The sequence below is a fragment of the Centrocercus urophasianus genome, unplaced genomic scaffold (assembly GCF_019232065.1).
Source record: "Centrocercus urophasianus isolate 14NV4802_14NV808 unplaced genomic scaffold, USGS_Curo_1.0 seq_22, whole genome shotgun sequence".
In the NCBI taxonomy this organism is placed as follows: Eukaryota; Metazoa; Chordata; class Aves; order Galliformes; family Phasianidae; genus Centrocercus; species Centrocercus urophasianus.
The window spans coordinates 14775266-14917117 of NW_024884778.1; the positions used below are offsets into that span (position 1 = coordinate 14775266).

At 39.7% G+C, this 141852-nt stretch overlaps 4 protein-coding genes across 11 annotated transcripts; 2 read left to right on the forward strand and 2 right to left on the reverse strand.

The window, feature by feature from the left end:
• The first annotated feature begins 50059 nt into the window (after positions 1 to 50059).
• Positions 50060 to 90711, forward strand: RAF1 (Raf-1 proto-oncogene, serine/threonine kinase). 3 transcript variants are annotated; one of them, XM_042823586.1, is made up of 18 exons: positions 50060 to 50147; positions 59974 to 60029; positions 69648 to 69863; positions 70645 to 70757; positions 71741 to 71843; positions 73413 to 73570; positions 74519 to 74617; positions 76032 to 76185; positions 79597 to 79624; positions 79713 to 79840; positions 80780 to 80897; positions 83961 to 84045; positions 84833 to 85009; positions 85481 to 85527; positions 86223 to 86341; positions 87339 to 87470; positions 88548 to 88682; positions 89561 to 90711. In XM_042823586.1, the coding sequence occupies exons 3-18, from the start codon at positions 69657 to 69659 to the stop codon at positions 89699 to 89701; spliced, it is 1944 nt and encodes a 647-aa protein (XP_042679520.1). In that variant the 5' UTR covers positions 50060 to 50147; positions 59974 to 60029; positions 69648 to 69656; the 3' UTR covers positions 89702 to 90711. The 3 variants fall into 3 exon arrangements, with proteins under 3 accessions (XP_042679520.1, XP_042679519.1, XP_042679521.1); XM_042823585.1 differs by lacking the exon at positions 50060 to 50147 and adding an exon at positions 50394 to 50552; XM_042823587.1 differs by lacking the exons at positions 50060 to 50147; positions 74519 to 74617 and adding an exon at positions 50394 to 50552.
• Positions 74110 to 103294, reverse strand: MKRN2 (makorin ring finger protein 2). 2 transcript variants are annotated; one of them, XM_042823589.1, is made up of 9 exons: positions 103210 to 103294; positions 102901 to 103029; positions 101431 to 101609; positions 100396 to 100700; positions 98705 to 98919; positions 97026 to 97136; positions 94683 to 94827; positions 93926 to 94071; positions 74110 to 80043 (listed from the first exon to the last, which is right to left on the reverse strand). In XM_042823589.1, exons 1-8 carry the CDS (start codon positions 103233 to 103235, stop codon positions 93928 to 93930), a joined length of 1254 nt encoding a protein of 417 aa, XP_042679523.1. In that variant the 5' UTR covers positions 103236 to 103294; the 3' UTR covers positions 74110 to 80043; positions 93926 to 93927. The 2 variants fall into 2 exon arrangements, with proteins under 2 accessions (XP_042679523.1, XP_042679522.1); XM_042823588.1 differs by lacking the exon at positions 74110 to 80043 and having other exon boundaries at positions 93909 to 94071.
• A 98-nt stretch (positions 103295 to 103392) lies between these two features.
• MKRN2OS (MKRN2 opposite strand) lies at positions 103393 to 107538 on the forward strand. The gene is made up of 4 exons (XM_042823623.1): positions 103393 to 103598; positions 103829 to 103878; positions 104576 to 104738; positions 106683 to 107538. The coding sequence occupies exons 1-4, from the start codon at positions 103393 to 103395 to the stop codon at positions 106900 to 106902; spliced, it is 639 nt and encodes a 212-aa protein (XP_042679557.1). The 3' UTR covers positions 106903 to 107538.
• On the reverse strand, positions 103638 to 116805 carry TSEN2 (tRNA splicing endonuclease subunit 2). Of its 5 annotated transcripts, none has more exons than XR_006169717.1 (12): positions 116160 to 116355; positions 115692 to 115773; positions 114954 to 114990; positions 112859 to 113390; positions 112666 to 112743; positions 112261 to 112311; positions 111508 to 111646; positions 110428 to 110464; positions 109549 to 109660; positions 108860 to 108949; positions 108129 to 108292; positions 103638 to 104145 (listed from the first exon to the last, which is right to left on the reverse strand). XR_006169717.1 is itself a non-coding variant. In XM_042823606.1 (12 exons), exons 2-12 carry the CDS (start codon positions 116331 to 116333, stop codon positions 108233 to 108235), a joined length of 1392 nt encoding a protein of 463 aa, XP_042679540.1. In that variant the 5' UTR covers positions 116334 to 116355; positions 116785 to 116805; the 3' UTR covers positions 107050 to 108232. The 5 variants fall into 5 exon arrangements, 4 of the variants coding, with proteins under 4 accessions (XP_042679540.1, XP_042679538.1, XP_042679539.1 ...); XM_042823606.1 differs by lacking the exon at positions 103638 to 104145 and adding an exon at positions 116785 to 116805 and having other exon boundaries at positions 107050 to 108292; XM_042823604.1 differs by lacking the exon at positions 103638 to 104145 and adding an exon at positions 116636 to 116706 and having other exon boundaries at positions 107050 to 108292.
• Between the last annotated feature and the right edge of the window lie 25047 nt (positions 116806 to 141852).

Consider the following 141852-nt stretch of genomic DNA (forward strand, 5'->3'; position numbering starts at 1 on the left):
CAGGTCTTTCAGAACACTTGGGAATGCTGTCTGAATTGCTTGTTTCTTGCTTACTACATGAGCAATGACACCTCACGGTTTTAAGGCTTTTTTTTTTTCCCCCCAATGGTTCACAATTATTAATGAAACTTTACAAAATGTTGGGAATGAAAGAAGATAAACAGGATTGTTGCTGAAGTAGAGTTTCCCAGGTTGAAAACAGGATCTGCTGAAAAGCTCTGCTGATTCAATTTGGCCAGCATTTTAGGTTGCATTTCTTTCAAGGATTAAAAAAAAAAAAAAGTGGGAATACAACAATTATAATGTAGTTTTGAGGAGAGCTGTCAGCAAAGTTTCTTCAGTGTCAGATACGGATGAGTGGAATAGAGTGTTTATTCATCCTCCAAATGAGGATTCCAAATGAGCTACTTGAGTGATTTAATCACCACTTGTCTATTTGGTAACGTATATCAAATGGTGCATATGGATTTCAGAACTGTAGACACTTGGTTCTGAAGGCATCCCTATTTCCAGGCTGACAGCACAACAAGGAGTATGTACAAAGGCTGTTTCTTATACAAACTCTGTAAAAGCACATAGAGAAGAATCACCTAAGAGGATGATACAGAAATTATGTGTTTACAGCATTTGTTATTCAAATAAAATGGAGATAAAAGTCTCTCTTTGCTCAAAGGAATGGTTTGTTTTCCCTCACTGAATTTCTTCTTTTTAATACCATACTGTAGTAATTAACTGTGCAGTAACTCATTTGAGCCTTAGTTTTATCACCAGCTTTAATAGGAACACTTCACATTAAGATCTTAAGGGTTTTTTTAATTATATTTAAGATCCTGACAACTGGAAGTCTAGGCACAATTGTATCACAAACAAGTATAGCTAGGGCTGGCCATACTAATAAAATGAATCATCTAGAACATTTTATCCATATGAGCATGAGAATGACACAATATTGTTTTCTAGCAAATGGCAGGAAAAATGAGTTGTATGTGAAATTACAAGAAAAATCAGAAACCCCTGAAAACTGAAGAATAAGTAGAGTTAACTGATTCCTCCCTTTAAAACAAGAAGATTAACACATTTTTGTCTTTACTGTACACTAGAAAAAAAACACATCACCTGCTGGGGTTGTGAGTGTTTTCCTGGAAGCAGTTCTCACTCAGCTTCAAAGTGGGAAGAGAGAGAAGTGATAGCAAATGGAAAGTACAACAATAATATATTTTCATTCTGTGGAATGACGTTGGGTGTTGCCTGACCCCACTATTGTTAAAAGTGTTCATGCAGTGACTAACATTGGCACTGGAACATTCAGAAACAAATATGTCAATTAGTCAACTTGATAAACAGGTTTATGGTCGTGAAACTCCTGCCAGCCTACATGAGTAATTAAAAGCTTTATCCATTTGATTTCAAATAGTAACTTGAAATCCAGGATTTCCATTGTATTGCTGACTGTTACTCTTTGCACAGCTGCAGGTTGTGTTGTAGGTGGTCCTGATGACTGGAATCTGCCTAGCAATCCATGACCAAAAGGCAGATGTTTCTGCATGGAGCTGAGAATTTTTGCTCCCTAACAGTGATGATTCCTGCAAGTCTGGACAAGTTTCCAGTTTTGAAGGAGGAACAGGGAGTCCCATTAACCAAACAGCTCAGGTGTCTTCTGGTGGAAACAGAAATCTCTTTCCCTTGCACATCTGTCAAAGGAAGGTCTGACTTGGTTCTCTCATTAAATTTTGATTTAATGAAATGAAATCTCCCCTACTAACACAGGAAAGTGCCTTTTGGCAAATCCAGTTCCTGCACAAACAGTACCTACAGAATGTTGATGATGCAAGTGAATTTCTAGACAAAATTCATGCAGAAAATGAGTTATTAGAACATATGCAATAGGTTATAGACCAAGCACTCCAAAACTGTGCTAGAGATAGGGTTGTTTATAGAACTTTGCTATAAAAATCTTGGGGACAGAATTACAATAGCCATTAAAGAAATAATTGAACACTATTTTCTTCACTAGCCTCCTTAGAAGTGAATTGGGGTTGCATGATAATGGCTTGTGCACCTTACTGTAAAAACTAGGAGATGCATAAGAGAGGGCTGCTGGAAAGGGAAAGGACACAGAAAGGAGGCTTAGAAAACTGAGCGAAGTCATGCTTAACTGAATTTTATCTGTGTTTGTGTTACTGAATATCTGTGTGATAAGGGAATTCTCATGAACTAAACTTTTCTTGGGTGGTGACTACGTTCATATGTTTCATTTTCAAAGGTTCTGTATTTGAGACACTTTCAGAAGTGAGGAGCAATCAAAACTGTAGATGCATTCACTGATGCAAGAACGTACTGGAGAAATTCAGAAGAGGTCTCAGCAGCAACTTCTAAACAGGAAGTCATCCTTGAAAACTGTTGTCCCCATGGGCATGTTTAACCAGGTGTCCACCCATGTGGGAGAAGATATTTGGCTTAAAAAATGTAGGAAAATTATTAAAATTTTGTAGCAATCCACCAGAGTCTTCCAAAGGAAAGCAGTGGGAAATAACACATTACTGTAGACCTCTCTGGACTGCCTCCAGATGGATGGCAGGCCAGTGGGAGAGGTGGCCAAGTGAGGAAGACTGTCTTTCTAGTTTTAAAAAGTATAATTTGATACATAATAGGTCAAACATCAAGATTTTAAAAACTGCTCATGCAAGTTCCTCTATGCTGATCATTCATTAAAACTGGGATTGCTCAAGTACAATTTTTACTAATGCAGATAGTGAAAAACAAAACTCCTGCATGTAACTGCAAAGCTAAGCTTCATATCTGCTTTACAAGCTTTCTCATTCTACCATTATGTCTAGGTATCCTGACTGTTTAATTCTAAATCTCCTTTCTGAAGTATACCCCACCCTGTAACTTAGTGAAGAGTTGAGCAAACCCATCAGCACACATCCTGCTCTAAGGTTATGACCTAAACCATTGCAGTCAGCCTTTCTAAATCTTGGGTGTGATGCTGACCTCAGCAAGATCATGGTACTTTGTAATGCCTGACATTTGAGTTGGAATTATTCCCACTCCTCCAGCCCCCCACCCCTCTAAAAATACTAGATCTTAGTACCTTCTCTGCTGGCAGAGCAGAGCTACTTTCAGTTGCATTGGTAACTCAGCTGAAACTACCTTAAGAGATCAATGTTCGGAGTAGTGATTCCTGTACAATTTTGTTCCTGACCACTGTTCTGTGCAGGTCTAATTTGAAGCTCACAGCTTTTGGTGATAGCTTGCAAGACTCCTTATCTTTGCATTATTTTACTTTATTTTTAGAGAATAAACTTGACAGAATTACTTGCAAATAATTCTAGAACACTTGGACACTGACTAAATGAAATGTAAGTCCGTGATTTTCAGTCTATTTAATGCAGTACAACTGGAAACACAGACTCTTTGGCAATACAAAAACAAATCTGGAACTCCTGTTTTTCTTTCTTTTTTTTTTTTTTTTTAAATGCCTCTCTGGAACTCAGGAAAAAAATACTTATGGAAATTGGGGAAATGAAAACTGCTAGAAAAGGTTGAGCAGAACCAGTGGAATTCCCCTGGAGACACCAGCTTGCTTCCCTTTATGCCTTGAGAAAAAGATCACTGTTCATTTGTCATACCCTTGTTTTTGAGCTACCTTTGAAAAGAAGCAAATTATTTTCAAAAGTTGGAAAAGAGGATGCTGAGAGAAAGGCGGTCTCTAGCTCGTCTCTGGGAGTTTAAACAAACCAGAGAAAACTACACCCAGTCAAAGAAGTCACTTTACAATTTTCTATTATACAACACAGCTTACTTTTATTACTATATCCTAGAAAGCTACTGGTCTAACCAGGTCAATGTTTTCCTCTTGCACTTGGGAATGTGTCTGGGTCTGAGAAGTAATTCTATATTTGGATAATGACAAGGCAGAAGCCACTCAGTACGTGACATGACAGTGGTCCATGCAGGATGAAATTCAGAAAGTACAAGAGCCATTTCACCCTATTCATACTATGTAGAACAGGATGTGTGAATTCCAGCAGATCTAATTTCAAGTTAACTCTGTATTTATAGTTCTCATGCTCATCTGATGAGCAAGGAAAGCTCATCAGAAAAATGTAATCCCTGTTAATAGTGGGTAAATAGCTCACTTAGCTCATTAGGTAAAGCAAGCAAAATAATTATGGACAGGAATAAAAGACGTATGCTTGACCTCTACTCATTTTTCTTTTTTGGCTTCACATTCAGGACCAGGCTGAATGCATTTTTAGGAGGCATGCATTCAGAAGGAGAGGGCTATTTTAATTCACTGTGTGGTTTCTCAACATAAGCAGATCTTATAAGAAAAATTTCCTTTCACGTCAACCCCTTTAAGCATTTTACAGAACATACTCTGTTCTGGAAAGTCAGTAAATTTCAATACATGCTTTACAGTTTTATCATGACTCAGAATATAATGTGTAGAAGGCAGATAAAATAGTTGAAGAATAAAGCAAACGCAGTCTATGCAGTCCTGCTAAAGCTACTACCAAAGTATTTTACATTTTCCATGTACCCAAGTCAAACTCTTTATACAACCAAAATAATCCAAAAACATCTGGAATTTGGAATTTCATAATGCTTTAATGCAAAGCATAAAATTGACTGTGTCAGTGGGTTGAATAAACACATGTGAAAAAAAGTAACTCCGCAATATTTTATCCAGTTTTCACTGTGCCCAGCCAATGAATACGTTATATGTTTGCTCTTCAGCAAGGGTACCTTATGCATGGTTACCTTTCCTTTCCTTACAGTTGCCATTTTATTGTGTGTGAACACAGAAAAATAGCCAAGATCAGAGAGAAAAGCCCAGATTATTAGGCAAGACGTACAACTCCAGAATAAAGCTAAATAGCCAAATGACATTTTCTTCCTTATTACTGGATGTCAGTAAGGGTTTATGATCACCAAATGCCTGTTTGGCCTTCCGTATGGAAGAGATACTCATCCATGGCCTAGCTGTTCTCTTGAAATCCTTACACACGCTACATTTCTATTTAACAATAGAATATTGTTACTATGGGAATAACTATGACAAAAGCAACTCATGATCATGTTGAATTCAGTGTACTTCTCCTCTCAGGACTGAGTGATCACAAATCCTGGCTCTGCTGAATGGAAGCCCAGTCTTTTCAGAAACATGCAGACAAACTGGCCGTTACATATTTAACAAATGCACTCCCTCTCTCCTGGCCACTCCAAGATCTGCTATGAACACACTTCAAACACTTTATCTCCCCAGGCTCCTTGGGGACCCGTCCAGTTATCTTTCCCATGTGGATTCTCTTTTTTTCTCCATTCTCTCTTTTGGAGGGCACTGCCAGAAGTTACCTGTGTACTTCACACTGGCTCTCAGGGCCCTGAGAACACTGACGGGCCTTAATGGTCTTCATCAGCCTTGCCTGGAGCCTCCTCCCCCAGTCCCTGCGTGAGGGCCATGGAGCCACATTTAGGCACAGCCCTGAGCCTTCAGTCCTGGCCCAGGCTATGCTGCAGGAATACTGCTCTACCACGGCTGTACCTGCCCGTGGACCCTGATCTGATCTCCCAGTTTGACTTTGGATCTATTTCTTAACTAGGGAACTGCCTGGCAATCACTGAACTCTAGACTCCCAGGAGTCCTGAACCTGGCCCTGACTCATGGGCTGACTTCTTGACTTGACCCTGGTACTGCCTCATCACTGTGAACTTACGGGGTGATCCAGACTCATGGTTGAATCTAGCTGCCATCTTGGGCTTGTCTGCTCTCCTTGGTTGGGTACTAAGTTGCTGGTTCGTGGCAGTGTTAGTAGCTCAGCAGCTGGCTGAGCTCCCTTTGGGAGTAGCTGGCACTTGCTGCTGACAGCTGGCACAGCTTTGTTAGTCTGGAGTTGTTCACAGCTCCTCCAAAAGTTCAGACAATCCAAGATTTGGTGACAATGGAACTGAAGAGAGACTTGGAAAAAAATCTTGAGAAATAATTTAGAACTCTGATTATCCCACCAACCCTGCTGCAAAACACAAATGCTTTATCCTGTGTTACTTATTTTGCATGCAATGTCCTGCTTGGTTGGTGCAGTGAATTTTGTTGACTGCCATAGGTTCATCCATCTGTTCCTTGAGATACACTTCCTGTGCCACCACCTTATTCTTTTCCTAGAATAACAGTTTGTGGATTACCAGATACGCAGACTTACTCACATTCTTTGGTCTTGGTGCTCTCATGAAAGAGGTAAATACTAACAAGGTTGGATTGTTCCACCCTCATCAGAAGAAACTGAGATGTTTAGTGCAAAGAACCATGTGGGACAGAGCTATAATAGGGACACGGGAACCTGTTGTGCAAACAGTGGGGAGCAAGGATGCGGATAAAGTGCCAAGGAGTGTGGATATTTTATGTGTTAACATGCAGCTTCCCAATGCTTTTTGAAAGTTACGCCTGCAGCAAGGAAATATTTCTCAATCAATTTTAGATTTTACAAATGATGTGTTTTATTCTCTTTGCAGGATCATCTTTCCCTTCAGAAGAGTTGTTTGCTTCTCAGAATGGAAGTGGAAAATCTTCTTCCTTTACCCAACCTGGTGATTTAGGTAGTGAGGCAGTAAAAGGACTTACAGCCAGACTTGAATAGGTCACTGCAAAGGCTAGAAGGGCCTTGGGAAGCTCTGGTGCTGGCAGCATAGAGATCAATCACAGTATGGACAGAAAAAAAAGATTCTGCAGATCCAAAACGACTTCCAGATTTCAGTTTACATTCTGAAATACATTATGTGCAATAGGCAAATGCTGTGCCTGAATGTAAAACCGCTTATCCTATCAGAGTAGAGCAAGAAAATATAGTGTTCGTCTGGCACCAATTCCAAAGAAGCAAACCTTATAATGGTGTCAGAACTAAATAAATCTGGGTGTTCAGGACTGAGATCCACGCAGTAACTTCAAGCCTCCCTTGAGCATGTTTAAAAGCACCTCATGGTTGCTTAGTTATATTAGATAATCAATCAGGCGGAACCAAATAAAGGCAGGAATTTAATTTAGTTATGGTTCTGTTGAATTCTTGGGCAGCTATTTTGTCTTTGGTAGAACTACAGCTTACCCCACCCACCAGTCACAATTTTCTATTTCCTTCTTTAGTTCTAAATGGGCAGAGCAGGTTAGGAAGGCCAGCATGGCCTGACACTGCAAACAAATGCTGCACCAGTGCAGTGAGGCACAGATGCTGGTGCTCAGTATCTCCTTTGTGCCCTGCTCTGCAGCCACTTTCCTACCACCAGAGGATGCAAGGGGGACTCAGTTGGAAAATGTAGTTTCCAGTCTGTCTCTCTAATCTGCGAGTCTTATTCTGCTTGGAGAATAGCTCCTCTGGAGCTTTTCTCCTTGTCCCTAACTCAAGCCACTCCAATTCCTGGTTATCCATCTCTGCCAACTCTCCTTGTCTTGTGTTCTTTCAGTACAAGCTATGCTAACACCAACAGTTTTAAGAGAAATGTTTACTGATCATATAACTTTATTCCAAATCTCTATCTTCCAAAACAACAATAAATTCTCCTTTCCAAATTAACAATTTCAAGTATTTTGTAATTTTGTTGTTATAAAGCTGTGCCTTGTATATATTGAAATACTAAAATTACTGTTGGTTTACTGTCCCTGTTGCCAGATCACGGCTAAGGACAGCCTAATCCATTTTAGGGCTTCAATCTGCATTCCTCCAACTGCAAATCTTTGTGTCAGCCACAAGAGGGAGGACGTGACATGCAGTATGCTGAAATTTACCAAATTCATTTCCAGTTTACAGGAAAGTTACACCAGTTTATGTTAAGATTCTATTTTAAATCAGTTTAGTTAAAATCGGTGCAAGAAGTTGGCTGACATTTGTAGTCAAGTTTAAGAGTAGCTTATTTTGGGTTGCCATAAACAGATTCCAAGTTGACATAAACTAAACTAAGAGTCTTTACAGAAGTGTTTATACCAATTTTACTGAATAGGTTAAAACCTCCATGGAAGATTAACCATTGGGACTTTTGTGTTTGCATAAACACTAAGCCTGAAATACACTAATTCAGCTTAGAACTGGAAAGAAAAAGTCTAGTTTAACTTCAAATGTAAACTGTGTTCTATATTCATCACAAAATTCACAGAGTCTCTCTTGAAGAAGAGAATCATCTTGAAGAAATACTCCTCTGCATCTGCTTCTTTTTATTTCAGTACTTCTCACTAATTGTTGTTAATTCTGCTTCATACAATTTCAACACAGGCAGCAATGCAACTGAAGATGACAGAGAAAAGATTTTATCATTTGGATATTTCAGAACTTTGCATTTAAGCACAATTTGTGTTCAAATATCTTTTGGCAGCGCTCTAATTTTGTCACTGTAGAATTTGTTTTAAGGATAGTGCTGAGGTATTGCTAGTTCATTTATTTGGTAGGATTGTTCTAGGATAGTGGGGAAATCAATGTTTTGAGTGATTCAAAAGGAAAGGCTTTGAAAGGTCTGGATCTGTAGAATATCTTCCAGATATTTTTTCCATCACTTGTTTCTCTCAGTTAAGATTGCCTCGTTCCTCCCTTTCATATACTTCCTTCTAGGCTTTGTAATCTACATTGCCCCAAGGAAGTGCAGCTGTCATGATGGATCACAGATCAAAATTCAGCCTTTAATGTAGCTGAGGCTTGATCCATTAACTACTTTGAAGATTATGACCAAAGCTTTAAACTGGCATCTGAAATATGAAACTTCAGCATGAGTTAATGAGGCCCAGGAAAGTTGCACAGGAGGAAGCTATTGTATCCAATATGATGTGATTATAGAGACAAAAGCAATTAGCACTGCAGCAGAAGTGCACAGTAGAGCAAAGTCTGAGATAGTCCAAAGCAAGAATAAGGACGGTCAGTTTTAAAATCAAGAAGGGAAATTCTTACTATAGCATTAGACAGAGAAAGTAGCAAATTCTGAAGACTAGAGGGACATGACCTCCCTCAGAAGAAGCTAGGCAGTGTTATTCACTGCATTTAGGAATTATTCTGAACAATGCAGAATGCAGATGGAGGTTGGCCTGGTAGCCCGAGGATGGATGGCTGACAGTGGCAGACTCTAATGATGCAAATGTTTATATCCAGCTTAAACAGCATGGCTTACGTCAGCTGAAAGAACATGGAGGAAAATGGTCTAAACTGGGAAGGGACCTTGCAGCCACATGTTCATATCTGTAAGTTTATTTTGTGTAAAATACAGCACTAGAGTGCAAAGGCAGCCCCACAGTTTTACTGGATCTGAGCTGAAGAAGAAAATGGGCCCCTCACTGCAAGAAAGTCATTGAGGCGCTGGAGCGTCTTCAAAGAAAGGCAACAAAGCTGGTGAGGGGTCTGAAGCACAAGTCTTATGAGGAGCGCCTGAAGGAGCTGGGATTGTTCAGTCTGGAGAAGAGGAGGCTCAGGGGTGACCTTGTTTCTCTCTATAATTACCTGAAGGGAGGTTGTAGTGAGCTGGGGATTGGCCTCTTCTCTCGTGTAACTGGTGATAGAACTAGAGGGACTGGCTTCAAACTGCGCCAGGGGAGATTCGGGCTGGATGTTAGGAAATACTGCTCTGAAAAAGTGGTCAGGCACTGGAATGGGCTGCCAGGGAGGTGGTGGAGTCACCGACCCTGGAGGTGTTCAAGGAACGTTTGGACGTTGTGCTGAGGGACATGGTTTAGTGTCCCTTAGTTTAGTTTAGTATTGGTGATCGGTGGATGGTTGGGCTGGGTGATCTTGCAGGTCTTTTTCAACCTTGGTGATTCTATGATTCTAAAATGAGCAGAAGAGGTCATTCACAGTATCAGCTAAGCAAGATGCATCTCAATGTCAGCAAAGAGATGCTAAGATTAAGAATCAACCACAAATAGCTCAAGGAGTTTCCATTCAGTCAACATTTTCAAGTGGAAAACTGTCCTGGCTGGAAAGGGTTCAGCAAGCTTAAATTCTTACGTTGAAAATACTAGTTAGCACTTCTCCATTCTATAAATAGCAAGTGGTCACAATTGCTGGCATTTACTATAACTCTAAACATGCTATGACTCAATGAAACACATCAAGTTACAGAAAATGTAAGCTGACAAAACTTAGAAATTCAGGTATTAGAATTATCACATTCAAGCATATACTTTACAATATATCCATTACAAAATGCATTAAGCTTTTGTTTTCAACTACTCAGCACTACTTGTGTAATTCACAGTAGTGTCACCACAGCTCTGGTTGTACTCTGCATATTCACTGTCTTCTGTTCTACACATCACCAGCCAAATTAATGTATTGCCATCTGAATACTAAAGAGGATAGCCTGAAAAGTACTAAATTTTATATTTTCAAATGGTTTGTTTCCAGGCACAAACAATTCTTTTATCATCTGACACAGAGAAAATGATGTTAGCATTGTTCATACAACCAGTCCTATGTTATCCTCCTTCAGGCTTCTCTGCTGGGCCAGGTAGAATTCAAAAAGTAAAGAATGCAGGGTAGCAGGTCACCACTCAATTGATAATAAGCAATTTTTCTGTGATAAGAAGAGGACTGAACCTGAGGTTCCTAGTTCTATGTCCTAATTTGGACAACAATATAGATTAATTCAGCTACTTGGTTATTGCGAATGAAATAATCACAGCAAAATTAGTTCACAGTTGTGCCAGAATAATTACATCATGTACATGCACATTGTAATCCTCTGTTTAGGGGAGAATTCATAGATGACTTCCAAGAAGTTAAAGTCTAATTTAGAAACAGACATTAACTGCTTACTGGTGGTAGTTTTGTTTTGGCCAGGTATTCACTTTGTCTAGTTGTTTGACAGCCAGCTGCACTGATGGGCCTTTCAGACTTGACTCCCTAGAGCTGAGAAGAAAAATATGAAATGCAGCTCATTTTTTTATCATTGTTCTTTTTTTATTTTTTTGACATTGAAATGTAGGTATAAAGTTATAAATCTTCTTGCTTGTTTCCTAGGCCTTGTTTCACAGTTTCTTACAAAGATACATATAATTGAGTCATGGACTCTACAGCACAAGAATTGTGATGATGTCTTTGAATACCAGCTATGTCCTTCAGAACAGCTTAGCCATTGTACCGCAGCAACAGCTTATAGATGATACAGTCATACAGACTCCAAACACATCTTAAAATACAGAGTCCTCTACATGTGCAGCTGTACTCACTAATGAATTACAGTGCCTGCCATCTGCACAAGCTTGGATACAGTTTGTGGTTTATGGATTGCAAGCACTTGGCTGCAGAAGCTTCTACATGTTCTTTATATCCTTGTATTTGGAACTTTTTAGTCTACAGCCATGACGTGCTAATTCCAGCACTCCCAAACCAGCAGCAAACACAGAATCCACATCTTTCTGAGAAAGACATAAGCATCAACAAAACTTTGTGATTTGAATGCAGTCACCTGAAAGAGAGTCTTCAGATATTCAAACCTTTAATCAATAGACTCCATCCAACACAGCAACAGCCATTAGTGACTTAATGTTTAGCCATTAGAAGAAATGCTCATTACTGCTTGTCTGCTAGCTGCAGAAGGAAATGTTTTCAGAATACTCTCTGCTCCTATATCACAGTAGGAAATTGTTTCTAGCTACCTGCAGCTATTCTGCAGAAAGAAAGACTTGTTGGCAAGACAGCAGGGAAATTATTTTTTACAGTTTCCAGGTCAATCTGTAATCTGAAAGTGAGACAGAAATACAGGGTTGATGCATGAATGGCAGTGTTTTATTCAGGAGCTCCCACAACCCACATAGGCTTAATGGCCGAAAGCAAGCACCTAACAAAGCTCTTAGTATTCTGAGTTTCAATATAAGAAAAAATGGGAAGTTGTCATCTGCTTTGAGGTGAGAAGGAGGATTTACTCTCACTGCTCCTCTTGTGGTACTCAAGTCTGAATTTGTACTACTTAAGTCCAGGCACAGAGTATGTTTGAAGTCAAACAAGGAATACAATTTTCAAAACTGTATAGCGTATGCTCAGTATAGTACATAGTCCCCATTCACTTAATCATCAGCCTCTGCTGCATCTCAGGTCTGATGTACAGGAGGCTATGTTCATCAGATTGTACCACTACGCTAGCATGTTGCTTTAAGGGATCACACACAGCTGAGCTCCTAATAGTCTGGATGTGCAATGCAACTTTCCCCATAAAAGCTGCAGACACTTTAAATAATATTTTCAAACTACTACTGATGTAAATAGGAAAGGAAATATGACAACAATCAGAATATGACGCAGTTTCTCAGACAGCTTTTAGCAGAAATTAAAGCCATGTTCTGACTTTCCAAGGGAGGAAAACTTTTAAGAGCCTGCTTAGGAGAGTCACAAAAACATTTATAAAAATAATGTTGGAAGGGATTTGAGTGTGTGAGTGGTACTGACATATCAACAAAGCACCATATAACTTTCGTTGGACAAGAGAATAAGAAAATTTGTATTTTAATAAATGACATTTCCAGCTTCTATCTATTTCTTCCATGGCCATGGAAGTGCCATCAAACTGCCTCATCTGTGACACAGCCAGGATAATGTGGCCTATGTGACGCCCTGTTTTCACCAGCTTTGTTATGGCAGTGCACTGTGGTGGGCAAAAAAGCCAAGATGTGCCATATGTGGGCATAAGATAAGAACAATTCAATACTCAGTGAGGTCAGATGATGACTATCTTGAGTGTCCTGTCCTGCACCCCACAGCACACTCAGGTAATGGCCTTCAGGATATGCAGGGGCCTGCAGAGCCAGTGCTCATTCCAAGCACCAAGCACGACTTCCTGCTTGAGGTCTGGGCTGCCTTTTTTCAAAAACATCCAGGACAATGGGCTCCTGCTCCGACGGCTGAAGCAAGAGATGAGTTGGATCTGCACTGATGGGTGGTGGGATGTACATGCGAAATAGAACATCATTCTTAGATTCATCTGCTAGTACGGGTATGACGAAGCAACCTTGTTGCAAAAGCTGCAGTCCAGTCTGAGAGGCTTCACAGCACACTTTGTGAGGAAGCTCATTATCATTGCTGTAGCCCTATATGGCCCAGAGATCCACCAGCAGCAGGACCGCCAGGACACCTGTGCTGCAAGAGGGCAGGAGGACAGCAGGCCTCCCATCAGGAGCCTCCTGACTGTGGCCCAGCAGAGTCAGCTCCACCAGCCCTGCAGGCCCCAGGACTGATGAGCCCCCTGGCATCTTTTGTGGGGGTTCTGAGCACCCCAGCACAACCCCTATGTCATCAGAGGAGCCGCAGGAGGAGCCAGGGCATGCGGCAGCAGTGGGCTTCTCCACGCAGTGCAGGGACTGCTCGGCTGGGGGGTCTCAGAGTCCCCTGAAAAGGAAGGCCACCATCAGCCCCCATCTTGCTAGAGGCAGCCCTGGCAGCAGCACTAAGCTGGAACCCCAGCCAAACCACAGCTCAGGCAGACTGGGAGGCATCAGGAAGATGGCTGTGATGGCAGCATAGAAACACGTATTGCCAGACTGCTTTCAGCTTCTCAGGATACTCCACTATGTATACCCCTTTCTGGAGATACTGTCCAAGGACACTTCTTAGCCTGATACAGAACTGTCATTAGCAAGGGGAGCAAAGGAGCTCAGAAACTGTACATAAATGAAAACTATCAGAATACCTAACTGTTGGTTTGGAAAGAACTGCACAGAAGGAAGAACTCCAATAAATATAATACTTTATACTATATCTGTAAGTTGAATCTTTATACACAACCTTAGCAAACTCATAAAGCAGTCTTTAAAAACGTACTGTTGGCTGTCCGTTTAAGACCTTTGCTTCTATTGTTTCTAGTTTTAATAAGTACATTCCTCTTGGGTCAAAGCTCGCTATGCTTGGTTCCAGACCAGAGACCAACTTTCATGTTTGAAAGACCAAATGAAATGAGTTTTCAGATGTGAATTTTTCAAAAATGAGAGTAGGTAGGAAAGAGACTTCAATGTTGTGATACAAAATGTTGCCCTCTGGCTAGTCAAATTTCTAATCAGCTTAAGTCATCCTCTCTTTGGACTTGGAGAATCAGTTCTCAGTGACTCTCAGTTCAGCCCGATGGGTTAACATTGCTTTGGGAGGAATCCTCATCAGAGATTCTCAGAGCTGTACTGGGGCTGGTGCAAGAACTGGGCGTGACATGTCCCACAGCCCTCCTGCCCTATGCTCGACTGCACAGAAGAGAATCCGTATATATTCATCAAATAGCTCCTTCCTCAAGGTGGTGCAAAAGCTTTCCCACCTGAGTAACTCTACATTTCTGTGAAAAAGAGAGTATAAGAGAAATATAAATGTTCCCTAAAATCAAGAGTCTGAGCGTACAAAAGGTGGTGATTTCTAAAGGTCACGTTGTTCACATGCTAACTTGGCTTTGGTTACATATTTCCCTTTGTGAGGTAGAACTCAACTGTCACTGCTATTTGCTCTTGGCAGACTACATAAAGTATACAGGATATGAAACATGGAAGATTCAGAGATGCAAGACTACTTTTAAATTAAATTTTCCAATTTAATACTGAATTAATGTTAACATTTCACTTCTGGTTTGGTAGTTTCCCCCAGTACTCGCAGTGCCTCTTTCACTAATGAATTGCAGTGTCTCTCTGGATACTTGGCTGGAGACACAGGACTACAGACTGTAAGAGATGCTGTGCCTGAGTCAGCAGCGTGCCTTTGGCCTTGTTAGACAGACTGGCTGAAGAGCAGAAAAGTATGCAAAGCAGATCAGCATGTTTTACAACATATGCAAGAGACCAGTTACCTTTATATAAAAAGCCTTAGGGGTAGGTGTCATTTGGAATTTAGACCCAGTCTGATATAGCCAAAACCATTTAGGCTATGTAATGAATGACAGATAATGGCTTTGAAAAAGGCTGCATGTAACCACATATAAAGGACGGACACAAACTTCAGTGCTTCAGGTACCTGTGCCTTTAAAGGAGCTGACATTCACTTAACCTTCCCGGTATGCAGTGTCAGATAACCAGTGCTCTGCTGAACAATAGCTACAAAGCTGACCAGCTTCCAGAGGAGCAAGCTAGGTTTACATTAGGCATTTTCCATAATGTCTTTTGAAAAGGTACGCCCAGATCTGAGAAAGAGAGCAAGCAGTAATAACTGCACTTAGTAATGTGTACAGTAAACAGGCTTGAGAGCAGGTGACAGGCCCAGCTAAAGTGCATTTCTAATCTTAAAAGTGACTCTCAAAGTGACGTTGTGGCTGTCTCAATCTGTCTTTTGTTCATTTTATGAACAAGTTTTTCCTTGAACTGCCAAGTCTGCCTGTTCCCTGGGGAGCCTAGAGCCAAGCAGGATTCCTCCTGATTCATGCTTCATAGATAGCAATTGAAAACTTCTAAGTGAAACTCATTTAACCCTACCCTTGATGAAAACTGTTATCTCAACAGCACTTTTACTAAAAAGCATCAACCATAGCTGAACACATGTGCAGCTGTTTTCTAGGTACAATTCAGCTACCTGATTTGAGGTGACAATCAAAGCCATGCGGAGATTCAAAGTGTCACAGTTGGACCAACAGACATGTTATGGTTATTGTTAGAAATGTCAAACTGTGACTGGCCTGAAACAGTCTATACATTTAAATAATTAGAGATTTTTAACGTGACTGGTTTTTCTGCTCTGTTCTTCTTGGAACTTAGAAAAAGCTCCCTGTAATTATTACTTCTTCCATTATTTTCTAGGATCTTCTACTTTTTATATGGTGAACAGCAAGGATTGACCAGTTACAGTTAGAATGTATGATTATGAAAAATAAAGTTCTCATTGTGACTATGTAGTTAAACAATTAGATTTGAAATTTAACTTCTATTTTATTTTGTTCTACAGTTTCCACTTTCTGTCCAGGAAGGGAAACCAGATCGATGAATAGAAGTTGCATCTATTGAGTTTCACTCTCCAATACGTGTTTGGTTTGCAAAAAATTATACGGATATAAATATCTGTCTATATATAACCAAAAAGCTGCTTTCATTGATTTGACTTTCATTGTTGCTTTTATTTCTTCCTAAGATTAGGACACTGATTCCAAACTTCATAAAGCATACTTACTTAAAAAGCTGTCTTGGCCCTTTGTTAAAATGCGAGAGAACCTTGTCAGGAGTTAGTCTCCCCCAGGAAAGAAACTCAAGCACTTGCTTCCCAGCTGATAACAGAGAAATACGGAGCCTAAGGACTCCTCCCACCTCACCACATAAAACAAGGCACTGAACATCAAGGATCCAGTTTCAACCACAAAGCAGTTGTTATCAACACCAAGGAGTGTCTTTATTCTCATCCTGGCTCTTGAAGATAAGCATGCTTTGTGCTTGCTATTCCTATGTATGTATATTGCACGGGATAAGCAAAAATGAACGGCAAGGAAAGTCTGAAGATCTTGTTCCAACGATTTCAGTTGAAATCTTGGCCTGATAAAAGTATGTATGTTATTCTGTATGCAACAATATCTTTAATGAAATTTCTACTTACCGGAAAGCAGCTATAGTGGTAATTTTTGAACAGTACATACACAGCAAGTACACATTTTTCAAAATCCTTATTATCTATGAATATTGACATCTGCTCCATGCAGTTTGGATGGCGTGTTGATCATGTTGATAGTATAACACCCGATACTGTGTTACTCAGTTATGTTATTAATGGCATTGCAGAGAATTTGTCCATAGTCACATGTGGGTGACAGGTCTGAGAATAAAAACCCAGAGCTCTGTTCCACAAGTCCTTACAGTAACACGGCTGTGTCTGTTGACTTGGGGGACTTTCCCTGTTTTTGCCTCTGCCGAGATGCCAAATTACTCACAGGGCAGTTTATGAAGCCCAGCACCTTAGTGCTTCCTGCTGTGTACTGCAGCCGAGCTCACCCTCAAGAACTATTCTGACCATCATTTTTCTGAGATAAACAAAACAAAATGGTTCTTTCCCTCCAAAACTACTGAACTTCTGCAATATCTTACGTTATCATTTTTAGACTCAGCCCAGTCCCAAATGTACAAAAATTCAAGTTGTTACTTAGTAATACCATGAGGAGAGAGACTGGTGATACTTCTCAATGATGTAATAGTCACATGGGAGTTCATTCCCCTTTTCCCATTTAGTTCCTGGTTTTCTCTGTCTCCTTCTATATATTACACAGAGATATCGAGGGTATTGAGAGCCCACATAAACAAAATGCTAACTGCTACATCATCTAAGGTTATCAAAGTGGCCACACAGAAGTTCCATACAAAATCCAGGATTTTTCTAATGTTATTTTGGCTTTAATTTTGTTCAGTATTAACCCACAGAAGTGAGGGCACAAGTCTATCAAGATATAAAAGTGATATAAAAAGTAGAGTAGCCTACTGATTTGATTCTGAAATAAATAAAACCATTTGAACATTGTAATAAAATGTAGCATCTAAAAAATCATTTATTCAGAATAACATATTTGCTCATTTTGCTGCTGATATATTTATAGTAGCCAAGATTTGTATTTGCTACAGACATCCAGGCATCTGTGTGCCTGTCCTGCCCAAGTCTGTGTATCTACAATTGGGAAAGCACTTGGTCCCCTTTGGGCTTTGGTTTCTGATCTGAGTAAGTAACCACAAAGCATACTTCAAAAAAGCAAGAAAGAAATCCAGTAAAAATACTGTAACAACAGTCATGAAGCAAGTCCAAGTCAATAACAGAATGGCACTGTTGGGAAACTGAGCTCCTGGGAAATATTCTTTGCATACTTAATGTTTCATCACCAAACCTGTTACAGCTAATTCAGTAATCTCTCTGCACGTGGACAAATGGTTCAAAGAAGTACAAAATATGTGTTACAAATGACTGTTCAGTCCATTGATAAATTCAGATCATGGCACGTATGAAATTCCTAGCTGATGGAAATACTTAGAAAAGTAGAGTTTCAGCTTTTCAGCTGATGGCAAAAATGACAGGGAAAAGCAGCAGTGAGAATAATTAACTGAGCAAAACACCAGTGGAGCTAAAGGATCTGAATCTGATTAACATTTGACAGGATTTTTTTCATTGCAGCTGAAATAAGAGAGAGGAGATCGAATGCTCCTCAGTCTAAAGAAAAACCCCCACATTGAAGGAATTGATGTGAACAAGGTTTGGCTCTGCTAATCCTGGCACACTCTGTGCTCAACAGACAGAGACAGGATCTTCCAGAAAGCAACTCAAAATAAAGAACGGTATCCACCTCTTCCCAGAAAGACCCTAAAGTTACACACTGCCAGTCAGACTGCGAGGATACTGCTATCTTCTCTCAAAAACATAATTACAGCTGATCTCCTTACAGTTACAGAACCGAATAAAAACCTCAGGATTTGAATTTAAATTATCTATACCTCGCACATCATATCTGTGTATCATTAGTTTTAAAATCTACTTTCTCCACAGATGTCTAGATTAGTCTTTCATTTACTATCCCCAAATAAAAGGAAGAGTCAGTCTGTGAGGGAAGGAGCAACATGCCTGCAAGAAGCACGACAGGAATAGGTAGGAAGCAATCTTTCTCTAGAGATTAGTTGAAAAGAAACTGTTTATTTAGTGGCAGTTACACAGCACAAAGATTAAGGTCTGAATAAAATACACTTGCACATGAGAATAAAACAGAAAAATTTATGTTTACCCTAATACTCAGGGCTCACCATCTGCTTTACAAATATTTACATTCTAAGGGCTTTAAGGCTGCCTGTGTGTCCTGCTCTCATGGAATCATTTATATATTTCTTGGTGATAGAAATGCAAAAAGTTGATGAAACATGACCAGTAATGGTAACTCAGTTCTTACTATTAAACCATCTAAGCAGCACCCTATTTTCTTTTTATAGCTGTCTTAGCCTAACATGGAGGCTTCCTAGAATATCTGGCTGCATTTCCTGCCAGCACAAGCATTTCTGCATCATCTATCACAGAAAAAGTACTGCCATATGCATTCAAATCCATATAGAAACAGATTCCACACTTAAAACCATTTTTAGCCTGATAACTTATTAAATAGGATGTGATATATACCACCAAATTACAGTTTGGCTCTCAATATTATAAGAACTTGTACTGCAGCCATCCATGCTTTCTCATGGAAAATTCTTCCCAAGTAGGAAAGTACCTCACTGACAGAGACCACTGTCACACATTTTCTTTCCTGGTGGTCACCTGCTTTCTAGTGCTCACTCCATCTTGGGTTCTGCTGACCTCAAGAGGTTGCTTTGTAGCAACAGTTCTTAGCTACTTGCAGTTTCCCAGAGACCAGCCCTCATAGCACTCACTAGACTTTCTGCTCCGTGAGCCTTTTCTGAGCCCTATGAAGCAAGCAGAGGGCTTTTAGGGATATTATTAATCTCCAACAACTACTGTGCCAGTTTACACTGTTTTACATAATCTATTGAACATCCTGAATGCTGGAAGACAATAAACAACAACAACAAAAAAATAGATAGATAAATAGATAGGTACTCTAGATCAGAAGCTCCTTTACTAAAACAATCAACAAAGTTTCGGCAATTCCTTTAAAAAATAAAAAGCAACTCAGTGGACAAATTGCCAATGTGTAAATTACTAAAAACTTCGACTCATCATTAAGCATCTGAAGCTTTTTCAAGGAAGTATATCAGGCTGCTGCTAGCCGGGAGCAGGAAGATAAAGTTATAGTTTGGGATCATTTACAGAAAATTCTTCGTAAGAACAACTCTAAAGAAAAGCTGCAGCAATATGGGAAACCAGCAAGATTCCCACTTTTATTATACTTAATATGATAAGAAACTGAAGCACCACAGTGACAACAGCGACTCCTAAACTGAGATATTCAGTGCCACGCTACAACAGCCCACTGAAGGCAGAACATTTCCTGCACCTGTGTAATGCAGCATCACTTTCTGCTGGCAGCACTGCTGAGGACTGGCTTCTTGTTAGCTGAGCAAATGTGAATACCAAATACATCTATGCCAGGAGGAGAAAATACATTAGTGCTACATAATTTGCTAAATGGATTTTAAAAATATACAGAACTTTCTTTACACTCTGACAAAAAGTGACATATAAAATCAATTGCTGTGCTCAAGATCTTTGCTTTACAGGTCTTTCGCTCTGTGTTTCTTACTGATGAAGAGGCAAAGAAGCTGACTTGTCAAAAATCACATCAAGCAATTTCAGTGCTACATACAACCTATATTCCCAGTGCAGACTGCTGTTCTTGTTCTCTCAAACTTTGCTGTTGCAGTGTCCCTTCTTGCACAGATAAGATCAATGCTTTTTTTTTTGTTTCTCTTGAGCTGTAGTCTTTCTTGGCTACAAACAATTATGCCTGCCAAAACTCAGATAAATAACAGGTGAAGTGAAAGGGCAGGAGTTGAGCATTTACCACCTAACTAAATGAACTTTATTCCCTGGAGGCTGCAGGAGGAGCAGTGGTTTAGTGAGCCCCATGTGGGATGGGCAGTATGAACGCTGTACTCTAATCTTGGCTGTGCTGCTGACTCATCATGTCACCTTTGGCAAATAACTGCCTTGATACACTTGTTTTTTCTTCTGTGAAATGCTCACACTGTTGTGAGCACTGCACAAGTTACCCAAGTTAGAAAACCTAGAATAGTTAGGATGAACAACTTCTTAGTCAAATAAACCATCAATCCTTCATTTTGTTCTCTTCTACAGGAAGAAAGGGCTGTAAGTGACAGAAAAAAAGGAGTTCAGGCAAAGTAATACAGCTCCTTAGTGTCAGAGACCAGATTTATTTCAGCTGCACACCACGTAAAATTAAGGTAAAAACCCAACACCTCATCAAAGGCTGTGTGGAAGATGGTGCCCTGTATTATTCCTAGACAGAAATGGTAGTTGGAGTTATGTGTGTATTGAATGAGCTATGAAATGAACTTGGAAAATCTGACCTGTGAGATTATTGTCAGCAGTGATCTGCTGCCAAGTAGCTTATTCTTATTTATTCCACTAAAGTCAACCTTGCTGACACAAGCTTTTTATAAAGGCGATCTGCTTTGTGCGTGCCTGTGCTGTTACTAGGTTACTGGAGAACGAAATATTTTTTGCAAACCCCTGTTCTAGCTTTTGGAAGTTTCATAAATCTGTTGTAGAACTGACTTATTTGCATCGTGGATTTCTATTTACTTATTCCTAGCCTTTCCCAGCCATTTTTTTTTCACCTTTTGATGAACTCCTCTTTCCTCCTTTCCCAAGCCCTGCCATAAGATAAATAGAGGATTCAGAGTATTTGGTTTTGGCCAGTGCCAAGGTTTGCGTTCTCGGCAGCATGCTGATCATGGCTGCAATTCCTGGCTTGCAGGGGCTTGGGATCCAGTTACATTCGCTGGCGTCAAGCAGACTCTACAGACCACTGTGAAATATGGAATCTAAAAATAAAAGAGTTAAAAAGTATGAAACTAAGGAGAGCGAAATATTAAAATCCCAAGAAAACTGTAGAAAAGTTTGGAAGAAACACATTAGTTTTCGTGGGGGAAAACACTAGCATGTTGGGGGCAGTTTAAACGAAGCCTATAGGTTTGCCTTTTTTTAGCTTCCTCACCCATGTGACACTCAAGAGTTCAGCGTGTGGGTCCAGGTATTTCTGCCAACACAAAGAATTCATTACAGCCTTTTGGAAAGGCGCATCTCAGCTTATTCCCTTTGCTCTCCCCAAGAACTGTTAACCCCAGGTACACTTTGATTCTGTTTACGCACATCCTCACAGATGGGATCCTTTCTCAGTCTTTGGATTTCTCCTTCAGATCAAAACCACTGCTGATGGTGCCAGTGGGCTGCCGGGTGTGGGAAGAATTTTCAGGCTCTGGTGAGTCCCGGGGGAATGGATAGGGAATATTATTGTCACTGTTTTTGCTGAGCTTTTGATTGTACAGTGATAAACAGAAGAGGAATTAATCTGTGAGTTGTGCAGGCTAAATGGTCAGGATTAAATACTTGCAGGATTAAATATTGCTTCACAAGGTTGAAATAATTAGACTGAGTTCAGATAGGAAGAGATGAGTGCTATTTCTAACTGGCATTATATGAATCTCATGTAAAAAAAAAAGTTTCCTCATATTCAGAAGGAAAATTTAATTATCTTTGAATTTATCTTTTCCTGTTTAAACACTAAGCCAGCACAAAAATTTTTATTAACTATACAGCTTCATTTTTAATGGCAACATTTGCCATAGCTGTCCCTTCCTGCTTAGCACAGTTCCATTTTTGGATTTTCAGACCGCCTGCTTCTGAATTGTTTGCAAAAATTCTTCCCAGATATAATCAAGACCTATTTGCAAAAGACTTTATTTTTGCCTCCTTTTTAATGCTTTGAAATTAAAACCACGATGACTGTGAAACTGAGGTTTAAAAGATGTGTGTTTGCATAACAATGTATTATATATACACAATACTAGAGCTCCATGGCTACCCGTAATTGCAGTGATAATGTATCTGCAGTGGTAGCTCCTTGGAAGTTTGCAAACAGGTCAGAAGTTTCCAAATGATGATTGAGATTATATGCATTATGGATTGCAGTCTCCAAGTATGCCGCAGTAAAGTCATGGGACTCATTAGCATTCATGAAAGCTCTGAAGTTCTGCTCCTTCATATGGAACAAAAGAAAGTTCAGCCCTGTGTACCTCAGCCAGCCCTGTTCCCTGCTGTTGAGATGCTACCCTGTCACATTTTAGCACTCAGTTTCTCAATGCACTGCTGCAATTAATTCTATTGCAGTCAGTGAAGCAATGGGATTGTATACCTTGCTTTCTTGGCCCTGTATGTTATGCAATTTTAGGATGTGCCTTGGTTCTTGATCTATGTTAAGCTCACGATGTGCTTTCTAAAGAAACCTAGAGGTGATCTTCTGCTAGCGTTATTAAATGGGTGTTTAAAACTGCATTTTTGTTGGGGTTACTTCTAGTATTTTTAGACAGGACCTCTGTTGTCTGAACTGTGTGACTTGAAAATATCTAACATGAGCTTTTTATGAGTTAATTGCTTTTTAGTAGTATAGATAAAACTATTTTTTCTTAAAAGTATATAACAATTTAGCAGACACAGTTCAAGTATTTTAAAACTGTACTGATAATTTATATTTCTTCATTCCCTCGTTAGCTTTGTAGAACAAATTTGGAACTGTGTATTTTAATTTGCAGCAGAGGAAAAGGTAATGGTACCATCAGACAGGCATTTGAAGCTTTTTCACAATGTCTCAGGCTGTGTGTATTCTAAACAAAAACCAACTAAAAAATAAATATCCAAAACATCTATCATTTATGAATACGAACATGACAGACTTCTTCATAGTTTTGCAGCGCTTCAGGCTTGCAGCTTAATAACTGGTTAAGTGCACCTTGCAGTGAGAGTACAAAGGAATGAAAGATACTGCTGTATTATGGTATGCAAGTCCCCAAGTTAGTACACCTGACTTAGTGCGAGTCGAGGCAGAGTTTCTGTGAGGACTCAGGGACATTATGAAACAGTCAGAAGGCCAAGCCAGGATGGAAGCCCCACTGAGCCACATACTACACACACACATATAAGAAACTTCATTTTCTTGCTCTGTGTACTGCTGGGATCCTGTAATAACTCATCAAACTATTGCCTCAACTCTAGAACAAATCCTTTGAAGCTTCTATATAATAAAAATGAGTGCATAGGTTGAATTTCTTGTTGGAACAGAAAACAGTCACCCTCACCTCTGGAAGATTTAGTTGTTTGTTTGTTTTCCTGGATAGTCTAAGGTTTGATACATTTCAGTCCTTTATTTGTAATTAATTTTATGGATGTAACAGCCATTTATATCCTCTGACAGAAAAAAAAAAAGGCAAGCATTTTGGTAGCTGTCCACCATGGGACAATTTCTGATAGCAGGTCAGAAGTTGCAAAAATAAGCAATGATATCCTCCTTGCAGAAAGCTTACATGTATACAATACAGCAGGCACACAGGAAAGTCTGAAGCTTCTTCCTAACTCCTAATCTCTTCAGCTGCCACAGAATCCTAACTTCTCTTAACTCCCTAAATCTTGTTCTGTAGGTTAAGATACTTGGGAAATCCTTCCTTTCACAGTTCCATAAAAATAAGCTGTTATATACCTACTAGGAAAGTCTACTCTACCTCTTCTAGTAACTGAAACAGGTCAAGACAAAAGGTAAGGGACATAAAATACCAATTCCACTCTTCCAGAACAGAGGGCTGAGGCAGAGACTAGGCAAATAGTTCAAGGAAACAGCTTCCACCATTGGTGAGGGAACCTAAACAGTCTCTGAAGCTCACAGGAAGCTACGAGTGCCATAGAGGAAGAGACAAGCAGACTTTTGTACCAGGTAGACTCAATTTCATGGTAGGTCAGAATGCTGTCAAAATAAGCTGACATTCAGGAGAGGCAGAAAGATAGAAGCTCTGCAGAAAAGTCAAGGTACACAAAAAAGAATCATGGAAACCTAAAAGATGCATAGTACAGATCCTGATCTGCTTAAGAGCAGTGAGGAAATCAAGTGATAGAAATAAGAGTGGGGTTTTTTTCTTCTCTTTGATGTACCTTCCAAGAGTGAATGTGTTAAAAGACTCAGGCACTGTTTGGGCCCTGTGTTTGGCCATTATTAGTTCTCTGAGAGTGCAAACAGTGACCATGGGGTATGCTCTAGGCAACATGCAGAAGTTCCTTGAGTGGCTTCATGGAGATGTTTTAAGTTTCAGGGATTGGATATTTAAACCCTTACCATGAGAAAGGACAACAGGCACAACATCGGCCCCCTGCAGATCCTGCAGAAGCTGATGCTGTTTATTATTGGTTTGCTAGGGACTGCAAATGAAGAAATGACTCACCTCTAAGTAAATTTGGTGAATATTCAGCAAGGGGAACTTTTATCATTCTTCAAGATATCAACAGACACATCCTTAACTAAAGCAATCAACTCATTACATTTGAAATATGTGAAAAGATTGGGACTATTGCTATTTTATGTGGACACCCACACCCACAAAATCATCTTAGGGCAGAGACTCAGCATAAAAATTTACAGCACAAGCAATCTGTTGGCAAACTAACAAAGAACAGAAGTCAGAATTTTATGCTTGGAAACATCAAGCAGGCATGGATATCTATACCACTAAGATATGTAATGCATATTAAGTGTCGTGTTTAAATATAGCTTTAAAATCTAGCTTATTATCTTTGCATGCTTCATGTAACTCCATATATTATTCTACACTTTTGTTGTTGTTGTTGCTGTTGTATGCAGCCACAAACATTGCACAGAAGTTAGTTCAGCTTTTGTTCACCATGTTGCCTAACATCCCCCCCCATGCATTTGCACTACAGTCTGCAGCAGGTGCTAGCCAAACCAGCACTGAGAACAATTCAAATGTCTGCTCAGACTGGAGTATGCTACCAAAATTCTTTGGTCACTGGATGGTCACATAAACATGAGTAATTTGAGATCTGCAGTGTTGAGCAGTTTTCAGTGACTTCTATGCTAACGCTGCCGCCTTTACCTGTTGCTGTACTTTAGACCCACATAACCGGGGGAATGGAATTAGGGCTAGTTCTCTCAAGATCCAGTTCACAGCTCACTTTTGCAGGTTTCTGGAGTCACTGCGGTAGCAGCAGAGTTCATTTTGCACAGCGTCAATTTTTTGGCCGTGTTTTAAATAAGGTTTGCTGAAGCAAGAATATGTTACATCTGAGTATTGGTGAGGCAGGAAGGCAGCCAGAACAACCAAGGAGCAGAAGTTTTAGGCAGCTTTCCATATCTACAATAAAGCTCAAATCTCTAGCAAAGTTATCTAAGGAATTCAGACTGAGAACAAATGAAAAAAGGAATGACACAGATATGGCTGTCCTATAGCTGAAAAAAAAAGGCTCGTGATTTGGGGCAGAGTTTCCAGCACAGTTATATCACTGCATTGCTTTTATTCCTGAGAAAAGCCTGAGTCAACATAATGCCAACAGCAGCTGTGTTCAGATTCTCACTCTCTGGCAGTCTGGGTAAAGGAAAATTATCTTGAAGAGATTGATCGAAAGTCATTGCCCACCATCACCCATTCAAGAGCTACATGAAATAAATATTCTCTGGCTAGGACCAAAATGTTGCACATACTTCCATCCAGTATTTTAATTATTTGGTGCCTCAGCTATGTTATAAATTGTAAGAATATATAAAGATATCTGACTGTTTCCTATTACAGTGTCATCTCACTGGGCAAACATCTCAAAAACTGTGGCTATTTCAGCTTTAATAGTGCCTGGCCAACAGTATGATGTACAATAGTTGGTTTCTGAGTTTTTTATTTTTTTCTTCAGTTAGTGAATTAGTATGGTTCCTTTTTCTGCCTGCAGTTGCAGACTTCCAAGAAACTTGTAGAAATGTAATTATTTTTAAGACCTTGGCTCATGTGTCAAATATGTACGAAATTTGGAGTGAGAGATAAACTGAACCATTACATAAGCTTCCTTTCCTTAGGAAAGCAAGCTAATCAAGATTGTTCCATGAAATCCCCACACCCAAATGACTGGAAGTGCATTTTTTTCACAAACACAGACCCAAGCCAAACAATAACCATCAGAATCCCTTAGCCCAGTGTCCTTTTTCTTGGCAGTGATATGTGCTCGTGTTTCAGACTGAAGCACATATTGTTTGGCATCTGCTTCGAGGAAGGCACTTACAAGGTTTTCATAGTAATGTCAAGCTGCATTTCCAACTTCAACTGAATTGAACCGAAATCATTGCTAGTTTACCATTAATCAGGCGGTAGGAAAAAGAATGGGTATAACAAAATGAAATGTTACCCGATTTTTTTCCAGAATGTTAGGTTACTGTGCTTAGGTTCCATCTAAGCTGCTAAAGTATTCTCTATTTCACATCACTGGCAGATGTCTCATACTTTTTCAATATCTGAAGTAAAAATAAAGAGATGAGTATTTGGGGTATTCATTAGATTAATATTGTTGGCTATCTATTCCACATACCATGATTAAATTAGCACTGCCTCAGCAGCAAATTAGTCTGGATTATGTTATAGTTGATATGGACTCTACCTGCTTAACTTTTAAAGTCTGTATGCTTTTTTGTGTGTGTGCTTATATTCCTATAGCATGAGTGGTGTCATCTGCTGGAGGCCTCTATGCTTCTTTCAGACCCTCTTCGTAGGTGGGGGAACAAGAGAATACAGATTGTACCTCTTCTCCCTGCAGCACAAAGATGCTCAAAGCACAGTCACTCTCAGTGGGCAAGCCAAATGAAGGTAGTGATGCTGTACACATAAACCAGATCAGTAATCATGCTCTGGCTGTGTGCAAAGCTGAAGAATGGACCAGCATTTGCAAGAAAATGAACTATGTTTCCTTTGCCATTGAAATGATTCCTTTGCAAAACCATACTACATTAAAGTAATACTCCTACAAAAATAAAACCACTTTTGGTTTTATTTTGTTTTTAAACATATAGTTTACAGTTTACATACAGTTTAATTGAATATCTGTTCATTTCATCTCTCACTTGGGAGATTATTGAATCTGTCGGTCAACTGAATACAAGTATATTCAATTTGATACTCAAATTTAATACTTGCTCACTTTGACTCCAAAAAGAATGCAGAAGTCCCTGCTTAAAGATGTCTGAGTCTCCTTAACTTGTTCCCTCCTTTGGATATTTCCAACCAGGGACCACTCTTATCTCCAGCTCAGATTTGGGAGACTCTCCTTTTGTTCCCATGGAGTGTATTGGGTTGCAGTAAGTGTCAAGGAGTTAATACAGAAACCTTCTTGCTATTAAGGCAACTGAGAATGGTACCAGAATTCTTACTCTATGTTTTATTCTCTGGTATCTTGTACCATTATTAATTTGCAGCACAAAAAAGCATAAATAGTTGCATAAGGAACAAAGGTTTTTCTTGACATGGAAAAACATATCCCTCTGGTGCCCAAATGTTTTGGTATGTGAAATGATTGTTTGGCTATGAAAAAAAAAATCAAAATGTTGTCAAGCCCTGGCTTTGTATGCCCCAAACACCAGTCAGACACCTGCACTATGTTATCTGCATATACAATAAAACTGTACACAGAAGTCTGGAAGAAAATATCTAAAAGCTGGAGCACACTATAGAGGCCAAGCTCCCACAGTGCATTTTTGCAGTATGTCTTCATTCAACCACAGAGTAGCTTGAAGTCATTGTATTAAAGGGAAAAATACAGAGCAGAAATATATTTTTTGTTAAATGATGATAGATTCAAACCCTCTGACGCAGGTGCTTTATTTGCATTTTTAGCAAGTTGACTGAACTTCATGCAGAAGTATTTTTAGTTGCACCTGTAGATTGCTTTTCCTTTACAAAATATCTATTCACACACCTAAAATCTTTCTCACTGTATTAACATGCTGATCAAAGCAGCACCATACGTGTAAAGAGTCACCTCACAGAGATCCTTGCCAACAAGCTATCTGAAACAGATGATTCTACTAAATAATATGCACAAGTCTCCTTTCTCTAAAACAAGGGAACCTGCAGGTGGGCAACGCAGGACTTAAACCAATCTGAAGCAGAAGCCAAAAACATGTGAATGAACAAACACATTCATTAGTGTCACAACCTCTTCCAAGTTTGTAATGGTACATTAGAGACCGTCACAGAACCCCGGCCTGCTTCCCCCTGTTCACGTTGTGCATCACTTGCAGTCCAAGTGTGAGCTAAAACACAAAAAAAGCGCTTGAACTAAAACCATTCATTTTTACAGACAGCATTTTTTTAAGCTGAACTGAAATCAAGCCTAACCATCAGCTTTTTTTGTGCAACCTTTTACTAGTTATTTTTCTTATCAGGTACATGGGGATAATTCTAGTTGAATCTGTTTGTCTGCCTATTCACACGTGCATAAAAAGCTGGTTAAAACCAAGCACCTTCTGCAAACTTTTCATTTGGAAAATTACTCAACCATTTTTTTTGTTAGGAAACCTGCAGTGGATTTCAAACAAGCCTGGTAGTTACATGAAACAGTTTTGGATACAGAAGCTTGTAACTACAGGCAGAGAAAGCAATGAAGGCTACCCAAGTATTTCTATTATAAAACTTGCACCTTCTGTTCCAAAAGCCAAACTTCAAATACTTGTGATTAATTATTTCTCTGGTAAGCATCCAACTCAGACTCTTTTTTTTCTCCCAGTATACTTAAAGATATTAGTAAAAGTAACTGATCTCTTGCTTAGATTTCTAATTAGGAAGGTGAATATTTCACCAGAAATATAAGAGAAAAATTGCATAAGTATGGCTTTGTGCTTCAGGGAAGGGCAATGATATAAGCAGCTGTTGTTTTACCATGTTTTGCAACATTCATTCTGCATTGGCTGTGTGTTTGATTTTCAAATCTAGTTTCTTAACTACAGGTTTTTTGCATTTAGCTTACATGCAACCCATACTGGGGGAGGCTGTAGCACAACATTTTTAGCACAACATTGCTTTGACCAGTAGATCATATGGGAAATACAGTAGGGAAATGTTGCATCTTCCTGCAAGAGAATTAGTTTTCTTCCTACTCAAAGCTCACACATGTTGAATAAGCAGCCTGCTTTTCTTCTCCTTATATTATTATTAAGATTCTTGTCTGTTTTCTCACAAGATGGAGAACACAGTGAAAGAAATGACATGATAACAACAACAAAAGAAAGAAAGCAAACTCTCTTCCCTGACTCCATGCTTTTGCAGAAATAAATTTGCTATGCTGCAGAACTTTTATCTTCAGCAGAGAAAAGAGCTAAAGGAGAAGCACTATACTGGTCACAGCAGTTCCACCCTTAGAGAAGCTGCGTATTTATATTTACCTTCTAAGTAAAAGCACTTACTTTTGTCCACCAACAGACATGTAGTCCAGCCCATAACCACACTATATTAATCTGGACCACAGAGGCAGCTGTGTTAAGTCTGTTAACTGCTACTAAGGATGGTAGGGGAAAGGAACAGCTGAAAGAGCAAAAGGCTGATCAAATAAAAAGGAGAGAAAAATTTTAGTATTTTAGATCAAGCCTCTCCCCCTTTCCCCCCTTTTTTTCCTGCTGCTGTTGCATCAACATTGCACACTAATTTGCAATTAATTCTGCTTCTTCCTCACTTTTGCATTTGCATTGGTTTTTACAGCTAGGTATATTAATAACAGATTCTTCTCAACTTGTGACAGTAGATGATATTTATTGTAATGCATTTGCTTAAATGCAAAGTGCTAAATGCAAAATAACAAGAATAATACTGATTTTGCAAAATGAGGAAGAGAAAGTGGGTCAAGCTTAAGCATACTCATTGCTGATCTGCTGAATTGCTAAGCACCTGAAGCTAATGGGTAGCAGAAGCAGTTGCAATTGCTCACTGAGGTTCTCCTTGCCTTATTATATCAAGTCAATACATGCTTAATGATCAGAATCTCTCAGCTTCAACCTTGCATTGGCGCTCAGGGGAGGAGACCTGCATGCTGAGGGCTTTGCTACTCTCATAAGAATAAACAGTATAAAAATGGAAGCACGAGCAATCTGCCTTGCCTGGGGTTATTATTAAAACCTGGTTACATGTAGATTCATACTTATTTGGTGACGGCAACTCCCAGTCTGAAGTCACCTGTAGCAGGTGAGGAATTCCTTGGGTGTATCAGATACTTCATTTAGCTCTGGGCAGATAACAAGAAAAATTACAGGTTAGCTACCTAGTTCAAAAGGGAAAAAAATGCATTGCAATTAGAGAGCCCATTATAAGCAGGAGATTAATACCTGCCAAGCTGCATTCTGGGATGCTGGGATCTGTTCCCAGTGCCATCAGATGATGTGCAGAAGACGATGCAGTAAGTACAAGGCTTTGATTTTAAAATTACATACATAAATATATATATATATACTACATATATTATCTGAGGGAAGATGGTAATCACTGTTTAATCAAGGATAATGTTTTCAAAGTGTAGAAACAGCTCTGGTCTTCTTCAGATTACATATTAATGTTGGTTAAATGTTTATAAATCTTGTTTTGGCATGAGCAAGGATTTCAAGTTGCCTGTGTGGATAGTCTGACTCTGAGCAGTATATAATATGTTGTCCACTAAGTACAAAAATATATGGCTACTGTCTAGAGAGCTAAGTGTGTAGTACTTCATAAACTGGTACACTGCTGGTTGAGTAAAGCATTTGAATACCATAACTAATTGTACATATGGACTGGAGGCTACTCCAGTTTTAAGTTTCCATGAAGTAGATAACAGTTCTTTATGACAGTTCTGTATTCTCTTCATATGGATTCAGCACAAACCTTAAATAAACACTGCTTAGAAATGCTTTATAAGAATGTACATCTTGAGGCCTACATGGCAAACTGAATCAAGCAACTAGAATGCAGAAATTTACAAAATCACTGCAGTTAGTTCACAAGCTAAAGGATGTGTAGTGCAACTGGCTATTTTATTATCTTCTGTTCAGATTAACCCTTACCCATCAACGACTTTATCTCTATACTCTGAATGGTAGATGATGCTTTTGATATACATGGGAATATACAGAAAGGGCTTCTTGTAATAATTTTATTCACCAGAATATGCTACATACACACAGTGCTGAAATAATGCCATGACAGACTAATTTCCATCAGGAGTATACAAGCAATTAATAGCATTTGAAGAACTGATAAAAGTGTAAATTTCTAACTCCTGTGACCAAAGTTTATTTGCTAACAGGGACTTGCAGAAAATTTATTATTTCTCTAAAAGAATTTCACAGATTTTTGAGTGGGCTACTGAGGAAGAATTGTTCCATGAAACTAGAGCCAAATCTTATCATTTTAGACTTAGTCGTGTGCAATATTGCTTTATTTATTGCGTTCAGAATCAAATTTGATTGTTATACTAAAGTCTAAATAGATGCTATGGTGTATAATGAACTCTCATATTCTGATCAGGATAATTGTGAGTGAAAGAGATGGCTGACTTTTAAGTGTTTTTTTCATAGACATAGATACAAGAAATGACCCACAGAGTAAGCAGGGTCATCATTCTCTGATAGAACCTGGTGAAATTCTTTGTGCTTGAAGTACCAGCATAGCCTTCACACTGGCCCTTCTTATCCATTGTTTGTCATACTTCCTAATTTCCTGAATGAAACTCTACCTCTTTATAACCAACTGCACCAAATGTCTGCATCCTGTATCTTCCAAATATGAGTTCATGCATACTGCATGGGTACAATTGGTTTTCAAAAGACAGATTTCAATTATGCATTAAATTCTAAGAATATGAAAAGATATCATCTCATTGTTTAAGTGTATCTAACTACCAGTGAGCTTAATCCTTATGTTTTTTAATTCAACAAGCAAATGAAGTATTTCATTGCTCTTTTCAACATAGCTGCAGAAGTCTTAGTGCAATTTTGGTAGCTCTTGCATGGATGTTGGACTGGTTTTTAGAAAAGTCTGAAATAAAAACCAAACAAACCAAACAAAAAACCCACCAATATACTGGCCATGTCAAAAGAGTCTTGGTGGTCCCTCTTCTACAGTGTAGCTAAGTATAAGATATAAAGTATTCAAGTCAATCTCCCACTAGAGGAGGGGGGAAATCAGAGAGAAACTGGATATTCACAAGGATGCTTGTCTTGTTTACATTAATCTTTGTGCAAATAGTGACCAGAGATTATTTAATAAATAAATAAATAAAAATCCTAGTGTCAGTAATTATGCCCAGACACTGAAATACCTAACAGTTCCTACATCATGAAAGTTGAGCCTTTTCAACTGTTCAAACTCAAATCTGAATTCCTTACACAGGATGTACCAACACTCCCCGTGAAGCTCGTGTTACAGGAGCAGCACACATATCTCTCTTAGTGTTACTGAACTTTGGACATGTAACAATACCGTCATCTTGAGCACAAACACTTCTGAGTCTATGGAGTGTGTATACATTCAACTTGTTTTCTGTGTTGATAATAATAACTAAATCTCAGTACCGCCTGTACCATAACTAGCATGGATATGTTGTCCTCTCTTGCAATGTAGGTGCATGAACAAAAAGAGATGTACTGTATATAATATATGTTGGAAATAAGCACAAAGAAATTCAAAGCATTCAGATTCCCTCATGACTCTAAGCAGTTAAAATATGTGAATGTGTAATTTATCATGTGATGGACCTTAAGATTCTACTCCAGTGGAACTTCTTGGGTAATATTCAAAACTGAAATAAATTAAAAATGAAATATAGTTTCCAATCTAGCGTCGGTGTTCAATATGGCAAATGCAATACTTCCTTCAAGTAAAATAATAATAATAATAATAAATTGTCCATGTAAGTTGTAATTGCTTTCTAACAGGAAAAGATGTTTAATTTCTTTCAGAAGAAGAAATTAGTCAGACACAGAACAAAATCTATTCATATGCAAAAATTACTCATCTATAAATTGCAGCTGTTTTCATGCATGCAGTGTTAGATTACTTATATCCTGAAAATAACTGTAAACCAGTAAAGAATGTTTATTTCTTTCAAGTTAATTACTTATGCAAAGTGCATCTGTTGGATGACACTGATAAAGCTCATGACTTTTCAAACGTTACTCAAAATGTATTTTGGTTTAGAAAGAGTTCATCAAGAATCTTCCCCCCCCGCAAAAAAAAAGGCTTTTTATAGGAAAGTGACATTCAGAGGCAAATGCTATGCATGGAACACTTCTCTGACCAAAGTTCCATCAAAATAGATTAATTTTCAAGACCAGATTTCTGGTTTAGATGAGACAGCCCTTTGTTCCAGGTTAGAAAATAATGTAGTCACTAGGCCAGTTAGCTTGGAACAAAATAATTTGCAGGATTTTGCTCCTATTAATATGTGTTACTTGAAGCAAAATAGCTCCATCTGGAAAGACCTATCCCTAACTTTTTGTTCTATTGACGAGGCTTTACCTTATTCTTTCTTTAAAGCAGAATGTGCCCTACTTGAGCCTTTTGTGCACGGTACCACAGCAATCCTTTCCCTTTAGTTTTCAACTACGTCTTTCTCTCCTAGCACCATCTGCTTTCATACTAAGTATAATCTAAGATACCAGTATTTCTCCAGTATGTGATAGGAAAACAAATGAATGATAATTCATGTTCTCTTTGACTCTTCATGGTCTAGTCCTGGAGACATCACAAGAAAAAAGGACAGATTAAACCTCACTTCTTTTTAAAGGAAACAGGGATACAAAACAAAAACTAACATATATTGTTTCTTGAATTAATTTCCTACAGACATAAAACTCAGATATTAGAGTATGACTTCATGTGTCTGTGTGCTTCTACTAGTTAATCCTCAGGTAACGTGCTTTAGTATTATGGACAGGCTTTCAGTATTGAGTAACTGCAGAATGTCTTCAACTACAAATTTAGTAGGTATTGCAGAATTCAAAAAGCACAGGCTGGATGCTGAAACATCCTGAGGAAGAAAGCTTTCACAACAGCAGCAACAACAAGAAAAACATACGGAGGGAATGTGTGTTTTATTTATTGAAATTATCCTGAGCATTCTGAACTTGACTCTGTAATGTTGCCAATTGTCCTAAATGCGTGGAATGCAATTTGCCTTTAGGGCACATGAACTTCTGAAATTGCTTGATAAATGCTTCCAGCAATGCCTCACATTCTGTTCTGCTGATCTATCTGTTGATGTGAGTTAGTGATGCACCTGAAGACAACATCCCTCATCAATACTTACAGTAGCTAGCTTTCATGTAATCATGGCTTTGATGCTCTTATTTACATCTCTACTCCTTGTGCATTGCAGTGTGCACCTGCTCTTACTACAGACTTAAGACAGCTACTAGAATGGAGTTCTCTTCTCAGACCTGAACAAATACAGGAAACCCCATTCTTATGTCCTCCTCCAAGTTGAAAGGGAGAGCAGAACTCCACTGGGTCACTGTGGAAATGAACAGGAAGAAGGGCTGTGTGCTGGACCAGACGTGCAGATATTTTCTGCTTCCTTTCCTCCTATGAGGATGGCATTAATCATTCCCATACCTGTATAACCTGAGCTGGAAAAAGTCAAATTGGATCCTGAAGGTGAGAAGGAAGGCTCCTTCTGCCTTGTGAAGTAATGGGCTAGATGCTCTAATCCAGGAAACAGAAGTATCAAATAGTCAAAGAGAATTTGCACAGATAGGGCTGGAAATGAGATGAGGGCTGAGCTGCTGGGTTGCCAAAAGTCTGGCTGAAATGCAGGACAGAATCATTCTACTCACAGTAGAATCATGAGAATTAGCAACACTACTGTCACAGTTCAAAGGAATTGGTCAGTGACTGTAATTTTGGTTTGGCCTGAGGAACAGACTGTCTCATGGATGAGCTATATAATTTCTGATATGCATCAGAATTTAAGGGTAAAACACAGAGTTGCTGATATACAGTTGGCTGCAGGAGACCAGACCTTACTGCTAACAAGAACTTGTATTTGGCCAGAGAACTTAAGATAAATTGTTGCCACATAACATTTTGTACTTCAAACTTGCTACTGAAAGTCTGCATGCTCTTTCCAAAGAGATCTGTAATCCATACTCCTTTGTACTCTCCCTGGTATGTGTGTGTCCCTGGTATGGAATATCTCAACAGTATTTAATTGTACATCCCATTAAAGATCAGATGAGTCAAAATAAGAAAAAACTGTATGTTACATGACTGCTTGCAACTGAAGTGATAATTGGATTTATTATTTATGGAACTTGATGATTTGTGGTGGCCTTTATGTTTGATACTTCTCAGACGTTTACAATTTTGGACCAATATAGCTGCTATGAAATATTGTCAGAAGGACTATGTAGCATCTCCAGCTACTGCAACTTGAGCTGAGTGATTTTCTTCCTTCTACCACAGGCCATAAGGACAACATTGTTGCTAGCAATGCAAGTGTAATGTTCATATATTATAATATCATCTAAGTATGCAAAGAAGTGAACAACTTGCTCAGTATTGGCTTTATTATGATTTGGACAGGAACAGCAGACTTTTCATGCTGCAAGTGGTCTATAGAAATTCCTCATAGATGCTAGATTTTGTAGATGTTTAGAACAAATGCACAAATTCTACAAACAGTAAGAATGCAAGAAAGGTGCATTAAATCTGAATTAGTTTTTCTAGGGGGAAAAGATGTGCATATAACATTCTTTTAGGTAGTGCACCCTTCCATGGTAAACTTCCCAATTACTGAGTCCATTTTGAGATAGTTTTTTTTTTTTTCTTTCTTCCGCTCTCTGCTTTTCCCATGGACAAATGAAAAAGAAAGGAGCAGATAACTCAGATGAAGAGATTGTTACATGCAGATGGGACTCTCTCTCTTATGTGTAAATATAGGCACATACGTCTGCTTGGCACGGGAATGTCAGTGAGGTTTGCTCCTGCCTGATTTCAGCAGTGTGTTCTGCCTCTTGTGCACAACAAGTGAGAACACTTGTATAGCTGACTCATGGCTGGGGAGGGAAACTTATGTAGCAAATAGCTCTGCTTTGCAGTCTAGCATACATTTGAATTGTTCTTGCTGTTCAAAACATTTGCTTTTCTTCAGTTTCCAGTAGCTTACCCTTCACTAGTTCCGTTCTTTTTTTTTTTTTTCATAGCTTTCCAGTGGTAGCAGCTATTTTGGGTGTTTTTCTTGTCATTATTCCAGTTACTTCTCATACTAGAGGAATTTAGCTTATGAATGGGTATATCCTTCATATAGCCAATGTTATTGCCTCAAACAGTTAAAAGTGCTTAAAGAACAGGGAAAGCATGACTATTTCCTTTCCAAGGTTAGAAAATTGAAGCATCAATGAATATCAAAGCAATGGACCCCTACTGAACAAAACATTTCCTAAATACATTCAAAAATATTGGAGCTTAATCCTTGTTGAAGTAGAATCCAGGAGTCTTGTGAAGTTTGCCATCCATTGCTTCATCCTTCCTTGTCGAATGAAGTTTAAAACAAAAATAAAACAGGACTGAGAACTGAAAACTAAAACTTTATGTCTCACAGAGATGATCTCACAGATTGCCTTTGTGACAAGACCTCTCTTCCATTAAGGCTTTAAAACTGTTGGTACTGCCTTGGGCATAGCTGGAGCATATTTTGGGACAAGGTGACACCTCATAAGCATGCAGTATATTAGCAGCCTGCAGAAGTGCAATAGGTAATAGGTGCTTAGGAGCGTTGTGATAGCTGCTCTGCCCTTTCAGAGCCTTTCAGACGCAGCTTTGCTGAGAGTTCTGCACATGTGTGTTACTTGGGCTAAGGTTCCCACCTCAATCCCTAGTTCGGTGTTGCCAAGTTCTGTGACTTCCTTGAATCAAGTAAATTAGGTGAAGGCTGGTATTAACCTTAAGAGGATATGAGAAATACTAGCCCTACTGTGGCTTGCAAAGCCTTCTATGAGGACAAAACTCTTCTGAAAATCTGCTTTCCTTGCTGTACTGCTAGAAGTAGCCTTTCTGCTGCTGCTGCTTCTAGCAGTAGACAAGGCCAGAAGAGGAAGTGGAACTTCTGTTAGTAAAAAGACTGAAATCTGAACGTGAGAAAGAGCTCCTGAATCTAGGGTCAAATAAGTTTGAGAATGGTGGCAATGAAATGATATCTGCTATCTTCTTATCTTTTGGGGGTAGCTGAGGGAGTAGAAACGACCAACAAACACTTCTCCCTACTCTCCTCCTCCATGGAACAAATCTAATCTTTAAACAGGACTTTTTTTCCTCATGGTATAACTTTCTGGTTTTGTTTCAATGGCTGTGGGTTTTTTGTTTGTTTGTTTTGGGTTTGTTTGCTGAAGAGGCAGCAGCTGTAGGTGTGGCTAACCACAGATATTCCCTGTTACTGCGTCGATACTTGACAATTTTTCCTTACATGTACTTTCACTAACAAAGTCACCCTGGGATTCTTGGGAAAATCTCTTGTGTTAATCTCAGGACCAGCAGAGTGCTTAACATCTGCCTCAGCCCATTCCAATTACTTACCTAACTGACTTGGCTAGTTTCTGGCAGAGCCACAAGTTGAACCCATCTCTGCTTTAAAACCAGTGCCTTTGTAGTTGTTGCTCATTATAATCTAAAACTTGCCATGATATTACGATGTATGTTTTTATTCCACATTTTACTTTATAGTCACATTACTTGCTCATTAACACCTTGCTCTACAAAGAGAATTAAACTGTACAAAACATTACACTTGAACATTCAAGCACTCTAGAATAAAAGTGAACAGGAGCTAATGGAGCTGAATGGTAAGAGTACCCCCTAGCAACCAGGAGCTATGACAGTATTCAAAGCCAAAAGAGCCTGCTACTGAACTGTGTAACAATGTGGTAGAAAGAGAAGGTAACAAATATATTTATTGGCTACCAGAAATTCAAGGCCAGTTCTAAAAGATGGATCTAGCAAGTTGTGCAACTTGTAGCAGGACCACTTATTTTTTGTTTTCCTTTCTTTTAAAGGAGATTCTAAAATTGTGCATGGCTGTATTCCAAGCTGGAAAGAGCAGTGCTTCTCATGTGGTTTGAAATATCCAGCCACTTGGCCAATGATCTCATGTACCAGGGCATATGGAATGAAGCTCTTGCTTCCATTAGCATATTAGCACATTGCATACCGTCTTTTATTTATTTTTTTAACCATTTACAGCTCAGTACTGCAGTCTGTGTGTTTTCAAATCTATGTTAATAGAAATACTGAAAGTTGTTTCATTTTTTCTTTCTGACTAGCCTAGTCATGTTTTAGGATAATGCTTCTGAATGAATTTTCCAAAATATTTCAGACTTGGGAAAATTTTATCCTGAAGCCTATTAATACAGGAGTGGGAGCACAGGCTGGCAAAATTGAAATGCAATGCACTGTCCTTTGCTGCATCTCAAATTTCCTGCGCACGCTTCTTTAAAAGAACATACAGTAGAAAAGCAACAGACCAAAAATCCTCCACACATGACATGAGCCTCATAATGGAGTACTTTAAATTCCTATATCTTCTTCTGTCCTTGGGCAGAAGAAATTAAGTGGCTGCACGAGGATGCCTTTAATACAGAGTAACATTCCCAGAAATGAAGGTCTTATCCATTACTTCTGTACAGTGCTTTGCACTCATATGCCAAGGTTAGTATCAGATTTTTCTACTATGGGATACTGATGTAAGCAGTGAATGCATACAGAGGAACACTGCCCTTGACTTGATTCACTGCACTAGGATTAACTTTTTGGCTGGTTCATGCTTTTCCTCGAGTTTCACGGAATATAATTTCCTTCAATTTAAAAAAGCAAGGTTTTATTCCACATTAACATTACATCATTCCATGTGACTCTCCTGTAGCTATTTTTGTAGCCTATGGTCATATCACTTAGTTCCTAGAATCCCTATGATAAATTTTAACAGTGAATGTTAATTTATTTGTGAACTTCTGTATTTCTTTTGACTGCAGAGTTCCTCATTTTACTTCTTTTTTTAAGGGATGAAAATGGCTTGAAATTACTTGACTGAGAACTGCCATTTAAAAAGTGAAAAACTGATAATCAGTAATCTTTTTCTTCACCCAAAGTAAGGTGTGTGGGTTTCTTTCTTAATACAAATGTAATCTATTCAATATGGTTACATTTTATAAAAGTAGAAAATAATTTCAGAACAGCTGTGTATACCTGTGTGGTGGGAATCTGCCGTGTAATTCTATCATTACTACATGCACTCGCCACATATACTAAACATGAAGATTTATGTTTTAATTTTTCTGAGGTGAATCTAAATGGAAAGCTGATAACTGAATTCAGATAAGTCTTTTTTTGTCCTAATATGTTAAGAATGGAAGGTACTTTCTTTGTAAGTTACTTCTAGATTCATTTAGTTGATTCACTGTGGCCTGTACTGAGATAAAAACAAAAGTGAAATCTTGATGTATAGGGATATTTCAGTGCTGTTTGACTCCTAGCACATCTCAGGTAGCTGTAACAGGTTGTACGGTGGAACTGTTGCCAAGAAGTGATGATAGCTGTTCTTACATTAGATTTATTGGCATTACACTATACAACTTCCTCCCCTGTTGGTCATGCATAAAGCTAACTCTCCTACCAAGTTTGCAAGTAGATGGATGTGTTGTGATAATGAGGTTTCTCAAACCTGACTTTTGCCTACCCTCTGTCTTACACTGCGTCACAGCTAGATCTCTGACCACTGTAGGGTATGTTTAGCGCTGAAAATACATATAATTGCAAAAGGCATTTCAGTTAGCACGACTTCTGGAACACTAACTTAGATTCTTCAGGTTAGAGGCCATCTTCTGAATCATGAGCTGTGCTTTCCCTACATGCTTTACTGATTATTAATCAGGTGAATAAAAGCCTCCTTGTAAAGGCCAAATTATAAGGATTGATAGATCAGTTAGATCCTTGTGGAAATATCTCCTGATCCAAAACTCCTCTCAGGTCATCAGAATAACACAAAATATTCTGGCAGACAGACTCCTCCTTGCAAAGCAATATGGTTTGGATATCAAAACAACAGGCTTGCCAGCCTTTGCTACTCAATTTTGTTATGGGCACCTCTCACTGACACAATGTGTACTTAGTTTTCATTTTGAACTAACAGCTAAAACATTAAAATGCTTGTAGGTGTTAAGAGATCCAGCATAGTCTACAGACTTCTAAAAAGCAAAACAAACTAAAATACTAGGAAGGACCTTTCCCTGCAAACGTAAAGGAGAATCAGCTGAAGAGAAAGTGCTATCAGATGCAAGAAGTCATTTGTCAAAAGGAGTAAGTTATTTCTAAATGACAACTTAAATATAAAATTATAGTAAAGCAGACACAAACCGCAAAAGGTAACTTAAAGAAAGCATAAAAACACCAGAAGACATTTTCAAATGCAAGGAAAATCAGCCTTCATTTCTAGAAAATCAATTACTTTGATTGCCTGGGAGGTCACAGTCAGGGAAAAATACTTTTGTTTCTTTGTTTTGTTTGCAGCAGTCTTCCTAATAATCTAGCCATGAATTCAGAACTTACGATAGGAAACGCCTACAAATGTATCCACTTTCTGCAATTGCCCACTTGCTAATTATCTTGTAGGGGATAGGGAAAGATTTTGGACATGTGACATGTGACAAATGGACATGTGACAAGTACTTGTCTCATAAAAAATAACTTTACTTTTCCAACTGGAAAGTCCTAATCTGTTTAGTTGCTTATCTTGTGGAAGCTGTTCTTTATCTTCAACAATCCTTTTAGCCATCTTCTGTTCCTCTTTCAGTTTTGTTAGATGCATTCTGTAGTCAAAATGTGGGTACAAGCTTGACTTATTTTACCATAAAATAAGTTTTCCTTTCCTGTTTGTTGTTGTTGTTGCTGTTCTCAGTTCTCATCCTAAATTCCCAACACTTTTTGTTGTCTTAGCCATTGCTGAGCACTGAGCTGGCATTTCTGGGAGGTATTCACAGTAATCCCACATCTCGTTATCTATCTGACAAGAGCTGAACCAGAAAACCCATTGTATGATGTAGGTTTTATTTTCCCAGTAGTGAATTTGCAAAAGATTTAATCTATTTCATAATTTAATATATTTTTTTTTTTCAATGTCTGCATTTATCTCAACTATCTTTAAAGCTCTGTTTATCAGCAAATTATTTTACCTTTGTATCTCTCCGATTGTTTTTGGTTTTTTTCAACTTTTTGAAGAAATTCTGCTTTTTTTTTTTTTTCAAGCAGAACCTATAAAGTAAGAGGTAATAAACTACAGCAAATGGAACTTGTTAAAGTAGTTTGTATACTTTTCAAAACTTCAGCTGTGATTGTGTGTAATATTGCTTCTTTTATCAGTGTGATAAACAGATGAGTGAGAAGGTATGGCCTTTGAGATATACTTTGCAAATGCAGAAAGATACTCTTCCTGTGATCCTGAGGTTCCAACTATTTAGATTGCAGTTTCACAAACCAAATAATTGGATGTGTAGGTTGTTGTTCAGTGGGGAGATTCCAGGCTCTGTACACACCATCCACAAGCTGGGCCTTTCTGCTCCTTTCCTTGCATTGATCAAGAAGTCCCAGGACTGTGGGATTAGTCATGAAAACATAAAAATCTGAATCACCACATGCACTTATGATTGCTAAATCCAGTACGAGGGAGAGGGCAGGAAACATGCAGCTGGGCTGAAAAGGGGAGGCAAGAACTGTTCTTTTGGGAATAGTCTATAATTAGACTGTGTTAAACGTATTGTGAAATTGCACCTAAGCCATAGTGCTCCTACTTCTTTACAGAGGACAAATCTGTACTGAAAAGTTAACAAAATCCAGAATATCCTCACTCCCAGTCCAGAGCATTAAAGGCATGTAGCCCAAATGTTCTGATTCAAGGTAAAGTTTTAACCTCACACAAAAAAAAAGATTAATGGCTGCCCACATCATCAGACCTGTGACTTGCTTTGTGCCCATCTGTGCTTGTTATGCTGGTCAGTATTCAGATTGCTTATGCAGAAAGTGAAAACCTGCGCCAAGAAATAAAGTCAATAAGTGAAGTTCTCTAATTAAATAAAAAGATCAATTCAGTCTGTTTGGCAGTGTCTAGTTCCAATTAGAATAACTAGCGAAACCTTAATTTTCAGCCTGCATCTAGGAATCAAAAGGCCCACTGCAGCCTTATATAAATAAAAAGAGATGAATGCAGTTGGCATTCTTGCTGGGAAAGCATGCTGGGCGGCACAGATCTAATGCCACAAAAGTGATGCAGCAGCTTCAGAACTGATGGCAATTGTGAAGACAGGGCAAGAAAGAACTAAGTACAAAAGCAGAGAGCCATTAAGGCTCCGTGATAACAGTGCTCTTTTTGCTGTTTGTTTACTCTTGTATTATCAGTGGGAAGTCAAGTCTTTTTTATAAAACATTACTTTCAATATGCTCTTTGAAAGGCTGCTTAGGTTTCTGGCCCAGTGGAACAATTGAAGTTACTCAGGGTAATCAGACGCTAGAGCAGCAGCACTTTTTTTCAAGTAGCACTTTCTTACCAAGAAGTTCAACTACAAAGTAAAGGTAATTAAAACATTTTGGCTTTTTGTCAAATTCCAAGTAAAGGCTTCCTTGGCAAGTACCCTCTTTAATGTTTCATATAAGTTGTTCTATAGGAGTTCCACATTCCTCAAGGAAAAGCTATTTTACAGAATAGGAATCTCAGCTATCCTTATTTCTGAACTGATTTATTATTTATTGTTCCATATCACAACTCAGCAGTAGCATATTTTGTTGTAAATTCTTTCCATTACTCATAAAGCCACACAAACATCTTGGCGCTTTCCTCAGAGAATTCTTAACTTCCTATAAAAACAAGCAACAGAAAACTACCAGGAAAAAAAAACAGAAGTTTTTTAATCACTTGAGTCAATTTTATATGCCTAAGAGAAAGTAGGATTTTCTGCATGTTTAAGTCAAATACTCAAGTGAATTGCATGGCCTTTATTAAAAGAAACAAATCTGTGATGTACCACTTAACATGACATATACTGTCACATGTGAGAACAGATTCTATTTCCTTCCCATTCTCAAAGATTTCCTGTGGTTGCTACAGAAATTGAAATTATTCTTGAATAGGCTTGCTTTTCCCTTTGTTCACTTAGTTGTGAGATTTCACTTTTTTTTTTTTTTTTTTTTTTTTTTTTTTTTTTTTTTTTTTTTTTTTGTAAGCTTCTAAAACCCCATGCTTTAAGTATAAAATACAGGCTAATATACCTGCCTGACACCTTTAACTTAGTTTGCTGTGATAATGCTTAACTACTCAGTATTACTCTGGCTACCCGAGGGGTTGGGATAGATGGTAATACCAAATTTCACCATGTTGAATATGGTATTTTCTGTACTGCATGATGCCAAAGCTTTACACTGATTACATTTAATACTGTAGTCTGATCTATGCTGTGTGCAAATGAAAACATAATTAAGCTAAGGCTTGGCACGTATTTGCATGTTTAGAAGGAATGACCTGCCTTGGAGAGAATCAAGAAGCAAATCAGAATGCCAGGTACATCTGGAAGAGCTGACTTGTCTTTCATGCAACTTCCTAATAGGAAATCTACTAAATTTTGCTAAATCTTATATATTTCAAATAATCTGAAAACTGGCTTATAAAGTACGCATTGCTTATTTCAAACAAAACTGTGCTGATGGACACAAGCACATTTAACAATGAACTGACTACATGGCATCAAACATTAAATAGAATCTAGCAAAAAAAGAACAAATAATTTTGCTTGCATTTTTGTCAGCTAAGAGCATGATCTCATGTTAAACTCAGTAAATCAATATAACCCATATAACTTTGAGGAAATAACTTTGTTGCTTTGCATTCAAAGTTTTACCCAGATATTTAATTAAATGCCTACTTTTGAACTCTGCTCTTGAAAGCTGCAACAAGGCAGAGCACTTACCCAGTGTGGCTAGGTCAAGCAAGCACGAAGTGCTTTGGTGTCAAGCGGACTGCATGTATCAACGTAAGATAACTCTGGTCGCGATATTTCTTATTAACTTCACAGCCTTCAGAAGAGAGGGCAAGAAATCCACCTCAGTTTATTTTGAAAAGATAGTCTTGAAAGATACGTATCTGACAGGAGTGTCCTGGGGAGATGTCTCAGCATTGATTCTTCTCAGATAGCTTTTGAGTTTCACACTACTTGCCTCAGGAAAGATTTAACTTTACTTTCAGTTAGTCTGTCAGAACCCTCATAAAGCATCCGTGGCCCTGTAACACTGTAAGTAATATTCCACTTCGGATTAAAGTATCGGTGTGGAATATATGGACGAATTAAAGCAGTGATACATTGAAATCATCAATCCCCAAACTGGAATTACATATAAATATATATTATGTACTGGTGACATGAATTTGATGTTCCTGTTCTCCCCTTCAACTATAAAATATATGGAGGGGTGTGGTGGGGGAAGGCCTTCTTTGATCTCCTGTATGAAAGCTAGTGTCTGAGCACAGAATCAGAATACCCGAACTCACAGAGATGTTAGCAGTGCATAACTTTCCTCTACAAAAATTCTGCTTTTCTTATCCAGCCCTAGAATTGAACAGAACTGATGTCTCAGCGGTAATGTTTCAGCAGATACTTAAACTCTTATGTCATTGTTTCATTTATGTAAGCTTTTCTTCTGCATTTAACCTGTTTTGTTGCTAATACAAAGCTTCTGTCTCTACCAGGAAAATCTGAAGTAAAGGAAAGGCTGAATAACTAGGTCTGACAACATCTGAGTATTAGATATCCATCTTGAAAGTATTAAAAATACTCGGGTATGACCAGGCATGTTGATACTCATTTCTCAGCAACTGCTGAAAGATTTAACAAATCTACCAACACAGCATAGCTCAGTTTTGGAGTAAGGCACAGCAGTAGACTTGTATGTTTGCATTCCTTTGACCTGATGTCTTTGTTAATTACTGCTCAAGTAATTTAGTTGTTTTGTTCATAGCATTGTTTTTTTAATCTTGCAAAAAGAAACAACAAAAGAAAGCTTTACAAAAATATGACCAAAATGAACACCATCTTGTACTAGCAGCTTTAAAAGTAATTTGACTTTTCCACTGGAGGAAAAGCATGTTCTTACACATGTAATCAATGTGATTACTATAGATGAGTCTAAGAGAAATGAATTTGTAACAAAAGCAAGCAAAAATTAACAAGTGACATCAAACATCTGATGAAAAAATCCCTCAAACTGATAATCTACACTTTAAATTAACCATGCATATACTTCTTTGAACTAGCATACATACACTGGACTGTCCAACGGAGCCTCACATGCTGCAGGCTAGCAATGTGTTCTGTTGCTGGCAAGAATGCTGATGTTGATACCTGTAACAGAGATGTGGCCCATCAGCATACACTGAAACTTTCACCAACGCATTTCAGCCTAGATCTGAAATACTGTGTGCCAGCAGGCTTTATAGCTCACAGTTCCGTTACCAACACTGCTCAACCAACTCAAAAATCCTTCGCCGTTGTTATAATTTCAGAAATAGAATAATGAAAATTTAAAATTATGGCATAAGCACATCTGTCATATCCTTCTAAGCACAATTTGCTATGTATTACACTGATATACCAAGTATCAAAGGGTGGCTAAAACAGGTATGCTTGCCAAGGCTAATATATGCCTTTGATCACCTATCTCTGCTCATCTGAATGTTTAAGATGAACTTGAAAAACAGTGGATAACGATTTATGCTAAAAGCAAATACTTAAAAAATAAATTCAGTAAATGAAGGATCTAACTTCTCTTAGTATATGAACATGTGTGTATGAACTGAAATAGACTTCTGTCTTCCTGCTAAGCAGAAATACATCAATCCCTTGAATGAAGCCAGGTATTTATAACTTACTGTCTATATTATAATTAATTTGGCTTTATCTGGGAATAACAGTACTGGAGAGAAGCTTGCAAGCTGTCAGATAGGTTGGCTAGACTGCTTTTGATTCGTGTCTCTTAAAATCCACCTTTGATAAATGCTGTGTGATGTCAAAAAGAACGTAAGCCAGTGTTTCTGTGTACAACAGAACCGTATGTCTACAAGAATAGGATCCTCTTCAAATTGATTTAAAAAAAAAAGTTTTCTGAAGAATCACAACATATACGATCTGCGAGAAGATAAAGGGAAACTTAAAACTTTTAGTTCTGTTGCCTGTCATCCCTCAGTATGTTTGAACATGTGTACACAAACTCAGAAATAATCACATGCACATGTGCACGTGCATACATCTTCCTTTTCTTATTCCGCTGCTACTGATTCAATACCCATCACTCTTCACATGAAGCTGAAATTGTTGTCATCTTGTGTGCATCACTACAACGGCCAGTTTCTAGACAAACTAAGTACAAAATGCAGCTCAGATACTGCACACAACAAATTGTCCATATGCAGGAAAAATAATGCACAGCTTGAGGTCATTCCAAGTCAGATACCAGACTATTTATGCAGCTCTGTGTCAGGTATTTGAAACATAATAATAAAAAAATCTTCCAGAAATTTGTCAGGAAGGAGCTATTTACTTATGGTTATTTTTAAACTGTAGTACCTAGCTGTGAGTAGATCTTCTTGTTGTTAGGCTCCTTCTGAAAGTCAAAATAAACCCAATAAACCAGCTTGGTTAGGTTTCTAAAATAGACTACATGTATATGTCAAACTACTGTGTTTGTTGTCCAAGAAGTAACAAGGATTATCCAGGTAGCAAAACAAATGAAAGCCTTGATTTGTATTTATTATTTTTTTTAATTATTTTTCCACTGTGCAGATGGCACAGATCACTTCAGCATCCCCACTCTGTTATTTTCTTGCTTTGATATTCTCAGTATACAGTGGTATTCTGATTGACATTTGCCTCGTGTTCTTCTTTCAAGCCTTGTAAGTTTGTTTCTGACCAAAGGTACATCAGTCAGTCCGTAGGTTGAGAATCTGCTCTCTCCAATCTATTTCTATCTGGAGATGGAGACAGCTACAGTGCTGATTACTTAATAAAATATAGCTGCGTCACACACAACTTGGCAGAGGTCACTTTTAATCCAAATGGCTCTGCTGGTGAGGGGGTTGGGTTGTTGGTTTGTTTATTTTTGTGTCAGGCTACCCTGTTGTAAATAAAGGGGCAGCCAAGGTGTGTATAACACCAAGTGAGCCAGTGGACTCAGGCTGAGTTGCACAGCACGGATGATGCTTTGTAACCAGCACATTTGTTTAAATTCTCAAGTTCCAAAGTTCTGACCAGCATTCTCATATGTCACTGCTCCATTTCACGTTAGAAGATAAGTCTTGGTAATAGGTACTGCAAATGAGCAGCTAAAAATTCAAGAAAGCAACTTAATACCTCCTGTCTGGAGAGGAGTCTGAGAGAACTGGATGGGGCAGTGCAGGATCTCTGGATTTTCCTAGAAGCAAGTCGCATTGCGTTGAAATTGGAGCTGAAATTTTCTGCTGCACTACATATAATAAGCCTGAGATACTGGATATCTATAATACCACAAATTGCAGAGAGAACATATGGAGGATTGAAAACTGGTAGGCAGCTTGTTGAAAATCTTAAAAATATACTTCATGTAAGACTATCAGTGATGTTTTTTTTCAGTAAAAGATCATTGCTTACTGTTTATAGAGCTGCACTCTCAGAATAAATAACTTATTTCAGTAATGTTTAATGAAAAACTCAATTTTACTTTGAAGTGTTTCCACATAAATTGGCATTTAAAACCTACCTCAATTGACATTTCTGTCAAATATTTTTATTGTTATGTTTATATAAGGGCAACATAAGAATCATAGGCATACGTGTGCCTAATAGTAAACATGTGCCTAGTAAAGTATTAGAGATGAATTGATTCTGTAATGCATACTGAACTGTTGTGCAAAATTTCTTGTGTTAACTCTCAAGTATTTAGGTTAGCTTGACCTTGAAAACAAATAACATGAATTTAAATACAGATACTAATATACAAGCATTGTATTGGACAGTCCATTCTAGATACCAAACTAAATGATGATCTAAAAGATCTAATGCAAACCTTCAGGAGTTAGAACCTACAGGCACACAGCTCTACACAACCCCATCTCAGTCTGAGCAACTTCCATTGAGTTCTTGGAGAGCACAGGTTGCTCCAGAATCCATGCTTTCCAGGGAAATAGTGAGATCATTGCACACTTATCTATGGTGGTAAAGACTGAACCTGGGAGGAGGTGTCCTAAGTTAATAACATAGGAAAAGACAAGCTTCCAAGGCTTTGCTTCAGTATGTGGTTGAAAAGATGCTGACTGGAGAGGTGGAAAGGTATGTGTCTGAACAGTGAGAGTATGCAATGTTGTCAGACCAACAGCATGCGTATTTAGTTGGATATGGATAAAATGAAAAGAGTCTGTTCTGAATAAAATAACAAAAATAACTCATAGGAACAGACTGTTAATTTCCTTTCCAGCAAGACAAGTATACTCCTTTGTGAACTTCGATTTAAGATGTTCTATTGTTATAAAAACACAAGCAATTTAAGTTCTACAATTCAGGAATAAAAAGCAAACAAAAATGACACAAAAACCCAACAAATTATAAATGACATTAACTATCTGAAACTGAGCTTGAGATCTTCCCTATCTGAGATGGTTTGATTTGTGACTCTGATTTTGATTTATTCTTTTTGAAAGTTTAAAATGTTACGATTTAAGCTTCTCATGTCATGTTTTTATTCATTTTACATTATTTTAAGGTACTTCAAGGTTCTCCTTTTACCAATATCTGCACTGCTGCCTACAACGTCACACCGACACGCTTAGCTCTTGAGCAATCCAAATATTCACTGTACACACAGCTGTGAATTTACCTGTTTCTCCTGGGCCAACAGTTTGGCTATGAATCCTATTAAAGTCATGTAAACTGTGTGTGCACCAGATGACTCTTTTGGTTTAAACGTGACACATACGGGGAAGGCTACTCCATGAGAATTTGAAAGGTGTGATTTATGTTCATAAATCACGCACTGAATTGTGGTTTTCTGAGGACATGGAGATTTCTGTTCCAGCCTTCTAGGGTTCCTCATAGCAGACTGAAATGGGGATGGCAATTACACACCTCTCCCTGGAGGGCATCAGTAGCTGCAGCCTTTGTATGTTGTTTTCTTCTTATTTGGTGTTTAGGAGAGGCTGCCCAGCACTGCTGCTTTTCCTTTGTCCTTGCTGCTGATGTGACTTCAGCTGAGCTGCAGCCTCGGATTATGCAGCACAAGCCTCCCTCTGCAGAGAAGCGCCAAATAAGGCCGAGAGAGCTTTACTGGAGGCTCTCTTTGGAGAAATGCTGGTTTGAATGTCAATTAATCTAACGACTGAAAACGTGCATGTTCTTAAAAAAAAATAAAAAAAGCAATAGGAGAAAGGTTTTATATTGCAGTGGCTATCCTTCCGCGTTTTTATGACGATAAATTGATTGCCATTTAACGTAGGCACTCGATGCCTTCAGTGCCAGGAGCAAGCGAGGCTCAGCCCGCGTCCTAAGGCTCCTCCTCGCCCGCTGAGGGGAAAGCCGCCCGCCCGGGCCGTGTTTTCCCGATACCTTTCCGGCGGTGATACCCCACCCCTGGCGGCACGCACCGCCCCTGGGGCCGCCGCCAGCTCCCCGCAGCGCGGGGCTCACTGCTCCCGGTAAGACTTACGGGCAGGTGCGGGCCAGGGGGCCGCGCTGGGCCCAACGTTTGAGAAGGCGCTCGCCTTAAGGAGCCGCCACAGGCGCAGCCCGCGGTGCCCGCGCGGCTCCCAGGGGCCGCACCGCACCTCCTCGGCCTCTACCGCTCCCAAATGGCGGCGCCTGGAGGGGGCGGGGGAGCGGGGAGGAGCGCTCCATCGGCAGCTCGGTGCTCGGCCGCCCGGGAGGAGGGCGGTGCGAGGAGGAAGGAGCCAGGCGCGGGGAAGGAGCCGAGCGCCGGCGGGTCGATGGGCGGCGGATAAATGTCTCGCTGGGTGCGGGGACGCCATTTTAGATGAGGAACGAAACGAACGGCGCCGAGGGGAGATGAGCCCGGAGGCGGCGGCCGGGAGGGAGTGACATAGGTAGGGCGGTGCGGGGCTGCGAGCGGAGATGAGGGGCTCGCTTCTCTCCGTTCTGCCCTTTCTCCCGGCTCTTCCTCGGTGCCGCCGCCGCCGACTGGAGCGAAGCCCCGGGCACGGCGCCGCGGGGAGAGGCGGCCGCTCGGCGCTGACAGGGCCCGGGGGCGGCGGGGCCTCGGCCGTAGCCGTATGGCGGGAACGGGGGGGGGGGCTCAGCCCCGAGAGCTGCGGCTGAACCCGGGCCCGGCGGCGGGGAAGGTGCCAAAAGGGACGGGGGAAGGGAGGAGAGGCGGCAGCGGGGCGCGGGGGGTCCCTCGGCCGCCGGGCGGGCCGGGCGCGGTGCGGCCTCTGCCTGTCAGCGCCCAGCTGCGGGGAGCGGCCGGCCCGGCACTGTGTGTCTTCCGGCGCGGGGCTGAGGGCTGGGGGCTGCCCGGCGGCTTCGGGCCGTAAGGGCGCCTCCTCGGCTCTCCGCGCCCGGCACCTCTGGCTGCAGCTCGGTGTCTGCGCGCTGCTTCCTGCGGGGCTGCGGCCGCTCTGGGCCGGGATCCGCCGTTGGCCGAGTGGAAAATGGGACTGTATCGCGGTAGCATGACTGAGAGCGGCGTGAGCCGCTCGCTTGCGTTCGTTCGGATTCAGTTTAAAAAGAAGTACGTAAAAATCGGAGTGTAGTTGTTTAGGTTCCCGGCTCCCTCGCACTGCCCCGCTGTTGCCATGCAGATGTGGTGCTGCTCTGTTCCCGGACTCTTTTATCTACGGTTCAAATGTGCACAGAAATAACCTCGCCGACAGCAGCGCTCCTCCTGTCCCCTGCGCGCCCTGCCCGTGTCAGGTACAGCAACCTGCGTGGGTTTCCCCTCCTAGCCTCTCGGGCACATCCGCGGGTGCAGGGACCTCACCTGGGGCTGTGAGGCCTCGGGCGCTATGATGGAATTGCTGCGGCACGACCTGTATCCATCTGGGTGCTGCTGCGGGGTGCTGCAGGCACGCAGACTGGGAAAGGACTATGGTGCAGTAAGTCTTAAACTTCAGTCAAAATACTTGGAAGTAATTGTGTACAGGAGACCTTCAGAGCTTTTAAAATCTGTCTATCTATTTATTAAAGCTTTTGAAAGACCCCGATCCAAGTGCTGCCTAAAATTTCTTTGTTGGGTAATATCAGGTCATAACTGGAATGGATGTTCCTATCCTTTAGCGCTTGTCTGCAGTGTAGGTGCAAAAGAAAAGATTGCAGTGATGAATAGGAGGGTTAAGTTCCAAGCAGTTTGATTAAACCTGTTCTGGGGACGTTCATTAAGAATGGAAGTGACTTTCATTAATTTGCCTTAAGAATATTTTCTGTGGGCAAGCCCTAAGGCTACAGTTAATCATAAAAATAAGTGTGGATCTGTATTTTATGCTTATGTAGTGGATGACTGATGAATACGGTAAGCAGTTCAATCTTGGATCATTAAATCAGCAGTGGACTGGCTTATTTGGGCCAGAGCAGCAGTGCTTCCAGAAATCTGGAATGTGTTTTCATGTGGTTTGTTGCCATGCTTAATATCTTCAGGACTGGACAATGTATTGTGCAACACTGCTGACAGACCTGTTCTGAAGAAAAAGCTGGAAGTGACAGGGAAAGTCTCTCTTTTTCCAAAGAAGATATAAAACTATTGTTGTCTGTTTAATGCTTTTGCTGTGCATGTAAAAACTATCTTTTTTTTTTTAAGCAGCAATAAGGTCTGTTTGACTAACTTAAGGATTTGACTGCTGTCTCAGGGCTTGAACTTACTATGGCTTATTAAAATAACTCCTATTTTATAAACCACAGACATGACCTACGGGAATGGTTGGTCAGCACTTCTTGGTGTGCTCGATCAGCACTGGTTTCTTCTGGGACATACATGCCCCTCACTTTAGTTATTTGCCACATTTGCTGTTGAGAAACCGGGAGCTGAGGAAAAAAACAAGTTTTCCCAGTTTTCTGCCTTTGGAAACAAGTTAAGGTGATATGGTAAGCTGTTAGTTCTACAGCTGTTGCAGGAGGTGGAAACCAGAAGCTGTTATGTGAAATTGCTGTGACTAAAGAAGTCCTTAAGCAGTGAGTTTCAGATGGAGGAGTTGTGCTAATAAATTCATTTTTGTGTTACATGCACGGAATGTTTAAATGACTTAAGCAAATGAGCTAAATTAAATATTTGCGTTTAATAGGCTGTTATTTGTGTTTGGGTCTGTGTTACCTCTGCGCTCTGCCAGCGCTCCCTTCCATGATACCTTCAGTCATTCCCTTCGCCACTGCTTTGCAGTACACCTGGCATCCCCTTTTCGATACTGCCATGCTGGAACCTCTCCAGGCGTGTTCTCTTCAGCTCTTTTGTGTCTCGCCTCCCTCCTGGCTGCCAGCAGCTTCCCTGGTTGGGTTCTGCCATGTGGGACGTGCTGCACCTGGGGCTGGGGCTGCAGTGCTGGTGGGGTAAGTAGGAGGTTCCTCTGCAGCCTGGCCTCCTATTTCCATAGCCTGTGGAAGCTCTGTATTCCTGATGCCTCTACTTGCCTGCTTTGCTGAAGTAAGCAAAGAAGCCCAAGAGCATTTGGAAGTGAGGAGGAAGGACAGTGGATGGCATAGTAACATAAAGCCAGTTGCTGAGGAAACAGGAGTGAAAATGTGCGTGCAGGTTGATTTCCAAAACTTGCATGTAAATGAAGCTTGAAAAAGATGAATAATTGGAAAGGGCGATTGGTTCTTAAAGAGTAAGTTCATGGACTGTATTCCAACCTAAAAATGCAGAAATCTGAGGAATGTGTAATGAGAAATAGAGCTTCAGTTTCTCCTAAAATACCAAACTGCATAAATCCAAGTTATCTTTCTTTGAGGAAGTAACAGAAATACGTAAAGCAAGATTAAAACTTATGATTTAATCAGTGTTTTAAGCATGACTTCAGTAAGCGTAAGATAAATACATTTGTAAATGAGCGGCTGGCTTACATCAACATTGTACCAATTTGGTACGTAATTGCTTACACAAAAACCTTTGGTTGTTTTCTGATCTGAAATCTAATCGTGGAAAGCAGCTTCTAAATTAGAAATTAATTTTAAGAAGAGTTGATACAGCACTCGGAAGTTGTGTCCAAATGCTGCTGCTACCTTTGTGGCAAATTAACAGCTTTTTTCTTTCTTTTTTTAATGATGAGAATGCACTTGCTTTGTCTTACTGGCTTTGAGACAGCATGAAGCTCACCTCAATTTGCATGGCTTTCTGTGCTGGCAATCCAGATGTGTGTTTGGTGTTGTTCGTTGCCTTTCTGAAAAGAAAGTCTGTTTGGGAACCTGCTTTGGCAGGGGGGTTGGACTCGATGATCTCTGGAGGTCCCTTCCAACCCCTACAATTCTGTGATTCAATTCTGTGATTGGGCCAAACTTGTGTGAATAATTCCCAGTGCTCTGTTGGCTCCTGCTGCGTACACTATTTTTCTGTAAACAACAATTTTGCTTTGAAAAGCAGCTGGCATGCGCGTATTCCTTTGGTGACTTGGATATTGCGTTTGTACTAGAAATGCCATCTATTTCACACAGGGCTGATTTTATCACAGCACTGAGTGCTGACCTTTTGCAATTTAATGGACTATGGTCATCTTGTGTACTGAGATGCTGCAGTGATGTAGTAGATGGGGATAAACAAAACCCTTCTCAAGTCGTTTGTAAACGAGTAAAGCGTTTTCTTGCTACGCCTCGCAGCAAAGAGTTGTAAGTGACAGTAAACAGTGTTTGCAGAAGTGAGCATTTTTTTAGAGGCTTTTAATGGACACAGTGGGATGCAATTATTTGTTTTCCGAAGGTTTTTGCCTGCTGGTGGGGAATGCCAAGAATTAGAGCTAAGGCTGTTGTGTAGCCATGGGTTCACGTGGAACAGTGCAGCAGTGAATTCTGCTCAGTGGTTTGTTTGCAGCTGCAGGTGTGTCTGCGTTCTGCGCATCCTGCTCACCGCGCTACGTGCAGCACAGCTCTCGCGTGGTTAAACCAAAGCCAGTTGGTTTTAACTTCAGGCAAAAGAGTTTTGGAATTGCCTCACAGCCATCTTTGTGTGTGATGAGTGTGTGTCTCTGCTTTGTTTTCTTTGCAGTTCACCGAAAACCCTGCAGATGGGACCTGTATTTCCAGGTTTACTGATAGAATGCTGTTTTATTGTTCCTGGTTGCTCGCTCCGCTGTGGCTCTTTGCAGATGTTGCACCGATTGCTGTAGCGCTGCCTGTTTTCTCTTACCTCTGCAGAACGTTGCTGCATTTTGGATTCAGCTTGTGCTGCTGACGCTAAAATATTCATTTCTGACAAACAGCTGCCAAAAAGGTGTTAATTAATATTGCCTTCCAGCCGAAATATGTAGTATCGGTTAGGAGCAGTGGCACTGCGTATTTTTAGCTCGCGAGCTGGAGGGAGGTGGCCTCACTAACTTGGAGCAGGGTGTGGCGTGGGGTTAACCATGTTAATTAAAGCTGGCTCAGAGGTTTAGACTTTAAAAAATGGCTCAGAGCCCCCAGCAGGGCTCTTTGTTACATAATTTCTTTCACAAGAGAACAAGCTGGAGTTCTGAAAATGGGTGTTTTGGCAGCACCAGGCTGGGGAGGCACCAGTGAGCTGCAAGGTAGTGCTGTGCTGCAGGAAAGGTGTCTTTGGTGGTACCTTTGCAGGGCTAACATTTAAGTATTTATTGAGAAACTTCAATATGACTAATCTGCCGTTTTATTTTCCTGTAGTGTTTTGTTTTGGTTGTCATTTGCTTCAGTACATGTCTCTGTTGACTCCATCAGTAATTCAAACTTCTTTGTGTGTGTTCTACTTTCTTGTTCTGTTCTCGATCATTTCACCATGTTTGCTTAGTCTGCTCGTGCTCTTGAGTATTTTCTGGAGTGATCTTCCTGTCTGTGAGAATGCCTCTAAAGGCACTGTTCTTTTCACTTTCTGCACTCTCTTCCTACCTGTGGAAAAAATTAAGTATCTTCTGCCCCGCTCCCCCCCCCGAACACCACTTGCTTGTTGGACAAACATGTAAATTACCATCCATTTTGCTTTAGTCCACAATTTTCCCTGTTTAGAATAAATAAAGTGTGATATTTGACACGAGAACTTCTTGGTGAATCTGAACGAAGCACAGTGTAACAGGTGGGGGTGCAGATCCTGCCATCCAGTTGCATGGAATGCTTGTGGAAGTGAGATTTGCAGGCACACAGTGATGGTCCTGCAGAGCAGAGCAGCACGTGGAGGGAGTACAGTTAGATGGGAAGCTTCAATGGTAGCAGCGCTGCCGGAAGGAAGAAAAGACTAGATATTGTTTTAATGATTAAAAAACCAAATTCCTAACTCCCTGCTACCCAAACTGCAACCAGAATTGCTAGTTTTGTAAATATACTGAAAAATAAAGCTTAATGTGAAGCTGAAAGAACCAGTGATAACCTCTGAACCAGCTTCCAGCTGAAGGAGGTGCATTTTGAGTCACAGTAGAACTTAATATTTTTCAAGATTTGTTTTAGAAACTTCAAGCTGCTCTAAAGTTGATCGTATTTGTAGCATGCAGCTCCTGCTTCACGTTCTGTAAAACCTTCTTTCAGAATTCCAGAGGACCCAGATTTACCTAGCAATTGTCAATGACAAGTTACTGTCAGGTAAATATTTTCCTTATTTTTAATAATCCCTGGTTGAATATGAACCCCTTCAGGCCTAAACTATTTCATACTGAGGCTGCTGTGTGTGAATAGGAAACATTTTTTTATTATAGCAGCAGCTTGAAGCTTAAGGTGAACTAAATATTTTGTTATTCATTCCATCTTTATGTAGTGGGGTAAAAGATGTGATAGTAACGTTGTAAGCCAAGTCATGTCGTGTTTCTTGTTTTGTTTGTTTTTTTTGAGCCTTTTCCAGTCCCCCTCAAAAAGCCGTGTAAGCCATGTCCAGTCCGTTCCAATATGTAGGTATGGACAGGCAGAACCCTGTTGGCCTTGTTGGAGACTGGAGGATGCTGGTTTTCCTTGCACCAATTAGAAAACTGGGCAAGTCCAGTGGCTGGCTGACAGGAACATTTTCAAGCAAAATAACTTTCCTATCTGTTTGATCTCTGGTCTAGCAGTTCTAAAGGTTCATGTTGTGGTAGATGTTGTCTTTACTTGCAAGCATGAAAAGGAATCTGTGGGGTTCAGGTGCTACAAAGTAGCTGTTCCAAGCTGTCTGGAAATGGGAGCCGTGTTCCCAGAAATTGGTCAAAACGAGGTTATTGGAGAATGGCAACTAGGATGGCATAAGGTAGCTTCCAGATGCACTGCAGCCAAAAGAAACAACAGTGTGCAAGCCTCTAATTTTATGCTGACGTTTAACAGAAAATAAACTATTCTGAATTACATGATTCATTTGTGTTAAATGCTTTTAGAAGCAAGTATAAAGCTTACAGAGGCAATAATAGCATGGTGAAACCATGTGTCAGTGATACAGTGGATTGATTTCACCTAAAAGTCAATTTTGGCCTTGCTCTTCTGTTTCTCCAACCTTCTGAGTTCTCTGGGTAAGTTGTTCACTGGCAATCAAGTGGTTATAAAAAGAGAGCCAGCTGATGTTGCAATCCAGGCAGTGGCCATATAGTGGAAAGACTCTCCTTTGGCATGTCCACAAGTGCTATTTTTACCTATTCCAGTAAGATCTGCCCTTGTGATGTTGAATTACAGGCCGTTACCTGGAATTATTCTGTTTTACAGAAGCACTATATGCTCTAACGAAGACTTTTAATAAAATGATCAGGCAGATCAAGACTAAAATTCTCATGTTTGAAAATACTGTTTCTCCTGTCACCACAACTAATACTTCTGCTCTAATTGTGATTCTTTAATTTCTGTTTGTGTGTTTCATGGCAGGCAGAGGTTTTGCTTTGTTTTTGTGTTTTGGTTTCCTTTCTGTAGTAAGTGTGTTGTCTATCTCATCTCTCACGTGGAAGCTTTAAATAAGCAATGTGATGTAAAGGACAAACCCAGGAATAAGCGGGTTGGAGTTTTTTAGTCATAACTTCCAAAAACTCCAACTGATGTTAACTAACCTTGATGTTCCTTCATCAAGGAACCCTAATGGGTTCCTTCACCCATTAGGAAAGGAGTTGGTATTGTTTCTTGTTAGAGATGTCCAGCGCTGCTGGTGGCAGATAGCTGTAACTACCCAACTGGTAATGAGAACTGAGTAAGCAGCAAGAGTGGCCTCAAAGTGTGGTTTGGCTGTAGAAGCATCATGTGGAGAACATCACTTGTGGAAGGACTGCTTAAATCAAAAATAGTGAAATGTTTAATTTCTGTTTTTCTAACCTGAAATATTGTCCAGGTGTATGTTTTAAAAGTTTCAGCAAAAAAAAAAAAATGACCAGAAAACACTGAAACGCAAACTTATTGTTTCACAGTTCTTGTTCTGCCTGTTTGTGAAATGAGGTGTACTTTTGTAGCAGAATTTTTAATATTTCCAAGCAGTGTTTTGATACCAAAGTATGGTCCATGATGAACTTGTGCAAGTTCCGTGTTCTTGTACAAAGCACCTGCTTCCCTTGCTCCTTGTCTTGTCCTGCAGTGCCTCAGGTGGAAATCCTGCAAGTAGGCACACTTCCTCCAACATGCAGGCATTTTCTTCTCCCTTAGTTTTGCCATTGTCTTAGGCAAACAATTCCACTTCTTACACTTAATTGAATCTCACATCTGCAATAGCAGCTGGTATTTTTGTCAATTCACTCACTACTTAAACTTTGATTCTTGCCAATTCTGTTAGCAGATGTTCTCCTGTGATTTTCGTTTTCCATGTTTCTTTTATCTGTCAAGAAAAGTACACAGCTTTACTCCGTTACAGCTGTTGCTTTGGGTACAGGTAGCAGTGCTGTAACTGCTCCTTCTTTAACTCATCACATGAATTTTATGCTATGTTTTCTCAATTCGTATTTGGGATTTCTTTTTCTTCTTACTCATTTTGTAGTACAAGTTGTTGTTTTTTTGTCTCAGACTTCTAACTGAATTTGAGGATTGTAACTGTATCCTTGTTTTTATCAGTCTGCTAACTGCCACGATTTCCACTTAAAAGGTCTTTTGTAGTTGTTTTGAAGATGTGTCTCTCCGCTCCTCTGATCTGCTCTGTTTTTCTGTTTCTGGCCCCCACATATTCTCTGGTCTTATTTTCTAGACAGTATTCCTTAGTATTCCTTAGTAATGTAATCTGTATGGAGAAAAGAAGAAATCAAAACTTGATCCAGTATGGGTTATTTCCTAAGTGTGTCATTATTGCTCACCAGTTCTGTTAGAACTGTACAGTCAGCTTTTTCTTTGGTGTGTGGTGGGCAGTGCGCCATGCCTTCTCCACACTCTCTGCTTATCACAGAATGGTTTAGGTTAGAGGGGACCTTAAAAATGACGTAGTTCCAGCCCTCTGCTGTGGACAGAGTTGCCAGCCACTAGATGAGGCTGCTCAGGATCCCGTCCTTGAATGCCTGCAGAGATGGGACATCCACAACTTCTCTGGTTGACATGTTACAGCGCTTCACCACCCTCTGAGTAAAATCTCTCTTCCCAGCGTCTAACCTAAATCTCCCTTTTAGTTTAAAGCCATTTCCCCTTGTCCTATCGCTGTCAGACTATTAAAAAGTCAGTCACCCCTCTGCTTTTAAGTTTCTTTCAAGTACTGGAAGGTGGCAGTGGGGTTTCCCTGGGGCCTTCTCTAAGCTAAACAAGCCCAACTCCCTCAACTTTTCATCATAGGAGGGAGAGGTGCTCCGCAGGTGCTGCTAGCCCTGATGGCTGTGTGGCCGTGTCCCATCTTTGCTTTCTCTAGCATGAGATTTGTTCTGGAAATGGCTAAGTAGGATGGGAACTATGAAGTGGGAAGGCATTTTACTATTTACTTTCTAGTGAATGTTTCTGTATATATGACTCTTGCTTCTTTAGCTAATCTTAGCTTCGTATTTTTAATCAAGACTTCTTCAGATTCCCTAAGAATTCTTCCTTTTACAGTTACAGTTGTACACAAGAGATAGCAATAACCTTAGAGACTTAGCTTGTTACTTTTTTTTTTTATAATTCAAGGTTTGATGGGACATTTGTGAGTCAGCAAGGTGATGGCATGTGTAACTAAGGGCCTGATGTGTGAGAAGGAAGTATGTACTTCAATGAGTTTCAGCTGTAAAAGACTTTTGTGGTGTTTCTTGAATAACTGTGAGTTTATACTGAGTTGTGGTGGTCACGTAGTCTGGCCTTACACAGTGCATCTGCTTACACTGAAGTGTTGTCTAAAAAGCAGCAGATGGCCATGAAAACTGCTAGTAGATGGAAAGTAAGGTAACTCTAATGTTGTAATTGATGAAATCATTGGTTGGCTGTTGATTTGGTGTGTTGTATATGTGCTAGAGTTTGCCTATTAAATGTTGTTTGTCTTGTCTTCCACAGATGATGCACTTCATCATTTTGTCATAGGACTTCATTGACATAAAGGAAAACTAAAGGTACGAATCTCTGCCATGCCCTTCTTCCTTATCCTGCCTCATCCTTCCTTCCAGGTTCCATGGGTTATCCTCAGGGGGAGGGGCGCAGTACAAATGAGTTCTGTGCTTGTATTCCTTGACCATTACCAAAACTTGCTTTTTGTGTTCTGAAAAATTCCATAGCATTCATATGATGTCTAGAGTTGTTTCAGTGTTTGCTTTATCAGAAGTGTATGTTTAACTTAAGCTCTTTCTTTAGTCAGTATCAACGGGTATTTACTTTGCAGGGCAAAGCTCTTCCTCTGTTTGGAACTTTATTGATATTTTCCTCTAGATACCGTTTACCTTTCCACACAACTACATATGTTTTGTGAATAATTCAGACCTCACACTAAGTCAGGTCTGTGGCATTATCTTCCAAGTAGTGGGATTTCCTTGTTTTGTTTTTTTTTTTTTAATTTTTATTTTTCCTGAGATTGTACCTCTGAAACACTTTGACTAGTGAAAACCCACACAAAGAACTGTAAATTCATGGAAGTATTTAGTAAGATAATATAAGATAGTGTAGAACTGTCGCATTATTTTTCTTTGCAGGCACTCAAGGCACTAAGTGTTTGAGATGTTCTAAGTAATTTTGCTTGGATACAGTCTGTACTTTCTCCTTCAGTTTTTATTTGCCAATTTTCAGGTTTCTTTGCAAGTATCTGTTTTGGAAACAAGTCGAGCTGTCCAGGCATGTTGTAACTTAAATACTCAAGTATTATCATGTTAGCTTTGGTTCACACTGCAGAAACTTATGTTAAATTATTCCCAGGTGCATTTACTGGCTCTGAAGTACGAGGAGGAATAATTTGTTCTTGTGTTGTAAGCTCACAGAAGGTATCTTCAAGGTTCCCTTCAGACTTTTCTTGGCTACTGCTGCCCCTGCTCCTCTCTGTCCCACAGGCCCGGTGACCAAACACCATTTGATCACTGCACAGCCGCTCCTTCACGCCCCCCAGGTGGGATGGGGTAGGGAATCCCAAACTCGTGACAGGTTCCCTCGTTGTTTCTATGCTCAGTTCCATGAAATTGCTGCATTGACCTCCTGTGGCACTGCTGGTTCTGGCACAGATCCCCATTCAGTGAAATACCCTTAAAATTTAAAACTGGTCTGAGGACACTGGAATCTTGAATCTTTTGGATCTCTGCATCCTCCTCCAACTGTCTGCTGTTTCGTAGCCATTTTTAACAGCAGTTGCATTGTGCTTGAGCTGCGTAACAATTCGAACATATGTAGCCTGCATAGCTATCACATGTCAGTAGTTACTTAGTTGACCTCACCTCAGGCTTTCTTTTCAGAAAACTGGTGTTTATTTGAAGAGCAGTTGTGGCATCCTCAGTGTTAATTCAATTACTACATGCAGCTGAAGGAGAAAGCTGATAATTCTTTGTGCTGAAATTCTCCGTCAGTTTTGTTCAATTCTCAAGAACTTGTGTGGGAAGGGCATTTGGTGGATTGCTGACATTTGAGTAACTTTTTCATCCTTGCTGTAAAGTGGATGAGTTCCAGGGAACTCTTAACACAGTCTGGGGCTTTCATCCGTACTTGAAACAATTCAAGCATGAGAAAGCTCAAAATGCAAATAGGCTGAGAATGTGTGTGCAGTTGATAGCAAGACTTGTGGGAAAAAAATGCTTGTCCAAAGTCTGACTTGCCTGTGTAACGTGAATAACCCTGTGAACACATAGCCCTGCTTGTGCAGGCAGGGTCCTTTTGGGTATCTGTCTGTTTCTCTACATCCTTTTCTGATGAACTCTGCTGGGAAGAAGGTAACATTATGGTGAAAAGCCAGTCTGAGTGTGACACGAGTGTCATGTAATGCAATTCCGATAGAATCAGGTAAAGTAAAGCATTGGTCAATATGCTTTGTATTTCTAGTAATGCATTCGAATTTACCACATTTAAAAACTGAAGTCTTAAATATGACTTCGGCTGCAGTAATCTTCATAATGTTGAAAGAACACCTTAAAACATTCAGTGAGCCCCTCTCAATGTTTATCAATTTTTATCATAAGGTAAATGTTATAGGTCATCACACTTCAGGTAATGGCTGCTAAATCAGTTTAGGATTCTTCCTAGTACTAATGAATAGATATCAAAGAATGGAGGTTTTATGCCATGCTGTAGGGTTTTGGTGCTTTGTTAACAAACCTATCTAATGTGAATTGAAAAAAATGTTGTGCTTTCCCAGGTCATCTTGTTCTTTCATGGCTGTTCTAATAACAGTTCAATGGTTTTTTTGTTGCTGGTTTTTGGGTGGTTTTTTTTTGTTGTTTTTTTTTTTTTTTTTTTGAGGGGGAATCTAAAGTCAGCAATTGTACTTAACTACAATTTCTAAAAGTTGTGATTGAGTGCTTGTAAATACCAGCTGTGTTTTTCTTTACCTGAGGTGGTTGCTGTGTGATGTTCTGTTAGATACAGGCAGAGTGTTTAGTGCTTCTGGTTCTCTGACGAGGGAATCTGGATTTTTATAAGGGAGCTTACAGAGCTCTCTTAGTTTGGACTTAATAGAAATTTCACATGGGAAGAAATGGGTGACTGACAGCCAGACTGTGTGTGTGGAAAAGCACAAGCCAAACAGATGGTAGCAGCACTTGGTTAGGAGAACGAGTCTGAAGCCAGTGTAACCACCAGGAGGAGAAGCACAAAACAGCTGAAGGTGCAGATAGTTTTGGAGATAAGCACCTCATAGCCAGAGCCTGAAGTAGAATCTAGGAGCAGAAATGTCTTAAGAAAAGTGATTTCCTGCAAGAAAAGGAAGATGGTTTGTTGTAGAGCTCCATGGTTTCTGGGTTACTGTACAAGCAGTGTGCTGCCTTTATTACTGCAGAGGGAATGCGTGGTGGCTTTTTTATTTATTTTAATCATACTTCCAGAGGTGCAAATACTACTTCAAAACATTTATGGCTTAAGCTCATTGAATGTTCTGCATTTTCCAGGAAAAAAAGCCAGAACCCTTTAGGGCTGTAATATTGGAGTTGTATGGCTTCATTGATGTTTTCTAACCAAAATTTTAGTCTCAAAGTTTTTCTTAAATGCAGGAAAGTATTAATCTTGCAAAGGTTTAATCTATCTGAAGGTATGTCAGCCTGAGCAGTTGTATCCCCTGCTGCTGGAAGTAGATCCCAGTGCTTGGAAAAACAAACAGTGAATAAAAACTCTTTTTCCTCCTTGAATACCTTACAGTTACAATAGCAAGAGAATGTTGGAATTGGTGACTATGAAATGGATGGTTCAGAGAAATACAGCTGCTGAAAAGATCAGAAAAACTGTTAGGGAAACATAGAAGGTTTGTATGTCATGGATCAGGGATAGGAGGAAATACCCCAAACTTACAGGTGTGTGGGAGATGCGCTCGAGTTCTTGCCATGATCCTAACTCTTGCCCCATGCTTATTTGCATGGATAACAGCTTCATTTATTAGGAATGGGTCTGCATTTATCTTCTGGTATGTAAAGATAGATGTTTAGGAAGTACAGCCATGTGTCACAGTAGGTACTTGTTTGGTGCAGAGGGCTTGTTTGTTTGTTGCTGCTGTTCTGTGTTCTTTTCCCACAGCTCACCCAAGCAGTACTGAATCAGTGGGAAATCTGTAAGTGAGGGGAGCTGAGGGGGACCGCAGTTGAATATATTGATGATCTTTAGTCACAGTGATAAAAATTTTTCTCGTGAGCAGCTCTTCAAATGGAAACATTTGTTAAAAGGCAGTTTTCAAACAAATTCTGCATTTTCTTCTCTGGTATTTTGCCTTCGTATGCATTTTTGCTAAATGTGAACATGACCATAAATTGTTCACGTGGGAAAGACAGGCAAAGTTGTGTGTTTGTTGGGAGGGAGAACTGGATTTATGTTGTCTTTAAAAGCTCTTGGAGTCTCTTCCAGAAGTAAAGGAAAGGGCAAGGCACTTCACTTAGTGTACAGAGGGGGCTGCGCTTTGTGTCCTGTGAGCTTTCAGCCTTCTCTTGTAGCAGTCAGCACTCCTCAGGGAGACGGACCCAAATTCTCGACAGTTCAGACTAAACACTTCTGGTGGTCATGGAAAGAGTTTAAGTAACTTTAAGTATTTTGGGGATTCGCTCTGTAGATGGTAAAAGACAGGATTCTGATTTGACTTCATGCTGGTGAAATACATTTAACTGTTGATCTTTGTTGCTTCTCCTAGCTTTCCCAATCAAAGGATATCTTTCTTTTTATTCTCCAAACATGATTACTCTATGCAGGTAGATTGTCTACAGTTTCTAATAGTTCTTAATTTTTAGTACTGATTTTTATTCTAGCAGGCAAACAGATTCAGGAAAATGTGACTTTCATAGTAATTAAACTGTGAAAAAAAAAAAAAATTTTTGTTCAGGCTGTGATTAGGATGGGATTAAATTTTTCTAACGATGTTGTCTGTGGAGAGTATTGGTAAAGCTTAATAGATAAAAGTAGATACACTGCTCTGTAATGTCACTTTGAATGAGGGAAGAAAAAAGCTTCTGGTGTGTATCAGATTTTAGAGTGCTTATCACTGGTGAGATTTTTCTGTCTAATCTGGTTTTAGAAATGAAGCCTAGGGACAATTCATTCAATCATTTTTAGGAATTTGTTACTGCCAATACATGCATGGCACAGCAGTTTATTGTGTTTGCTTTTAATGTGTACAAATGGCTGTCATCCTTCAAAGAGTACTGGTTAAAAGTGCAGTCTGGATCATAGTGTGTCATATATCTGTGGGGGGTAAGGGAATTATAGGAGATCTTTTTCTGTTAGAGTGTTTAATATGAGATTTATCACAGTCAGTTTCTAGTGGTAGTGGACCTAGAAGGAGATCAATTTGCTCATACTTCAGTATCTTAAAATGTTACTTGAATGCTGCTGTTGGAGTTCTTCAGTTGTAGACAGACTGTAGTAATTTTGATGAAGAGTAGCTGGAACAAAAATCTAACATTCAGCTGGCAATGGATCATTGGACACAGTGCAAGCCTTAATAACAGGTAATATCACGTCTCAGAAATGTGTTTTTAATTCATTTAGAAGAAGAAAAACTAGTTTCTGCTGGGATAGACATAAACTTGGAATTATGTATTTGTGAAGGCATTGTTGTGAAATCCTTATATTTTAAATTAAATTTCTCTTAGAAGATATTGGACATCTCTTCACTGAAATGGACTGGTGTGGACCTTGGGAGAGTTTGAGGAAAATTATTTTAGTTTCAGTAGAAATGTATTTCATCAGATAGTGGTTGCAGTTGAAGATCCAAAATGAATAAATAAAGCAATGCTAGGGCACAGGGTATGGGACACTAGGAGGTAAGCAGTGCTTATATGTGTTTCATATAAGGAGGTGACCAGAAATGGAACCCACCCGTGTCCTGTGAATCTGGTGTCTGTTGTCATCTGCTGCTGTGCATGCTGTCTTGTTCAATTAAGAACTAGAGTCCATGTGCATATTTTGTGTGATGCTGTATTTGTTACCAGTTCAGAGCTAGTCACACGGTTACTATGTTTGTGTCTTACTGGTATGCATGCAGTGAGCTGTTTGAATACACAGTGTTTTGTATCTTTGTTTTTAAAATATATAATTTTCTTAGCTGGCTTTCTTTACCCTAGAGGGCAGTGGAAAGGTGTAAGTAATTCATAAATTACCTCTTAAGGGATGGCTTAATTGTCCCTGGTCTTTGGGGAGTGAAGGTGTCTAGGAGTGGCCCATGTGGTATCGGAATGCAAGTCTTGTCTAGACTAAACCCTCCATCAATCCAAGAAAAATAAGACATCAAGAACAAAGTTACAAGGGCTCACGACTTCTCTGTCTTTGTTCAAAAACTGTCCTCTCCAGTGGGAAGTTCCACCTCTACTGCCACACGACCAACATCCATCTCCGACATCATGGGCCAACATAATAACATAGGCATTACTTTCGGAGCAGCCCTTGTGTATCTGTGGGAATTGCTGGTCAGTAACTGCTCAGAGTGCTACAGTGTGAAGAGAAGTGTTTGGAAAGCTTAATTCCCTTGAGCAGAACAGTTACTTAAATAAAGGTCCTAGGAGTGCGTGATCAGAGACAGTGCTGATGTTTGCCTTGTGCAGAAGGCTGACAGCAGCTGATCTTGAGCCTGCTGTACATGCAATTACAAAATCAATTCCTTTAGTTTCTGTGGTGTGCAGTAGGCCTCTCGCATTTGGATGAGAGAACACTGCTAAGAATAGGGAAGTACTTTTCTTATGGTACAAAATGCAGCTTTCATCAAGATACAAGTTTGAATGTTTTGTTATTTCCTGTTTTCACTGAATTCTTCAGGAAATGTTGGCAGCAAATCAAAATATTTAATGTATAGGCTGTAATGTTATGTTGTGGTCAACCTACTTTCATAATAGCAAAAGCAACAAGGAGTCCAGTTGGACTGGATGATCTTGAAGGTCTTTTCCACCCTTGGTGATATGATTTATATAATATCTAGACATTTGACATGAAGTATTACGTAAGTTGAGAGGATAGAAGACAAACTTCACTGGTTTTCATGCTGATACCCTTACCTATCAATTTATCTCTACTCTTTTTATTAGGGCTGTTTATATGCATACTGTGGCTGTTGCAACTGCACGTAACTTTTTTCACCTTTCTGTTTCACATCTAGGAAAATACATTCAAATTCTAGACCACTGTGCTGGTACTTGGTTATATATGCAGAAGTATTGTATTGTATTCCTCACTTCTATCTCACTTCTTTTTTCAGAGGTTCAGTTTTGCCATTTCTCTTATCCCTTTTACATCAAGTATAAAACTGTTGTTATTTACCTTCCATAGATTTAAAAAAAAATAATAATTTCAAGTATCTAAATCTTATTAGAACTTGGTTAGAAACTGAATTTTAAATGTTACTGATATTTTAAACAACGTCCAGAACTTTGTGCAACTGGGCCTGGACAGCTGACAGCACTGACTCAGGGATGACACGAGTTGGCAAGGAGAAGATGTCTGTGTTCATTGTATGAATTGTCAGTGAAAGAAATGCTCACAAACTAACTCGTAAAGTCCCTTTGTAGCACAGGGTATAAAAGGCCATAGTGTAGAATGTGGAATGGAGGGTGGAGGTGTGCTGTTCTTCATATGCATATGGAGATACGTGACATGGTTTTGGTTTTACAGTAAGTTTCATGGGATAGTTGACAGGCAGATGTATGGAGGCCTTAGAAGTGAAAGGGTGAGCAAAAGACCTTTTATTTATCCACCTGGAATTACACCACAGTGGCTTTTTCTTTGTGAGGATGTGAAAGAAAACCTTCTTGGTATAGTTATAGTGACTTTTTGCAGCTCAGAGCTTCTGAACTGGAGTACCAGGAGTCTGAGGGCAGAACTGGACAGGGCCATCTGGTTTGGGGTAAGACCAGTTCACAGTTGGTGCTTACGCAGTTCTTGAGCAGGTTGGACTGACAGTCATTCACTCTCCTGCACTTTTGCCCATCCTCAGCCTGCAGTCTTCTGGCAGAACAAGTGCTCGCTTGACCCTGTGGGTGAGCCACTTCAGGGGCTTACAGGGGAGAAAACAGTTTTTTCACTGCAATGGTTTCTTACTAACTTAGATTAATTCAGTTATCTTCAAATTCAGGAATAGTGCCACTGTTACAGTATCAGTCATAGAGTCACTACCACTGTGGTTTTGCTGGAACATTTTCAGACTTCCCATCTATCAGGCTCTGGGCAGCCTGGTCTGGTGGTTGGAGACCCTGCCTGTGGCAGGAGGTTTGAAACTAGATGATCATTATGGTCCTTTTCAGCCCAGGCCATTCTATGATTCTCTGACTGTTGCCTAGCTTATGACGTCATCTTGCTTGCTAGTGTTTTGAGGCTGTGGATTGAAGAACTTGCTAGGAAATACCAGTAGGACGTGACAAACATGGAGGTGCTAAAAACACACCGCAGAAAGACGCTTTTGAGAGATTGTGGCAAAATCTTGTATGCAGTCTCTTGGGATGGAAAATTACTTGGAGGCCATAAAATGGCACCAAAATTATGACGTTTCCTTTCTGTCTGATAGGGTTTCACTGAAATATGAAACAGAAACCTGATATTCCTGTTAATATTTTTAGCAGTATCACCTACAGTGGATTCATTACATAAGCTCAAAGATGCCTAAAGAATGAGGTAGGTAGCAGAGAGTGGCTGGATTATTTATTTTCTTCTTCTATTGCAAAGTCTGTGTGCGATGGTAGGTTGGCTCACATGAGCCAACCCTTTTTTACAGTTGTTGATTATGTTTCCTTTTAAATGCTTGTCAGATCTGGGTTCAGATCTTCAGTAGTTTTGAGTGCTTATGAATCTAGCGAAGGCTTTTTGGAGTTGTGCTTTGAGTAACACTTTCAAATTCAAGTTTACCCTGCTGGACATCCCCAGATGGGCACTTAATACTAGTGAGATGTTTTTCCATGAGTTCTATTGCTTTATCTCTTCAATTGTAGAAAACAGCAAGGATGTGAGGAAATGGATGGGAGCGTTCAAATAATTTGCAACAGACAAAGCACAGAATGAAATGCGACATATTAGAAGCTGATAGGTGCTCAGCAAAGGAGTTTTTGGTGTTATGCACTGATTTTTTGGGGTATCTGGGGAACATTGTAGGTCTGTCAGTCTAGTACTTTCTTGTACCATAAGGGGACAGAATTGCAGTTGCTTGGAAGACCTTTATTTTGGCATTTCCTGACTTATGTGTTTTTTGACTTAGTAGGCTTTATATGACTTTCTTTCCCTTTCACAGAGATGACCAGGAATGTAGGCAGTGTGCAGAAGTCACTAAAAGCAAATCTGGAGTTCATCTACTAACTTAGCACTTGCACTGGGCAGTTCTAAGCGTTGAGTTTGCAGAGGTTTACAGAGAGATGCAGATTTATGGGGGAGAATAAACTACTAAGCTTATTTGCATTATTCTATTATTATTTTTATTATTATTATTATTATTTTCTTTCTGAAAGCTTAGTAGACAATCTGGCCACTTTGAAATTTACCAAGGATTTCATTTTAGATTTCAAAACTTGTTTCTGACTTTGCTTAGTTTTTGAATAAGATTTGGAAAATAATTTGGAGTTAAATAATTTCGGAGCAAACAAAGAAGACCCAAACCACAGAACAGAAAGACACCCAAACCAGTCCCTTGACATCACTGATAAAAATGGGGTTTCTTCATTGCTTTTTGTTATAATTTCTGTTGGGCCACTTTTTCTTTCTTAAAATACAGGTATGCTAATGATTGCAACCGCATCTGCCTACAGGACTATTTTGGCCTGCAGCTAGCATCAAAGCTAGCTTCAAGCATTGACTATCTAAACCAAGATGATGGTAACGAGCTGCTGTGACAACTAGAGGTGTAGTGAGAATGCAATTGCACATACATACATGTAGATCTGTGCAGAAAGTCCAGTGCTGTCAAAACTCGGGCTGACTTCACAGATGTGGGTGAACTGTACTGTGTATGTGTAGGTTGTCACAAGGGAAGAGGCAGTGCAGTCCCCAGATACCTCTGAAAAGAGGTGGTGAGGTCTGCTGTGCCAGGAAGGTTCAATAGCTCTTAGTGAAAGATGCTGTAATTTTACCTCACTCCTCTAATTTTGTTGTTTCCTTAGACTGCATCCATGGAGCACATTCAGGGAGCTTGGAAGACTATCAGTAATGGTTTTGGACTCAAGGATTCTGTCTTTGATGGCCCAAACTGCATTTCACCAACCATTGTCCAGCAGTTTGGTTATCAGCGCCGAGCATCTGATGATGGCAAAATATCAGATACTTCTAAAACCAGTAATACCATTCGAGTTTTCTTGCCCAACAAGCAACGTACAGTGGTAAGTCTGTGTTACCTTGATGGAAGAATTGTGGTGCATTGCTAACGCTATGACGTTTATTTTTACTATAGAAATGACAAGCTTCACGAGACCTTACTTGTGTTTTTGAATATGGTGTCATCAATTTTCCAATTCTTGAGGACACACGTTGTAAGCTGTGTGGCTGTATTTTGAGACCTAGTATTTCTCTACCACGCTGCTGCATTTTTCCATTGTGCATGAGCACAGTCATTTCTATCACTGTTTTATTCACTTGAAGTATGCCCACAGGGAGGCATGGTAATTGGTGTTCCCTCAAGAAGCTTCACTTCTATGAGATTTCCCAGAGCTGAAGACACCAGTAATAACTAAAATCTTGATCAGAGCTCTCTAGAATCTAAATTCTTTTTTTTTTTTTAAACTTAGTATTTCCATTTGCCTGCATTTCTGTTGTTTTTGTAGCCTACCTGTGTATATGAGCTTTGTACAGATTTGGTTTACAAGAAACTTAGTAGCTATAAGAAATGAAAGTAATAAAATGGCCTTAAAACTTCCTTTGCCTAAGTGCACGATAGCAGAAAACATGCCTGCCTGACAGGTTGGCTTAATGTGCAGTGACTTGAATTGGAGGGCACAGAAGTTTGTTGTTACATAATTTGGACAGTTATTTATTTATTTATTTGTTAATTTTAAAAGTCATCAGTTGCAGAAAAGGGTTGAGGCATAATACTTTCCTTTTCTCCAAAGAAGCTTAAATGAACTGTACCGTCATGCAGTGCATTTCTTCTTCCTTTGGACACAGGTTAATGTGCGAAATGGGATGACCTTACATGATTGTCTCATGAAGGCACTTAAAGTAAGAGGTCTGCAGCCAGAATGCTGTGCAGTTTTTCGTCTTGTTACTGAACCAAAAGGGTAAGAGTCCATAATGTTATGCATGAAACTGTCAACTAGAGAATTTAAAAATCTTGTTTCTAGAGTAGTGGCAGTAATGCTTTCTTTCCCTTTTTTGCTAATTTCTTTTGAAAATGCAGACTGTGAACACTTTCGTGTTGCTTTCTTTACCCTCTGCTAGCGCAAATCCTTAAGCTTCCTGGGTATTTCTTTTCTTTAACATTTTCTAAGTATTAAATGAGGAATGAGGGCTACATGCCAAGTGCTTGTTGCATCTTTTTCTCATACTCTCGTTGAAATGATGTGATATGCCTTCATATCTGAGGTGCAGTTCTCATTCTGCGTTTGTAGTTCATAAACCAAGTTGACTGAAGATCTCCTCTGTGCTCAATTTTAAGGCCCTGCATTCCTCTACACATTTTCAATATTTGGACTTAAAATCTCACTTCAGGTATTCCTTATTTTTTGTAGGACCGGGGATGCTGCTATTAAATACCAAATGATTCTTTTACAAGCTGAGGGAGTGAAGGTATCTCATGGAGTTAATACGTTTAACTTCACACCTCGAAAGGCGTGGGCTTAATGCTCCTTTAAGCCTCAGTCACAAGGCGATCATTTGTGGTTTCACAGCTCTGTATAACTGAGTCCATTCTGAGGTCACAAGTAACTTCAGTGCTGAAGCATGTAATACAGCTTTCATGTCACTAAGTCATAATTCATAATTTCTTGTTTTGTTTTTGTAGCTCCTAAGTTGATTACTTCAAATAATCCATATATTCAAATGACTTGTTTAAAACAAACAAAAAGAGTTAATTGCTATGCCTTAAAGTCAGTTGTATTTTTAAGGTAAAGATATTGAACTGCAGATCATTATAAGAGGTTAGCTGTGCTTTTCTGTTTGTTTTCAGTTGACTCAAGAAAGCTCACAAAACATAGATCACTGATTAGATGCAACTTCTTACCTCCTAAGTAAATCTGGCCTGCCCACTTTTTCTTTCTTTCAGTAAAAAAGTGCGCTTGGATTGGAACACTGATGCTGCCTCCTTGATTGGTGAAGAACTGCAGGTGGACTTTCTTGATCACGTTCCACTCACTACACACAATTTTGTAAGCTTCTCTCCTCTTGCATATTTTGAAATACATGTTATTAGTTGAATTGCATATTCAGTCACGGGATGTTACAGGCATATAGAGGCCTTCTAGCTCTGTAAACATGGGGGTTGGAATTTCAGAAGTAATGATTTGTTTTTTCCTCCCCACTGCTCCCCGTTAATTAAATTGGCTAAATATCAATTGTCAATGGAGTGTCAGAATTTTATTTATATTCACGGTTTCTAGATGTCAGAGACTTTAGAAGCTTACCTTTACACCATCAGCACCCTGATCAACATTTCTATTAGTTGAGATTATATAAGGATATATTTCTGTAACTATTATATTAAGATATCAGGTCTTTAGAGTTCAGAACTGGGAGGCAACTTGCATTTTCAGTGTTTATCTGATTAAATTAAAAAAAACACTGGATAAGCTCAGCAGCCTTATGGTTCTGTTGGCAATTGTACTGAATATGTAAAGGTGTTGTCAGTTCTGTGAGGTTTTGAGGTTGCTCTGAGAGCTGATGCTGCCTGGTAAATTGACAGTCTTTTGGGGAGGGGGAAAATATAAGATTTGCTCAAAATAGAGCAAATTAATAGAGCTAATAAATTAATAATAAAAACTTTTAGGCCTTCACATGTGTAGAGGAAGAAGCAATCAAGGTTACAGATAAGTAGATGATGGAGGCTGTTACTTTGTTAATTTAAACAGCCATAGTGTCCAACTGTTAGAGAGTTTCACCTTCTGTTCTTTTGTTTTCCATGTGAATCAACTGTTTCTGCTTTGTAGCCTGTTGTTTTGCTCCAGAAGTATATTGTACAAAGTGATTATCACTTACCAGTTAGAAAGCCTAGGATTGATTTGCAGTAACTGAAAATAGCTTTGCTTATACTTAGCAGTATTAGAAAAATACAAATAAAATTGTTTGCAATTTGTGACAAAGCCTAGTATTTTGTTCCAGAACCGGAGGAAATTCAGACTTGCAGCTGTTGTGTATGGTAGAGTTCCATTGTAGGAGGAAAGCCTTTCATCCATTCATTTTAATGTCTTTTCTTCGGATTTCAGAAGCTTTAAAAATGTTGGATGTCATTTTGAAAAATGGCATTTCCTTAAACTGCTTTATATCCTAAGGAAAGGATTTCTTATGTTAGGGTTATTGGTTACCTATGGGCTCACAACAGATACTGTGATGAATAAAGAAAAAGGCATGGTTCTTAGGATCTGATCCTCCTTCACTTCTGACGATACCAACTAGACAGAAAACAAAAAAACCAATTCCCACCCATCTCTGTCACCTTACCAAGTGCAAGATGTTGCTTTTGAGTCTGATGGAACAGATTTGTGCCTTTTTCTTTTCATTTTAAATGATTGGGCAGGCAGTGCCCTAATTATTTGTAAGCTTTTCCAGGTTTACAGCCAAACAAGAAATACACACAAGAAAACTTGTGTAACTTTACGTTCAGTAACATCTTGGGGGCACTGGGAACATTTTATCATTGCTTTTATTTATGTCAAGCTCTAAAGATGTTCATCTCAGCTAATTAAGAGAATGTTGGATTGATGATTACATGCATTTTCTAGGCTCGGAAGACATTTCTAAAGCTTGCTTTCTGTGACATCTGCCAGAAGTTCCTCCTAAATGGGTTTCGGTGTCAGACGTGCGGTTATAAATTCCACGAGCACTGCAGCACTAAAGTTCCAACCATGTGTGTCGACTGGAGCAATATCAGGCAACTCTTGTAAGGACTGTTCCTTTCTAATAGCAGTAGTGGCTCTCTTGGGCTCTGGTGGTTGTTCTTTGTTTTTAAAATCTCACCGTAGAGATGATTTGGATCTTTGGGAGGTATAATCATGTTCACCAGTTTACAGAACACATGTATTGATTCCATAAAGCAGCCAGCAATGACTGTCTGTTCCCAGGAGAAGAAGGCCAATGGCATGCATTTTGTTAGTGCTGTGAATTTCAGCATTCTCAGACAAACAAATGAATGTATTGAATGAGCAGGCAGGTGCTATAGTGCCCTTCTGATTCAGCGTGGGAAGGCATCCTAATTCCTCTTTTATAATACTTCAGTTATAAAAAAAAAATTCACGACTCGGTGGTTTTACCTGTTGGAAAGATGAATGTTTCAGGAGTGTCAGTGCTTTTGATAGGCCACCAAAGAGGAATGGAATGGTGAGAAAACTGATGAAGGATAATACTTAGAAAATATTGATTAGAAAAAGTTGAAAATCGCTGTTAGAAGTCCTTATATGCATAACAATTGAAACCTATGAATATGTTTGTATCTTTATTAGTGATTGTGTTATTATTTTTTTTAATAACTGAACTTGGACATGCAGTTATTCTGATAGCAATCAGAATTTAGGATAATTGCGTCACTTGATGCTACCAGAGTTCAATAAAAATTAAAAAATGTTACTTTCAAATATCCTGTTGAGAAAGTCTGAAGTATTGCAAATTTGCATCTGAAGTCTTAATTTTATTAAGAACACGTGAAAATTCTCCGTGAGAGTCCGATGATGTAGTTTTTAGTTGTACCATGCAGAGAACAAGCGGTATGCAAATACAGGAACTGGGGACGTGTTCATGCAGAGCAAAAGTCCTTTAAATTCTCAGTTTTAAGAGCATTGTACAGGAGGTAGTGTAGCAGTTGAAATTGTAATTGTTTTTGTTGATATTTCAGATTGTTCCCAAATTCAAATATCAGTGACAGTGGTGTCCCTGCACTACCTCCCTTGACAATGAGACGGATGCGGGAGTCTGTCTCCCGGATACCTGTTAGGTAAGCTAGTATTTCCTGTCATTTCTCTTTTGGGAAATACACTTGTTTAAAAACAAAAAAATCCACACTCCCAACTCCTTGAAAGTAGAAGAATATAGAAGGTTGAGATAAATGTGCAAGAAGGCAACAGCCTACATAGAAAATATCTAGCGTCATTTCTTACAGCTTCAAGCAAAGCATCAATTCTGGAATTTCTGTTTTTAAGTTTTAGTCTAAAGATTTTAAGTGAGGATATTAAAAGTTTTGTGGAGACCTCTGTTTACCTGCCTAAGAAGAATTGATATTGTGTGTTATTTTGTCTGATCATGTAGCATACATGTAAGGGTTTATAGCTTGCTTTTTTTTTGCTTGAGTCACATGCATAAACTGAAATAACATCTTGAATTGTGACTATAGGTAAGAGATTAAAGAGAGCAGTGGAAATAGAAAATAGGCTCACTTTACAGAAAGTCCTGAGGCCTGATTACTAAGAACATTCCTGTAGCCTTAATGCTAGAATATAAATCACTTTCCTTCCAAAGCAGCCTGTCTTCTGATGATAATTTGTGCCTGTATTCTTTTCCTTGAAATTCTAGAGGCTGGAGAGGACAGGCCATCTTGTTTTTTCTCCATCCCTTTGAAAAATGTTGACCTGTTCAGGAATGAGGCACACAGCACGTAGCTGACTTGCAAATGGTCCTATTTATTTATTTATTTTACTGGGAACTACATCAGAAATTGATCTTGCGTTCATTTTCTTTGCCAAGTTATTCTATTTCTAGTGTTGCTGCACAATGACTTAGTGATTAGTTAGCTGGTTGTTTTTGTGAAGGCTGTCTGGTTTTGGTTAAGCTACTTTTGTTATTTGGGATAAGTGAAGTTTGATTAAGGTTAGCTGTGATTTATAATTCTTTGCTGAACTGGATTTTACTGTTGGCCTCCTACTAACTGCTGTTGGGCTTCATGACTTCCTTGCTGGCTGTTCTGTGTGAGAAGTTGAACAGTCTTGCAAACTTCAAAAACTCAGGGCTTAGCAATAAAAAAAGTATCTTTCAGGCTATTCATTTAATAAGCTTGAAATGAGAGTTTAAATTTAACTGCTTGAATTAATTAATCCAACAGAGCCTGTAATTCATCAATATATTAAATATAATTTAATGGGGACTGAGGTGAACTGTGGCACATTTTATAATGGCAGAAGTACACTTAAACATGTTAGATCCGTGTGCCAAGTTCTTAAATTTATTTCCTAAGTTAAAGTGTAAATGGTTTGGCTGACCAAATAGTTTAGTTAGCATATAAATCCCAACATTTCCCACGTTTGAAATTTTGTGTGTATTACTGCTTTTGGTAGACTACACTGAAGAATATTTTTCTGACTGCTAGAGGGGAGAGAGGAAAAAAAATAACCACAAGTTTCTCTCTTTTCTTTTAGCTCCCAGCACAGGTATTCTACACCTCATGTCTTTACATTCAACACATCAAATCCTTCCTCTGAGGGCACCCTTTCCCAAAGACAGCGATCTACATCCACACCAAATGTCCACATGGTTAGCACTACAATGCCCGTGGACAGCCGGATAATTGAGGTAATACTGATGGGGGTGGATTGTCATTCAGTTACTCTGGATTTGTGACTGGCTATCTAATAGTCACTGGTTGGTGCTTTTTCTTTTTCTGTAATTCATGTACTGTTTTCCTTAACAGGCTGTGATAAGAATATATAGATGGCACATCTGCCTAGAAAGTTAATAGCTCATTCTGACAGTCTTTATCAACTTCAGTTGAGTTCTAGGTAGATTTCAATGTCTTTGAAGTCGTGAGGGAGGCTTAACAAGTAAGTTTCGCAGATGTGAAAAGGGAACAATTTCAGCTTGTCTGAACATATGTGTTATTTGAGATATTTAAGAATGTTCTTTGAAACTTAAAGATCTGGACTGGGGGAGGGGGACCGATGGTTGTTTAAAAAGAGACTAGAGGTGGAAGTCTGGTTGCAATACTCAGAGTCTGAATGCTTAAATCAAAGCTTACTGCCAGGAGCTGTGTTATACCCTTATAGAACTGTGGATCCTAGGAAAGCCACCTGTATCTGAAAATACTTCTGCTGTTACTTGATTGCAGTAATCCCTTTATTTATTAATCTATTTTTCCCCTTAGTTTGGATCCTTACACTGGAAACAGTGAAAGGTTTTGGAAGTGAAGTCTAAAGGATCCTGTTTGTTTGTGTAAGGGAATGATTTACAGGAAAGGCTTGCAGAAACAAAGTGATGAACAGCAGGACTTCAGAGAGCACCGTTTTTCCCTCTGCCCCTCCTGGAATAAGTTAAAATAAGTTAAAAAGTCCTTGGCCAAACAAAATCCTTTGACTTCTGAGTTTACTTGCTTATTGCTTCAGCTGGTAGCTTGTAGGCTTCTATGAAATGTAAAGACTCTCCTAAATGTGCCAGAGAACTGCTCTGCATCTTCAGTGAGGTGAAATGAAGTACGCTGCAACCCTGTGACAATTTCTTGGTTAGAAGCATTGGTTAGAAGCTGGATTTCGTGGGGAGAGGCACCATTCCTTACAGGCTAAAATTGTCTGCTCCTCGCCCCCCCTCCCATGGAGGCTTTGAACCTACTGTCTTCTATGGCACAAAAACAAAATGAAGCCTTACGGAAAGAGAATATGAATTATTAGGCTTAGTGGTGTGGTAAGGGTTTGAGATACTGCTTTCTTTATTCTTTATGCTTAGTGGTAGAGAAAGAAATGCTTTCTGTTCTGCCTATCATAGCGGATCGAATAAAAATAGCTGCCCTGTCTTAGAGGCAGTAGCTGCTTCTTCAGTAGGCTTTAAACAACCAGACACAGGTAGTGAGCACCTTTAGGAATGATACGAAAAAAGTCACCTTATTCAGACTGATTAATCACCTTATTTCTCCTGTAATTTTTTTTTGCTGGAACAGGAATAGTTATTTAAGTTTCACTGCATTATCATATGCCAAACAACTTTGGTTACTTTTTCTTTCATTTATCCTAATTTCAGTTTTAATTTTTTTATACTTCCTCTTTCTGTTATCTCTTACCCTGTTGGCATAGAATAACAGCCTGAATGCTTCTCCCAGTTCCTGGTGCAGACGATTTTGTTTGAGGGGAAGAGTAGGTATTTTCTTGGTGCCTTTTGTTTTCTTGTGATTAACAGGATTGCTGTAACTTGTAAGCTATGGCAGTGTCCACATGAAGTGTTTAATCTGGAGCTGATTTAATGAAAGTCTTTATAGCATGTTTGTACATAAATATCGAGGACAACACTTAGAAGAGGCAAATTGATAAGAGTTCAATTTCAGTTAAGCTGGGTGAAACCATACTGCTGTGATATTTGTTATGCATTAGAAACAGGCTTGGATTAGGGATCTGCTCGGTCACACAGCTTTTGAGTTATAAAACATTCTCAGGTTCATCTGTGTGTGACGGTCTTCCTCTGGAAACTATTTTGTTAAATTTAACTGTGCAAAACTGTGGATTACGAATACGATGCACTTCACATCAGAGCAAAGGTGGCAGAATGCAGCACTGCTGTGTGGTGTCATTTGTGTTGCAAGAAAAACTGTGAAGAATGCTTTTTGGGGTGTATTTGCTATAGGAGCCATAAGAAAAAAGAAAATATATTCAAACCAGAACTGAAGTTCAACAAAGATACTTTTTTTTTTTCCTCAGGTAGCAATTCCTTAAGAATTAAATATGAGAGAAATTGAAGATTATTTAATGGTTCTTTGCCAGCTTGCTTGAAAGAAGTTACATTCTCAGGCCAGTGTAGAAAAACACCACTTGTTATTAATGCAGATTCTTAAAAAGACTTACAGTCCTCAAACTGGACAAAGGTAGTAATTTGCAAGAGTTCTCTGGTAGTTTATGCAGATTTTAACTCACTCAGGCACAGAGTAGAGGAATTCTGCAAGAATATGCTAGTTGGAATTCAAGCCTGGGAGAACACAGCTAACTAGCAACAATGATGTATTCCATAAATGAATCATTAGTAAGGAAATTCTGGGCTAATTTGAAAGCCATTCAATGGAATATAGGCCTGTCCTGTCCTCCTATGAAGTCTTGCATTTATTATTCTACTAATTAGTCAGAAAGTTTGAATTGACTTCTATTAACTTTTACAGTATTTAACATTTCTGTAGTGCATGTTCTTGCTTTGTACTTATACAGTACCTGGATATTTTACGTTTCCTGTATGTACTTTGGGATAATGCATAGCAGGTGAGAAAAGTTGTATAGTCATGTTTGTCAGAGCTTAGTTTATCTTGTGCATGGCTGTAGAGTTGTGTCGTAAAGTGCCTGTGGCATGAGGTGAGAGTTGTTGCACTGTCCCGAGTAGTGAGCTGTGTAAGAACATGCTTTTCAACCATCATCAAACTTCTGTGGAAAGCACTCGTTTTGAAATGGAAATGTTTTTGTGTTAGAGCACAAGATGTAGTCTATTATGTGTTGAAATACCTCTACCATATTGTTTCTAAATGCTTATTGACCTGGAATATTTTAGGGGCTTTTAAAAGTTTTCCTACTTTAAAGTCCAGAACCTTTTTTACATGATTGTCCCCTGGAGATGCAGGGCCATCACAGGAGCTATGTTCAGATCAAACAAGCATGAACAACAATGGAGGGGTGGGAATGGAGACAGTATTTCTCATGTTTATTCATGTTTATTCTTGTTCCATGTTTTTCTTCCCCCCCCCCCCTTTTTTTGTAGTAATTTTAATATGCTGTGAATATTTTTAATGTGCTGTAAGAATTTGCCAGCTGCATGGGTTGTTCTGGTTGTTTTTTTTTTTGTTTTTTTTTTTTAAAGCAAATAGGATTCTTGTAACCAAGCTGCCATCTTTTAAAGGGACTTGGTCAGTCGTGTATGACACTTGGTTTAAACTGTCGAGAACTATTTCAACACATTTATTTCTGCTTGTTTATTTGCTCACTGTCACATACTTTATTAACTATGTTGATATTTTCTCTGTTTTAGGATGCAATTCGAAACCATAGTGAATCAGGTATGGCTTCCAAAAATCAAGTATTGCAATTGTATTTTGTGTTTATTTCATGGCTTGTAACTTCTTTTTCTTCTGTTTTCAATATAAGCTTCACCCTCTGCTCTGTCTGGAAGTCCCAACAATATGAGCCCGACTGGCTGGTCTCAGCCCAAAACCCCAGTCCCAGCCCAGAGAGAGAGAGCCCCTGGGACAAATACACAAGAAAAAAACAAAATTGTAAGTGTTTTCGAACCACTGTGTGTAAATACTTTCAGTGTGTTAAAGTGGGGTGAAATTAATGGAGTGCTGGGATAAAGATCTGTACTTGAAAGTCAACGAAAGCTGATGGAAATCTTCGTTGATTGCTCTGCACTGAATGTGTAACAGTGATGTAAATCCAACTTGGGAAAGACAGCAGTACTGCCTTATGATTTCAGTACCTGGAAAAGCGTTTGGATTTAAAAATTAATTTCAGACAGAGTTCTGACATTATTTTTCAGTATAGATTCAAGGCTTACATTTCTAAATATTTAGGGGCTGCATCTTTTTATTCTTTTTAATATCTTTAACCTCCTTACTGCTTTTTGAATTGCACTGCCATGGTTTTCATAGAAAATGCATATGCCATCATATTGGTAACAAAGTTGGTTAAAGAGTCTTGGAAAAGTCAATTTAACAAAATGGCAACTTTTCCTCAAAGCTTTGATTTTAAACATAGAAAAAGACAGAAATAACAGTGAATAGTGTCTGGATTTTTTTTTTAAGTTATTCTATTTTTTAAAAGTACATTTGCTCAGTGGGACTCCCAGTTGTAAATCACATGGACGTTTGAAAGTTCTGCTCTCATATTTTTTTGTTCATTGTTTTCAAATCTATCAGAGTTCTGTAATTTGAGCATTGTGACTTTTTTTAAAGTAAGCTTCTTAAATATTTAAGATATCTTCAAATAATTCAAGAATCCCCAATTACTCATTCCTCTTGTGATCTCAGATCAGAGTTTGTATCTCTAGAGCAGAATTAATGACACCTTCATAAGCGCCTAAAGCCTTACACTGAAATGTTTGGCTTTCTTGTGTGGGGAAAAAGTAGCTAGGGAAATAATGAAATAGTTTTTTTTTCCTGAATGCTGTTAATAAAGTAAGTACCATATGTATTTAATATTTTCTTTTGTTGCAGAGGCCTCGTGGACAAAGAGATTCTAGTTATTACTGGGAAATAGAAGCAAGTGAAGTCATGCTTTCTACCAGAATAGGGTCAGGTTCTTTTGGAACTGTTTACAAGGGCAAATGGCATGGTAAGTTCTTCACAGCTATCACTGTCTTCTCAAAATGTTAGTACTGTAGAAGGACAATAATGCAGGAAAAAAAAAAAAGGTGTTTGAATGGTGCAGCTGTGTGATTATCTACCAGCAAAAGAACTAAGTGAGAAATACGGATTTCCTAATTTTTCCATTGAGAAAATTAAGGCACAGTGCCTGTGCTGAAATCTGAACCTCACAGCTGCTAATTCTGTCTCCATCCATACGCTGAATCCAGCATCATTATCACCACGTTGTAAATTTTCACAGCATTATGTTAAATTAAGTTTACTTTCCGTTTTTTATTTTGAATACCTGTCGTTTAATTAGCATACTTGTACTCGAGGTGGCAGGGAAAGGAAGTAAGTATAAATTGTTGTAATGGTGGAGTATTTCTAATTAAAGAAATGGTTGATGTGAGAGTTAATGAGAAAAAGTTGCCCAGGACTTTGAAAAGAGGCACACTGCAGGACTCCAGAATTAGGTCTAAATTTGGGGCGTCCGGTTTTAAACAGAAGCACAACTCCCTTCAGGCCCCAATCTAAAAATGAATGTGAGTTTCTTATTAATATGTTTCACCAGAATGTTTGCAACTACTCTTCATGTATCAAGAACTTTTTTGTTTTAAAGAGGAAATGCATGGAGCTACATAGTAACAAATGACCTTTAGTTGTGCACATAAAAGGACTGTACAGCTATCACAAATTCAGTGTAAATAGGATTCAGTATCACATTTAAGGTAACTGTACAGAGTTCTCCTGATTCCTGGGGAAAGCCAAGGTTAAATTGCCAAGCAATGACAGCTGGATCTGATTTTATAAACTAAATCGATGTTAGCAAATAATTGACACTTTTTTAATGGTACTGACTTTCTATTAAAGGTGAAATAGTGGGAGAGCTTTTTGTTTTATTTGTTTTTGTTTTGTTGCCATCATTTGTAGTATGGTCTTGAAAGATTGGAAACGGTTTCTAGTTTTTTCTGTTTAGAACTGAAGACACGGGGAGCTCATAGTGCACAAATGAACAAATTGTACACTTTTCTTTGTAGTAAGCTGTTGTAATAGTGTAAATGCAGCAACTAAAATCTCTTGGTGAAGTTGAAAGCATTGAAGTGGGGCAGATTGCTGCAAACTTAAACCGAATTTCTGGATTAGAATGGAGGTGTCAGACCTCCTAATATGCCCAGTGCTGAAGGGCTGTTTGAACCTTTGGAGAGCACCTATGGAGGGCCTGCTAGAGGATGTGTACAACTGTGTATAATCTGTATTAGGTTTCCAGTAAACTTCCTTGACTTAGCCTTCCCAAATAAAAATGAAGCGGATAGTGCCAAGGATGGTCTTGCTATGAGGAGTGCATGTCTTGTTGAATAGTCTTGCACTTCCATATTTTTCCAGATTGTTCTGATGGTTAAGTACTAATTTTAATATTTGCACCACTTCTGTTACAGACCTCATTTGGATCCTGTAGTGTCCTGTAGCATGCTTCTAAATTTAAAAGGAGGAAAGAAAACCAAGGCAGTTTAAATGGGTTGGAAGACTACCTATCATAAACACTCACATTTCCCCTTTGGCCCTGGTAATCAGCTCTAGGTTTTTGATGGTTGGGGGGTGGTGGAAGCTAATTGTCTTCAGATTGCTGCTAAACAAAACAAGTGCTATTGTTTATCTCTTTCTGTAGTGAAAACTGCTTGGAGAATGCCATTGAGCTTAGAAAGGTGTGGCACATGATTCAATAAAAACTTGGTTTTTATTAACTTGGTTAAAAACATCTCTTCATCAGTGGAGCAAGGATCATAATGGAGGCTATATTGAAAAACAGTTTGAAAACATTTGGCTTACAGTCAGTGGATGCTGCATCTTTGTGTTGGTATAGCTCCTAGCAAAATGCTTCTAATATTGACAGACCTTTTATTGGTCTTGCATTGTACATAAACAGTAGTTGCAGTAGGAACCGGCCCCTTTTAAGCCTGATTTGATCGTCATGTGAAACTGTTAGTCTTTCTGCCTCTTGTGTTGTACTGCTCTGATGTGTGAGCAGAGATCTCTTAAGTTATAAAAACAAAAAAAAACCCAACATCATCAAAAACAAACAAACCACCAGACCTCTGCATACTGAAAACATGAGATGGTTCCCTTTAGGAAGATGCTGAAGGATGAAATAGGAAGTGTGTGCATTTACTGAAGTTGAAGGAAAATATGAATGTATTAGAAAGTGTTCAGTGTTTGTGAACTTTCTGACTTCAAATTACACAGCAAACTAAACAGCTGGTAACTACAGTGGAAGATGCTGCAGTCTGTCAGAGCACTTTCTCTGAATCCTTCAGTACCATTTACATCTCCTTTCCAAACATTGTTTTCAATTGAGCTGTCAGTGTTGCTAATGAAATTAGTTGATGGTACAATTCTAGAGATGCACTAAGGTTTTTCAAGTCTGTTTTTGAAAAGAGAAGATAGTAAGAAGATGAGGTAATTGCAATAGCAGATAAATCTGTCCTCCTAGGGGTTTTTATCCTAATGTAAGCGATTATTCTGTAATGCTAAGTGGCAGCAGCCTTTATATTGTGGGATAAGCATAATTGGAAGTAGAAAGTCTCTGCATTTTCTCTTATGTGTGGACTAAGACTAAGTTTCAGTTTACTAACTCCTTTTACCTTCCTGTGGCAGCATCAGGGCAATTTTATCCACCTGTTGTAAATATTCCGACCATCCATAGTTAATGTGAATTTGGTGTTTGCCTCTTTCATGGAGGAACTGGTGGGTCTGGCTGTTCATGGTTACCTTTAGAACAGTCAGCTTCACTCTACTATCGTACCTTTTATAATCTGTTCCATTCTATTGTTTTCTAGATAGGGAAGCATGGTGTAAAATTAATGACTCTTACTGTTCTCTAATTCAGGTAAATTAGTTATGTGGTCCTGCAGAAGTATATGGTCTTGGTCTGTGCACAGATTACTAGGGGCATTCTGTGCACAAAGTTGGGTTTTTATGTGTACAATGTGGTAATGTGATTTTTGGGAAGAAACTGCATTGCTACTAACTTGAACTATAAATGTATTTTCAGGGGATGTAGCAGTGAAAATATTAAAAGTTGTAGATCCAACCCCAGAACAGTTCCAGGCTTTCAGAAATGAAGTGGCTGTATTAAGGTGAGTTTTGCAGTTTCTTTGCTAAATTTTGTTATTTGAAGCCACAGCATTTGCCTGCAGACTAAACTGCCTTGCTGAATAGTGTGTACTTAATGGGCAGCAAAAGCAGATCTCCAAAAAATAAAAATAAAAAAGAGCATACAGTGATGCTGGTAAATACTGTTGTAGAGCTGTGAGACAGCAGTGATAGTCAGTGGTTCTTCACTGAGATTTCTGGAAGTTTTTTCAGATAACTGATACTAACATCCACAATCCCTCAGGTCATGTTTGGCATATAGGAGAAAGTGAAGACCAATAAGTCCTTCTGTAATTCTCATGGCCGGGCAGAATACTGGAGCTGTACAGCTTTTTAAGCTTGCAACATAATTCCCTTTTTTTAATCTATTCTCTGATCCATGTATTTTGTTTTCAAGTACTGGTTTTGTAATGTCCAATTAAGTAACTGTAATTTTAAAAGGGAATCCTGGAATTGAACCTATATAGAAGAATTATATTTTTTTGTTCCCTTACAGTTTATCATGACCCTTTGGTTTCCTCTTGGGATTCAGTCATATTTTAAGCTGTCACTTTTTCAGCTTTCAAGGTCACTTCTGTTACTCCAGTCACTTCTGTTAATGCGAGCAGGATGTGGTTATTGATTTCAAAAACAATAATTCATTTCATGAGATTTTTTTTGTTCACTTTTGAAAGCTGAAATATGTCCCTTCAGACAAGAAGAACATTTTTCAAAAGAACACGAAAACATTTTCATAAAGATACTAATTTCTTTTTCTGCTACTTCTATTAGGAAGACTCGGCATGTTAATATTTTGCTCTTCATGGGCTACATGACTAAAGATAACCTGGCCATTGTCACACAGTGGTGTGAAGGCAGCAGTCTGTATAAACACCTGCACGTTCAAGAGACCAAGTTCCAGATGTTCCAGCTCATTGACATTGCTCGGCAGACAGCACAGGGAATGGAGTGAGTAGGATAAGCAGCAGTGTCTGTGCCTGTTTTATCTGTTGGAATGATGTTCCCTTTTTCTTCCCCAAGCCCTGGTATGTGCTACTGCTGTAACACTGCAGTAGGTCAAACTGGTTTGCTGAGTCAGGAGCTCATGTCTGAGTACAGATGCTGTGAATGATGTCTGGGGATGAATCTGCCTAATACTTCAGAACCTCTTAAACACTATTTAAGTCTTTGCCACATAGGTCTGTATCTCAGTATCTGATTCATGTTAAAGGACTTGTTACAATCTTTGTCACTTGAGAGCTTAACATTGCAGTCTTTAACATCTTTAATTAAGCACTTACATTCTTTTTGTATTTTTCCTGTATGGAATCCTGTCTTAATTAATGCTAGACCACTAGTCATGTGGTAAACTGATATCAGAAGGCTAAATTTGTATGAACAGTATCCATTTATGTCACTTTTCTGCTGCTTCTTTCACAGCTATTTACATGCAAAGAACATCATCCATAGGGACATGAAATCCAATAGTATCCTTTCCTAATTTCATCTCACTGTGACATGAGAGTGATTTGTTGTTAACTTGGAGCTTTTTCTGGGAGAGGGTGGGGGCTGTGTGTGAAGTAGCTGTTGTAAATGCACGTAACAAAAATGAGTAATTTCTTGTGATGAGTACAAAGTTACTTTTAGCAAGGTCCTTCATAGAAGGTATAGCTTTCTTAACGAACTGCTGTTATAGAGGTGACAAAAGGAGAAGCAGCATCCTTCAAGTGGGACTTATTTTAATTGAATAGTATCAATAGTGGTGTTATGATATGATGTCTCTATTATCTAGATAGTGGTGCTGGAGAGAAGCTTTCTGTTGGATGAGGGATATGTGTGTATGTCCTATACTGTGTCCGTATATTTTTAATAAATTTAAAACATCCTCAGAAGACAGGCACAAATAAAGCCAGAAATCCTAATTTAACCTTGAGAAGAAGGAACATTCAGTATTAAGTAGATAGATTGCATACCTGCATTTTTGTTAATGCCATAAAATTACTTCTTCTCTAAGATACAACTTGTAGCAGGTAAGACAAACAAAACAAAAAACCAAACCCAGCAATATTCTTGGATAGTTCTTGGATTTCTGATAACCCTCACCACACACTTTGTAATCATATCAGAAAATTCAGAATTGTTCATTCAAGTTTTCTATAGAATTTCTTTAACAACTGTTTAGATATATTTCTTCATGAAGGCCTCACAGTGAAAATAGGAGACTTTGGTCTAGCAACTGTAAAATCCAGGTGGAGTGGATCGCAACAGGTGGAGCAACCCACTGGTTCCATTTTGTGGATGGTGAGCAAAGTATTTTGCTGCTGTGTTAATAGTTTGCTTTCACTCTGTTCATACAAGTTTCATTGGTTGAATGCAGTAATTTTGACAGGTCCTTACATCTAAATGACAACCTATGTTGTTAGCACTATGCAGACATTTATTCCAATTACAGGATAAGTTAAAATTGAAGAATAAAGTGCTGGAGTGTCTAACTGCCCAAAAGTAGGCACTGTTCAGCAGTGTTTCCTCCTGAGTTTTTGGAGTTCTAAACATACGAGGCAAAGGCTGACAAGGGCTGTCAATAGCACTGCGAGGAACAGTTCCAAGGGGAGAGCCTTTTTCCTGTAGTCCCAGGACCACCTCTCCCCAGAAGGGCTCTTCTCAACTGGAGAGCAAGCAATGGCCTTGAATCTGCTTAATGAGCTTTGTGGAATGGGTGAACCCTGTCTTTGTTGGCTGTCTTCTTTTTTCGTCTCTTCTTCCTCTGCTCCCTGCTGAGGACCTGGCACCATCTCTTTTTATGCATGCTTGCTGATCTGGCATTCAGCAGCTTTATCAGTGGATGGGAAAGTGTGCAGAGCTCTCCTTGAAGCATGAGAGTGAGCACGAGTCATCTGTGGTACTTGACGTGTACCAAGCTATGGTTAGCACCGCTGCTGTCCTCTACCTTGTGGCTGATCATTGCAGTAAGCTTTGAGGCAACTCAGCTGTTGCAGATCAGTGTCAGTTTATGTATGGAAGTCCTCAAGTAATACAGGAAATTTTCTGAGGGTTCTCTGGAAGTGTTGTCATAGGCATATCTACATATATGCTAAATGTGCGTTTACTCATTTAGTAAGATGTAGAATAGCGCTGACAGGACTTCTCCAGTGCCTTAGAGGAGGTCCTGAGGTTTCCATCCTTTGTTCACTGATTACTGATTGACTCCTCTTGGCCTCCCATTTTCCCATTCACTTGTCTTTTCTGTTTCTTAGCTTGTTAATACCACTTTTCACTAATTGCTTTTCTCCTTCTAAAGGCACCAGAAGTGATACGGATGCAGGACAGTAATCCGTTCAGTTTTCAGTCAGATGTCTACTCCTATGGAATAGTATTGTATGAGCTAATGACAGGAGAGCTGCCATACTCCCACATAAACAACCGCGACCAGGTAAGAAGCGGTTGCTCAATGCTGCATGTTGCTTCTGGTGTGCTGTATTTTCCTCAAGAAGTGTAGGACAGATGCAAAACAAGAACTGGAATGCTGTTTACAGTATTGTTTGTTTCAGCAGTAAATGTGTGTAGTAGAATATTTTCTTGAATACTGGCAGTAACTCAAGGAAAGCACGTCCTGCTGATGTGCTTAGTTACATCAGTGAAGTAAATTTGTATGTAGAAAAAATTTCCTTCTGAAGTTAAATATCTGTTCGTAAATCAGTAAAGTTCATGCTTTTTACTAAGCAAAAAAAGAAGTGGCTATTTATGATCAAATCTTTCAGTATTAAATGTTATGCAGAGTTACTTCATTATTGAAAGCCTTCTGTAGAGCACGAACATAAACTGTTACAGCTTTTTGATTGCTGCTTTGTTGCATTCTGCTTTTTGCTTTGATTGAATTATGAGCAGTGCATGTGTCTGCATGGGGAGAAACCATTATTTTTGCCTCTGTTGTGTTTTATAGTCTGTGCTGGACTAAAACAGAAAATGTTTTCCATTGCTAATAATATCACTTAGTGTTTGCCTTAACCCCTTTTCCTTTATGCTGCAGTAGTTACATTAGTCATGATGATCACTTTCAACTCGCTGTACATCTGCTTTGGCAGATGTATTTACTGAGATACCTGAAAATACAGTTCTGCTGAGCAGTAACACTATCATGCCAAACCCTGACAGTGTATGGCTTGAGCTTGTAAGTGCTCAAATTGGGGATCATTTGTCACTTGTAATCTTCAATTGAAGGAAACTGCCATGTCACATAGTATGTCCTGTTCTTTTCTGACTGTAATAATGCCTTTGCATCTCGGGAGTATTATAAACCACAGCGTCACTCTGATTTAATTATGTTCTACGTTACACAAAAGCAAGGCCATTGTTTCAGTTAACTGATTTGGACTTATGTACAAGGCCCTGCTGGTGTGCTTGGCTTTGGCACTCACGTTTAATGACTTTGGGACATCAGAGCTTTGAATGAGCAAAGCAGCTTCTTTGGCTTCAGTTCTCTGCTACCTACTGGCTGTTCTTTTTTTAGATTATTTTCATGGTTGGCCGAGGATATGCTTCTCCAGACCTCAGCAAGTTGTACAAGAACTGCCCCAAAGCAATGAAGAGGCTCGTAGCAGATTGTTTGAAGAAAGTTAGGGAAGAAAGACCTTTGTTTCCGCAAGTAAGTGGCTTTTCTCAGCATGTAACAACTCCTAAGTATTTTATAAATAGCCATCACCACAGAGCACCATAGGTGGATAAAAGCACACATTTAGAAACTGGAAGTAGATGCAGGAATGAAGAGTAGCATGCTTCCTGGTTCTGTTTAGTCACACGTGCACCTTTAATAACCCAGCTCCCTTGTGCAGTTTCTAATACTGAGATACATGATTTAGGTACAAAAAAGTTAAAAATAATACCCAGCCTGATTGAAGCAGTGTTGAACACTGTATTGCTCTAACATCAGAGCACTTTGCTGTAAGGACAATTCATTTTTTTCCCCACATCTTTGTACAAGCAAACAAAATTCACAAGGGGGATTTAAATTCCTATAGCAAGTTTTGGTCTTGTTTTACAAAGGATACTTGACCTTTTCCTGTCACTGTGAGGATAATGCAGGCACTTCCTGGTACTGGTTAAAATATCTGGAATTGAATTGCAGCACTTCTTAAAACGATGTTACTTGTTAAACAACAAAAGTTGTACTTGGCTTCTTTCTAAATTCGGACAGTTAGGAAGAGGATGCTATTCTTTCCCTGTTACACTGTTGGAGAGTGCATAGATGCTTGCCTCTTGGTTGTTATATTGATGAACTGTTAATGGAGAAGTATCTGCCTGTCCCCTGAAACTCAGTGAGGGTCCTCACAGCAATGAAACTCTGTGGCAGAGTTGGATTCTTTAAACTGGAACATTGCTTGAGTATTGTTTTCAGTATCTCCACGTAGTATATTGTAATGGAGACTGGTAAAGCCCTAAGAAATGAAGATTTAAGACTTACTTGAAAAGAAATGTGGCTCTTTGTAACACGTCACCTTTCCATTTTATGTGCCTTCTTCTCAGATACTGTCTTCCATTGAATTGCTGCAACATTCTTTACCCAAGATCAACCGGAGTGCTTCCGAACCATCTCTGCACCGCGCATCCCATACAGAGGACATAAATTCTTGCACGTTAACATCCACAAGACTGCCTGTTTTTTAGGATTGTGCTCCCCTTCCCTTAATCTCTCCAGTGATGGGAAAGGAACAGAAGTAACAGAAGTTGTGCTTTTAATGCCTCAGTGTACAGGATCAGTGACCAGCCGGATCATCCGCATCCCCGTTTAAGAACAAGCTGCTAAGGATGTTTGCAGTTCTTACCCTGCAGGGACAAAGCTCCACATTGCCTTTTTCTACAGTTTCTTCTACTGGGATAGTTAACAGACTACAAATCAAGAGATCTATTACTATTTTTTTAATAGATGCACTTGAGCCTTATTTTTCCCACACACAGAAGAGATGGATGTTTCTTTGGCAGTGTTTCTGGGTTGATTTGAATCTGCTGATAAACTGGTATTTTTTACAGCAGGGATGACCTGCCTTGGCACTTGAGGGAAGAAAGATGATGTGATCTGGTGCTCTCTGATTGCCCCGTGCCGCTTCACGTCAGGGGACTTTTGCTGGAAATGGGTATCTGCAAACAAGACTGAGGGAAGAAGAAAAAAACTTTCTGGAAATCAGCTCCTGCCTAAGAGCTTTCATCAAGCCAATGAAATAAGTTAAAATGCTAATTCAACACAAAATAGTTTTGCAATAGTTTTGCACGTAGAAAAAAAACTCTTGCAAAGGAATGGAGTATATTCTAAACTGTACTGCTCAGAGAAGGAAGCTAGCCAGTCTTGCTATGGTCATCTTCGGTAACTTAAGCGGCTTATTTTGGTACTACGGACTTGTTTCTTGCAGCCCAATGAGGTGGAAAGTGCAGAAAGACAGGCTTTTGTGGCTGATAAAGGCTAATTAACAGTATCAGTATACTTCTGCAGAATGAGCATAGTTTTCATCCCATCTGAAGCTGTCGTCCAAGAGATGCACTATCAAGAGGAAACTGAGCATATACAGTTTTTCTTGCTGATTTGGGTTTTAATTTTGTTTTTATTGCTCCTGAGAAAATGCATTTATTGTAAGCCAAGGTTCCTCTGATTATCTTATTTTAATAAAATAAATTAAATTTTAGGTTTAAGATTCAATATCATCATTTAATGTAGTAATTCATATTTTGACACACACATTTACATCTAAAAAGTTCAGGAAATAACATTCTGAATAATTTTTAGGATAAATATTAACTGTACCAGTAAAAATAGATAAAATACTAGATGTGACAACCTATCAGTTTCCATTCACTTTACTTACAGACTGGTTTTGATGTTACTGTAACAATCTTTCAGCAGCATCTACTAGATACATACACTGATAAACCATCAGGTGAGTTACCTGCACCACTTCTCTGCATTGTATCTTCTGGGAGCCTGTGTTTTTTTCCTTACGTATTTCCCTTAGGTGTTTTGGTCAAATCAGGCAGCAGGTGACCAGAAATAGGTGGTCTGATCTAAGAATTACTTTTTGAAATAGTATTCTGTTCAGGTAGAGGAGAATTTAAAATACATAAGCCAGGAATGTACTGGTTAAGTAGCTTGACTGTCCTTAGACCATCACCCAGGGATTAGGATTTCACCCTTATAACTGAGCATTACCATAAAATGTGCATTTGGCAGTGATGGAAACAGTGCTGTATACAGATCAGCATGCTTTTCAATAGTGTTCTTGTTATTTTAATTGCAGCCCTTTCTCTCTCATTTTACCTTCGTTTTAATTAGTGTTGCAAAAGAAGGAAGCATGAAAAAAAGGAGGTGGTGGAGTCACAGTCCCTGGAGGTGTTCAAGAAAGAGGCAGATGTGGCACTGCGGGACGGGGTTGGGGGCAGTAGTGGTCTGCTCCAACCTTCATGGTGCTATGATTCTATGAAAGGTTGCTCTTAGTTTAGCACTGAACCCCCAGAAGGAACCTCATTGTTCCTTCTTATTTAATACAGGTTCTCTCTCTCTGGAAAACTTTTTTTTTAAATAAAAGGAGAATTATTTTGATTAGTATTTGATGTCAACCTAGAGTTTGAAAGCTGTAAAATGAAGAATGTAGAAGGTCCGAGTCTGTCTTACTGCTTGCACATTAAAACTTCATGTAATTGCTAGGCAGCATTGAAAAACAAGTTACCTTACCTTTTGTACATCAGATTTTTGTTTCCTGCTTGGTTTTCTTTGAGCAAAGTAACAGGAATGCCCTGTCTAAGGAGCGGAACATTCTCTCCACTTACTATTTTTTAATGTATTTCATTGCTGAAAATATTTATCTGAAAAAAGTGTTGGAACAGCTAAAAAAAGCTTCAGTGGGGCGGCTAAGGGGTGTAAGTACATATTTTTTAGTAGAAAGTATGCAAGAAAGAGCGCTCATCTTACAGAACTGCATCTCTCAGCTGTACTTACCCTCCTTCACCTTTTTTAATGAGCGATGAGGAGTTGCACTGCAATATCATTTACTAGATTAAGCCCATCACTTGTGCCTCCAAATGCCAGTTTTAAAAAGAAGTGGTGACAGATATTTACAAGCTAAGGACTAACTTTAGAGTAAGCATTGTTAAAAATTGATTTTAGTGTTGAAATAATCATGAAAACATCACTACATTTCCTAGATCACAACTGAGAGCAAAATTTGCACATTCACTCTTGGGAAGCTGTTACACAGCAGAGGTGGAAGTTGTCTAAAAAAAACAGAGGGACAAGGGGTGTTTTACACAAATGCCTCTAAATGCACTTTGCTGCATCACAATTTTTGCCATCTCAGTGATGAAGCTTTCTCAAATGCCTGAGTCTTGAAACAGGCGAGCAGCCTTACAGTGATAGCAGTGTGTTCATAAGGGTAGCAGAAATATTGGCCCTGTGCTTGACTTTCAAGATTGCATGTTGCACTTGCATGGAAAAAAATCTTTGCTTGCACTGAAATACGCAGTAGCTAGTTCAATTGGCTCTAGACCAAACTTTAACTGCAGAGTTGATACAAATGACTCAGCAGAAATAACTTCTTACAAACTGCACATTCGTACCATGAATTGCTTTTGCTACAAGTATATTTAAAAGAACTTAAAATGATTCTCAAAGCTTCAGCAGCTCAAACATGAATCAAAATTTAAAGAAAGAATCCACTAACAGTTCAGTTGACTCAGAAGATGTGCTTTAATACCTGACCTCCTTGACCTTGACCAGTGCTTCCTTCTGATGAGAACAAGGTCCTGCAGGTAGGCAGCTGGAACTTCACCTGCCCTTTAAATAACATAACTGCCAGCTGGGGCTATGAGGTACCTGAAAGTAGGGCTGTCCTGGGAATACACGGCAGAAGGATGATGTGACTCGGTATGCTAGAAATACATGGCAGTGGAAAAGCCCTAAGTATCTGCTGCCCCTACAGGTCAGGTAAGCAGCGGTCAGTGTTTCTTTTTTGACTGAAATGATTTAACGTGGTACAGATGCAAACTGTAAGATCACTGATAGAGGTTATTTAGACAGAATGTTAGTTACCTCATTTAATTTTTGCTTCATTTAACCCGAATGAAGGTTTCCCTTTGAATTAAATACACGTACAAAAAATTATTATCATTTCAATTAATATTGAAAGTTACTGACTTCTTACGCAGTGTCCAGTACCAACTTGTGCTGCAAGTATCATTTACCTGTGCATTTTGACTCCAGCATTGGAACTACAGCTCTGCCTGGAGGTAACAAATTGCATGTGCTCTACAGCAGGTGCTGTAGGAAACCAGGAGACCTTTCCTGTAACCATGCACTTCATTATTTTACAGTGGAGGGATCCTGATTTGTGCTGTCTCTGACAGCCTGGCAGTGCCCATTACTGAAGCACTCACTGTAAGAATACACTGAGCATTACTCAGAACTCTAGATACTTGGTATTTTTTTTAAGAAAGGAAAAGCTACACGGATCATTATTCCTAGTGTGTTTCTGCAGATATACATTTAGTTCATTTAGGGGGAAATAAGCACCCTCAACAGATACAGCAACAGTTTTTAACAACTTATGCTTTAAAAGGCAAGAGAGCAGCTGCATGTAACAAGACCATTCAATTTACAAGACAGCGTATGTTAGGCCAACGAGGAAGGGAACCCTCTTGGGATCAAGGGATTTTTTTCCATGCAATCAATTTAACTTTTTAAATATAATTTAGTACTTTTGTTGCCATACACCAACTATCTGAAAACTTCACCAGGACTGCACAAGTAGGACCACAGGGCACATTCAGTCATTCCAGCTGCGCTGCAAGAAGTAAAACCACTGCTAAATAAATAGCTAGATTGCTACAGAAGAAAGCACATTCGCTTGCCTTTATTGAGAAGTAGCAGAATCCTCCTCAGCCCCAGAAAGGTGCATGAAAAGTTCTCCAAGTTCTGTTACTTGATCATCTGTGCTGGTCACAGTCCTACTTTCTCTGTCTTCAATAAAGTCCCACAGACGAACAGAATTGAAGAACTGCAACAGAAGAAAATCTGATTTAGCTTGGCACAGGCCAATTAGAAGTTTTTTCCCCTTATCAGTCATCTTCCTTCATTTAATAAAAAAGTTGAGACTGAGAAATTGGTATTTATTAATAGTATCAGCAGTATTTGCTGAGAAAGTAAGTGACAACCACTCCATTGTTAGAACATAAGTAATAGTTCATGTCTAACTGGGCAGCAGTAAGGAGCTGTATCAGTACTGCTAAACTAGAAGGCCTGTCTCGACCATTCCAGATGCTGGCTGAAGCTACAATGAGACTTTGAGAAGGCTTTAACCATTTTAGCTGTGAATAGGACCAGCTAGGTCTAGGCAAGCAATACTCATTTTTAATACCACTGTAAGTAGAAGCTTTAACTGTAGAATCTCCTTGAAAAAAAGACCTGCAATGAGAAGCACTGGTAAAAAAAAAAGATGAAATCTTGCTATTAAATGAAAGGTGCCTTCTCTTCCAAACAAACCTCTGCCTCAAGGAAAGCTGAGGGATACTTAACTTTTCTGAGGCCATCCATTGTATGAAAGTACTTTAAGTAGTGCACTTTATATTCAAGAAGCGTTTTCAATTACTGACTGGAATATTTCCTTACCCGCACGGTTCCCTCAGAGCTGAGCTGTTTCCTTGGTTTCTCAGGTTCAGCTCGTGTCCCATCTGGATAGGCATGAAGGTAAAGACACTTCCCTCCAAATGGACAAGTTCCTTTCCCTTGTTCAAAGTATTTGCAGGGTTTTTTCCTAATTCAATGAGAAAAAAGTTGCTGCCTTCAGCTAGTGAGGAAGCAGATCACTTTGTACTATTACCACTGCAGCTGCTAGTACCATTAACATACCAAGAGTTCTGATCTCCTACTCCTTAACTGGTAACAGTTAAAATAGATTGGAAAGAAATCTAGGAGTGGACAAAGAAATACATAAAAGAGCACCATCGTAAGTTCAAAAGAATACAATCTTAAGACACTGAAATTGAATGATGTTGAAAGAATGCCACCTATCCAGCACAGTGCGTTTCTATCACAGGGAACAAACCCACTGCTATTTTTGTAGCATTCCTCCCCAGTGCACTGATCACTTTGTTTTTATGAATGAGCCGAGTTCCTCTCATCGTTATCTTTGCAAGTCCTGTGGTAACAATTCTATCATTAAGTTTTCAGCAGCTTTGCTGTTCTAGGAAGTTGCTGGAGCTGTGTAACCACCTTCTAGAAAGGTTATTGGGGAGGGGTGGTGCGACAGGTTGTTCTCCAATGAGAAGTATCTGGAGGAAACTACAGACAAATGGCAATTGAACTTGTGAACAATGTGCAAACAGCAATGAAATTGATCCCTATAACCTAAACAAAGCTTATAAAATAACTAATACATGGAGAAGAAACCACTACAAAAGAAAGAAAGAAAGACTACCCAGAGCAGGCAGTGCATTCAAAAGTGGAACTGATCTGCCTTGGAAACCTGAAGTCACAGAGCACTTGTGTTCTAAGTCAGTCAGGATTTTTCCTCCTGCAGAATGGATTTGTACCATGAGAACCCCTGCTCTTAGACTTCCCTTAAACAAAAATATTATTGGCATTTTTTCTATGAATAACATATCCAAACTAACTGCTATGAGATCATAAAACCCTCCATACAGAAATTATAACACGTGTTAGTCTTAGCTGAGCACATAAAGCAAAAACCCTTTTTGTATTCTCAAAATACAAAGCCAAAACCCAACTTGTAGTAACACTACCTAACACCACTTTTCCAACAAAACAAGTCTACTTACGTAGAATGTAGTCATTTACAAATCATTCAGCCAAGAATTTTAGCACAATTTATTATCCTCAATACAAACTCCTTTAGAATTAAAATATAAAACTACAATGGCAACATGGTATTGAAAACAAACAGTATCTGAAGCTCCTCAGCTGCCCAAAGAGGTTGTGGAGTCTCCCACTGAAGATATTTCAAAACCCATCTGGATGTCTACCTGTGCAACCTGCAGTAGGGAGCCTGCTTAAGCAGGGGGTTGGACTGATGATCTCCAAAGATCCCTTCCATCCCCCACAACTGTGTGATTCTGTGATTTTATTCAACTACTTTGTCTGACAATGAATATAAAGCAATAATACACATACAAAGCTGGTTTGAACATTTAATGGAGTACTACTGCTTTCAGCAATTCTGCTGCTAAGTTGTAAGACAAATCCCCCCAAGAAGCTGAAGAGCTGGTAGGACAGCTATGCACAGATTCAAGTAATACCTTCACAGACTCCATAAGGCAAGTTTTAAAAGTTGGTGCATGTCACAGTTAATCTGTGCACCACTTCACAAAACAGTCGTGACTCATTTGTGTCAGGCATAAACCTGCTTGTTTCCCTTTAAAGAGTGAGGTAACAGTTCCTCATTGTGCTGTGACAAAGTGACCCTCAGGTTCTCCAGACAAGCACAGCTTTGCAAAGCTGCTGTAACACAATGCTTTTGCAGACCTCCCCAGTGCTCCAATCACCAGGCAAATCTTTATCAGACAATAAAGGGATTGCAGTGATGCAGTATTTTACATTTCCAGTAGCTGTTACAAAAAACCTGTGAATTTGTATCCCATATTTCAAGATGCTATCGTAAAAATTAAGTTTTCCTTCCTCATTTGTTTTCCCCAGTGTGTGACAACCTTCCAGGCAGTTACGTCCAACAGAAGGCACGTGTCTCTAGCTTTGGCAGGTGAACTGAAATAGCCTCAACATTTCCGAGCATGAGTTCAAGTACCTTCTGAACTATAATTACAACAGACTGATAGCAGTCACAAAGTTCAGCTAATAAAGAATGGTGTGCTGTTACGAGTGATTAAGAGTTATGTGTAGAACGGATTGCAAAAGGTTTAAAAATAGGGGCATTTTGATTGATTAAGCCTTGGTGAATCTCAAGGACAACGTAAGTAGCATTTTGGCTGATGAACTTACCCCACTCCCTGCTTAAATGCTTCAATCAGCTCATTTTTTTTCTCCTGGTCTTCTACCCAATAAGCGCTGGGAATGACGAACTCCGATATCACACGGCACTCTGGGCAAGACCTGAATGGATCAAGACAAAGGAGCAGAGCTTTATTACTTTCTGAAACCAATTCTCAGTGTATCAGCCAGAAACTGCAGGTTCCTGAGCAAAAGGGAGACGGTCTGCCAGGCTGATGCACCGGACAACTTCACAGCACTTATGGGCACGACTGTTACCAGCTTCAGCTGAAATAATCCAGCTGACTCATAGAATGACTTGGGTTGGAAGGGACCTCAGAGATCATTTAGTTCCAACCCACTGCTACAGGCAGGGTTGCCAAATGCAGTAAGCCTTGTGCTGCTTTGCATTTATTTCAAGACTTGAACAAAATAAATAGACGTTTCCTGAAGAAATGTGGCTAAAGATCCAGTGCACAGAAATAAAGTACCTGCCAAGCAAGTACTTCAGCTCACAAACAAAAGAAAGCCAAACCAGATGCATGATAACAAGGATTTTCCCTAAGCCTCACCTGCACTCTGCCAGAACTGAGGAGTTGTTAACTTAGTGGTTTTATAAGATAGATTTCTTTATTAGGATTTAAGATCAAGAATCAAATATGCACCTTCTGGTGCCTCGAGAAGCATTACTACTCCTGCCATGCAAGTCTCATGGAACACCTGGTGTCTCTGCAGGCAGTGCTTTTCAAACTGATCCAAGCCCCTCTTTCAGAGAACCTTTGCAAAGACCAGTACACTCACTATTATGCGTAAATACAGAAAATACATTTGAGGAATTTGCTTTAGTATCTACTCCACCACAAACGTGGTTCCAGAGCACTATTTCGTATGAAAGCCACAGTCCCTGCTGTAGGCACAGTATCTCAGTGCCTGTCTGTCAGAAGCTTTGCTCCAACAAAGCTTACACTGCACTGAGATAACTTTCACTTCAAGGCAACTATTAAGGGAAGTTTTGCAAAAGAGTTTACTTTGGCAGAGGAATGAAAATATTTCCTACCTCTTCCTCAATGTGCTTGTAACTTGGAAGAGCTTTCAAAGAGATTCTAAAAAAGGAAACTGCCCTAATTGGTTGTTTAAAGTTCTTTCTAAGGAGGAGTATGTTTGGAATACACTTTATACACATCTAGAAGACAAAGGAATTTACTCAGATACAGATGTGCAATTAATGGGAGATCTAGCTTTAGTAAGCTATAGTTTACAAAAAAAATGCAGTAATTAAGCACACACATATAAAGGAAAGAGTTACTGTTAGTGCAAATGAGCTCCCATGAGTGAAGCAGGGACATGAGTTAACTCAGTATTCTGCAGTCCACATTTGCACTTTGCCCCATTGTCAATGCAATGACAGAGGCTTAAGTTACAAAGGGCCAACATGCTGGACTCAGCACGTAGGCACTGTTAACAAAGGATAGCTGATGCATCCTACCTGGCCTTGAAGGTAATACTGTGCACATTTGTAGCACTTGGACCAAGATTTTCTGAGCTGGTATTTTACTAATGGCTGTGCTAATACTTACAGCTACCAGATCTCTTATGACCACACGTATTTCTCTATCAAGTCAAAGTACAGCAGAATGCCCACCCCACTAACACAGGTCACAGAGACAACGGGCTGCTTAACGTGAACTTACTTTATGATTGGATTCTCAAACTGCTTGGCACACCTCCACTGCCGGATGCAGGACAAACAGTACGTGTGATTGCAGTTGGAGAGGATCCCAAACCTCCTCTCTGAGGCTGATGGCTTTTCATACACTACTTCCATGCAGATGCTGCACACTTTGTCCTGACTTGCCTGAAAGGCAAAAGCCTTCTCCATCTCATGCTCAAACGCTGCCATGCACATCTGTCACAGGAGAGATATCATTGGTTACTGTACTTTATATATTGGACCATTCTTCATAAAACCAAAGTGTCTGACATGGATCTGTTACAGGAAAAACACAGTAGGCTAATTAAGAGCATCCCTACTATCCTTCATCATAATTATCATCATATAATTGTAAGATCTTTAAGGATGATCACATAATTCCACCCTCTCATGCTCCCTGCATCTTTGTAGGTATCAAAGGAACGGCTGCCTAAACACTTAATTTACACCTGCCTGCATCTGTACCAGAACAGCAGTTAGCAAGGCAGTGCTTCAAATATCCCCAAGTCCCATCTAATTCATAGTCCGGTATGGATGCTGCACTCACGATGTTACTCTGTTTATTGTTAAGGGCTCAGTCACCAAGCACTAAGCTTTATCCTAGATAAGGAATTGGTGTCTTACTACGGGCTTCCTACAGCATTTCTCACACCGTACTCAGTGATGTAACATTTGCTTTTACAGCACTACAAGCTAAGCCTTTGGTTATCCCCCATAGCTTTACCTCTTCTTTCTGAGATTCTCGGGACTTGACAAGTTATACATATTTAGCAGACTTTAAATAATAATAATTTTTAAAAGACCAGAGAGTAATTCCACATTAACAGCAGCACTTTCACTACTGCACCTTTCCTTCCAACAAACATCTCTGCCCCCAGAGCTGAGCACCTGGCAGCAGTGGTAACAGCATGCTGTGCCAGACGTCAGACTCCTGGGACAAGAGAACCACATGGCATGTTTGGAGCTACGTGCCGAGATCACATGAGATTCTGGTAATCTGGATTCCACTCCTGGCACTGGAGAGACTTCTGATCCAGTAACCACTAAAGCTTCTGGTCATTCTCCTCCTCAGTCTCGAAAACTGCTGTTCCTGACCAGCCCTGACACAAACCCAGTGGCCAAGCATACTGAAGAGCAGCCTCTTACAGCCACCTTTACCCAAGCAATTCCTCATCCACTTTCCCTAGCCTTCCTAGTTAGAGATCACCTCCAAAATCTTCACGCTCTGCTCAGGGTGTCCCCATCTTACACTGCCCTGGAAGTGGCCACACACAAGCAGGGATACCTGAAGCAGTGACCCAGCAGACAGGCAGGGCAATTGCTCTGAACTCACCACAGGCTATGGTCCCTCTCCCCCATCACACACAAGCGACCACTACAACCTCCTGACAGCTACAAAAGACATCTTCCTAAAAGAGTTCTAGGATACCTGGGGACAAGGCAAGTTTCCCTTAAGAAAGGGGAAAGAAAAAAATAAATAAATAAATAAAAAGGAAATCACTGTAACATGCTGTCAGCATCAATGTTACCACTGAGGTCCTGGATGTTTGTCATCCTACAGACAGATAAACCACAGGCTATTCCACAAAACACACCTTTGGATTTTTAAAAACAAACAAACCAAATGTAGCACTAAGCACACACATCTCACAGATTCTGTGTTAACATTACCATCTCATGAGCCTTCCTCTGTTCTTGGTCAAAAGGGTGAAGCACTTGCAGCCCACATATTTCACACACGTCCCCATGCAGGTAAAGGCAGCGGTCCCCAAAGTGGCACGCTCCTGCTGCAGCATAAGGACACAGCTGCTCTCCATCACCAAAGGAACTTCCAGCTACTGGATCTTCCAGCCCACTGCAAATAGCTTCCAAATATGAATGGGGCTTCATTTCCACATTATCGTTTTTGTCACTGCAACACACCACATCATTCGTTGCACTGGCTTTTTCCTTCTCTTCATTCAAGCCACACAGGTCTTAAGAAAGAAAAATGTAATATTAACAATTCAGCATACAGCACAAAGCCTACATAAGAAGCTCCCTATATTTTCTTTCCAATGACTGCAGTTTTTTGCTTTAAAAACATCTTCTAAATAAAATCTCAGCCTTAAGCCTCTTTCAATCCTACATTACAATTCTCACAAACCATTTGTTGAAAAGATCAGTTTCAAGGTCTCTTCTTCAGCTGCTCTGTTTTACAAACATGGTAAAAATACTTCACACAGCACACGGGTATAACTGGCCCACTCACCGTGACAGAGAGAATCTGTCGGAACAGCACCAGCCACAGGGCTCAGCTGCTCTGCCCTGCGGCCTCAGGCAGAGGGATGGACGTCTCTGCGCTTGTGTTTCTGAGCGCTGCTGCCATCCTCCACTCAGCAACTATTTCAAATGCCCTCTCATTGAGAACAAAATGCACGAAAAGATCTGATGGGTAGGGATACCAAACAAGAAACCCATCCCTAACCAAAAACATCTTTCAGGACATACCAGGTTAAAAGCCAGTCAGTTAAACACTGTCATTAAAAGGTACCAATAGGCACAAGTGTTTAGAGGAAAGGGGCCTCAAAAGATAAGGAAGATCTCCAGCACCCCTTTCCCACTGTCCTTGAAACTGAAGTTAAAAAAAAAAATGTGAAAAACGACCCAACTCCTATCAGAACCAGAGGACAACATCAAGGATAAGCACAGCAGCCTCCTACTCACTTCTGTCCCTGAGAACAAGTGTTTTCTTCTCCCGTTTGCCACTCTCACGCAGCTTGCTCTTGGTTGCAGATACACTGTGCTCTGGTGCAGGGCGAGGGCTGAGCAGCGCTGCTGATGCCATGGGAGGAGGCACAGGAGCTGCTGCACCCCCCGAGGCGGGGAGCCTGATGTGGTCGTACCTGTGACAAATAGAGTCTCTTTCAGTCTCTTTCAAAGCCAGACTGAAAGTCTTCTCAGCCTCAGCAAATGGATGCCTCTGAAAGCACATCAAGATTTTTTTGCTAATTCTCTAGGGAGGCCCACCACAGCTGAAAGACCATCATTCACGTGCACGTTAGATCAGGTCTTCGTCATCCTCACACAAAGAGCTTTGTTGACATTTTTCTGAGAAGCCAAATTAAAAAGACATGCAATAAGGACTGATGTGATCTCATTCTCCCTGTCCAAGCAGGACACGGGACTTCCTGCTCCATACTATCGTGATGTCATGTTTGCACACAGGACAGAAAAGGTTATGAGTGACTATGGAAACATGCTCTCAGCAGCAGAACAGAAGCAGGCAGTACAGTACAGAGGTTTCTCTAGTAAAGCCATAGACATCACCAGCTCATATGCATCCAGGGCCCTCCGCTGTTCCAACACTGCTGGAGCAGCAGATTAACACTCTGCAGCTGCCTTCAGCAGCTCCATACAATGCTAATTCCATCTTAGCAGCTTATGAGCTGCCGAGCTCACTGAAATGCAGCTGGATGCAGGTCTGACACCACTGGCAAAACCCAGGGAAGGAACACAATGCAGCAACTGCAGCCACACAATACCCTGACACCTCTGGCTGCTGGTGAGTGCAGACACAGGATTCCGTATCCCAGCAGCATGGCTCTGGGAAGAAGCCCCAGATCTGCAGGACACTGCTGACGGAACAGAACATTCCCTAGCACATAGCAGTTACCAGAGCACCAGAGTTTTAACCCAAATGCTGCAGCAAAAGACACAGAAACACTGCCCACAAAGCTGAGGGGAGCACAAAGAAAACACTCTTCACTTTAAGGCAGAACCACAAGTCCTCCGATCTCAGCACTGGGATGTGCAGGAACACAGCTGTGAGGTGCACCCTGCGAAGCAGCACTGCCCAGCACTGCAGGGTCACTGCCGTGCCTTGTGCCCACAGCCCGCCTCGCGGCCTTGGCGCTGCCTCCTGAGAAGCCACACAGCCGGCATCCGGTGTTTAGTGCCCAGCTCTCCTCACATGAGGAGAACCGGGTGAGAGCATGAGACCCTGACTCCTCGTTTCCACAGGACAAGACAAGGCCCAGTCAAACCGTAACACTACACCACGTACGCTGGCTTCAGGAGGGGGAGAAAAGCTCGCTACCAATGTATTATTCCGTCCTTTTCGACGCTCAAACGCCTCATCCCTCCTCGAGTTTCGAGACCCCCCGGCTCCTCACAACGCACGGCACCGGCTCTCACCTGCAGCGGGCTCCATAGGCGCACTGCCCCTTCTGGTAATACTTGCAGACGGTGGAGGACTTGCTGCTGGACAGGTCGTGCGAGAACAGACACTTGCTTCCCTCGCGGCACACTCCCTGCACGTAGTACCTGTGGAGAAGCACCCGGCCCGGAAATGGATTCTCTCTGGAGGCGCGTTCCCGCGCGCGGCGCGCCGCTCCGGCCCGAGCCCCTCCGAGGCGCGGCGGTTCCGCGGGAGGAGCTCCCGGGTCACCTCGCCGGTCAGGGACCACCGCCACCCCGTCCCCGGCGCGAGCGGTGGGCGCTCACCTGCACGTAACCTGCTTGACGCTCATCCTCGCCCCGCTCCGGCCTCCCCGCCCGGCCGGCTCCGTGCGCCGCACGCCCAGGTTCCGCTCCGCCGCGGGGAAGGGGCGGGGCCGACACGGACACAATTACCCGACGCGCCGCACAACCGAGACGCGTCTCGGCGGGCTAGAGCGCCGCTCCGCCATGGAGACGGCCGCCATCCTGCGCGTGCGGCACTGCGGCGCCGCCATCTTCTGCCGCCGCGCGCCCCCGCTCTGCCCCGCCTGCGGCCGCCCCCTGCGCGGCGCCGGGCTGCGCGCGGCCCCCGTGCGCCTCCCCTGCCCCTTCGGCGACGGGCACCGGCGGCCCCGCGCCTTTCTGCTGCGGCCTTCCGTCGGCAGCTTCCTGGGGTACGGAGCGCGGTATACGGGCACTACGCGGTGGCGGGCGGGGGGCCGGCCAGGGGAGTAAGTAGTGCCGGGTCTGGAATGGAAGCGTGCCCTCGGTGGGAGCCGAGCGCTCCGCCCGCTCCATCCCCGCCCGCGGGACAGCGAGGAGAAGCAGCCGCCGTTCCAGAGACACCGGCGGTTTTGACGGGACGAGCGCGGCTCACACCTCACAGGCTCCGTTTTTGTTTCAGAGAATACGACGGGAACTCTGATCTCCACGTCGGAATATCCAGCGCTCAGGGTAAAACGCATTTCGTAGCAGGCTGCCGGCACTCCGCCCAGCTCCTGCACCTCAGACACCGGCGCTGCACGGCAGCCCTGCCGGAGCACGGTGCAAACACGAGCTGAGCAGCACGCCTTTACTGCCTGTACAGCACCACACGGGTCAAATCCCCACGTCCAGTTAGTTATCTTGCCTTGCAGAAACCAGCACGTTGAGTGAGTCAAAGCCATACGCCACTCTTCTCCCAGTTCCACCTCACTGCATGGAATGGAAGTAACAGGTGACCTGTATTCGTGACAAAGAAATAAAAGCAAGGCAGCAGAAAATTCAGGAGAGCACGCTATTGCTAATTCTGAAGTCATCCCTAATTAAAACAAACAAATGTGTTGTTGACAGTCATTACAGGTTCTCAGAGCACAGCAGCCCAGACAGACAGCTCAACAGGAACAGAAAAACAGTCTGGTTTGGAGGCTTCAAGAAGAAGCCTAGCAGTCCTGAAGTTGTTTTCCTTATCAAAAGATCTTATATCACCTTGTAAAAATGAGAACTTTTTTTACTTTGACAAGTAAACACTGCACTTTCTACTCTAGTTCTAGAAGGTCTCCAAAGGGAAGCTAGGGTTTAAAAGAGTGGCATTAATAGTAGCTCACTTAAAAACGCACATGAATCCATTTTCTCCAGTACTACCTGTCAACCTGTTGCTCTTTATTTTCAGGAGTGGTGTATAATTACAATGAAGAGGGCATTCACAGAGATGCAACCGGATGGGAGCAGTGCATTAGTGTCCCACTAGTACAGCCAGATATGTTTGAGCTTCTTCAGCAGTGGGATCACCTCCTAGAGGAATTTTCTATGGGAGAGGAGTGGCTTCCTCATAGGTATGTAGCTGAAAATGTGAATGCGATAGGAGTTAAGTTAGGATGATAAATTAGGCTATTCTGTTTTGGATCCTTCAGCTCCTTCAAACACATCATTAATTACAAAGCAGTCTAAACTCTTCCAGATTGTCTTGAAACTCAGTGACCTTGCTAAACAAAAAAACCAATGTTTTTAAGTACCTAAACCTTGAAAGATCTGTAAGAGAATATATGAGAAATTTTCTTCAGCACCAAAACAACTGCATGAAAAAGAACACTTCACTGGAACACTACATTTAACAGTATGTGAGAATAAGCAAGGCTAGAGAGGTTTCAGCAATTACAGTAATATAAGGAGATGAAAGAATTTGACCCAGATTGAAAGTGTATATGAAACACAAACCTATTGGTTTTACAAGCATCTTTGACATTTCTCCAACTCCCAGTGCATTAAAGTTATTAGTAAAATTAAATTGATGTCAAGCAATGGTAGAAAGTGAGTAGATGTATCCATCTTTTCTACAAGGTTTTCTTCTGTTTTCCCTGTCAGCCACCTGATAAAGCCACCTAGTTTCCCAAAAATAAGACCAGTGACCACTTCAACTGCTGAGAACTGGACTTTAAGATGTTAAATCTTAATGCTTATTTTTCCAGTGGACCGGAACTGTGCTAAACTAATCCTGTAACTAATTTTAATTTTCTTGTTTACTTTCCATTTAATTTGTATGAAGTATAAGAGTATAAGAGACCAACAAAGAACAGTGGCCGCAGACATGACTAACATCTTAAGTTACTAAGATACTAATTTTCTTTGACAAGACAAATACATGCTTTCCAAAAAAATCAGGTGCTAACTAGAAGACACAGATAGGTAATGAGAAGTGTATTACAGAATCTTTTGCATTATAAATACAAATAGGTTCTGCAAACAAAATCATGGAACTGATTTAGTAAAGCACTGTTTGCTCACGTTTTGTACAAGTTTCCAGAACATGCTGCAGTGCTCTGCAGTCTCAGCACTGAGCCGAAGTGTTACCAGCATTTTTGCAATGCAATTACCAGTTGCATGATGATGATGGCCACTCTTGGAAGTTCCTCCTATTTTTTTTTTGTTAAAGTAAGTACACTGTAGCAAATTCTTGCTCACTTCATGGGAGCTCATAGGTCACCTCAGATAGCCTTAACAAACCAGGGGAGCTTTGAAGAAAACAGGGAGAAATCCTGAACTGGGTTGAGGGTTGCAGGGTTGCTTTTGATAGCTATAGTCTTCATAACTTGCAAAAAAGCCTGGTAAATTCCCAGAGCTGATGTGCAAGTCTTGCAGAAGATTCCCTGTGACAACACAGACCAGGGAGCCACTGAGAGAATGAGACAAGGAATGCCTCGCAGGGCTAGAAAGAACAAGGGAGAAGTGATACAGGATGAGGTGATTACAGAAGAAGCTTGAGGATTAGGTAGATGGCAGGCAGTTATTCAAGGCCAATTAGAAAAAGCAGCACTGCATGGTGAAGGAAAGGAGTAAATTACTCAAATTGTCAGTGGCCAACATTAAGCATTTGGCAGAATCTGGAAAATGTTCTGACACTGAAAAACACAAGTGTTACATGCTTCTAGCTTAGCGTCCTGGGAAAAAAGTGAAGAACATTTTAAATGGCTACTCCTATTTAGTTAGGATTTATCCCTGCATTCTTGGCACTAATGACTGCCAGTGGGAGTTTGACTGGTATACTGTATCAACGTATCAGTGACAAAACAGAGTTGAATTTAATTAAGATTGCAAGTTAATGCCACTCTGAGTGAATTGTCAGTGGTGCCACATAAGGTTACCACTGCAGGAAGATGTTTTCAAGATAACACAGTAACAACACAGAAGAGCAAAAGGTTAACAAGGTAAAAACCAAGTAAGTATTTTAAAAAAATACACTGAAGTAATTAGTGCTCTTACTAATGAGATCTTTTTCCTAGGTATGAAGAACATGACCACAACTGCTACACGTATGCACTGGCATTCATTAACAGTGTACTGACTGCACAAGGAAAGCAGCAAATGAGTAAAAGTGAATTTACAGAGAAGTTTGTGATTCCACAGACAAAGAATGCTTCTAAGTATATTACCCTTCATCAGGAACTAACCACTAAGGACTTCTACATTGTACCCCTTCCTGATCAAGAAGAACAGTGCTGAAAATAAGTTGTCCAACTAGACATTGTGTTCTGTTGAGACATTTAATATTAGAAATCGTAACGGCTTATAATTAGGGGTTTTAACAAATCAACTGTTGAAATAAGCTCTTTTGAATCAAACATTTTTCCCATCACACGTATGGTTAAAAAAAAAAAAAAAAAAAAAAAAAAAGGAGTTTGTGCTTGCATGCTGCTCAAATCTAAAGTCTGTGACAAAGCAAAATCATTTTCCTTTACTTCAGCTACTAGTAAAGCATACAGCATTTATAACATAAATCCAGTCTCACTGTCAGGTACATTTCTTTTCCAGTCCTTTATGTTTTACATGTTATCCCTCAAACCAAGACAGACCCGTAACATTAAAGGATAGTCGTACAGCATCCTATCTGTAATGAACAGCAGACTCGTCTGGATCCATCACAGAGAGAAAAATATAAAAGCAATTTATGTTTAAAAGAAATAGAAAGATGCTCCAACAGTACTTCTACCTACTGTACATTACAGAGAAGTGTATGCTGAGGACAAAGTTTTACTGTTCATAATTCTACACACTTATTTACATATATTCTAGCTTAAGAAAACATGTTTATCTTCCCCTCTACTAGCTTCTGCAAAGTAAATGTAGACCTGAACTAGATTTAAGTCCTGTTTCCTCAACTATAGAGAAACAATGAAACCACTGTGGTTTTCCATATCTAGTTTATAATTTTGTAAACACAAACTGCAAATGCTACACCCCCATCTTATTTCACTTCTTGCTAAATTCCTAGTTCCTTTAAAAGCATATTCAGAAACACAAGACAGAGACAACCAGTTTGAAATGCTCAATTCTGCTGCTGCTAAGAGCCCCCCATCCAGAAACCTTCAAGCAATTCAGAGTTCTTTAGCTAAGATTTAGCTTACAAAAATAAATTACAGCATGCTATTTCTGAGTATATCAGAATTCATACCTCATTTTAAGTTTTGAATTTCAACTATTGAAATATAAATACATGGCAAAGTATCAGTGTCCTGGTAGAACTATCTGCTATAAAGTATTTGTTGTAATAGTACTAAAGCATGAAACATAGTCATCTCTAGTTACAAGTACAGCACTGTGCCACATACAGTTGACACACATGCAGATGTTCAGCTTGAAAAAGCAATCACTCTCTTGACATTTCCATTTTACATCTTTCTCTGTAAATGACAGGATATGCTTGGATTTTAGTCAGCATTTATACATACCAACTGAAAATGCTGATAGAAACTGATGATGAGCCATTGTCTGAGGGATCAGGTGAAAAAAACAAAATGTTTATAAAAAGGATTAGATTCTTCCTCTAATTCGGCTAAAGATCATCTTGCTCACTGCGCTCACGGGAGGACACCCAACGAGTTACAATCAGTTCCTGAAGTAAAAAACAGCAACTATTATGGAAGTGAAAAAGATGAAAACAATCTCCATGAGATGGTCTTAAGCATTTAGCAGACCGACTTACATGACGCAATCCCAGCAAACGGATGACTACAGACATTCCTGAAGTAAGCTGGCTTCTTGGGTGTTTGACCACCTTGCCCACAACAGAGGGGTGGTACTCAATGATCAAGGTCCCTACTGACCTCAGTCATGATTCTATGTTGTTCTTCCTTTGTTTTTAAACACCCATAAACCATACACTCTCCATAATTATCTGCTTTTTTCCCCCCCATGAAAATGTTTCGCAGTAGCAGCAACATTCAAATTTGGATAAGAAAATCTAAAGTGTTTAAAGAGGATGTAAAGCACTTCTCGTATCTTAGGGCACAAATAAATCTGGCTATTTTATTGCAGCCATGCATGTAAAAACAAAAGCTGGCTGAAAAGCAAGCAACAATTCAAGAGGGTTCTTTTACGGTAACAACCTACCTAGGTTGTTACGTGTCCAGCTGCCCCAAGGCAAAATCAACACAGACAAAGGAAAGAAACTATTACTCACCTGGACCTTAATTCTTTTCAAACACTCTGGCGTGGCCATCTCTTCTTCAGTCATATCAGATGGTTTAATCAAATAGCATAACATAAGTTCCTGTTGGTAAGCAGAAAATAATATACTAATTTCAACTCATTTCTTTCTATACAGGTTATAGATTAATTAGAAATGTAGATGCTAAGTTTCCTAGAACATGTCTTCTGCAAATCAAATTGGAGAAGAGCCGTATAACCTGTATGTCTCATTTCTCTTATCAAAGCAGAATCCTGTGTTGGATTAAGCTGTAACCATAACACAACAACTGAGCAGCACGATTATGAAAATAACATTATGTATGACACTATCACAGAAAAAGTTTTCAGAAACTTTCAATTCTACAGTTGAAAACAAAATCCTGATACACAGAGAGGGATTTAAAGACAGAACTGGTAACTGGGAAAGCAGCATCCTTTGTGTCTTTCTACAGTTCTTCACACAAGTTCCTGCAGAGGAGAGAAATTTAATAAACTTCTTCCAGATGTCCTGTGGATATTAACTAATGAAACTTGTTTGCCCGCCAGAAACTCCATGTGTTCTTCTGCACACTTGAAGCAGAATTCCCTTTCCAGCCTCATGCCCGACTCCAAATATTTCAGAACTAAACTGTGTATTTATCATTTCAAAGCTATTTTAAAATGAGTAGCTTACACCATTACCTTAGAAGCATTAACAGTTGTTCTGTTCAAACCAGACAAGGACATCCAGCTCAGCGGTCTGCGAAGAGAACCTTCAAAATTGTCATCAACTAATTCAGCAATGACAGAGTAACTGGAAAACAAAGGAGATGGGACAATTCACAGGAAGAAAATTGTTTTAGGAAGATTGTATAGCTTAAGAATTTGAGAAAAAAAAAAAAAAAAAAAAAAAAAGTTAAACAATAGGCCAGCATGCAGTAAGCAAGCTAAGAAACTTAAATCTCTTCCCATTAGGCAAGAGGAGAAAAAATCAAACTGCTAGCAGGCTGACTGGCATCTTCCCTCCCTACCCTTCTGCTGGCGTTTGGAGTTGTTCTTTTGTGGATGCCAAGCTGACATTTAAAAACAATTTACTATTTAGGTGTAAACACGACTAGCTAAGGAATAAAGATCATTATCATGATTAATCATTAACCCGCAGTGGGGGGTTTGAAACTAGATGATATCTGAGGTCTTTTTCAACCCAGGCCATCCTATGATTCTATGATCATCCCTTAAGAATCATGTGTTTTTCCTTCCAAATTACATAAGTTATCCATACTACATACTTTCAAAACTCAGCATTACTAAATGATGTCTCCAACTGCATTCATCGTGACTGCTAAATATGCTCATTTCCAATTTTAATTTGTAATATTTTATTACTGTCACAAGAACACAATAAAACCATGTTACTTAGTACCTCTGTTAAAGGAGGCACTTTTATATTCCCATATGAACACATCTGACAAAGTATTTTGGGTTAGGAGTATGTGCTTAACCAGTGAAGACGCTAAATTAGCATGAGAGAAATTTTCTAATTTGAAATTAAGAAGATAGCCAAAAAAATAAGCTTCAAACCTTGCATGATAGAAGGGAGGGCCCTTCCGATACAGCACTGAAAAGGAAGAGAAACACCTGAGTCAGATAATCACAGTTACTGCCTGAGTTTAACATCTGGGCCCATAAATACTTACATACGCTTCATACATTTTAGTTACACTAGACAAAATTTCAACACTTCTGAATTTTGCTCAGAATTAAATTGTCCCAGTAAGTGAAGAAGGGGAAAAGAAAGACAATTAATATGGGAGCAGCAGGACCAAGGAAATGGCAGGTAAAGACGTAGAAGAGCCAAAAGAATTTAGTAATTGCCATGGGGAAAAAGAGCTTGGAATTTTTCTCTAACAGATTCATGCTTTTAATACCATATGTGCAACACAAGTAGAGCTGCTGGAATACAAGGGGAAGGTCACAGTAAGACTGAATTCCTGTTTGAAGCAATCACCTTCCACAAGTTTTAGGGAGGCCAAAGCACAAGTTTTTAAATACTGCCACAGTCCCATCTGTAGACATGCTGAAAGTTCTCTCTCTGTGCTCATATTTCCTACCTCACCTCTGTCATGAGTTTGCAAGAGATTACTTTAACTAGAACATACACCTGGCTGTCGGACAAAAAAAGAGTAGTACCTCATTCCAGCAGCAATCATTTTTTGCACAGTATCCATTAAAGGCAACAACATTAGTAGCATCAATTTGATAAAGCTACAGCACAAGAACAAGAATCTAGAGGGCAGGGCTGAATCTTTACTAGCCTTAAACTAATCCACATCACTGGCACAAGATGAGGAGTGATATGCTGAACAACAAACTCAGGCCAGATGAGTGATGAACAATCTAATATCTAATGAATAAATCAGGTGACCAATATCAGAACCTTACTGATTTGTATACAGTTCATAGAAAATACCTTTCTTCACACACATCTTCCTGTAACAACAGGCATAACTGGACTGTTTATGCCAATGTGAGCTGAATGTAGTCCTTGAATTACTTAGCAGGGGATTACGGACACTTCTAATTACTTCTGTATGACAAAAAAATTCTACCATTAGCAAACAAGCAATCGCAAGAGACTCTGTTTTGAAGAAAGCTACTCACAGAGATCAGTTCCATACTTCAGCCCAACCTTGGGGACCCAGCCCTTGCTGCGGAAGTAATGATACGCCATGTAAGTAGTTTTAAAACTAGGCTTCACTTCGCTGAAAATTTCCCATAGCTTCAAAATAGTTAAGGGCTCCTAAAAGTCACAGATGAAGGCATTAACATGATTACATTCGTATTACAGCACATGCAGAATACTGTGTGTAGCACAGAGTAAAAGCAAAACGTCAGACATCACAGTCCCAACATGATGAAAATGAACTTCAGAGAACAGAATGCAAAAACCCTAAACGTAGGAGAAAATGGTAGCTTCTATTTGTTTTTTTTTTTTAATCATTTCACAATCAGTCCCATAAGTTTCTTGTATAAAAAGAACTCTGATAAATAGAACCATAGGAAGATAAAAGAGCAATCTTTATATATGATTATGCAAATATATAAGTATTATCATATTCTTCCTAAGCTGCCCTCCCCCACATTCATTACCTAAGCTGCAACAAACAACCTTCCTCTACAGGAAGATCCTGCTTGCCTATATTTTGGCAGCTGTATTTGCCATGATAAACAAAACTTTCAGACTAATATGTTATAAGCAGAAATACTACTACTTGTTAGAAAAAACTTCCCAATTATTCTGCTTGGTATTCCCTCCTTTGGGATTAAGAGCATACAATGCTGGTAATATTTGGCAAAAAATTCATATCAAAACAGACCCAAATGAATGGTATCCCCATCAATCCAATCTCTTACCTCACCATAATAAACAGTTAAGCATCCCAGAGCATACACCAAGAAAAAAGCCTGAAAAACCAAAAAGAATACTTTTAACTGATATCTACACTCTTCTAGGAGGTCATATTCCAGGCAAGAACAAAAGCTCACATTCATTTTATACAGAAATCAAGACAGACAAGTTGCTTGTGAGGTTCTTCTGAAATTTCTATTTATGACCTTCACATTCCAATAGATAGAGTACCACAAAAATCACGCACGTGCTGTTGACTCCTGAAGGCACTGCATCAAAGCTGTGAACCATATTAAAACTGCAGATATATTTAGCAGGAGCACAATGGGATTTACATAAATGAAGAAGGGAGAATCCTATAATTCAGAGACAAATATTAATATATTCAATATACTCTATTCAAAACGTACCTCTTCCAAGCTGAGTTGTAAATATTCAAAAATCCTAAATGGATTTCTTCTGCAGACTAGTTTTTCCTTCTTGACAAACTACAACGAAAATTTACTATATTAAGACGTTAAACTGGAAAAAATACCGAATTCTTAAGCTTGCAATGATTATAGCCATTAAAAAAAAAAAAAAAAAAAAAAAAAAGAGCCTTACATTTTGTTGCTGATGAGCGGAGCCCTCTTCAGGACATAAGCTACCTTCCTCTTCCTCTTGCACAAGCACATATTCTGGAGCACGTTCTCCTGACTTGGCCATGTCGCTCGATTCTCGCTCGGGGCCCCCTTTAGCCTTGCAGCCACAATGCACATGAGAACCATGCTTCTGGCAGGACGCTTGGGCTGCCTCTTTCACAACAGCAGGCTCCTGTTCCTCAGAGCCAAGAGCCACCACGGGATCAGAAGCGAGATCTCCTTCTGCACAGGCTTTCTGGCAGACCTCCTTCTGAGGCTCAGGACTCAAAGTCGCCGTGTTTTCGGTATCTACAGCAGACTGCCTGGAAAGTTCTGCATTTTCTGTGTTTTGGCCCATCGTGTCACAGCCATCACCAGTTTGCTCAGCTCCACCCTTTTCCAAAAATGGAAATTCAAGAGACCTAGTGTAATTCTCAAGAATTTTGGTCACGGAGCAGCTATCAAACCCTTGCTCTTGCAAAGCACTTTTAGCCCACTGAACACGCTGCTGGTACCTAGAGAACAAGTGAAATAAATGAGAAGTTCCAGGGCTTTTTTTCCTCTAATTAACACCTTAAAAACACACATGTAATTTCTGTGGTAACACTACAGAATGCTACGCAAGAACCACACCTTGAGGACTGCTGTGATGCAGTTTGAAGGAGCAGGAGCTTGGCGGAAAAAAAACCAGCATTCTCACACAGAAGCCTTAAATCTGAGTTCTCTGCAAGAAGATCTCTGTATCAGAGCTTCCACGATTAAACATTGTAAGCAGGACTCAGTATACAGAGTTCTCACAGACATCATCGATTACACAGCCCACTACTGAGAACAGTTATCTTCAACTTATTTTAATTCCTTTGAAACAACAACAGAGTAGAAACGTGAAAATCTTAAGGAGAAACTGCCTTGAGTTTTAACCAACAACCCCCCGCCTCCGAGGACCAACAGTGACACAAGCAGAGAGTTACTAGCTGAGAGCTGTGAATATTTCTCCTAATATCTTTCAGTGAGTTACAATAATCCCAGCTGTTAGTTCGTAGCTCTCACTGGAGATAATGTTAATATCCAGTTTAAGGCAATCATCCTTCTGTGAAAGTTTCAAGTAGCTGAGTACAGTCGTCCTTAATCAAAGCTGGGCAATTCCAGTACTATATTTGTTATTTCTCAAAACTTTTACAAAGTCAGAGATCAGGTAATGTAGAACAGCAAAAGCAAATAATTGTGAATTCGGAGTGTCAACAAGAAACAAATCCCCTCTGAAATCTAACAAAGCTATGTAATTCAGTGCTGTACTTCGTGTTACAATAAAGATTCCTCTGTGTTCTATGTGGATTTGGAGTTACAGACCTCTGCTGAGACAGATCACCCCATCCACCTGCACCAACACAACACTTCCAATGCCCATCTGCCTTTACACATTCAGTGCCACACAGCAGTGTTTCTGCGAGCAATAGCAATGCCACTACTGTCTGCCTTACCTAAAGTTGAGGGCCCAAGAAGCCAAACTTTTAAATTTAAGTAATTTTTTTCTACTGTCATCGTAGAATGAAAGCAAACACAGCAGCTAACATGCCCACTCTATGGTTAGGTCATATGCTATTTAAGTGGAACTAAATAAATGTGATCCAACACCCCGTTTTGTTAAATGCACAAACTAGCAATATTAAGAGAGAATATAGAAAAAAAGAAAGTAAATTTTTAGGCTACATAAACGCCTAAGGGCTTCTTCAGCCTTAAATCAATAAGCAAATGGGAAGGTTTTACAATATTCTGCCCCAGAAACCTCTCACTCCTTCTCAGCTGAGGAACAAGACCATTATGCTTGACAATATGAATTCATTACCCACACTTAACCTTGACTTTTATTCAGCAGTTAATAAAGGTAACCTTACATCAGAAACCATGCTAAGTATCACCCAATCTATTTCCAGTTTTCTGAATGCAATTTATAAGTGAAATAAAAAGAAACAGAAGTCACCAGCACTTACACAGCCCTGAAAACAAGTAAGATAAAACATGAACTAAATTCTCCTGCCTTCTAAAATAGAATTAAAAAGTAACATAAGCTGACTTACTTTTTTGATGTGATTATAGGCATGTTTAGGTTGGCACCTGTTATTAAGAGAAAATCACACACTGTATCATCAACATAAACATTTCATGAGATTTTAATCACAGATAATTACTCATGTTTTCAATAATCCATGCCATTTTGGTCCCACTTGCATTGGTTAAGGACATGGGAGAACTAGAACTGGCAGAGGTAACCAGAGGTAAAGCAGCCAGCAGAAGATCAGCTAAACACACTGCTTTCCTCCAGCCTTTACAGAGACAGTTACATAAGGAGACTGCCAAATCCAGCGATGCCTATGGGATTTAGTTGTGAAAAACATGGATAAAGCATGACAGTCTCTTCTTAATGAACCAAGAGCACACCAGATGTAACTAGCCACCAGTAGATTAAAAAATCCACTTATCCTTGCCTCATGATATCATGAATGGTAAGAACTGGGGTTTACAGCCAAGAAAAGCCTGACAGTTATAGGCAGAAAAGTCCAAGGATGACACCTTCACTTAGCAGAGCTCCTGTACAACAACTCGGTGGAGCCTGGCAGGATATATGGAGGGATAACTAACACTTGGTTTTCCAAGGAGTCTCATAGTGGGCATTATCAGAGACAAGATATGGAAGCAGGTTGACTCAAAGTAGCACAACAGACTACTTTGTGTGTGATTTATAGACATATATTCAATGAGTGACATCAAAAGTGTTATTAGAACGGTGAAAAGAAGTACAAATGGGCACAGCTTACCTTGCCATTTGGAAACCAGTGAAGGATCAGAAATGCTGTACATTGGCCGACTTCTTGAAAGAATGCCTTTTCCAAAATAGCCCTTCAAAGAAAAAGGAAAAAGTCTTCATTTTATCAGCAGATGGAAGAAAACTTACTTCCAAACTACAAAATGTTTACTGCCTTTGCCTGCTGACAAAAATAACCGAAATCCTGCAGCTTTTAATCTTAGCCCAAAGCTGGTTGTTTAACCTCTGGTAACTAATTTAACATTTAACGGTCACGCTTGAAAGTTTAATTAAGGGAATGTTGAGTCTTTTCCCTCAGTTTTAAATATTCGTCAGACAACTTCTCTGAAAGTAGAGGTAGAAGAAGCACCTGCGTATTCACACTGTGACCACGCATAAGGAAAACAGGGACACAGAAACTGCACAAGAATGGGGATGGAGAGGTCAATAAAGGCCTGCCACACGGCAGGGTGGGCAGCACCTCGTTGTACAGCCGCTCCACGTCCTCGGGGCTCCTCACCACGACGCTGTTGTTGACCATATCAGCCCGGCACATCCTGAAATCCCCCCCGCCGGCACCCACAGGGAAAGGCGCCTGGTAGCACTCAAATACCCTTCTTTTCCTTCTCGGGGGACGGAAAGCGGCTTCGGCCATCTCCCTACAGCACCGCCTCCTGCTAAAAAGCGGAAACGAGACGTGCTCAGCGCTCCTTCACGTTCACACACGTCCATCCCCCAGCCGGGACCCGCCAACCCCGCCCGGCACCGCGCGTTTCGAATAGCACGAGGCGCAGAACGAGCGCACCTACAGCACACGGCTGCCCGAGCGCAAACTACTTTCGGACACAACCAGGACGAGCTCCCGGGAGCGAGCCCGGATTGACAGCCGCCCTTCAGCGGAGCCGCTCAAACGCGCCACGCCGCGCCGCGCCCGGGGAGCGGCCGTCAGTCACGCACCCTTGGTGACCACCCACGCGGCACCGCCCCGCCCGACGCCGGCGGTCCCGCCCGGGGCGAGGTGTTGTGAACCGGGCAGAGAGCGGAACGCCGAGTCCCGGCCCCGCGACCAGCACCCCCCCAGAGCGACCGCGCGCTACCGCGCGCACCCGGCCCCGCCGTAGCAGCAACAGCAGCACCGCGACGCTCCGCCTCCAGGCGGCCGCGCCTGCGCGCGAGCGGTGGTGGCGGCCGCGCGGCCTAGTGCAGCTCGCGGCGCTTATGAGCGCGGGAGGGCGCTGCGCGCTGATGGCTGCGCGCCCTGAGGCGGCGGAGGCTTCCAGGCGGCGCGGGGTGGGGCTGTGCGCGCCTTGACGCTGCGGCGCTCTATGTTCTGAAATGAGCGATGAGCTTCGTAATGAGGGACGTTAGATAGATGGGAGGCTGATACAGCGGTGGGAGGTGAGGATCCCTCTCAGCTGGCAGCAGTTCTTGGCTCTGTGACGCGGCCGTGGCTGACTCGGAGCTGCTCGGGATAACGCGGTGCTTCTGGCAGCAGTCGCTGAGATCTGCAGCTCATTGCCAGAAGGAAATGGCAGCGTAATTAACAGAAAGGACCTGAATAAAATGCAGAGCACGTCAGTGTGTCTTTGTGTTTCCAGTGGACTCGTTACTAGTTTAGGCCACGCTCGACAAACTCCTAATCACACACGCACCTACAGTGCAGCTGCTCCTCGCTCCGAGGTGCAGTGAGGGATCAAAGGAGGGACATCTGTCCTGGAAGGCACCCAGCAGAAAGTCCCATCAGTAAACGTGCTGATGACAAGACGCAAAAGCACATTGCTGCTATGAGCTAATTCATTTATCCCCATTTAAAAGACACGGGAAGAGGAGTGTAGGTTATAAGACCACATAGGAGACATAGAGCTAAATGCGAGAAATGTAAAAGGGCGTTTCTTTTGCTACCATGCAAGTACCTGTGTGTTAAAACATCAAAATAAGCAAGTATCAAAAATGGCACTTGGCTTCAGAATTCCCGATACCTGTCAAATCAAGTTGATTTCAAATGACATTAGAGTTTATCTAAGACAGATAAGCCTGTATGCCCCCACTGTGCAGACACAGTACTACGAGATGCGCGTTACAACGAGCAGCAGACAAAACAGCAGCAAGCCATGAGTCAGCTGCTTTCTACCACATCTCATTATCTTCATACAGCCTTGAAAGGAAACCACAGCACACACCATTCAGTCAGTTCACTGCATCACACTCATTTCATCAAGGGAATATGCAGTGAATATCTGTTCCCATTTCTTTTTCTGATTATAAGTCTAGATTGTTCTTCAACCAGAAAAATTGCTATCTGAAGGACAAGATCACTTTAAGATGAGTCATTACAATACTTGTATATATTATTTTAGAATATCAGCAGTTGTACAGACACTTTTGCAGATGTCTGGATTTCCCTTTTTATGATGAGACAGCAAATGACACAGCAGCAGTAAGATGACTGGGCAGAACCTCTGGAAAGCAGATGCTGAGGATTATAGAGAATCACGAGTTGGAAATCAGTCAAAATGTGAAAAAGGGTATCATACTGGTGTTTACATGCAGGAGGCCATACCCAAGGCATGAAGTAGATGAGCATTTCTTTCACTAAGAACCTGAACTGAAGAGTGTCCAATTAGAAGAACAGGTCATGATAAATGTAGAGCAATTGGACAGAGTCAAGAAGAGAGTGACAAGAGTGACATGAGGAAAGACTCAGTCTAGAAAATGTAAAATGAACAAAATAGGCCATTACAGAGAGGGAGATGCTTTTGTTTTATTTCCATGAGTGGAAATTTTAACAGCACACTAGATAAATATTTCTCAGACGCAGCTAAAGTTTGATCCTGACTTGAGACAAGGGACTGCAATAAAAGGACCAAAGATGACTTTTGTGGCAGTTCTCAGTGTTTATCCTTTCTGTTTTTCTGATCTCTGCAGTGCCATGGAAACTGCAATACCCTGTACTGCCCTACAGAGGCTGAAAGCCTTTTGTTAAATCATCTCACAGACTTCCATTTCTGTTATGCGATCTTTTGGTTTAGTAATGTCTTCATGAGAATAGACTGTTTCATGTTGTGTGTGGGTGATTCATTGCTTCTGATGCAGGGCACTCCATTACTTACTACTTCTTGATACTGAGCTTAATTATCCTGTTGACTTTATTCAATTAAGGTCCAAATTGATGCCAGCTTTCTGAGAAGTCATGCTGCAAGTTTGCTGGAATCATTAGATGAAGTAAATTCCATGTATGCAACGAGAATTCATATTTACTAATATTTAAAATATAGTATTAATTTTCATGCTATGGAGACTCTACTGCCAATAAAACTAAGTTCCATATGCAGGAAAGTGCTGGAGAGTTATGCTAACAAAAGGGATTGGTTTTGGGGTGTCTGGAGACTTTTGGAAGGAGTTAGGAAGTTAGTTCCCAGTCCCACCTCAGCCAAAACAGGTGAGGTTTCTTTTTCAATACATAATTTACAATCTTAAGCTTATTAGAAGAAATAGAAATATCAGCCTGTAAAACTGTTTGCCCATGTAGCATTTTCTTGTGTTTTCTCAAGGAAGTTAGTAATAAAATTGTAAAAGAATGACATATTCTAGTAATGTCTGTAGTCAATTTTAGATTCCATACGAAACAAAAAACAGTTTTGCATAAAATCTCACAAAAAATAAGTCATAATTTGTCATTAGATTCATTTCTCTTTCTGGTTTCAACAAGATGTTCCTGCAAAATTTTCTTTGCTCATGCTGGTTGTAGTCAAGAGAAATGCTTTGACATGTGTTCTAAAAAAAACCCATTTATTTCTCACAAGGTGATCTGAACAGTAGTTGGGAGGATGGGCTGTTATTTACATTTGCAGTTCCAGTTTCCCTGGATAAGCAGCAATTCCCATGGAAATGCTGGTTACATTAACTTTGACAGAGATATGGGACTGTTTTTGGAAACTTAAAAAAAAAATAATAATTAAAAAACCAGCAAGGGAATACTTTTCATTTTTTATTAATATGTAATATCTTTTTTTTTTAATTAAAGAAATAAATCAAGGTTAGTTCCTGCTTAGTTTCAGATGGCTTTCACAGGAGACAAAAAAAGAGAAGTCAGACAAATATTGGCCACGCATCAACCCAGTTACAAATCCCACAGCAGCAGAAATCCCAAGGTGGACAGCAGTAAGTGGATAGCATGAGAAAAGAGAACACTGAACATTAATGTGTAGCTATCATGATTTTGCATTTGTGGAGATTTAAACACCCTTTAGTGAGGAAGTTCTACGGGACTGTTGGATCCTGCTGACATTCCATCCTATCAGCATATGACCTGAAGGCTCTCTGCAGACATTGCAGTGTGCAGGGACACTTTCTGTCCTCACAGCTAACTCTTGGTTTGTATTACAAACTTTATGCATTTGAAATGATGTGAATATTAAATTTTCTCTGCATCAAGGCTTTAAACAACCCCAAATTATTGCTTCCCTTCTCCCCATAAAAATTAATGCAAAAGGTCTGAGCTTGCAATTTCAGGAGTGTTTAAAGGCACTTACAGCCTCTGATTTTCACCCATCCCTTGAGCTCCAGTATCACGTTCATTTACCTCTTGTTTGAGAAACATTTGTTCCTTCATGGGTCATTAGTTTTCCTGCTTCATCAATCACCCAGGTAAGTTAAATGACGCACAGCTTCTATTTTGCCAAGTTCTGGCTGCGTCACCTTCATCTCCTGCTACTGAGCAATTGGCCAAGCAGCAAAAGGCCAGGAGAACTCCAGGCTCCAGCAAGACAATCAGTAAAAGGCCTTTTCATTTTCTGCATTTCCGTAGGAAGGAAAACTGTAATAATTAGATGTCTCCACTAGATGTCCATATTTCAGCAATTTTTGAGTCGTAACTTCAGTGAATTCAGTTGGCTCGTGCAAAATGCCTATAAAATGCTCCACTGAAAGACTTTCATGCTAGTGAAGTTGTGTGCTTTTTTTCCCCCAGCTTGGCTTCTAATTTTCCTATACACAGTTCTATTTTAGCGCTTAGATGAATGCAGATCCCAAACCAGTGGCTCAGATTTTTAGCTATGGCTGACTAATTGTTAAAAAATTACTTTGCTCATTACATTTATCTTAAATATTGATATCCAGTATTTACCTACTTCTCTAATGGATGCTATGCTTGTGTGGACACGTGTTGGTAACTGAGCACATGCTCTTTTTTATGCTTACAGTTAAAAACAAACTGTACGCGAAACAAGCTTTTGGCCTTGGAATTAATTTACTGAAGATGCTTATCACTGCTCTGGCTGGGCAAAGGACCATTATGGCAACTGTGAATGGCAGCACCTGCACTTCAGCTGTGCTCATCTCCTGCCAAAGCAGTGAGTGCAGTGCTCATAGAAAGTGCCAGGCTACAGCTCCAAACATCTCTTTGCAGGAACTGGCAGACTGCACCTCTGTCATCAGCCTGCTCATTTGCCTCAGTGTATCTGGAGAGTTGTCTTGTTGTGCCAAATTGGTAACATTTTTACTCACTTCCCAGATCACCTGCATTACTGCAAATTACTGTTTATATCCTCTGTAATGTCTTTGTGGTTCGTATGTCCACTTATTAACAATAATAGGGAGGCTGACAATTTAGTTCAAATACTAGGCAATTCCAAGAAGCTGAAATGACAGCATTAAGATTACATCTAATCCTGAGCTGGATTCCATTCTAGGAATAACCCAGAGAAGAGACTTTTTTCACTATTTTTCTTCTGGTTTCCCATGCATTTTCAGCTATATTAAACATAAGGATAGAATGGATTTTAGAGAATGCTGTGTATCACTCCATTCAAAGACTGAACTTTCAGAACCAGCTGCAAGCTAGGCACTAAAAATTCACAGTTCATGTAGATGTGGGTATAACATCTAAAACTAAATTTGTCTCCAATACTTCATTTTCAATATTAAGGAATGTGAAATGTATCTCAAAGTTCATCCTACATTTTTCACTGTTCAACAAAATTTGGTGTCACTCCTTTTAATCTCAACACTCTCTGACCCAGGAGCATGCTTTAACATGGCTGTCTGCCTCTAATTGCAAAAATAATCCTACTGGGATTCAGATATTATCTGAAATGTGTCTCAAAGCTCATCCTAAATGCTGTCTAGGTTCCTATGTTATAACTGAAAAAAGGACAAAACAACAAGTAAATCAGGAGAAATTCCTAAATCATCACATTTCTAAGAATTGAAATAAACCAAATAAATCAATTTGTTGCCAGAAGTATTTATGTTTTTAAATACAAAATGACAGAACATCCTCTTAAATCCAAATCCTGAATGTTTACTTTCCGTTTGTTTAATAACAGGAAAAGGTTTGTAGCTCTTTTGTTGAGTTTTTCATGTCAGCATCTTCAAATACCTATGGTATTCTTAAAACTTCTACCAGGAAAAAAAACAGTGCCATGGCCTATACTGGGAAACGTTCTGTTTATTTTAGATGCATTTATGAGCACACAAAGGCAAACAATTGCCTATCATAAATGGAATGAGCAACTTATAATGGCTTAGTATCGCAGTTGTACTTCTTGGTACAGTTCCTTGGCTCATTTGTCCCTGCCCTTCCTGTGTTCTGTTCATTACCTCTCCCTATACCTTTTGAACTCGAGTGTAGATTAAATGCTTTTTTTTTATTTTCCAATTACCTGCTGGGCTCTGCTTCTTTGGTGTCTCAGACATAGGGAGTATTGGGCTAAAGGTTTATCATATAGCTGTGACTGGATCCACAGGACAGGGCTTGTCATGAGCATGAAGTGAAACACAAAGCTGAGGGAATGCTTTTAAAGTACACTGCTCTTAGATGAGACTCTGGAAGAAAGCACAACTAATAGCTTTCAAGTATCTGTAGACTTCTTATAGAAGTATTTCAGTCTAGTTTGGCCTTTCCTGTTCTATGATGGCATGTTCTATGGTAGCAACTGAAGCAACTACAAAGCAAATTTTGGCCTAACTATGTTAAAAACAGGATATTTCTGCTGCTGCAGTACAGACCAACCTATACCAAATATGCTAGTTCTGTTCACAGTTATTACATGAGGTGGACTCATGTGAACAGCGAGTAAGGAACAAACAGCTGTCTTGTCTAGGGTGGCAACTGTGCACAGTAGAGATTAAAATCCAGGTTTTAGATTTTAAGAAAAAAAAGTAACTGATGTAAAAATGTGCAAACAGTAGGGAAATCTTTTTTCTATGTGTCAAGCTATATAAAGCAAAGTCATATTGGCATAGGTGGTTAGCTTCGTGGAGGCTGCAAAGACTTGGGCTTTGAGAACATCTTACATAGTGCAAGGAACTGATGAGACTGCATCTTAACCCTCTTGCTCTGCGTCTTCACTAATTTAGCTACACAACAGATCTCTGGCACGCAAAACTGAAGTTTCAGAGGGCTAAGAAAGGCCTCATTGATCATATCTGCTTCCTGATGTTGTTGCTAAGGTGAGATTGAGCAGAAAACTAGAAGGATCATCAGCACTGCTTTAAAAGTGAGACATCCCACATTCACTGAATAAAAAAGCTACGCTGTTGATCTGAAATAGTTTAATATTATGTTCATTTATGAAACACCTTCCATAATTCAGATGATCATGTCTGAATAAATCAGACATGGGTTACAAATGGGTAAATCAATCACAGCCCTTTAAAACTGTATGCTTATATAGGCATGCTGCTTCAACTAAAGCGAAAGTCTTTATAGCAAGATACTAAGTCTATTGAGTGGAATTTGAATAGTATTTAGTAAGAAGATCTTTGCAAGCAAGATGTGATTTGGAAATCTCAGAGCAAATTGGAAGGAGGTGGTCCAGAAAGACCTTCTCCATTACATTAAGAATTGAAAATATAAGCATGTTAACTCTGATCATAGAATCATAGAATCATAGAATCATAGAATCATAGAATCATTAAGGTTGGAAAAGACCTCTAAGATCATCTAGTCCAACTGTCTACCTACCACCAATACTGTCCACTAAACCATATCCCTAAGTACTAAGTTTACCCTTTCCTTAAATGCCTCCAAACAATTCCCTGAGCAACCTGCTCCAGAGTCCGACCACTCTTTCCAAGAACAAATTCTTCCTAACATCTAACCAGAGCCTCCACTGGCACAGTTTGAGAGCATTCTCTCTTCTTCTATTGCTGTTATCTGGGAGAAGAGGCTGACCCCCACTTTGCTGCAGCCTCCTTTCAGATAGTTGTAAAGAGCAATAAGGTCTCCCCTGAGCCTTCTCCAGTCTGAACAATCCCAGTTTCCCCAGCCACTCCCTCTAAGGCTTGTGTTCCAGACCCTTCACAGCTTTGTTGCCTTTCTCTGGACATGCTCCAGGCACTCTTTCTTGTAGTGAGAGGCCCAAAACTGAACTTAATACTTGAGGTGCAGTCTCCCTAGAGCTAAGTATAGAGGGATGATCACTTCCCTGCTCTTGCTGGCAACACTACTTCTACTGGTACAAGCCAGGATGCCATTGGCCTTCTTGGCCACCTGGGCACACTGCTGGCTCATGTGCAGCATTCCAGCCACTCTGCTCCAAGCCTGTAGTGTTGCCTGGGGGCTATTGTGACCAAAGTGCAGAACCCAACACTTGTTTTTTGTAACTTCATCCTGCTGGCCTCACTCATTGATCCAATCTATCCAGATCCCTCTGTAGGGCCTTCCTACCCTCGGGCAAATCGACTTCATCGACTTCCCCCCAGCTTGGTGTCATCTGCAGACTTACTGAGGATGCACTGAATTCCCTTATCCAAATCATCAATAAAGATACTAAAAAGAATAAGCCCCAGTACTGACACCCTGGGTAACACCACTTGTGACCAGTCACCAGCTGGATTTAACTCAGTTCACCACTACTCTCTGGGCCCAGGCATCTAGCAAGTTTTTTCTCAGCAAAGAGCGTACCTATCCAAGCCACAGACTGCCAGATTCTCCAGGAGAATACAGTGGGAGATAATGTCAAAGGCTTTGCTGAAGTCTGCACAGATTATGTCAACAGCATTTCTGTCATCCACCAACTGGTCACCTGGTCATAGAACGAGATCAGGTTGGTTAAGCAGTATCAGCCATTGGTTGGTCCTGATCCCCTGGTTGTCTTGCACATGATTGTGATCATAGTCACTGAAATAGGTGACTGTGTTAATATAAACATAATAGTAAGATTATATTAATAACATGAGCAAATTTAGAGGCAAGAACAGGACAGAACTGGTTAATCAGGCTTTTTCTGAACAGTCAATGGCACTTTGAATCTCAGAGAATATATAGTAGGATGCTTTTTGAAAGAGTGGTATTTTATGTTGCATTTGACAGATAGGTGGATGGACTGATACAGAAGCTGTGATAATACACAAGAATGAGGTTTTGTTGCTCAAAATGTGGTTTTTTCACCTTGAAATAAATAAAATTAGTAACTATTAGAACTATTCTGAAGTAAAAAGAGGAGACTAAGCACTTTATTTTTACCATTATGAGCTATTATCCAAACCCACACTGGATGCTGACCTTTGGTGTATTTAACTGAAGGCTGAACTGAAGTGCTTGGTCTTCACTGTCCTTTTACCTCAAGATTGCTTTTGCACATAAACTACCATTAAGTAAAAATTGTAGCATTTTCAGTAACCTAATTAAACTCTTACTGTATGCTTCTCTAAGGTAATTTTCAAATAAAATTTACACCAATCTACAGTTCTTCTGCTCTCACTCATTATATGTAAATCCAGAACAGATGCAAGCAGCCAAAGTAATATAGGCGGCTGCATTTGAACAGTAACAATCTTGTCATTACAATGCAGCATAAAACCTATACATAGAGTGTGTAAAGCTTGCTCCCCACAGCATTTCTTACACCTTTTCCCTGACAACAGACAATAAATTGCATGTGTAATCCACTGATCTAAAATGTATTGGCTTTCAACATTTTTTTGCATTTAATATATGCGATTTCCATTTCATTACCTCCTGAAACATTAGAGAAAAATGAGGGATATTTGAATTGCTTAAAACCTTCAACCTGTCACAGATGGAAAGCTCCACCTACGGATGAATACATTCCATTCATTGTATTGTGCCCACAAGTCCCGTAGGAGAATCACAATTCTGCAAAATGCTTTTAGGGCACTGCATTGGGTATTTGGATCTTGGACTGGGAAAATCACTTGTAACCAGAGAGCACACTGATGAATATGCCCATGAGAGGGCTCATGTGTGGGCTTCCTAAAGTAGTTGAAGTCTGAAACAACTTATACATTCCAGATATGATTGTATGAATTTAATATATAGGATGCCGGAACAATGGGACAAAACTTCCAGTTTGCTGCATTATTGTCCACTCTGGTGGACATAGAATCATTGTGTGCTGTTACATAGGATTTAGTCATTTGGGGAATTATTAGAGAAAATTTCATGAAAGAACAGTCTCCAAGACGTGTATTTCATACTTGTATTTTGTATTACCTGCAAGTTGTTGTCAGGTATAGCTGCAATTTGGGAGCCTAATTCTAGAACTACATAGGGACAGGTTCATTATGGTTTACAGACCACAGCCGTGGAATGACATCTGAACGTTACTACCCACATTACTGATAGCTGCATATACTCTCTAGCTATCTTGGCAGTCGCCTGGTTTACTAGGCCAGTTTTCCTGTCTACTGGTATGCCCATGTGACACACTCCTTCCCTTTTGATCAGATACAGATTCTGTGCTTACTTCTGAAGAATGTTACAGTCTAAGGCATGCATGCTTTTCCTTATTATTTTATCACATTCTGGAGGCTTGTGATACCTTTTTTTGTGTGTGTGGAAATTGCTTCTTTAGTTTTTATTTCACTTTCAGGTGTAAGTTTTCCTGTTAGTATTGCTTAATGGTACAACCAACCAAGGTTTATCTACCTCTTGAAAAACAAGTTCTTCTGTAACTTCTAATTGTGGCAGAAACCTATCTTTTTCAGTCACAGTAATAGCCTCAGAACCTTAATGTTCATCAGTCACTGAGTTTATAGCTAGCTGTGTCTTGTCTTGGGTAAGGTTTAACATTTTCTAAGGCAGGGACTTTTACAGCCCCAAAATAAAATCTTGTTCCTCCTTGAATCCCTAGCAATGCTGTAATGCAAATATTACGGCAGTGTGGATCATTCTATGGAACAGAAGTTACTCAGTGGAAAGTCTCGCAGGCCTCAACTTAGCAAAACTTCTGTAAAGTTCATATTACTAATCTATAGAGTTTATAGCAAAGGTGTTGAAATCACTTACGCTTTTGGTGACTCATTTCCCCCATGGGACCGCTGATGACCTCAGAAATACCCTCACAGAAGTTCAGGGCACATAGTTGCCATCTGCAATATAAAGAACATATTGAACTCTTGGCCCTAGTTCACCTGAAAATTTTTGCTTAATATACCTTACTGCACTGCAAAAACAAGTCTATTTCAAATGCCATTTTCTTTTATAATGTGTTCCAACTCAGATGCTAAGCGAGTATGGTATTTACAAAACATCTGTATCACCGTGAATTTATCTCGCCAAGAGAAGTTAAATGGTTACATATTAAAAAAGATTTTATAAGCATGATATGGCACAGTAAACATTAGTAAAAGCTGTTCTAAAACTATTTCTGTCTTCTCTTGAGAAACAAATTATTGAAGCTTGAAGGGGAAGACTGCTTAGTAAAAGGAAGGAGAATTAAACGTACTGAAGTTTTAAAGGAACTCATAATTGCTGATTAAGTTCTTTCTGAAGAAAAACAACTAATGTTTTCTTCTTTTTTGAATCTTATATCAGGCCCAACTGCCAGTAAATGATTTTCTTTACTGTGGGAAGAGGTTTATTTTTAGACATAACAGCATAAAGACAGCAGACTGAAAGTCAAGGCGTCTGCATGCTAAACAAACCACCACACACTCGGCCTCTTGGTGTCAGCTCATTCATCTCACCGTGGCTCAACTTAACGTTCTGTTAGAAACAACTTTAACCACCTGACAAGCCTATCTGAGTCCTTCGTATCTTCCTGAAAGCATCTTTCAGTTTTTAGCTTCATGCCTTACAACTTTAGTGGGATTGAATTCTGCAGCACATTGAGACTCAGAGTGGAGCTGGAATTTCATCTTCTTGTCTATAAGTTTCTCTGTCAATCCAAACTCAGGACTGCAACTATTATTATTCCCTTTTGAAGGCAAGTGAGTGGCGAGCACTATAACAACAGTGCACTTTTAAAGCAAAACTATCAATCTCAGTGTGTAAAAGATAAAAACTAATTTGTCTTATCAAATGTTTGACATCACCAGATGGCCACCTGATAACAAGCTAATAAAATAGTTACATTTTTTAGATGCCTGCTGGTCTATTTATACAATTCTTCTATTTAAGTTATCACTCAGTTGCTTTATTATAAATTGAGACATCCCGGAGATCTGCTTTTCGAAAGAATGATTTTCTTAGCTCTTGAAGGTATTTGTTTCCACCAGCGCTGTTTGCTGAGCTATAGTTTGTGCTGAGCTAATACTTTTCTTTTTCATTACCATATTGTTGAATCAATGAATCAACAGAGAAAATAATTCTAATATAGTCAGTGTAAAGTGTTCATTGCATTATTAAAGAACAGAATATTATCTAGCTTTCCGAAGTGTTGAAAGACTATATTGGTTAATGCTTGAGAAATTCTCTGAGATCCATACACAGTCTTTGGTAAACATGCTGTTTCGTTTAAACTAATGGCAACTCTGCTCTAAACACAGATTGCACGCAGTTCTTCAGCACAGAGTTGTACTTTGCTCATATCAGCTGACCAATTAAAAAATCGTTTTTTTCACTTCTCATCCAGGAGAATTAACACAAGTCCAGTGAGTGAACTGCTGACCACCGTCCACCTCCTGAAACTTCAAAAAGAAATGTTTGTTGAGTTTCAATCAATTATTTCTACACAAAGATCTTGGAAGTGACAGGCAGGACACTGAGGCTGTTGTTTGCGGATATGGGGCATAATGTGAATTAATTTGAGGACCTGATTTGACCTCTAGTATTCTACACTTTTGAACATATGCAGGAATTCTGATAAGAATCTTGTGTTCCAGAAACCAGGCTAAATTTTCCAGGCTTGTATAATTGGCAAAAAAAATATTTCTGCAATGTCCCTAATCCTATCAATAGTTGGTGTGTTTTCATATGCACAAAATTGTGTGTGCCTGTTGTCACCAAACATACGACATGACAAAGTTGTGTGTTTGTGTCAGCCCTTTCACATTTTTTCCTTGCTACAAAAATCATACAAATACTTATGGATTCTTGCATAAATCTGAAGACTTGATAGTGCTGGATGCTACATATATTAATGGAAAGACTATCCAATGACAGCCTGATGTCAGCAATGTGTATTAATGGAAAGTCTTGGGACTACAAACTATTAACTCAACTCATTGCAAGACTGTAGAGTGATTGCATCAATTCTTGCAATGGCTGTGTGAATCCCTTGAGTCAACATTGTCTGATTAAAAAATGACTTGTGGTTGGATTTGAATACTTGGAATAAATAAAACAGCAACTGACTATTGTGCAAGGCCTATATACCTTCCCCATGGACTTTCACAAAGATGCCACATTTCTGACACCTTTCCAGCAGGCTTAGAGACTCCATGGTCTAAGCAAGACAAGATGCTAGACTGCACATTTGGATACTGGGTCCTATTCCACACTCTGACATGCAGTTGGGAAATAACACCTCGGTCATTCACTATCCTTATTTGCAAAACAGAACAAAGGAACTTACATACTTACTTTAATGCTAACAAAGAACTGTTATTTAAGACAGTTAATTTCTCATAATTCCTTTAAAAATCATTCTAAAATGATTATGTATTCATAGAAATAGTAATATCTATCTAAATGCAAATTTACTCCTTCATCCCATTAAGTATCTATAATGCATATTTAAAATCTCCATCAACCTTCTTACTCCGTAAGGAATATTCTGGTCTCCTAGGGAGGCAGTAGGAATTTGAGAATGCTTTCTAAAACACAATCAGGGTCTGTATGCAAGCGGTAGCAAATTGAAAAGATCTCAAAAATATGGATTAAAGAAAAACTGATGGTGAGGAGAGAATTTAACTGTTCATTCACCCCTACAGCTCTGAACCAGCAGCAATGGCAGAAGTCCAGGTTCTGAAACAGAAAAGTCAACACTGTGACACCTGATAAAACGGGGATCTGGCATTTGTTCATATCGCATCAATTCTAGAGAGTCTGAGTGCCATCCATTATTTACTTCAGTGCAGAATTACTGTACCAATAAAACAGGGCAAATATTGATACAAAATGAATTCCTTGCTTCTGCCTTCAACTCTTTCTGACAAGACTCAAATGACACTGAATCAGAAAAGAGGGGAGAAATAAAATCTCTCATCCTCTTTTAATAAAAATCTTCCTGTATAAATATCCCCAGGCCAGAAAAATCACATAGCAATTGCTAAACTGTAACAGATCCCATTTCATTCTAATCTAATATTTTGTGTTCAGATGAGATCTTTCCTCCTGCTTCAAAGGGAGGTGTAAAAAAATAATGTGAATTGTTGCATTTGTGAAAAATAAGTAAATGTGTGGCATATTCACTTAAGATCTCAACTTCATGGATTTGAAGTAATTCTCAAGAGATAATCTCTTTCTCAGAATACAACTGAAATAGCTATGGTATGTCAAGTTTCAGAGGAAAGAAACCCTCCCCTAGATACCAGCTCTGAAGCCACAGACACAGCAGTACAATGGTTCCTGTACTGATGATGGCATAAAGTAAGATGGTTTCTGAATCTGTGATTCTAGACCACCAGTGCCAGCTGTGCTTCTCTGCTACTCACACGCAGGCAATCTTCTCAGAGATGTGCAAAATAGCCACATGCATGACAACTATTGAAAAGCTAGACATTATTTAGGCTATTTCTATCTATCATTTTTTTGAATAGGAGGCTTAGGATTATGAAGGACCTGGAGTTCATCATGGTAACTTAGATTTCTGCCTAGAATATCCATATAGATGATCTCACCAGTGGTTCTTCCATGTATCAGAATTTCAAGGCAAACTCAACTGTTTAGTCTCTCCTACTTTGCTGGAAAGTTAAATAAGGTCAATGTATAAAGTAACTTCAATGTATGCACTACCTATGACGTACTAACTTCTATATACACCACAGCATATCTACATTTAAGCTGCTAACTGCTAGTAAGAAAACAGATAAGAGGTGTGTTTTATTAACATTTCTGTGAAGCAGCACGTACTCGAAATTAGCAGATTCTATCAGTGAAGAAAAAAAGGTAGTGGATATAATCTTATTTTATAAGAAAAACTGGAGTCTGCTGCATCTTATCATTGTACAGCCAAAACAAAAAGGAGATACCAGAGTACTAGCTTTCGTTAGAGATACTTCACTGCTATCTGTCTAGTGCCATTGAATGAAAGGATCCAATGTCATTTGAGTCTGACTGTGGTACATATTATTTTGGTGACATTATCAGAATGTGTAACTGTGGAAGCCAAGGGGAGTGATAATTTACTACTCATTTACAACCAATTTAGGGAGAAGAATTTTCAGTAGCAGTCAGTTTATACTGAAAATTAAGCAAAGAAAGCCTTCCAGAAACAGGGTAAACTTGAGTTCATCAACCATAATGACAAGTAAAGCCAGGGACAGTAGAAAGAATATTTTAAAACTGCTAGGAACTGTGTTAATAGCTTTAATTCTACAAGTTTTCTTTCACAAGAGTGGCCAGAAAGGGGTGAAATGGATTGTTCGCTAACACAAAATTGCTTTCTACAGTAAAACTGCCAGCATTTTGTTGAATCAATCTGCAGGTCATTACTGATCAGTAGTATTAATTATGCTCTCAACCTAAACCTTCTGCTGATCCTAAAGTAAATACTTCTATTTGGTTTCTAATGTCTGTTAAAGTTGAGAAAATCATACTGAGCTTTGGATTTTGAAGCAAACCCCTCCAAGTTGTCTCCTACTCTGCTTTTGCTCAGTAGTTTTAAATTTCCTTCAATGCTAGAAAGTGCACAGCAGCAAATTCTTATTTCTTTGATTCTAATTGTTGAACTGTTCATGAAGCAAGAACCTGTTAAATTATTCCTAGAACACCTCCTATCATAAAGAAACAATCAGCAATTTAGATTTTTACATTTTGTTCCCTTCTTTCCTGCAATAATATAACCATGCCAGCCAGTCCCAACTATGCTGTGTGTTGTCTAAGCTTGCAGCCTTTGGTCTCCTTTACCCTCACTGGCTCAGAGATGTTGATTCACTCTTCACATCGCTGCCAAAAAGGGGAGAATTTTCAGAGAGAAGAGAGACAAAAGTCAGGACTTGCGTGCACTTTGTCACAGTAGTACAGGATATACTCTTTATTCCTCCACTAGGATCTGTCCTACTTTTTAAAATCTCATGTAAGTGAGAAAGAGGTGTCACAGGAAGATTAAGGTAATTTCATAGCAACTCTAAGTCTGACCCTAAAAACTAGGGTAAAAACTGGTGTCCTAAGAAATGGAACTTACCATGCAAGAAATATTCTTCTATTGCGTTATTTCAGTTTTCCTTCATTATTTAACTGAAGTTCTCTTAACTGTATTTCATCATTTCCAATTGCATTTTGCAAACACACTGCCTTGTATTCCTTCCCATATATGCTTTCTTTCCTTTCAGTGAGGTATCAGGGACTAATATCTTAACATACAATATTTGATCATCATACTTAATTCCTGACACTTTGAAGGCAAGTAAAGGGCACTCTGGCAAATAAACCACAGGCAGCTCTTCACATTTTGGAGTTACACCAAACCTCTGCTATTCACAAACTTCATGTGGTTTTGTCTGGTACTGAGGTGAGGTGAAACTGTTTTTGGCCTTTTTCAAACACAGGCCTGTTGCAGCACTGCAAGACTGTGTTACATCAACAAAAGTTTTCAAAACATAGTAAAACTAACTTGGCCATAGATTATTTATTTATTTGTTTGCTTTTGTTGTTGTTGCTTGGTCCTAATGTCTAAGACAGCAACAAGATTCAAGATATCTGTCCTTAGCATTTCAGTGACCCTAAGGAAGCAACCCATAATCTGAATATTTTAATTGCCACAGGGGTTTGAGGTCTTTGGAAGAATGGGAATGCGGGCAAGCCTATTTCTGGAGCTATAATTAATTGTATTTGTTATATATGTGCAATTCATGTGATAGCCTCATCACTGTGGGAACAACAGAGTTGTTGTAACGAGATGTGAGGGTATATTGGTTAGAGGAAGATGAACAGATGGCTCTTTCACCATCCTTAATAAGTCATGCATATTGGAAAGGTACAATAAAATACAGTAGCACACTGATGAGAATTATCCTTTAGTTTTCTACAGCCTGAGGATTATTTCAAGGGTGTCCCTGGTGTTTTTTAGCTTCTGAGACCAGGATTCACCAGGAACTTGACTCAAAGGTTGCAGCAGAAGTCAGAGCTTGCTAAATGATTCAAATGGGGCCTCCAAATTCAAATAGCATTGAATGTAGCAGGAGCACATGATCTCTTTGCTCACCTCTGCTCCTTCCCAGAACACCCTGCTGTCAGTATTTGCTCCATTCTTCCAAAGGAGCCCAGAGATGAAGAAACAAATTTGCAGCAAGCTTTTTCACTTTGGCCTATACGGATAACATATAAATGGAATACTATTTAATGCACAATCTCTTCTAAAATTTACTCATTTTTTAAAACTGCACTGGGGATTTTAGAATTTTCCTGTGTGAATTCTTCAAGTTCCTCCAGAACAATTCGGCATTAAAACAAACTGTCATATTTTGGTTTAAGTTATGGCACTGAAAAAAGTCAGCATATCAGCAGCATCCTTTTCTCATAAACGTTTGTGCGGTTGCTGATCCACACACTTTGTGTGACCAAAAGCATTCTTTTTCTGCAGAAGTATGTCATCTGACATCTGTATCGCTTTTGCTCCCAGTGTTTCCTCTTTTTTCATACCGATACTAGAAGGTGATGCCACACTGAGACATCCGTGTGGTGACAAGACACGGCGTATTTTTAGTAAATAGGTTGCACTTATAGAAAAGCTTGTGAAAGATTCATTTTAATTTGTAGACGCACTACTTAGCATAGAACAGACATAGAAGATAACTGCTTTCTACGTCTAGTCAGAGTACAGCAATTTCTTCGCATGTGTTGTTAAGCAGAATAAGAAAAACTACATTCTTTTTAGTTAAATTGCTGGGCAAAATGTAAAGGAAATAGATTTGTCATTTTGTTCTCTCAGAATTTGCCAACCCCACAGTTCAGCCTCATAGTTCAGTTTGTATTCAAGCTACTAATTTGAACGTAAAACTGACCTTAACACAGTTGCATTGAATAGATATTATTTGCTCAGACAATAAATTATTCAATTTCTTTTCTTGTGGAGGCTTAAAATTATCTACAATCATCAGCAGCTAAGCTATTCTGTCACATTCTTTCAAGATAGTTGAAAAGAATGGCTGGGTTTCTGGAATTCTACTAGGATTTTGTTTTGCCCCTCTATTTCCTCATCTGTTTATACATATGAGATAAATCAATTGCCAATGAAATCATTAATTCTATTTATGCACAGAACAGTGTAGTTCTGGCAGCATATGGTGAATACCTGTTCGTGAAGTCACATGTGTCTACAGAACCTTATGGTGCAAGCTGTTGGATCTATTTATTAAATTTCATGGAGCTGTTATCTGTGAAAATAAAATAAAAATTCTTTTTATCTAATATCCTGAGCCACCGGGTGACTGTAAGTTCAAGTCAGGGTATTAAATCTAATATACTAGATATCTAGAGTCTCTCTGTCAAAGATTTATCTGCTGGGTGAAAAAGGAAAACAGATCTCTATGTGTGTGTGCTGTGGGGTTGTCTGTGTGGCTGTTAGCAGGACTCATCTGAAAGCATACGCCATGCCTCCTCGATCGAACAGCAAAGAAGCTTCCACATCAATAGTGCCTCACACTAATGGCCAACAGGCAAATTCTTTAACATGAGGAAGGACTCTGTTCCCTTCCACTTCTGAGCAGTAAATGCAGATAGAGGTGCTGGCTCAGGGGCACTATGAATTTAAAATTAATCACAATTTTGTTGAGTTAGGAAAAAATATCAAATATTTAATGAAATAAATAATACTGTTCTCATATTCATGGATATAAGTAGGGACTTATAGCCATTAATTCAATGGGACTCAATTTTCAATAACTAGAGAGGATTTTTCACTTCAAAGGCAGACAGAAAACAAAATGAGAATTATTGATCAGCCATCAAAAATTTGTGCCACTTGCTACCAAGACGAAGAAGTGGGAATAGAAGCCCAGGGAACAGAGCAGCTTAGACAGGTTAAGATTTCAGAATTGGTCTGAAGTTTGAGTCCAAACATTTATTCAATGTTATTAAAGCCAGTTTATCCAAATGCTGTTGAGATTTCAAAAAGATGGCGATAATTATACACACTTATTCTGCTTACAGATCTATCTTGAACAACTTATTTACAACTGATTTCTAGTTCTCTCTCACTGGAGGCCTCTCCTGTGTGTGAGCTCTAGCTCTGTTATCCCTTCCTCTGATGTCAGAACAGCCTTTTTTCTTAAGGCCTCTGTCCCATTAATCTGACTAATGTGTGGGGAAAGAAGGCGTAAAAATCACCTCTGCACACAGAAAACATCAAGGGAATTCTCTTCTGTTGCTGTGTTTGAGAGTTTTTTTGCTATTTTGACTGGCTTAGAGACACTATGCAATGTAGCCTCATTTCTGAGAAAATGACTTACAATGACTTCTGCCAACACCTGAGGATGTTCGTGCAGACCTAGTATCAGAAGACAAGAAGCCAATTACAACAGGAATTTGGATTAAAAATAAAAGAGGAATGAGCACATTTGCCACAAAATACTTCATCCTTCAACAGGAAGACATTTTTCTATCAAGGAATGAAAGTAGTGTTTACTTTCATTAGAAGTGCTTCTGTTTCACTAATTTTACTTTATTTTTTATTTTATTTTATTTTATTTTTCACTCTAAGAACACTCATTTTGAGGCAGAGCAATAGTCCCTCTGAGTTTTGCTTAAGGAAGTAATCTACGAAACAGCACAATATGTGTTCTCACTCAGGCTGGTAAGAGAGAGAATGTTGTGCCTGTGAAAAGCTGGATGCACTTTGCACTTCTGAACAAAGTGAAAAAAGCAGTAGGATTGAGATTCTTTAGAGCAGATCTGGATGGGGTGATATTCCACTGTCAAATGGGGTCAGAGAAAGAAGAAAAGTTCACACATTTGTATTCTGGAATAAATGACTAGGGAGTGCCCAAACTAGATTTTATATGGAGACTATTTACTTTGAGCTAACAGCAGTCAGTTATCCAGAGATTAAATGCTCATGTGTGGATACAAGGTCCAAGTAGAACTTCTTCTGAGTGTTCACCTTGTTTCCAGCAGAACTGCTGATGAAGGAAGGTATATTGTCATGTGAGCGAAGGGACTGTGCACACAGTGGATGAGGGCTTACCTGTTGGAAACAGCCATCACTTAATTTCTGGGGATAGAGGGACAGTGCACATTTCTGCGCTGCTTATTTCAGAATTGGGACCATGGCTGACCTTAGTCAAATACAAAGCTGTTCAGAGCAGTAAAAAAAAAAAAAAACATAGGAAGAGGTCATTCTATTCATTCTATGCTGTCTACTTCAGCACACGACATTTGCTCTTCAGTTAATCAGTCACTGACTCCTTGTAGATGTCCTGCTTTTCTAGGTCAGTGCCAAGTGGTTTGGTTTGATTCTGCTGTAGTTAGACATTTACCCAATTCTGTATTCCCCAGTGGGAGAAATAATCAGACACCAGTACAGTCTGTAAGTCACCAAGTTCTCCTGCTGATAATTTCGTCATTTCTTTATCATCTGGCAGTGAACCCCTGCTATCAATCTGGCAGAACTGAAGCAGTGGTATTCTGCTTACAGTTTGTCACTCCGGTATTTTGTCTATATGCCCAATCCTACACAAGCAAGCCAAGGAATTTTGCTAACTCAGCTACAGCACTTCTGCTTCGCAAAGCTCTGTAAACGCAAGTTCCCAGAGAAGAAATCCAAGAGCATGTTGTGGCAGGGAAAAATATGTTTTAAATACATTTAGTGAGAATTACTGAAACAGTTCATCAATCAAGTGACACACAAAAAGTAAGATCTTGTTTTAAATCATTCTTTGCTTTGGGTATAGTAAAAGGTTAGTACATGGCAGGAAATTAAAATCGTATTTTATTTTTCCACCTGCTTCTTTCTATTATACCTTGGCAAATGGTGTAGTCTTAGTAAATTCCATAACAGGCCCCAGGGCAGTGAGGGAGCAATAATGAAACATCATTATGTTTTCTGGGAGCAACTGCAAAAACTGATTGTTAAGACTGGGGACTCACTTCAGCTACAGGTTACTGCATACTTATTTCAGCCTGCTGATAGCAGGAAAAACAACTAAGCTGAAAAATAGATAAACACTGATTTACTTCAGTTACTTCATGAATAAATTTCTGACAGCATCTAACCAGAAGAATGTTGTTTTTTAATAAAATATTTTCTTTCTTCTCTTAAGAGGTGAATTATATCATCTAAATCTAATAATATCTATGATGATTTGTTGAAATCTTCAGCCTCTGCTAAATTACTCCAGTGCTTTTGTCTTATTTTCTATTACTTTAAAGCACAAAATGACATAGAAAGCTCAGTAAAATAGAGGATTTGAGTCAAGACTGTATTTCACCTGGTTTACTTCAGACGAAATTAATTACTGAGTTGTTGCTAGCTCCAAAGAACAGGCATTTAAAGAGGCAATAAAGAACATGGGGGGGTCTCAATGTTAGGTGTTGAAATTTAAGGAAAGCAAGTTTGGAAGGTCTGAAGAGAGACCAGAAAGGCTTGAAACACAGATAGAACAGTAGTGCTAGAAGGGACCAAGAGATCTTCTAATCCATTCTCCTGTTCTAAGATAGGAACTGAGAGTTTTAACTATTCCTGATAGTGTGAAGAAAAAAATGTAGAGATAGGTAGCAGAAGTATACTGCTATATATACTGTATTACTGCTGTAAAGGAGCATTTCTGTATAGTTTCCCTCTTTCTGGATCAGGTTTATTGAGGTCCTATGTATAAAACTTTGTGCAGCAGATGCTGCTGTATGGTAGCAGGTGTAGTCTGTGCTCCTGCAAAATCTTTTCCTTTTAATGAGCTGCACATTCACACAGGTGGTTCAACATGGTCTATTTATCGTCTCAAAGGTAGGGTTTTGCAGGCTTGGTTGGCAACACTAGAAAGTGAAAGCACCTGAAAAACATTATTGCCAGTGAAATGGGAAAAAAACCAACACATTTCAGCTAAATGAAGGAAACGCTGAGATGAAACACAATTTACTTACAACTCCTGCTATCACAGGACATTTACTTAGTAAGCTGTTTCTATCAGTGGATAAACCTTGCTAATGAGAACAGTATGGACATATATAGAGAATGAGCATTCCCTCTTTGAAAGTAATTAATAAATAACCGGCTCATTTATAGGGATAAGCATAGTAGCACTAATTCTGTTAGAAGTGGGAGCCAATCATGGGATAATCTGTTGCTCAATTCAATCTGTTTAAAGCATTTTGTACTTTGTGCTTCAGGAGCAATTCCTCACATTTGAATACTTGGATCACACTCAAATGGAAAGCCTGCCTTGCAGACCCTTCTCCTATTGTTCTTGGATGTGCCTACTCAAAATCTTCACCTCACCCTTGCATAGCTTGCAAACATTGCTGCTTCTTCCAGCCCTGGTTGCATATTCTCCCCATGGCAAATACAATTGCCTAATAGAAGCAAACATTAAGAAAGTATTTAATGTATTACTTCTCCTCTAATAATAAATGCAACAGCTTAAAACTAAGTCAACTAAGTCAACTAACAACTGTCACCTGGAAGAGCTAGTTCTAAGCACCCAGTGTTTTGTGAGAGACTCCAGCAACATGCACAGTGCATTCTGAAATATGCTTTCAGGCAAGGCAGGACCATGTTTTCTGGAAAGGTAAACTTGAACTCTTTTTCTTGAATCTTACGAAAAGTATTATAACACCTGTACTACAAACTCGAATGTTTCCTCTTATGATGATTTCTAGATGGACGGATTATCACAGAGAGCTCTACATTCAGACTTAGGATGGTCTTCTGAAAAACACTGCCCTTCCTCTAACATCTTCAAGTGCATATAATGGAAATGAATGACATAGATCCGTCTCATAGGAAGCTCAGCACTGGACTGGACTGAGCATCCAGAGCAAACCTCACAACTCTTTCAGCAAGGCTGTGTCAAGGCCCCTAGGAAAATCCAGTGACAGCTGTCTTCAGTGAAGTGAAATAACTGCAGCACTTGAGCACTGTGAAAACTTGGAAACAGCCTTGGCAACCACAAACCCAGTAATTGAAGAAGAATACACAGTCACAGCAAGTGGAGGGGATTAGAGTAAAATCGTTTTAAACAGACTCATAGTTGTTTTTGTGCCTCAAGTATTTTTTTGCTTGATGCAAAATAATTTTGTCCCAATTATTTGACAAGTATCACACATGTGAAAGTGTAAATGAAAAAAGATCAGAGGAGGAAGAAATAGAGAAGAAAGAACTAACAGGAACCTAGCATTGCTGGGTATGTGATATTTTATTGTAGTGGACTCCTTTAGAATTTCATATATTATGTGAGAGAAATAAACCTCCTTTATATGACTGGAATGAAGACACAGAGAGCCACAAAAATGTGGAGCTTATTTTTTGCTACAACTTGTCTTGCTTTTATTTTGCCATCTATAAGTTACACCTGAAGAAGGGCCAGCGTCTCCTAGGTGTGAGCCATATCACATACTGAGAAATTGATCTTTGCAGGAGATTTGTGCTATGCTGAATTCCCGTCTTTGTAGAATGGACTTGGATTTCTGTCTTTTAGACAGAAACAGATGCTGACAAAATTAAAAAAAAAAATCTGAGACCCTTTAGTCTAACTTACACATTAATTTATACATCATTTTTTTCCTACATAAAAGAAATCCTGATAATTACTCAAGCCATCTTCCCAGTGTTGTGCCTTACATTTTTATTCCTGCAGTTTTTAGATCATTGCTGTCCATTAACTCCTTAAATATCAGAGAGAATGTTAAAAACTATTACTTCTCTAAAAGGAAAAGAATGTTATGAAAACAAACTGTGGCTTTTTAGGACTTTTTGCAATTTCCTGAGGCTTTTTCTTGAACTGGGGAACATCAAGTCCTTTCACTCCAGCAATTCGTGGGAACACTAGACGACGCGTGAGAGATTGGTTAGTTTAAGCATCCATTAGAAAGGGAGAGACAGATTAATACAATCATCTGGTTTCAAAATGTCTTTCGAAAGAGCGCTGCTGTCTCTAAAGTATACCCTGGATTTGAAGCAAGCATTGTCAGCCAGCGTTGACATAGATATGTTTGAAATGCCATCCACAAATGACTACAGTGACTGTATTAGAGGTTTGTTTACCACTGACTTGGGAGAATGATTTTCCTCACCTCTTCCTTTAAAAGGAATTCCGCATTCTATATGAGAAATGAAATAAGGCTGTTCGTTTTTTGTAGCTCTTTGTATTTCCCATTTGCCCTTTCCTATGTCCTTTGCAGTCACCAGAGGACTGTGCCATCAGACTCAAGACAAGGGCTCAATAACCATGGGTAACGGTGGTAAGATTCGGTTGTCAGCCAAACAGATGTTTTGGCTACCAAGCAGTGCCTGCTTTTTTTAGCAACAGCAACGTAATACTGTTGTGTATTGGGATTGCAATTTGCTTTACCCAGATATTCAATGCCATGTTACACTGTTATACTGCCAACTGTTCCACAATTTGAAATGGTACATTACAGTTTCTCTTGCACAGGTAAAACTTTGCATTGTTGTTTCCTGAATACCGCTGTGCTGATTTCAGGAACTTCTGATAGCTCAAGATCAGGCTAAATTAAAATCTTATGCTCTGGAACACATAAGTTCCCTTCTCACTGCGACATGGTTTTAAAATTTTCTAAATGCACTGTATATTCTGTTATTCTAATAATTAAGGAAAACTTTTAAGCAGATGCTGCTCATAAAAACTCCCACGTGATCCAGATGGTGTGATTTCTCTTTTTCACAGCAAACTATTGAGAAATATGTTTTCTTCCATTTTTGCACTCATAATAGGTTCACTTTCCAAAGTTTCACTGGCTTGTTTATGCTCAGCTGTGCAAAGTCATGCTATAGCACATCTACTGCTTCCTTATTCAGAAGGTCATTTATTCTCTCAAAAAATGAAATTAAATTAATGTGGCATGATCTTAATCTTGACAAAAATGTGGACTGCTTATTATCTTGCTATTGGCCAGATGCTTTAAGACAGATTGAATAGCAAAAGTTCAAACAAATCAGACACCAGCTGGGTATTTGAAGCTAGGCAAATCTATAATTATGGTCTTTTTTTTTTTTTTCTTTAAGAGGAGGGGACAAAAATGGAAGAATAAAATTGTCCTTCTTAAGCCCTTTGAGACCTCACTTGTTTTCCATGATCCATGAGTTCTCAGTGATAAACATTTAATGGTTCAGATTGTTTCAGCTATTTCCTTAAATACTCCAGGGTAAATTTCCTTACAGCTCGCTCATTTGAATATATGTAGCCCAGCTGAACATGCACTTAACCTATTCTTTTCTTACTTTCCATAATCCAGTTTATTGCTAGTTTTAACTGTTCTAAGAATCTGCTAGAAATTAACCTTTTGCTGCGAAGACTTCAGCAAAGAAGCCAATGAAAAATTAATCTTTGTCTTTTTTAAATTTCCTCTTCTTCTCTCGGTAATTCTGACCTATCAAAGACAGGTCCAGCAGCATGCTCTAGACCATTGTCTGGATGCATTACACTGGTTAGAGAATATATCATTAAACAGTTCCATTTTGGTTTCATGTTAATTAAACAGCTACGCTGACCTGTGGTAAACTAGAGTAGTGCTTCTTCACGTGTTATCCAGCCACTCCTGCTCTTCAGCAAGGCATGAGAAAGCAGCACACAAAACCACTAGGGAAAAAAAAAAAAAAAAAAAGTGGTTCACTTTCAAGCAGACACAAAATTAGGGAAGTGAAATTTTAAAG

Excerpts from the sequence above, each read along its gene's own strand:
- RAF1 (XM_042823586.1), top strand. The coding sequence starts at position 69,657 with ATGGAGCACATTCAGGGAGCTTGGAAGACTATCAGTAATGGTTTTGGA. Across the intron at positions 79,841-80,779 it reads CACAAGAAAAAAACAAAATT|AGGCCTCGTGGACAAAGAGA; the intron begins GTAAGTGTTTTC and ends CTTTTGTTGCAG. Across the intron at positions 85,010-85,480 it reads CAGACAGCACAGGGAATGGA|CTATTTACATGCAAAGAACA; the intron begins GTGAGTAGGATA and ends CTTCTTTCACAG.
- MKRN2 (XM_042823589.1), bottom strand. The coding sequence starts at position 103,235 with ATGAGCGTCAAGCAGGTTACGTGCAG. Across the intron at positions 103,030-103,209 it reads GTCAAGCAGGTTACGTGCAG|GTACTACGTGCAGGGAGTGT; the intron begins GTGAGCGCCCAC and ends GCTTCTCCACAG. Across the intron at positions 94,072-94,682 it reads GCTCTGAGGGAACCGTGCGG|TTCTTCAATTCTGTTCGTCT; the intron begins GTAAGGAAATAT and ends CTTCTGTTGCAG.
- MKRN2OS (XM_042823623.1), top strand. The coding sequence starts at position 103,393 with ATGGAGACGGCCGCCATCCTGCGCGTGCGGCACTGCGGCGCCGCCATC. Across the intron at positions 103,599-103,828 it reads TCCGTCGGCAGCTTCCTGGG|AGAATACGACGGGAACTCTG; the intron begins GTACGGAGCGCG and ends TTTTTGTTTCAG. Across the intron at positions 104,739-106,682 it reads GAGGAGTGGCTTCCTCATAG|GTATGAAGAACATGACCACA; the intron begins GTATGTAGCTGA and ends TCTTTTTCCTAG.
- TSEN2 (XM_042823606.1), bottom strand. The coding sequence starts at position 116,333 with ATGGCCGAAGCCGCTTTCCGTCCCCCGAGAAGGAAAAGAAGGGTATTT. Across the intron at positions 112,744-112,858 it reads CCGCTCATCAGCAACAAAAT|TTTGTCAAGAAGGAAAAACT; the intron begins GTAAGGCTCTTT and ends TTTTCGTTGTAG. Across the intron at positions 108,293-108,859 it reads TGAAAAGAATTAAGGTCCAG|GAACTGATTGTAACTCGTTG; the intron begins GTGAGTAATAGT and ends TTTTTACTTCAG.